General features: G+C 43.9%; 1 protein-coding gene and 1 long non-coding RNA gene across 2 annotated transcripts; both read right to left on the reverse strand.

Annotated features, from left to right (window-relative positions):
* Positions 1-5,029: 5,029 nt before the first annotated feature.
* LOC146062803 (interleukin-17F-like) lies at positions 5,030-11,408 on the reverse strand. Its single transcript, XM_083174818.1, has 3 exons — positions 9,515-11,408; positions 6,222-6,433; positions 5,030-5,466 (listed from the first exon to the last, which is right to left on the reverse strand). The coding sequence occupies exons 1-3, from the start codon at positions 9,539-9,541 to the stop codon at positions 5,229-5,231; spliced, it is 477 nt and encodes a 158-aa protein (XP_083030944.1). The 5' UTR covers positions 9,542-11,408; the 3' UTR covers positions 5,030-5,228.
* A 35,862-nt stretch (positions 11,409-47,270) lies between these two features.
* LOC146062804 (uncharacterized) lies at positions 47,271-103,447 on the reverse strand. The gene is made up of 3 exons (XR_014471528.1): positions 103,357-103,447; positions 85,868-85,988; positions 47,271-48,306 (listed from the first exon to the last, which is right to left on the reverse strand). It is a non-coding gene; the product is annotated as an uncharacterized LOC146062804 (long non-coding RNA).
* Between the last annotated feature and the right edge of the window lie 40,732 nt (positions 103,448-144,179).

The following is a 144,179-nucleotide window of genomic DNA, read 5'->3' on the forward strand; positions in this document are numbered from 1 at the left end:
GAACAAAGGAGTTATACAGTACCGTAATACAGTCATTAAACAGAGATAAGAAGTGCTTACTGTATTTACCCAGGTCTTACACTATAGCCTTTTATCGTAGTCTAGTTCTGTTATTTGATCTTTACCTATTTATCACAAAGGGACAATATGCTGTGTAAAGAGATTAACTTAACAACATTATTATACAGAAAGTTATTTACAAGAAAAGTCAGGGTGGGTTAATAAATGGTTATCTGATTGTAAGCCTGAGTAATGTATAGGAAAAGTAAATATTAAAACATTTCTACAATACATAACTGTGCCAATCCAAACCCCCCAATTATTCACAAGTTAGCTATTATTTTAAAGCCCACTTCTGACACCAATAAGGGGTGTGCAGTAGAGATTTTGGGGGGTGATTCATCGGTCACTCCTTGCTTAACCACCATTGAATGATTTTTCTTCCCCTTTGTAGATAAAAGTAAGCTTCTACTCATTTTTATTCTGGCCGCACATCTCCGAATTCGGGGTAGGCGCTTAGGTCATGTGATGTCAGCCACCCACCCCCAGGAGGCGTTGGCCTACCCGCGTTCCCAAGGGGAACGCCCAGTGTTTCCATGGGAACGCCCATAAAATGCTGGGAGTTCCACTGCCTGGGCTCAATGTCCGCCATCAACCCCATTTACCCGTACAAACGCTGCGGCAACTGTGTTAGTCACCAAAGGTGTTTGTGCAGCGGCCCAGGACATGCAGAAATATGCCGCATCATCGGTCGGTGTGAATACGTAGGCGCTGAATTATAGTGACTCACCCCCTCTGTGTTTGATAGATTTTTGAATCCTGCTAAAATGCCCTAAATGGTTTCTGTACCCACAAAGTATCTCTTATATATTTAGCCAGATCTGTCACTCAACCCCTGTGGAGAACGTTCCTGTGTAGAACAGTTTCATGTGTCTAACGTTCCACCCCCTTGACATCACCTCCCCCCGCCCAGCCAGGGCTACAGTACACGCCCACCATCCACCATTACTCCACAGCCACCATCCACCATTACTCCTGCACATCCCTACCCTCTGCCAGGACCACCGCGACCCCCCTACCGCGATTTGCGGGACCCCCGCGACCCCCCCTCCCGCGATTTGCGGGACCCCCCAGCGACCCCCCCTCCCGCGATTCGCGGGACCCCCCCGCGACCCCCCCTCCCGTGATTCGCGGGACCCCGCACCCCCCCTCCCGCGATTCGCGGGACCCCCGCTTTCCCCCCTCCCGCGAGTCACGGGACCCCCGTGACCCCCCCCTCCCGCGAGTCGCGGGACCCCCGTGACCCCCCTCCCGTGATTCACGGGACCCCCGCGACCCCCCCTCCCGCGATTCGCGGGACCCCTACGACCCCCCCCTCCCGCGATTCGCTGGACCCCCGCGACCACCCCCTCCCGCGATTCGCTGGACCCCCGCGACCACCCCCTCCCGTGAAACGCGGGACCCCCGCGACCCCTCCCTCCCGCGATTCGCAGGACCCCTGCATCCTCCCCTCCCGCGATTCGCGGGACCCCTGCGACCCCCCTCCCGGCATTAAAAGGGCCCCCCGCGACCCCCCCTCCCGCGATTCACGGCACCCCCCTACTGCGATTTGCGGGCCCCCTCGGCACCTCTCGCGATTTGCGACCGCCCCCTAATTCACACATTCGGGGACACCCCCTCCCGCGATTCATGCCCCCCTCACGCAATTCACGGCACCCCCCACACCCCCCTTCCTGCGATTCGCAACCCCCCACGACCCCCCCTCCCGCGATTCATGCCCCCTCCCGCGATTCACTGACCCCCGCACCACCCCCCTGCGCCCACCCTCCCTTGATTCACGCCCCCCTCATGCAATTCACGGCAACCCCCCACACCCCCCCTCCTACGATTCGCAGCCCCCCCACGACCCCCCCTCCTGCGATTCATGACCCCTCCCGTGATTCACGGACCCCCGCACCACCCCCCCTTGACTCACGGCACCCCACGCGCCCCTCCCGCAATTCGCGGACCTCCGCAACCCCCCCTCCTGCAATTCACTAACCCCGACAACCCCCCTCCCGCAATTTGCGGACTCCCCTTCCCACGATTCAAGCCCCCCGCGCCCCCGCCCACGATTTGCGGACCCCTGCCCCCTCCCGCTAACCGCGGATCCCTGCACACCACCCCCCCTCCCGCAATTTGCAGACCCCCCTGACCCCCTTCCGGCAATTCCACCCCCCAGTGGACCACCGCGGCCCCCGCATTTCACGTACCCCCGTGACAATGGGGGATCCTGTACCACCACAAGCAGGTACCGCCCCTAGGTGGGAAATCCGGCCCTGGCTGCCGCACTGCAGGTTTCCCCACTGCCCTCTGCACCAGCGCCACAACTTTTATCAAAGTCTTGCCCACATACCACTATTATACAGCCTCCTGCTCTCATGCACGCTCACTCCCTCCCAGTGGGAGGAGACGCTCACCCACTGCCGGGAGCTGCATACTGTCCCCCACCCTCCTCCAGTTCTAGGGATGCCCATCGACCATCAATGATTTATGGCCGATGTTGAATACTTTTGCCATCAATGTGGGAGGACACTGCCCTGCCTCCTGTTCTCCTGCCCCTTAACTTCCGCCAGTGGAGACCCGCTCACCCTGTGTTGCCCACATCCCCTATCATGCTTTACCGCCCAGCCTCCTGCTCTCATGCACCCTAACTCCCACCCAGTCGGAGGAGACACTGACTCCTGTATTTCTGTGCTGCCACGCTGGACCCTCACCCACTGGCAGAAGCTGCACAGTGTCCACCACCCTCTTTAGTCCCCCGTATGCCCACACACCCCTATCACTACCCAGCTTCCTGCTCTCCTGAACCGTAACTTCCACCACTGGGTAATCGCTGACGCTGTGTTGCCCACATACCCCTATTATGCCTCATATCCCAGCCTCCTGCTCTCATGCACCCTAACTCCCACCCAGTAGGAGGAGACACTGACTCAGGGCCACCGTCCGGTACTCCTGTGCTGCCACGCTGGACCCTCACCCACTGCCAGAAGCTGCAATACAGGGCATCTTTCATACAATTCTAACCATATTTCTCACAATACAAATGTTCACAAATTAAGGGGCGTAGCCCCTTACGCCGGTGTGAAGAGCGCCCGTAGGGCGCGATGAATCACCTAGTCATTTATTATTTAACATAGAGGGGTATAAATGATAAGAATGGCAGTCTGAAGGCATCCTGAGTAGTAGGTGCTAGGATCTGTGCCACAAGGGGTATCACATTGGCATTACATTAATATGCCAAAGCCATATGATGTTTTTCCTGACCGACCCAGTTAACTCTCTCTCTCTATAGTGCTGGTTATCTTACCTTGGTTTCCATTTAACAAGACATATAAATAGATATATTTATCAATTAATTCAAATATTTAGGTATACATATCCCCCATTGTCTTATTTAATATTGTATTACATTTGTGACTCATTTAGGTTGCCAGGTCACATGGTAATTATAATAACAACTAGCATTTAACTATGTTATTAGCTGTATTTCTATCTGTGTGGAGTTTGCATATCCCCTGAGCTTGCGTGAGTTTCCTCTGGGTACTCTGGTTTCCACACACACTACAAATTATATACTGGTAGGTTAATTTGCTCCCAACAAGATGAACCCTAGTAGGAACGTGTGTGTACATGTGGTAGGGAATGGAAAGACCCTCTGGGGCAAGGACTGATGTGTATATTCTCTGTACATCGCTGTGGAAGATGTGTGCGCTATATAAATAACTGGTAATAAATAAATAATATATTTTGTATAGGATTGTCTATACCTTCTGTTAATTAGTGTTACCCTCCAGTGTACCTTTAAGGTGTTTTCTTTCTTTATTTGCTTTAAGAAATTATAATTATCAGGCCTAGGACCAGAAAATTAAATATTAATACGTTACATATTATTAAATATGCCCCATTATCTGTATATCACTTCACATGCTAAACTGAGGAGAATGTACAAGAACCAGCCGGTAGGTAATATTATTATTATATACATGAATGCAGCTGCGAGGCTAATCTTCCTAGCCAGACATTCATAGTCTGCAAAGCTACTGTGTCAGTCACTTCATTGCTTACCTGTATTCTACCGCATTCAATACAAAATCCTTTTACTCACACACAAAGCCATAAACCAAACTACACCAATATACAGCTCTTCTCTTATCACAAAATATCTTCCAACCCGACCTCTACGCTCCTCACAAGATCTGCGTCTCTCATCCACACTCATTACTCACTCCCATTCCCGATTGCAGGACTTTCTTTGGGCTGCACCCACTCTGTGGAATGCCCTCCCAAGCACAATAAGACTCTCCTCCAGTCTCCAAACCTACAAGCGTTCCCTGAAAACTCAGCTCTTCAGGCAAGCTTACCAAATTCCAGAACCAGCCACTTAACCTTCATATACCATTCCTATCTAATCACATCCCCACTGTACAGTCCACACATATCAACTGTCTTCTTCCCATTTCCCATTCTCCTGACCCCTGGCCAAACTGCTGGGTCACTGTGTCATACAGCACACCAGGATCCTTTGCATTCTGGTGGAATTAATGCAATAAAGAATATCAATCCTTGTGTAACAATGCCTATATAGATTGTAAGCTTGCGAGCAGGGCCCTCCTACCTTTGAATGTTTGTAAATACCCAGTTTGTTGTATCACTGTCTCCTTTGTAAAGCGTAACGGAATATGCTGCGCTATATAAGAAACTTGATAAATAATAAATAAAAATATACATAATCATAGTGTTTCGGTTTTCTGTAGTGTTTTTAATTAGTGGGAAAAAAACATTTACTCTCTGGTTCATTTTGTCTGATGTCTGTAGAGTAAAAGGACATGAAATGTAGGTAACCCTTTTTTATATATCTTTTTCATGTTTTTGACCATTTCTTTTAATTCAAGAAATCTTCTACACCTTTTATTTGTATGATATTTTTATTCGTTTGCAAGTACTGTACAAAAGAAAGGTGCATTAAGACATGTTTATTATACGCACAATTAAATATTATAAATATATTATTTTTAAAAAATACTTAAATATTTTAGAGCGCAATAAAAATTGCTACATGGTGACATGCACTTTACCAGTGCTACTTTTTTCTTCTCCTCTGTATGTTCAATGTCAGAGACCACATGGAGAAAATGCTGATATTTTAGCGAGAGCGTCATCACATCGCGCTGCCGCCTCGTTGGCCTCTATTGCTGCTCCTTGACATTGGGCCTGACGCAGGTGCAGCCCACAGTGACCATCTTCTTCTCCAGCTTGAAGATCTGGTGACATTCTTGCACCTCACGTTGTAGAACCAAGATCTCCCGTTTGATGGGGACAGAAATCAAGGTGAGATCCTCATTACCCTGCAAGTCCAGGCACCCCTGATGGAGGCATTTGGCTTCAGTGATGACATGGGGGAACCTGTTGTTATTGATATCAGAGCTGGGCAAAGGAAATAAAAGATTAGTTAGAAGCTCAGCAAATTTATTGGGGTGGTCACCTAAAGAAGTCTCTTAACTTATCGACTTGTCTGTTACTTAAAGCAAAGATTCTTACACGCGGTTCTAAAGGCACCCCAATGTGATTTAACCATCTGTGCTAAGCCATCTGTTCTCTCGGATTGTTCAGGAGCAAATGCTCACCCTTTGTAAGTTTAAGTAAAGGTCAAGGTTCATTTAAAGTGTTCCGTCATCATCATGTTCAAGGTGAGTGATCTTCCCCAATCCTCCCCACTGATCCGCAATAACCATTGTGTACTTACAGTAATCTCTTTTACTGCAGCTAAAGGGTTAAGGTATCATCAGAGGTGATCCCGGGACTGGGAAGTCTAGTGGACATCTGTTTGCACATGACGTGAACCAGAAAGTTATTGCTCTGGGACATGTCATTTTAATTGTATCCTAAAAATGGCCAAAGTCCTACTACAGAGAACTTGTTTCTTGCAGACAGTAAAGGCAGACATGTATTTATGTATGTATTGATATTTGATGGAACCAAACCTGAGAAGCCCATTAATAAGATATTAGCAGGGGAAACTCCAGAGGGGGACCTGTAGCGCAGTTCGAAATTCAAATATGGGAGGCACAGCAACTGCCACCAACTGCCATTCTAATGTGGCTCACTGGCACTCTGTTGAATTTTGGTTATTACTGGTTATTAGTCAGGAAGAAGGCACAACAACTGTACATAGAGGCTACCTGTAGTTCCATGGAGAGATGGAACGATTCCGCACATCACCCTGGGGTAGGTGGGCTTCTCCATTCATGTCCCGGCTCAGTCCCATCTTGAGAGTAAAGGATGTGTGCTTATTTGGTGGACATTCTCCTAGATTGGACCGTTGCAGGGGCACTTTACGGGCATACGTCAGCGCAGTGACTCCCAGCAGTAACAGCAGCAAGGTGTACTGAGTCTGGCGGAGGGAAACAAATATGAGGAATAGTTAATTGTGCATAAAGAGCAGCTGGATTGTATTATTGTAAACAACATTAGTGTGGTTCTGTCACCCTGGGTGCTGGAGGTGGCTCCCTCTGCCCCACAGTCCCTATATGTGGATGCTTCAGAAACAGCTGTATGCAGCTGTCCTTATAGCCCCGCCCACAATGATATCACTTGTTCAGGGGTGGAGCAAGCACAGAAGGTGGTGATGCCCTGCTACGGCACTGATTTCAAATTATGTAACAAGAATTTTTTTTTCATCTGATTCTACCCTCATGCAATCCTTGTGCTTACTAGAGGCAATCGTATTACTGATAACTTTGTATACATTTGTTATTTTGCAAATGTGTACTTCAAAAGTTTGCATACCTGTAAAAGAATCACATACAGTATTAGTGAAAAATAGGGGCACCACCTGAGGCGTCAAACCAACCAAATGCACTTAGTCATTTAAATAAATCTCACTGTTCTATTATGGACATTGCTTGATCAGTACATTTCATCAAGATTATATCATTATATTTATTTATATATATACACTGTAGTAGGTGTATGCCAGCACTCCACTGCTCATATATATATAGAATAATAGTATAATATGTGCACTTCCTAGGTGAATTTGGCACGGTTCCTAGCAGATCATTTGTAGATGGGCGGCACTCCGGTGACTGTAAGAAATGAAGACCACAGCCTGTAGTTCTCAACATTTTGAGAATTACAGGCTGCGTTCTTCATTTCTTACATTCACCGGAGTGCCATCCAGCTACAAATTACACACACATATATACAGGCTGGAGGTGCGGCACTCGGTCAAACTATCAACACATTGAAATAATAGGCAGAGGAACCGTCTGCTTTGACAACGTTTCAGTTAATTTAATAACTGTTTTCTAAATTAACTAAAACGATGTCAAAGCAGAGGGTTTCTCTGCCTATTATTTCATCGTCTCCAGCCTGCATATCCATTCTTCCAGTGAGGGCACCGGTCCAAGGTATTACTGTCGTTTGGAGTGCCGAACCCCTGCCGTATATAAATTTCGATGTTGGGCTTCAAAGGCTAAAACACACATTTACTGTCTGATTAATGTTTATATTCCTTTTTAAATGTCAGCAAATGTGTGTTCTAGATCCAATAGCTCAGCATTAATTAAGAAAAGATTTAAAATTGGTGAAAAGCGGCAAAAAAAAAATATATTAAAAAAATAGACCAACATCGATCTTTAGTAAATATACCCCTTAGTGCTCATTCTATCACCCTGCAGCTAATCAGTAAGAAAGGTACATTTACATTTTGAAAGAAAAACTGTTAGATGTGATGTATCACTATAGCTGTAGCGATACATCACATATAAAATGTTACAATTAACAATTAAAATATGTATCACCTTCATTGGATTGGTGCAGGGTCCTAGAAACAGTCCATATATATATATATATATATATATATATATATATATATATAGATATATATATATAGAGAGAGAGAGAGAGAGAGAGAGAGAGAGAGAGAGAGAGAGAGAGAGAGAGAGAGAGAGAGAGAGGATCAAGAAAAGGCTGGCACTCTGGGGTCTTTCAAAAACGTGCTATATTTGTAGCAATTAAACGACCAATGTTTCAGGGGTGGTCCCCCTTTGTCAAGGTGCGTGGTGAAACGTTGGTCGTTTTATTGCTACAAATACAGCACGTTTTTGAAAGACCCCAGCGTGCCAGCCTTTTCTTGATCCTCTGCACTAACACGTGGAAGGGCACCAGGGCAGCGGTGAGTGCCGGGCCGCACCAACCTCTATCTATATATATATATATATATATATATATATATATATATATAGAAAGTCTTGGTATCGGCACTCGCCCCTTGTTGGTGATTGATTAAGCCAGGTGCCCTCCTGGGTATGCAGGTACAGATAGTAGGTAGATCGGCGGCACTCACGGCAGAAAATGAAGACACGCTACAACAAGTTGAAGCTTAACGTTTCAATTCTTAATTTTCTTCTGATGAAAATTCTAATTAAGAATTGAAACGTTAAGCTTCAACTTGTTGTAGCGTGTCTTCATTTTCTGCCGTGAGTGCCGCCGATCTACCTACTATCTATATATATATATATATTTATTAACAGTTTCTTATATAGCGCAGCATATTCTGTTGCGCTTTACAAATATATACATACATACATGTCATGTATAGATATAAATAAACCAACAATGGAGTCAGTGGGCCTAAATATTTATTTCTGTTTTATAAGTATGTCGAAGTCTATAGACTGTAAGCTTATGACCCTCTTATCTCTCTGTATCTTATTACTTAGTGCCGTTTTATTACTGTTCTGTTCCCAATGGTAAAGTGCAATGGAATATGCTGCCGCATATTAAGAGTACTGTAATACTAGTCCCTGTCTCTTTGAAAGGTCCAAATTTGTCACAAAGGGGCAGATTTATTAAGCTTGGTGAAGTGATAAAGTTGCTGGTACTTTATCACCAGCCAATAAGCCCCTAACTGTCAAGGTACAAACTATAGGGCAGATGTCTTAAGCCTTGTGAAGAGATACAGTGGAGATACTGTAAAGTGAAAGGCGATAATGCACCAGCCAATCAGGCTTTTAAAAAAAATTACAGTTAGAAGTTGATTGGCTGGTACGTTATCACCTTCCACTTTATCACTTCACCAGGCTTAATACATCTGTCCCTGTGGGTTTTTAAATGACAGTTAGGAGCCGATTGACCAGTGATAAAGTACATGCCACTTTATCACTTCACAGAGCTTAATCAATCTGTCCCTCTATCCGCTAAATCGAACAGTATTGTGATTACTTTTGAACTAGAACCAATATCCACATTCATTATGTTAAGGGGTCTATAAATGAAAAAGAAGTGCAGTTGCCCATAGCAACCAATCAGATTCTCTCTATTATTTATCTAGTGCATCCTAGAAAATAACAGACATAATTTGATTGGTTGCTAGGGGCAACATCACTTCTTTTGATTTATAGAAGTTTTAGTAAGCTGGGCCCTTAGATCCTAAGCAATGTGATATTGTCATGTGTAATATAATACTCACCATGGATGCTCCTCTATGGCTGTACATTGTACTGTAGATGCTTGGTCTCCAATGTGTAGATGTCAGTACAGCAGGTGAAGGCTCTGAGTCGCACAGGTCCAGACCCCGGCATTTATCTGCAGAACGCTGGGGTTTCCGCTATGGGTTGGTTAAGTCTGTGGTTTCTTATCAGTCCAGTGGTTTTCCTCTGCAATCATATTCACCTTAAAAGATGTCATAGATTTTCTGCCAGCAGGAGGAAAATCTAATGTAATAAATCTTAAGTTCTGTGTTTGACAGCACACGAGCTGGAATCTGTCGGTGACTGATTAACCAAGACTACAATAGGAACTGTACACATTTGCATATTATGCTACATTCCCTTACACCAGAATGGGGTCACGGCTTTGTAGTATGAATTATTGTAAATTCACCACGTTGTGGGTTCAAGATATTAATTTTATACTATCAAATGAACTTTTGGGAAACTAGACTGCTACAAAGCATGCACAGGAAAAAATCGGTGTTTTGTAATACTGGTACTTTTCTGGTGGGCTTGGAGTGTAATTACTGTTGACCTTGCTGAATTCCCGCAAACTAAAAAGCAGTTAATGGCAATCACGCGTGTACCATATAGTAGTGTGCTGGAGACTTTAGCAGACAAAAGTACAAATGTAATTGCAGGTGAAAAGCAAATGAGCAATTCCTGACTTTCTAATAATTCATGTTAAATGTTAGCTTCTACAGGTGGAGCGCCTCTCATTCAGCGCCAGCTCTCGCCAGATCCCCTCCGCTGGCAAGAACTGGCGGAGAGGCCCTCCATCTGACGGGGACGCGGGGAGTCAACATCTTCTGTTCTGGCAAGTTTCACTTTTTAGGTGAAAAAGACGAAAACTATGAAGATGCTCCGATTTAGTTAAAATTATATCAGGATGTCTTAGAGTGCTTTATTAATATACTTTAGCTTAGTAAAAGAGAGTACGAGCTTGTCCTAGTGCAAAGTGACTGACTTTGGCGGGAGAAAAAAATCCCTGACAATTGACCCATTTTTATGGTTTCAATTGTGAATATTGTGTGTTTTCTCCAGAACGTGTTTTCTTGTTTTTTTTTGGAGGATGCTCTGTAATTGATGTGATCAAGAAAAAAAGGTGAAAAAAAACAGGGCAAATCCCGTTTGTTTGCCCTTAATAGAATAATACACACCTGTGTCTTCTAATGTCCAACAACCTCTTTACTGAATGCAGAAAGGTCCTGACGAAGCTCCCTAGCAAAGCGTACGCCAACCGTACACTTCGTGGCTGTGCCCCCTGCTCCCCCTCCCTACTTTGAATGCATTTTGATCTGTACTTTTTTCCTTAGCGGTGCAAATGAGCGGTCTCCATACACACGAGTCCGCCCGGCAGAGAGGCACGGTGTATGACGTCCTACACCTCGACCTACTGTCTCCCGGCTATCCAGCTGATGTAACAGCACTTACACTGCCGCATAGTGTGATCTCCTCAGGCGGTATAACAGCGCTTTGACTTGGCTGTCACAGTCACAACACTGTCCCACAGCAGCATTAGCACGTATTGGGACAATAACCGGTCTGTGTAGACTATATAATAATTAATGTGGGGACCACAATCCTATATTAGGAACGTGACATATACGCAAACTGTGATCTCCCCAGGCAATACACAGTGGTGTTTTTGACCTGGCTCCCACTACTATTCTTGTGAAGATAAGCCTGTATGTGACAGGCATAGAGTTAATACAATTGTGGGTTTGTGTCAGTTACAGCATCGCACTGTCCCGCATAAAATTTGCATTGATCAGGGCAGCACACTTTTGATATCATCTTTCTCACCTTGATACGGTGACTTCAACCAAACACAGCTTACTAAAGGAATATTCTGTAAAATGTATGAGACTGGTAATAATTGAATTAACCAGTACAAACTCACAGATCCAAGCACCATACAAGAAGTGATAAAAAAAGTTTTATTAACCCCTTCCCGACATTTGACGTACATTTACGTCATGGTCGGGATGTACTTCCCGACACATGGCATAAATGTACGTCATGACTTTAAACTGTCACTGCGTCTAGAGACGCAGTGACAGAGGGACGATGTCTGCTGTCCCTGACAGCAGACATGTCCCTGCATGCCCAGGGGGGGCTGCGATGCCGCCCCCCCGTCGGCGATCGCTGTGATTGGCTGTTCAGTGTGAACAGCCATTCACAGCGTTTTCCTGTGTTACCAGCGAATCAGACGCTCGGTAACACAGGTGTCAATCACCGCCGGGCGTCAGGGGACATGAGGGGGTCATCGGTGATGACGACACCTCACCCCACCTGCCCCCAAGGCTGTGATTGGTCCGTGGGACCCACGGACCAATCACAGCCAAGGCGCGACATTTAAACTAACGGTGACTGCGCTGCAGACGCCATTCCGGTCTGGAATTGCGTGCAGAGCGGTCACCGTGCCTATCTGTCGTGATACTGACCTGATCCTTGCAAATACTTACGTGATCCTTGCAAATACCTTACCTGATCACCTGATCACTGCTTGTAGCGTGCTGGATGCTTCCTGGATCTGACTTCTTGTGACTTCCTGCTGCTGCTGCAGTGTGATAGAGAGAGATAGAGAGAGAGATAGAGAGAGATAGAGATAGAGAGAGATAGAGAGATAGTGACAGAGAGTGCTATATTTTGTGTCTGCTACCCCCCCTTTTTGGGGGTGCAGGTTTTTTTTTAATATATATATAACTGTCAGTGCTGCTGCTGCAGTGTCATAGAGTGATAGATAGTGATAGATAGTGAGAGATAGAGAGATAGAGAGTGCTATATTTTGTGTCTGCTACCCCCCTTTTTGGGGCTGCAGGGTTTTTTTATATATATAACTGTCAGTGCTGCTGCTGCAGTGTCATAGAGTGATAGATAGTGATAGATAGTGAGAGATAGAGAGATAGTGATAGAGAGTGCTATATTTTGTGTCTGCTACCCCCCCTTTTTGGGGCTGCAGGGTTTTTTTTTATATATATAACTGTCAGTGCTGCTGCTGCAGTGTCATAGAGTGATAGATAGTGAGAGATAGAGAGATAGATAGAGAGAGATAGATAGAGATAGTGACAGAGAGTGATAGAGAGTGCTATATTTTGTGTCTGCTACCCCCCCCTTTTGTGCTGATCAGTATATCTGTGCTGATCAGCAACTTTTTGGGGGTGCAGGGTTTTTTTTTTTTATATATACCTGCCAGTTGCACTGTCAGTTGCACCAAAGGTTGTGCACCTGCTGCCCCTCACTGGTAATCAGTGTTGCATCACTGATCACCTTTTTTTTTTTTTGAGGGTGCTGTGGGGTCTTTTTTTAATTTTTTTTGATCAAATTTTTTTGATCAAATTCCTGTTGCCTTTGAGCGCTGTTCAGTGACGGACGTTACTGACCAACATCTGTGCTCAATTTTTGGCGCAGGACCTTTTTTTTTTTTTTTTTGCACTACATACACACTACACACTACATACTACATTGAAATAAAGTTTGTACCCCCCCTACACTATACACGTGTTGAAACATTTCACTACCAGAAACACAAAAATAAAAATGGCATCCCAAATGTCATCCCAAATGTCGTCCCAAATGTCATCCCATTCATCCAGAAGAATGTATTCAGCGGAGGAGGCATATGCCATGCTTGCCTCTGACTCTGACACAGCCAGTGAGGCAAGCGGGGAATTTGAAGGATTCATCTTAAGCTCCTCTTCCTCCTCTAGTGATTAGGGACCCCCTCAAAGACGCCCCCGTAGAGCAGCTGAGACCCCCCCCCCCCAATAATTGATCTCGTATGGACCCCACCACCAGACAATTTTGAGCCCCAGGTTCCTGAGTTTTTGGCCATCCCAGGAATCCAATTTGATTCAACAGGTCTCAGAGAAATTTACTTTTTCAAATTATTTTTCTCTGATGATTTTATAAATTTAATGGTGGACCAAACTAATTTATATGCCCAGCAGTTTATTGCTCAAAACCCCACGTCATCATTTGCTAGGTGGACCCCTGTAGATGCAGTAGAGATGATGACGTTTTGGGGTCTGGTGTTTCATATGGGCATAGTAAAAAAGCCAGAAATTAGGCAATATTGGAGTACAGATGTTCTGTACAGCACCCCACTTTACCGTATGGCCATGACCCGGAATCGTTTTGAGTTAATCCTTAAATTTTTGCATTACAACGATAATGCACAGTGCCTACCCAGAGATGATCCCACCTTTGACCGGCTATTCAAAGTCAGGCCGGTCATTGATCACTTCAGTGCCAAATTTGAAGAGATGTACATCCCAGATAAATTCATTTGCATAGACGAGTCCCTTATACATTTTAAAGGAAGGGTTAAATTCCGCCAGTACCTTCCCAGTAAGAGGGCAAGGTATGGCATAAAAATGTATAAGCTGTGTGAAAGCACCTCAGGGTACACCCACAGGTTTAGGGTATATGAAGGGAAGGATTCAAGAATTGAACCGCCAGAATGCCCCCCCTCCCTCGTAGGTGTTAGTGGAAAAATTGTCTGGGATTTAGTGCACCCCTTCCTGGATAAAGGTTATCACCTCTATGTGGATAACTTTTACACCAGCATCCCCCTGTTTAAGGCCCTTGGTTCAAGAGGTACAGCAGCTTGCGGTACTGTGCGCAAGAACCAAAGAGGCCTCCCAAAAACGCACATTGCCCAAGTAATGAGAAGGGGTGAAAGCAGGGGAATATGCACCGAAAATATGTTGTTGGTCAAATATAAGGACAAGAGGGATGTCCTTATACTGACAACAATTCACGGAGACAGTACCACCTCCGTCCCTGTACGAGGTACCAGTACCCACACCTCAAAACCTAATTGTATCCTGGATTACAATAGGTACATGGGCGGAGTGGATCTTTCAGATCAGGTACTGAAGCCGTACAGTGCCCTGCGGAAAACAAAAATCTGGTACAAGAAGCTGGCCGTGTATATCATCCAGATGGCACTGTATAACGCTTACGTGCTATTCCGTTCTACCAGCCAGAGGGGGACATTTATGCACTTTCAAGAGGAAGTCATAAAGGGCCTAATATTTGGGAACCAGCAGGCAGAGGGCCCCAGTACTTCTAGTACTGGCCCCCGTATTGTACCAGGGCAGCATTTTCCTGATGAAATCCCCTCCACTGGAAAAAAGGGCAGGACACAAAAAAGGTGCAAAGTTTGCTATAAAAAGGGAATAAGAAAGCAAACTATTTTCCAGTGTGACACTTGCCCCGACAAACCCGGCCTATGTATAAAGGAGTGTTTTAAAATATACCACACATCTATGGATTATTAGGTTCATCATTTCACCGTGCTTCGGGGGTCTTGCTAATGCCACATAGCACCCACCATTCATTCCACCAGAATCTGAGCCGCAAAATCCAAAAATCACTCCTTCCCTTCTGAGTCCTGCCATGCACCCAACTGGTATTTTTGGTCACATGTGAGGCATTGCCGCACTCGGGAGAAATTGGGGCACAGATTTTGGGGTGCTTTTTCTCCTTCATACCTTATGAAAATGACAAATTTTGAGCCAGAACTGCATTTTTGTGTAAAAAAATGTAATTTTTCATTTTCACTGCCCAGTTGTATCAAAATTGGTGAAACCCCTGGGGGTTTGAAATGTACACTATACCCCTAGATGAATTCCCTGAGGGGTGTAGTTTGCAAAATGGGGTCACTTGTGGGGGGGTTCCACTGTATTGGTGCTTCGGGGGTCTTGCTAATGCGACATAGCACCCACCAAAATTCCACCAGAATCTGAGCTGCAAAATCCAAATATCACTCCTTCCCTTCTGAGTCCTGCCATTTTTTGGTCACACATGAAGCATTGCCGTACTCGGGAGAAATTGGGGCACAGATTTTGGGGTGCTTTTTCTCCTTCATACCTTATGAAAATGAAAAATTTTGAGCCAGAACTGCATTTTTTGTGTAAAAAAATGTAATTTTTCATTTTCACTGCCCAGTTGTATCAAAATTGGTGAAACCCCTGGGGGTTTAAAATGTACACTATACCCCTAGATGAATTCCCTGAGGGGTGTAGTTTGCAAAATGGGGTCACTTGTGGGGGGGTTCCACTGTATTGGTGCTTCGGGGGTCTTGCGAATGCGACATAGCACCCACCAAAATTCCACCAGAATCTGAGCTGCAAAATCCAAATATCACTCCTTCCCTTCTGAGTCCTGCCATTTTTTGGTCACACATGAAGCATTGCCGTACTCGGGAGAAATTGGGGCACAGATTTTGGGGTGCTTTTTCTCCTTCATACCTTATGAAAATGAAAAATTTTGAGCCAGAACTGCATTTTTGTGTAAAAAAATGTAATTTTTCATTTTCACTGCCCAGTTGTATCAAAATTGGTGAAACCCCTGGGGGTTTGAAATGTACACTATACCCCTAGATGAATTCCCTGAGGGGTGTAGTTTGCAAAATGGGGTCACTTGTGGGGGGGGGTTCCACTGTATTGGTGCTTGGGGGGTCTTGCTAATGCGACATAGCACCCACCAACATTCCACCAGAATCTGAGCTGCAAAATCCAAAAATCACTCCTTCCCTTCTGAGTCCTGCCATGCACCCAACTGGTATTTGTTGGTCACATGTGAGGCATTGCCGTACTCGGGAGAAATTGGGGCACAGATTTTGGGGTGCTTTTTCTCCTTCATTCCTTGTTAAAATGACAAATTTTGAGCCAGAACTGCATTTTTGTGTAAAAAAATGTAATTTTTCATTTTCACTGCCCAGTTGTATCAAAATTGGTGAAACCCCTGGGGGTTTGAAATGTACACTATACCCCTAGATGAATTCCCTGAGGGGTGTAGTTTGCAAAATGGGGTCACTTGTGGGGGGGTTCCACTGTATTGGTGCTTTGGGGGTCTTGCTAATGCGACATAGCACCCACCAACATTCCACCACCAAAAATCACTCCTTCCCTTCTGAGTCCTGCCATGCACCCAACTGGTATTTTTTGGTCACATATGAGGCATTGCCATACTCGGGAGAAATTGGGGCACAGATTTTGGGGTGCTTTTTCTCCTTCATACCTTATGAAAATGAAAAATTTGGAGCCAGAACTGCATTTTTGTGTAAAAAAATGTAATTTTTCATTTTCACTGCCCAGTTGTATCAAAATTGGTGAAACCCCTGGGGGTTTGAAATGTACACTATACCCCTAGATGAATTCCCTGAGGGGTGTAGTTTGCAAAATGGGGTCACTTGTGGGGGAATTCCACTGTATTGGTGCTTTGGGGGTCTTGCTAATGCGACATAGCACCCACCAACATTCCACCAGAATCTGTGCTGCAAAATCCAAATATCACTCCTTCCCTTCTGAGTCCTGCCATGCACCCAACTGGTATTTTTTGGTCACATGTGAGGCATTGCCATACTCGGGAGAAATTGGGGCACAGATTTTGGGGTGCTTTGTCTCCTTCATTCCTTGTGAAAATGACAAATTTGGAGCCAGAACTGCATTTTTGTGTAAAAAAATTAATTTTTCATTTTCACTGCCCAGTTGTACCACAATTGGTGAAACCCCTGGGGGTTTGAAATGTACACTATACCCCTAGATGAATTCCCTGAGGGGTGTAGTTTGCAAAATGGGGTCACTTGTGGGGGGGTTCCTAACTTTTAGCATCTTATGGTGCCTAGAAACCTACATGGTGCCTAAAAAATAATCTCATAAAAAGGAGGCTCCAAAATCAAGTAGGTGCTCCTTCTATTATGAAGCCTGTGGTTTGGTCAACGTGCACACTAGGGCCACATATAGGATATTTATGAAAACAAAAAAATTGGGGGAATCAATTTTTAGTCACATTTCTCTAGTAAAATGTACTGTGTTCCTTAGAAAAATGTATTAAAATTGCAAATCTGCAAAAAAAATGAAATTTTGAAATTTCACCTACACTTTGTTTTAATTCCTGTGAAACACCTAAAGGGTTAACAAACTTCCAAAATGCTGTTTTGAATACTGTGAGGGGTGCAGTTTTTGAAATGGCATCATTTATGGGGGTGTCTCACATACAAGTCCCTCAAAGTCACATCAGAACTGAACTGGTCCCTAAAAAAATCAGTGTTTGAAATTTTCTTGAAAATTTGCTATTCATATTGTAAGCCTCCTAGTGTCCAAAAAAATTAAAAGGAAGTTGAAATAATGATGGAAACATAAAGTAGACATATGGTCTATGTTAGTTATTAACTATTTTGAGTGGTATGATTATTTGTCTCACAAGCAGAAAATTTAACATTTTGCAAATTGCTAAATTTTCCATTTTTTTCCGACATTTTGGTATTTTTCACAAAAAAACACAGACTGTATCGACGAAAATTTACCACTAACTTGAAGTACAATGTGTCACGAAAAAACAATCTCAAAATCACTGGGATAAGTAAAAGCAAAAAAAAGTTATCCCCACTTAAGTGATACATGTCAGATTTGAAAAAAAGGGCTCTGTCAGGAAAGCAAAAACATGCTGTGTCAGAAAGGGGTTAAAACCTAGATCGGGCAGGGGGGGGCCCCAAGTCGTGAAGATTTAATTATCCTTTTTAATTACATGTTTATGTATGTATGCGATTAACACCTTCTTTTTGTGTTACCCTCTTTACTGAATGCTCCAGTAAGTTCAGTAACAATGCATTACAATCTGTTCTTTAAAACACTTCTGTTTATTGTATTTACTTGTGGCAGTTTATTTTAAACATGAATTGGCCTGAAAAACAGTTACGGTTTTTCAATAACAGACTGCAACAGTTATTTCTTATTAGCAAGATCTGACAACCAGACACTTTTATTGATTAAACAACATTTACCACACTCACAGTGCGCCCAAAAATGCTAAATAGTATGTTTTTTTTTTTTTTAATTTACAGATTTCAAAAACAGTGCAGGTTTTTTGTTTTAAACATGATTAACATTACTATCACAAAACATTCCTAAATTCATATAAGGTTTTGAAAAATGTAGTTGTGAAACTAAACAAGTACCCAAATTTGTTCCAAAATGGGCAAAATCATGCTGCACCGCAGGTGGGGCAGATGTAACATGTGCAGAGAGAGTTAAGTTTGGGTGGGGTGTGCTGAAACTGAAATCTAAATTGCTGTGTAAAAATAATGCAGCCAGTATTTACCCTGCACAGAAACACAGTAACTCACACAAATCTAGTTCTCTCTGCACATGTTACATCTGCCCCGCCTGCAGTGCAGCATGCTTTTGCCCATTTTGACAACAAATTTGTACTGTGATCAGATCTGAATAAGGGCCATTATGCAGTGTTATATTTCACACAATGTCACTGAAATTCCATTTAGTATTTGTGCTTCTATTATAAGATTAAAAATAGATGAAGTAGTGAGAATTGTATATACACGCAGTGGCGTAACTATAGCTCCGCAGCCCCCGCGGTGGCGCAGAGAAATTGGGGGCGTCGCCGGGGGGGCTGCGGGGCTATAGTTACCCGTGATCTGCGTCTCGCCCGGCTCTCTGTCGGGACCTGCCTGACCGTCACGGTCACGGCCGGCTCCTGCTGCAATGAAAACTGACAATTAGAAAATGGCTGCCCCCATACTGCAGACAGTTTTCTGTCTGCAGCATAGGGGCAGCCATTTTCTAAGAGTCCGTTTTCATTGTAGCAGCAGGAGCCGGCCGGGACTGTGACGTCAGGAAGGTCCCGACAGAGAGCCGGGCGAGACGCAGACCGCGGGTGTTGCACGCCGCCGTCCGGGTATCCCTGCACCCGGATGGACGGCGAGTGCAGCATCATCTGACGCGGCGGGGGACGTTGCCGGGCAGCGTCCCAAGCCTCACTCTGAGGCTAAGCATTGGGGCGTTGCTAGGCAACGTCCCCGAGCTTCCGCCCGGCGGCCAGGAACGCGCGCGCCTGAAGTTTGAATAAATAGCCGGCGTCTGCTGGGCACAGACGCCGGTTATAGCTTTACTGCTCCTGAGCATTTTGCTTTAACTCTCCGGTCCCCTGGGTCCTTGGTCCCAGTTTCCCTGGCTGTGGTTCTCCACTGCAGCCTTCCTGGTCTCCCAGCCTGTCAGCTGGTGTCTGCCTGCGGATCCTATAGTTCCAGCATTTCCCTGGACTCCTCTGCTGAATTCCATCCTCAGCCTGTGAGCCTGCAGCGGACCCACTGTCTCCATCTTCCGTGGGTCACGTAAGTGCTCCAGTGGAGCCCTGGTCTTTTCCTTCTTTGGTTCCCTGGCCCTCCGTGGCTAAACCCCTCCGTGGGATTATCCTGGGTTATCCTCTTTTGACTCCTTGTCCCCGTCTTTCGGTATTTGCTCCCTTGCCCCGTCTGCCATTAGTGTTCTGGTTAGGCAGGAGTGTCGTCTTTCCATCCAGATCCCTGCTTTGGGAGTCACGGTCCCTCTGGTGTGTTTTTGGGGACTCCCTTCTAGCCGCTGGTGTCTGCGACTTGGTCTTGGCCTGGTTCCGGCAGTTAGGGGCCTATAACCAGTTAGGTCCATTAGTCAGCTTATCCTCTTGAGATTCCCCGTGGCGATCGCTTACCCCTTGTCATCACATAAGACCTGGCTGCATCGGGGTCGGAGCGGGCTTAACTCGCTCCTTCGAACGCGGCGGCCACAGGTGAAGCCTAGCTCCGCAGGGGTTTGCCATCTGCCTCGGGGAATCAACAGAGAGAGTGTAGGACTCGCTGTGGCCGTCCTAACCGGCGGTCCCGGCTGTGGGCTCACGCCTGATTACCTCACCGTCTGGAACCCGTATAGTCCCTGGTGCCCAGGCCAGGGCATCGTAACAGCGGGTAAGAAGGGGGGGGAGGTTAGGTGTGTGTGTGTGGGGCGCCGAATAAACGTGCGGTGGGGGGGGGAGCTAAATAGTTAGTTACGCCCCTGTATACACGCTATTTTATATCTAATATAGAAAACTGTGGGGATGGCCATTGGTGTAGACGCCATTGATGGTTGCCATTGATGGCAATTCGATCGTAGTAAACTATTTGATGGGAAACCGTTGATAGTTTTAGATATCGATGGTTATCCATTATATGTGGCTGTATGGCCCTGTGGGCCAATCAGAACTCGGGGGGAGAAGCTTCTGGGTGTTGGGGGGTGGAGCTATGCTCCGTGTCCCGGCACCTTGGAAAAAAAAAGTAGCAAAACATCGGTTCTCCTTTGCCATTGATGTATGGAAACCATCTGGTTCTCCCACATCGATGGCAAAAGCATTCAGCATCTACCATTTACCATCAATGATTTGAAATCATCGATGGTCAATGGCCATCTCTAACACATAGAACACATAGAACACACTTTTTGTAATCAATTGTAATAAGCATTATCACATATAAGCACTAACAGTACTGCAGTGTGAAAGATATTAGTTAGGAATCAGTTGGGTTACAAAATATGTGCAGGGGAGAACTGAGATTGGGGAGCTCCTGTGTGTGCCGAACATCTGATTCTACAGCTGCAGGAGGCGGTAGTTACTGTGTGAAGATGAGAGCGGTGAGCACTGCAGGGAGCCATGTGTGAGGGAGCTTCTGTGAGAGGGATGATGCCTGCGTCGCTAAGTGCGGCGTGTGTGGGAGGAGTTTCACAATCACCTCATCATTAAGCATAAGGAGGGGTGTCATTGGTGTGTGTTAATTTGGTTACATTTACCAATCAAAGGCAAGTCGCAACATAATACCTTATTGGTAGCAGTATTAATAGTAGCTCACTGACAGTGTTATAATACGAGTCCGTCTCAGGACAGTCCTAAGCCCTCCTGAGCTCCGTGCTCTGTTGCACGGGCAAAATCTGCTTTTCACTGTGCTCCTGTTTTTCCTATAGTAATTGTCTTAACAACCATGTACAGTAAATTTCAGTTCCGAAAAACCTGTGAATGTCCCATATTTGGTGCGCCCCAAGATTTTGACAATACACTCCCCACCTTTAAGGACATTTGGAGATGTCAGTTTGAGAGACTCTCTCTTGGACAAGAGACTTTAGGTAACAAAGAGCCTATATTTTCATGCATTGCTGAGAGGGTGGCATGTAAGCTGGAGAAAATATACCAGCGGGCATCCATTCCCCACCTCTCACACAAACGCATTTTAATATGTTGTTTGCGTATCACAAGAAGTACATGGCAATCTGAGAGGTTTTGAAGCGTGCTACTAAAAGCGAACACACTCAGAAGTCTCCGTGTAGGGCGGGAGCCTGTGAGACCCTTGGCATGCTGTGCACTAAATGAGGAGAAGTGAGAAGCACCGTGCTGAGGAGTGACCTTTTGAGGTTGGCCGCATTGCAGAGCTTACCCGTCGGTGTGCCCTGAGAGGAGGAAGAGGAGGTGGGAGACTGAGGTGGCGAGTCCAGCACGAGCGAGTCCTGCATGAGCGTCCCGGAAGTCTGACGCGCCGGGCACAGGAGAGTGACGCTGTGTGACGCCGGGCGGTTGCCGGGAGACCCAGCAGGCGGACGGGCAGTACAGCGAGCCAGCGTCCGGCCGGGAGAAGACAGGGGGACGGCAAGAGACACCTGGCTGAAAGGAGGCGCTGGGAGAAGCCGCAAGGAGCAGCAGGCCAGACCCTGCCGTGCACCACGCCGGGACCGGCTGTGTGATAGCGCGGTCAGGTGAGCGCTGCTGACAGGGGAAGAGAGCCGGATCATTAAAACTTGGAGCAGCTCCCAAATAGTCGGATGGCCAGGAAGAGCTGGTGGACAGAGAAAGTGACAAGGGAGACCCCCGGCAGCCCATAACAGAGAAGTGGAAAGACGGACAGCGGGTCTGTAATAAGGTACTGGGGTACATTATTAAAAGCCTGTACGGAGTAAAATTAAGTGTGGGCTTGAGAAGCACTGACTGGTGGGATATAAAAATTTTCTTTGCTCATATAAAGCAGGACATATCCATATAAAAAGTGGGGAGAGGTGGAAGGGAAACTGTCCTCTAAATATAACACAAGGACCATGGGAAAGACTGGGCAGGCAGCAGCTGCTGCAAAATTAGAAAAGTTCGCAAGAAATACAAATAGCCAGTCTAAATCCCTAAATACGGAATCCCGAGAATCCATGTCCCCAAATAAATCAGTGCTGTCTAAGTCAACGCTGGCGGACCCCGTGCCAGAAGCCACATTTCAAAAGCTACTGGAAGCCATTAATGGCAGCGAGGAAAGGCTAAGTGGCAAAATAGAGCTGACCCAAACTGAAATAGTGCTCTTAAGGCAATCGGTGCAAAATATGCAGACCCGCATCAAGGAGGCAGAAACCAGGATCTCCCAAGTGGAAGACATACAGAGTCCTATGGCAGAGCAAATTAAACAACTAACAGGGTCAGTGACACTTGTCCAGAGCCAGATGGCAGAAATGGAGGGGCGTCTTCGACGCAATAACATTAGGCTGGTCGGCATACCAGAAAAAGTAGAGGGGGTCAATCCTGAGACCTGGTTAGAAACATGGCTGATAGCTCAGTTTGGTAGGGAGTCACTTACTGTACGATGCAGTTCTGTGTGGAGAGAGCCCATCGTGTGCCTATGAGACCACAACCACCAGGAGCTCCAGCAAGGACACTGATAGCAAAGCTACTTAACTACAGAGATCGGGACATGATAATTCGAAAGTCCAGAAGCCAGAACCTGGTAATAGATGGGTGTAATGTAATGATTTTCCCAGACTTTGCTAAGGAGGTACAAAAAGAAAGGGTAAAATATGTGAACATCAAAAGAAAGCTAAGAGAGCTTAACATCCAGTACTCTATGATGTTCCCTGCAAAGTTGAGGATTATTGTGGAAGGGCAAACCAAGTTCCTCAACAGCCCAGAGGATGCGGCAAGATGGCTGGAAAGCTATAAATCCAAGGAGGGAAAATAAAATAACTGAAATGTAAAAAAGTGAAATCTGTTGATATGTTCTCTTCAGGCGGTGGTTTTTTTTTTTTTTCTCACTCCTTCTTTATCTAAAATGTATACTGAATAATAGAAATGTCAGGGGTCTCACTCGTGAGAGTGATCACATCGGGAAACTTTGTTTTTGCCCCAAGTGATTGATGTAAATGTGTAACATTATGTGCTATGTAGAAAAGGGGAGGGGGAAGGGTGGGTGGGGGATAGAAGGTATACTGCAGAGGGGGTGGTATACAGGGAGGGGGGGATGGAAAGGGGGAGGGATCAGTCTAAAGTAAAATCATGGAATGTGTTGTCTAAACAGTATACCAAGAAAAAAATCAAAATATGGTGAAGATAGTATATTGGAATGTACGAGGTTTAAATGTACGAGGTTTAAATGAACAGATTAAAAGGGCTAAGTCAAAAAATATGGGGCACAAGAGATATGTCTGGGGGAAACACATTTGGTGGGAGAAAAAACTAAAGCCCTAAAAAGGGCATGGGTCGGCAGTATGTACCACTCCTGCTTCTCAAATACAGCTAGAGAAGTGTCGGTAATATTACAAAAAAAATACCCCATTTAAATGTGAAAGACAAGAAATTGACTGTATGGGGAGATATGTATTCTTACAAGGTCAACTTTGTGGAAGGCAGACGTGTATACTGGCAGTGTATATCCCGCCACCCTTCCAGTACGAGGTGCTGAGAAGGGCCGTGGAATTTACGGCCAAATTTGAAGGGGCCGCAGTACTATGTATGGGGGATATGAATAATGTACTCAACCCCAGCCTGGATAGGTGGAAAAAGGGAGGCCCTAGTAAAAACTTGGGAAACAAAGGGTTGCACCATTTTATAGAAGATATTGGCTGGAGAGATTGGTGGAGGGAAAAGCACCCAAAAACTAACACCTACTCATGCTATTCCTACTCCTATGATTCACTGTCCCGCATAGACATGGCATGGATGGATAATACACTGTGCCCCTACATCGAGGAAGTGGAATATATGGCACGGGGTATCTCCGATCACGCGCCCATCATGGTCCAGCTGAGGGAGGATTTACAAAAAGGAAGGAGGATATGGAGATGTCATCCATCATGGCTGGAGCAGATGGGTGCGGGATTGGAGGTAATAAGTGAATGGGAAACTTACTTCAAAAACAACGAAGGATCAGCTAGGGCTGAAAGTGTGTGGGATGCTGGGAAAGAATATGTGAGGGGGCTGCTCATAAAAAGAATAGCATATATTAAAAAAAAGGCCAGGGAAAGAAATGTGGAGACAGAGCAAGTGAGTAAAGAACTGGAAAGGAAATACTGGCAAGAGAGGACAGAGGAAGCCAAATTAGAATGGTTACGTGCAAACTCAGTATGGATGGATGAAATCCAAAAGAGGGCGGTAAAACAAGAATCCTTCCTAGCGCATAACAGATACATAGTATATGATAGACCGGGCAGCTACCTGGCACAATTGGCCAAAGGAGAAAAAAAACATAACAATATTGTACAAATTATAAAGGGGGATGGTATAGTGGTGGATAAAACACCGGACATTGCAAAGGCGTTTTTACAATATTTCAAGGAGATATACAACTCCACAGTAGTGGATACCAGGGGAGAAACAAAAAAGTTCTTGAGTAAGATAGAAATGCCCAGCTTAAGCGAAACTGAGAGAGAAATATAAGTAACATAGAACAACATAGAACAACAAATAACAAAAGAAGAAGTATGCCAAGCCATAAATGCAACCCCTGATGGGAAAGCACCCAGGGTGCGACGGGTTACCATCCGAAATTTATAAGAAATTTTGTAATGAAATAGCACCAAAAATGACAGAGATGTTTAATAGCAGCCTGCAGAAGGGGGTAATCCCAGAAACCATGCGCGAGGCAGTGATAGTACTAATATTAAAAGAAGATAAAGACCCAAGGGCATTGGAGGCATACAGGCCGATCTCATTAATCAACTCAGATGCCAAAATACTAGCGAAGATACTAGCAAAAAAGAATGGAATGTGTGGGTGCGAACCTTATACATAGTGACCAAACAGGGTTTCGTAAAAACCAGAGTATGGCAAAAAATATTAGAAGATTCTATACAAATATACAAATAGAACAAAAGGGAGAGGGAGAGGCTGCCATCATATCGTTAGATGCCGCTAAGGCATATGATAGTATAGAGTGGGGGTACCTATGGGAGGTGGTAAGAAAATTTGGATTTGGGGAGAAATTTATAGGATGGATAAGGACCTTGTATACAACCCCAAGGGCAAGGGTTCAGGTAAACGGCTATGTAATGGATACAATCGAGCTGGCAAGGGGAACAAGGCAGGGGTGTCCCTGCCTTGTTCAACTTGGCAATAGAGCCATTGGCCTGCGCCCTTAGACAAAATCCAAACCCAAGGGGCATAGGTAAAAGACAAGAAGGGGCAAAAAGCAAGTAATATCACTGTATGCCGACGATATGTTAATTTACGTGGCAGACCAGAGAATAGAAATACCAATAGTACTAGCTAGCCTGGAAGAATTCGGAAAAAGATCAGGGATAAAGATCAACTGGGACAAGTCTAATAAAATCCCCCTAAGAGGAGAGTGTCCCCAAACCCCGGTTGGTGTGGATACACTAAAATGGGTAAATAAAATGAAGTACCTTGGAGTACGCATATCCAACAATGCGGAGGAATTTATTAAAATGAACATAGAGCCCCTGATTAAATGGTATAAAGGGAAAATGAAAACGTGGGTGAAACTGCCTCTATCTGTCACTAGTAGAATAAACTTAATTAAAATGGTGGTCCTGCCGAAGATGTTATACATATTCTTACAATCCCCAATATATATCCCAGGTAGGATCTTTAAAAAGATAGATAGCATAACCTCATCGCTAATCTGGGGGGAAAAAAGGGCTAGAATAAGAATGGACATACTGATAAGAAATAAAAAGCAAGGGGGTACTTGTGGGGAAATAAGCCAGGCTCTATGCTAGCTAGGGCGCTCCGCGCACAAAGAGCTCAAACATACGTACACTCTATACGTGATGCGAAGAGGAATATGGCCTCTACTTTTCCTCAGATTGCCGCAGCCTTCCAGGAATTCTATACAAACCTCTATAATTTACGGACTGACCAATCTTTGGGCTCCCTTCCTGTCCTCCAGGAGACAATAGGAGACTATCTATCCTCTGTTGGCTTCCCGAGACTTGGGGAGGAAGACCTAAAATCTCTTGAACTCCCATTTTCACTGTAAGAATTAGAAGGAGCGCTTTCGGGTACTCCGTCCGGAAAGAGCCCAGGTCCGGACGGTTTCTCTGTGTGCTATTATAAAGCCTATAGTAAGTCCTTGCTCCCCCTCTTTCTGAGGGCTTGTAATACAGTATCAGACACCGTAGGCTTTTCCCCTCAATCACTTGAAGCCCACATCACAATAATCCCTAAAGAAGGGAAAGACCCCACCCAATGTGCCAGTTATAGGCCAATTTCCCTCTTGAATAATGATGTAAAATTATATGCTAAATTATTATCCAACCGATTAGGATCCCTGCTCCCTGACCTGATACATGACGACCAAGTAGGTTTTGTGAGAGGTCGGGAGGCTAAAGACAATACTTCCAAACTTATAGATCTGATTCACCATATCAAAAGGGGGAAGCAGCATGCTTTCTTCCTTTCCACGGACGCGGAGAAGGCCTTCGATAGGGTTGACTGGCAGTTTATGGAGGGTCTTCTCCGCAGTTTGGGATTGGGATCTTATTGTCTGCACCGTATACTGGCCCTATACCGCTCTCCCTCTGCAAGGGTTCGAATTAATGGGGCTCTCTCCTCCCCTTTATGATAAGTAATGGCACACGCCAAAGTTGCCCTCGCGGGGCTCGCTGCGCTCGCCACGCTTCGGGCTCGGTGGCTCGCTGCGCTCGCCACACTATTATATTCTCACTCCACGCCCTAGTGGATAGTAGGGGAATGAAAAGGTCGGAGGACGCGCACCGCCGCCCCTCGCGGGCTCGCTGCGCTCGCCACGCTTCGGGTTCACGTCTATCGTGGGGTCATGGCGGGCACATAAAAAATGTGAAATGGGTCATATTGGCCCATTTCACCTTTTTTATCATTTTTCCCTATGTGAGATGGACTTAATCAAGTCCATCTCATCTTGTGCCATTATAATGGCACAAGACCAACCGATTTCAATGTTAAAAGATTTTTTAACATTGAAGTCTATGGAAAAATCGGGTCAATCGGTCGGTCGCATCGCGGCCGATTTTAATTGGTCGCGACCGACCGATTGACCCGATTTCTGTCAATCAAAGTGAAAAAATTGTAAAAAATCGGCCACATCGTGAGGATCGTGTCCCTTAATTAAGAGCCACGATCACTCACGATTGTGGCCGTTCTAGGAAACAAGTACCCACCAACTATTTTTGTTTTATGTATGGAAGCCCTAGCACGGGCAATCCGAGCCAACAGAGACATAAAAGGAGTACAGGTGGGAGACCGCGAATACAAATTGACCTTCTCGCCACACTGACCGAGCCCATGACTACCTTGCCTGCTCTTATGAGGGAATTTCACAGGTTTAGCCTGTTATCTAACTTCAAAATAAATTACTCCAAATCAATTGCCCTTAACATTTCTACTCCTGCCAGCAGTGTGGAGGCTCTTAGGGGTTCTTACCAATTTCTCTGGCATCCTTCCCATATTAAATATTTGGGAGTCTTACTATCCCCCAACATTAATGCCCTCTTCAAACTTAACTTTCTCCCACTTATGACTAAATTAAAAGTGGACCTCCAGAGATGGTCCCCTCTGAGACAGTAAAAATGAACATTCTTCCCAAAGTGCTATATCTTTTACACACCCTACCGATTTCAATTCCTAACTCATACTTCAAATCTTTACAGAGCCTAATAGGGAAATTTATCTGGGGAACCAGCAAAGCCCATCTTTCTCAAGCGACTATAGTTAATAGCAGAGCGAGAGGAGGACTACAACTCCCTCAGTTCTTACATTACTATTATGCAATACACGGAGCAAGAATAGTAGAGATGTCTAGAACCCCCTCTACTAAACAGTGGATCCACATCTTAAATCATGCAACTGGATTACCAGCGCATATACTTCCCTGGACCACCACCATGCCCCGAACACCACACCCTACATTGAGCCCCACCCTGAAATGCTGGCAAAAACTTAAACCCCATTCACTATTTAGTCCTGGACTATCCCTTCCCACGCCCCTCTTCGGTAATCCAGACTTCCCTACCGGCTTCGCCGCCCCTTCCCTGACGACCTGGTCCGTAGCTGGAATCTCCCGCGTCTCCCATTTACTATCCAATTCAGGCCTTCGTCCCTTCACCGACCTTCAACAGACATATTCCATTCCTGCAAAATCGTTCTGGGCATTCCTACAATTCCGACATTATATCCAATCTTCCCATACCTCTCCACTCAGAGGGACCCCAACCAGATTCGAACAAATATGCTTAGATGAAGCTCCACCTAAACACCTGGGGCCAAATGTAATAGGTTGAGAGTTTCAGAAAGTGAGAGATTTTGGGAGAGTTTTCCCATGTTTTTTAAAGCAGCAATCAAGTACATGGCAAAACCAGGTTGATTTTGCCATGTACTTGATTGCTGCTTTAAAAAACATGGGAAAACTCTCTCAAAATCTCTCACTTTCTGAAACTCTCACCCTATTACATTTGGCCCCTAGTATCTGTAATTTACCAAATATGCTCAGAAGCTCTGTTGCCTGAATTACCCCCCTTTGTTAGGGCATGGCAGTCGGAGTTAACAACCATCATACCAGATGACCAGTGGCCTACCATATTCCAATATACATTTGCCAGCTCGTCCTCGACTCAGATCCTTGAGACACAATACAAGATCCTCTCAAGGTGGTACAGATGCCCGGTACATGTCCATCGGATGTTCCCTACTATTCCTGACACATGTTGGTGATGTCAACGATCTCAAGGCTCCCCACTACACATCTGGTGGCAGTGCCCCGAACTGACTGATTATTGGACGACAATTAGGAGGCTATCTACACAGATTACTGGTACTCCCTTACCACACACCCCTGAATTTTGGTTGCTCAACTACATGGAGATCCCTATCTCAATGTATATGAAATCCCTCCTCCGACACTTAATGAACGCAGCAAGAGCAACTATCCCGTTTCTGGAGAACCCAAACACAGCCCCCAATCTCTCACTGGTTCCTAAGGATAGATCACTACATGCTTATGGAAGATCTCACATCCTCCTCTTCCTCCAAGCTTCCCTCTAATACCTTTACCACCACCTGGTCTCCCTGGCTAAACTTTAAAGAAAGCCATGACTATGCATCATATGCTGGTAATCCTCCATTGACGCTTGCCCCACAACCATGAACGGCGCTGGCTGGAATCTACCTCGTCCCGCTACCCCCGCTTTCCCATCTTCCTTCTTTCTCTCTCCCTACTTCCTTCTATCACTGTATTATTTTCCTGTTTAATGCTTTTAAGCTAAAATGTGTTATTTTCTTCAGTTTAAAATGTTAATACATATATTCGTCAACAACTAAAATATGGACTGCTTGCTACTCTAATCTGACAATTTATGTACTCTTTGTAGTCCAAATGAAAATGAAAATGTTTATACTACAATGTATGTATGTTGTTTTATCATAATAAACACTGATTGCGTAAAAAAAAAAAGCAAGGGGGAATGGGATTACCTCAGTTCAGATTATATTACATGGCATCACAACTATGGCATCTGAAGGAATGGATGGGAGAGGGGGGAGGAAATTTTAAAAGAGCTAGTAGGGCAGGCCAAGACAGGATACACCCCAAAACAAATACTGCTGGAAAAGAACGGAGGAACAACCAATAAATCCCTGATTAAGCAGGCAAAAAAAGTCTGGGAAGTAGTAAGTTAAATAATGGATAATGAAGTGATAGACCCGGAAACAAAGATTGGGGCATTAGGAAGAGGGAAAGACAGTGTAATAAGAAATAAAGAACTAAAGATTAGCTGGAATAGGGTCGGTATAGAAAGTGTGCACCAAGTGTACGAAGGAGGGAGGGTGAAATCATTCGAACAACTGGCAACAGAGTATAATATTGGCAAAAATATGTGTTACAGATACCTGCAGCTAAGGAATTGTCTGAATGCCGTCTATGGGGTAGAGGGTGTTGTCATACAAGAGTCGGCAGTTAAACAAATTATAGACCCTAGGAAGAACAGGAAGGTGTCGGACATATATAAAATATTAATAGAGAATTTCAAAAGCCCCCAAATAAACAAGAATAGAGATGAATGGAGTAAGGACATAGGGGATATAACGGAGCAGGAATGGGCAAAGATGCAGGCTTCCCCGACGGAAGCGACAGCCTCAATAAGATTTCAACAAATTCAATGGTACATTCTCCACAGAGTGTATATGACACCGGTCAAATTAAGCAAATTTGATAACAACCACAATGATAAGTGCCCAAAATGTAGAGCCACTCAGGGAACCTTTATACATATGATATGGGACTGTAGACACCTTCAAAGAATATGGAAACAAGTATAAGATAAAATAAGACACTTAGGCATCACAAGTTTCACTATGAATAAGAAACCATGTTTATTAAATAAAGTAACACTCATAGGGATAAATAAACACCAAACACAATGCATTATAAATTTATTGACACTAGTTAAAGTTTTAATAGCAAGGACAGCCCATATATTAAACAATGGGTAAGGTTAGTTAATAATACAATAAACCATGAAAGATACATGTACACAAAGAGGGGAAATATAAATAAATTCCACCTGGTATGGGATATCTGGTTGAAATCAGAATATTATAATGGAGAATAATAAAATTAACACGTTTGTACACAAAGATAGCACAGTAGAAAGAGAAGGGAGGACAATAGAGAGAGAGAATGCCATAAATAGGAAGGAAATAGACTGATCTCGGGGTGGGGGGGGGGGGGGTACATGTGGTAAGGATAAGAATGTATGCATAGTAATAGGTACCGATGTGGTATCATGTAAAATGTATGCTTAAAAGAAAGTTTTATGTATATGTGTATTAAAATGTATGTGTTGTTATTTTATATATGAAAAATAAAGTAAAAATAAAGACTATATTTAAAAATAAAGCAAACACACTCAAATTCAAATTGACCTGTTTCAGATAGACAGTTTAAGATTGTTTGATGTATCAGCTTGCAAATGCATTTCCTTTGAAGAATGCTGTTGTTTTAAAGATCAGAAGGTTCCTGAAAAGACCATTTCTGACTGACCAACGAACGGAAAGGAAAATGTTTATCGGTTCCGTAGATAGTATTAAAACCATGAAACTTCAACAGAGAGCTCTTAGGAAGGCGCATGACTCTCTTCGCTATGAAAGCAAGTCTTTTCCCATGCCACAATCAATCACAATACACGAGAATCTCCCAGTTTCAGATGCTACGAAAACTGCACCCATTAATGAGGATGACTTGTATCGTCCAGGTACAAGTAAAGCAATGGGAAATTCTTCTCAAATGCGAGTAGAATTAAAGAATACAGCATTAATCAAAGATTTGGTGTATCTGACCGAGCTACTGCTGCTATTGCAAGTGGAGTTCTTCAAGACGTTGGTCTCATATCTGAGGATCATAAGACAATGGTCATTGACCGTTTTAAAATTGCTCGGGCTAAGAGTAAAGTAAGGCAGATCTTGCAAAGCACCCCAACATCTTACGAACAAAATAAAGTTCTGGGACTTTATTTTGATGGTCACCATGATTAAACCCTAGTCAAAGAAAAGCGGGGGCTAAGTACTACCAAAAAACATTAGTTAAAGACCACTATTCCCTTGTAAAAGAGCCCGGTTCAGAATATTTGGGACACACAACTCCTGATTCTGGAAGTTCCTTAAATATCTCGGAGTCTATTTTTTCCCTATATTTCTGAAATGAGCCCTGAGATACTTGAAAGTCTCCAAGTTCTTGGTTCCGATGGCACCGTTGTGAATACACGGGTGAACAATGGCATCATTTGCCATATTGAGTTGAAGGTTGGAAGTCTCCTTCAGTGGGTCATTTGTCTTTTACACCTAAATGAACTACCGCTGAGACACTTATTTGAAAGTATTGACGGAACAACTTCGGGTCCGAATTCATATACTGGTGTCATAGGGAAAAAAATCCAGACCTGTGAAACTCTACCTGTTATTTATTTAGAAAAAATAGACACAGAAATACCAGATATTGAAATTGCAGTGCTTAGTAAAGATCAACAATACTTCCTTCAAAGAGTAATTGCAATTAAACCTGGAGTTTTCCCCTCTGATCTCTCATACATATATCCAGGACCCCTTAACTTAAGCCGTTGGTTGACCACTGGAAACATAATTCTAAGACTATATGTAGCAACAAAAAAAACATCCGCTAATCTCAAAGTTTTGGCCAATTATGTCATGCAAATTTATGCACCGACTTGGTTCAGAATTAAAGTCCAACATTCTTTAAAGGATGGATCCAGAAACCTACATTTGCAAACCTCGTTATTTACCCAAGAAATACTTACAAATAATTGATCCTGTAATTGCGAGAAATGCCTTTTTTGCAGCTCCAGAAAATCTTCTTCTTAGCATGCTCACAGATGAAAGGACAGAAATCAGAAAACTCACTCTTCAGAGAATAAGAAAGGCAAGAGAAGTTGAGGCTGCAAATCCTGCGTTTGTGAGGTCTTTCTCTGTGGGTACCCAATAGGGTTGGAAATGCTCCTTTAAAAATAAATACACCAAGAGTGAATACACATACACAGTAACAAGATGGAGTCTGTCTTAGAAAAATATCAAAATTATTTATTAAATATATGGAAAATCCTAATTTAATAGGCGGCCACCTATAAGCAGTTTAAATCAATTACACTAATAAAATAATAAGTAATGATAATTTATTTATTTATTAGCAGTTTCTTATATAGCGCACACAGATTCCACAGCGCTTTACAGAGAATATTTGACCATTCACATCAGTCCCTGCCCCAGTGGAGCTTTCAATCTATATACCCTACCACATGTACAGGCACACACAGACATTCTAGGGTTAATATTTTGGGGGGAGCCAATTAACCTACCAGTATATTTTTGGATTGTGGGAGGAAACCGGAGTACCCGGAGGAAACCCACGCAAGTACGGGGAGAATATACAAACTCTGCACAGTTAGGGCCATGGTGGGTATTGAACCCATGACCTCAGTGCTGTGAGGCAGTAATGCTAACCATTACACCACCCATACCGCCCCATAAATGAAAACCATTAACAATAAGATTTGCATAAGAATGAGCTTTGATAGTGATAGCTATTTTTTATAGCTTTTCTTGCCACCTACATACTCTCTGAAGAAGCCGCTGATTACCATTAACAGGCGGGGAAACGCGTTAGAGGACCACCTATTGGCAATACATTTAAGAGGATTGGTACCCCTGATTATGCTGTGACCAGCTTACCTGCAAAATATACTCCGGATAAAGTTGTACATCTGGCTAACCGGTAAATCGGGCGCCCAGATATTAAACAAGTACCATAAGTATTACTGTGGATTTCCTCTCGAGCCTAAGCATAATATTTCTTGAAAACTGCAGCTTGTTATCTGCCTTTAAGGACTAATGCAATAGGCTCGCTGCTTCAAATTGTCTGTGGTAAATTACTGCAGTTAATTAAATTCCCCCTTATGATTGCATTTTCCCATTAATTGACATAATAATTTTCAGAAATAAACATGTCTTTTAAAAATATATATATATTTTTTAAACTGTAAGCAGTCCCTTAGAAAATGGAATACAGATATATGCATATAATAAACTAGTAAGCTGCTCTAAGCAAATGCTTTGAAAACTAGTAAGGTAGCTAATGTGTGAGAGAGAAAGAGATGTCGTTTCACTTGCTAACAACAGATGGCAGTGTTTCAGTGACACACAGCCACCAGACATATATATACATATATACATTGGCAGACCTCCCAACTTTCGTGCTGAAGAAATAGGGACACTTGTCCGAAAAGGGGGCGGGGCGTATGCAGATGAGGGAGTGGCTTATGGTAATTAGCCGCAACCTCATTTTCATACGAGAATAGACGCTGTGCGCATGCGCACAGCGTCTATTCTATTAGATTGGGGGGTCTCCCAACTGCCACCCCCCACAGCGGGACAATGCCTGCCGCGGGTGGGACAGCGGGACAGGACCCGAAAATCGGGACTGTCCCGCTGTAATCGTGACAGTTGGGAGGTATGCATTGGGGCAGCACAGATGGTGTAATGGTTATAGCATTACTGCCTCACAGCGCTGAGGTCATGGGTTCTATCCCCAGCATGGCTCTAACTGTGTGGAGTTTGTATATTCTCCTCGTGCTTCCGTGGGTATCCTCCGGGTACTCAGGTTTCCTCCCACAATCCAAAAATATACTGGTAGGTTAATTGGCTTCCAACAAAAATTAACCCTAGAAGGGTATACACACAGTAGATCAGGGGTCCTTAAACTATTTTGCTTCGGGACCTTATCAGACAATAAAAATAATCACAGGACCCCAGCAAGTTACCGCAGAAGGTCATCACATGTGTAGTCAGCAGACAGCACATACATGGCAGCATTGTGGAGGCACAGAGTGATGGGCGGAGTCTAATATACCATAACCCATCACATCACACGTGTAGTCAGCAGACAGCACATACATGGCAGCATTGTGGAGGCACAGAGTGATGGGAGGAGTCTAATATACCATAACCCTTCACATCACATGTGTAGTCTGCAGACAGCACATACATGGCAGCATTGTGGAGGCACAAAATGATGTGAGGAGTCTAATATACCATAACCCATCACACCACACGTGTAGTCAGCAGACAGCACATACATGGCAGCATTGTGGAGGCACAAAATGATGTGAGGAGTCTAAAATAACAGACAATGAATCACTGACTGAGATTAGAAAAGTCATCAGCCTGATGGTCAGCAAAATGGATTTGCAACCCCATGCTGAGAAGAGCGGGAACCACTTTGGGGTCAGGACCCACAGTTTGAGAACCACTGCAGTAGATGATGTATTCTGATAAGGGAAGCCAAACCCGAGGCATTTTTTTCAATCCCGGGATTAAAAAATGCGCAATCCCGGGGTCCCGGGATTGGCTTCCCTAATAAAAAAACAGCCTTGGCTGCCCCACATATTTACTTAAATGGATGGGTGTGGCTGGGAGCCGGGTGTGGCCAGGAGCAGGGAAGTTGGGCAGTGTGGCCAGGAGGTGTGACTGTATGGCCTGCACAGCGTGACCTATGACGTTGCACAGAGCCGCACAGCCGAGGACGGGAGAAGCTGGCACTCGCTCAGACGCTACCCGGCATTAGACTGTGCATGTGCAGTCTAATACTGAAATCCCGGCAATTTTGGGGCCAAATCCTGGGATCTCATTTCAGAAGTGTGTGTGATTCTGGTTACAATTCAGTTTGACCAACTAGTATTGATATCATGAGGCGAAACGGACGTCAGTGTTCATGTATACAGTAATGGGAGCGTCCTCCCGGTAGGATGAGTGTACACTTTAGTTTAGAGTGGCGACAAATATGACTTATCCCTAACAGAAGGGAAACTGATTATATTCCTCAATGTGCTAAGCGTATCCCTCTGTATATGGATTTGTGTTGATGTTACTGCTTATTCTATTTTAGGCTTTATTTAGCGTCACAGCAGCAATCTCTCTCCTTTAACAGTTCTGGGGTGGTTGGAGCTTCCAACATACTCAATGTTTTCACTGTGCACAGACTCAACTCTTATTGTAGGGAGAAATGGAGCCAGAAACGCAAGCTAGTCACTGGCAGCAAGTTCTGCGTTGCAGTATACTGGAGGGCAGTTTACACAGTCATGTATTTTCATAAACTGAGTCTCTGTTTTACACTATGCTGTAGAACCTGATGTGGGAGGAGTGCATTACTAAATCTCTATCCACTATAAGGTGATCTCTCTCCGCAATGTGCCAGCTAGATATGGCACCTTAGCTGTCAGTTTGTTTCTGCTGCAGGGAATCACTGTGGCTGGCTATGAGAGCTGAGCTGCCTGTCAGTGGACGTTGGCACACCCTTCCTTACTATCTAGAGCTGCTGTGGGTGGCTCCCGGGGGTGTGCTAAATGAATTAGGGCTGTCCTTGCGCTGTAGGGGGCCGGATCAGCACTCACCACTCCCCGCCTCTGATGTCTCGTTGGTCCGACTGACCGCCGCCTCCTTCAGGGAATCCCCGCCTCTCACGATTACGCGGCCCGCCTCCAAGTCTTCAAGATGGCGCCGCCTCAGCCGGGAGATCTCCGCTGCCCAGCTCTGACGCTGCCGCCGACCAGCTGTACTGAAGTCGCGCTGCTGCTTTCGCCACCGCCTGGATGTAGAGGATTCGCTGACGCCTGCCGGAGTATATGGTAAGTATATCTTTTTCTCCTCGGCACCGCTGTCCAAAACTGCTAAGCTGCGTAGCTCTGCTTCATTTTACTTTCTCCGGTACACTGCGCAACCAACTGTAACGGCTGCCCCCTTTATCCAGCAGCCCCGTGCCTCCACTACTGCCCGTTATGCTCACAGGCCCGGCAGCTTTATTATTATCTTTACACGAACAACGGTGTAACAGGGTAACCACAAGTCCACTCCCCATCTAGGAGCGGTTGGTTCAGTCCATATATTGGGCAGCATAGTCCATTGCTGCATCTAAGGGGAAAAACTTTCACTGCTTCCCATGGAAGTTTGATACAACAACATTAACTGTTTGTACAAATAAAATAATAATATTTTCTATGAAACATTACAAGTAATGTCCCCTATGGGGAGCAACAGCTCTTAAACACAACAAAAATTACTCTCTGTGAGATACACATGGAATTATACATCTATTTGTCCTATTTATTCACTATATAAATATAACAGTTTTCTTTGTAGCACCCCTTCCGTGCCACAGGTATCAGGGTGTTACATATTACCCCGCTGAAGTTGCGTGCCCACAAGCAACAATTCTTTACAACTCCGTGTTAACATTTCGTATACCGCAGGACTAACATTGATATCTTAGGGGCAGAGCCCCTTTATTGGTTCTAGTAGACCTTCTCAATATCACAGAATCATTTGTTACTTCATCACCCAATCCTACTGGCAGATCAAATATAGGAGCAGCTGGCGAGCTGGCACATGACTCATCTCCACCAAGGCATGGTCCAGGCTTACCCACTAGTGAACCTGAACGGACAGGAATAGATATCCACATATTACCATGCATAGGCCAAAACTTATCCCACAGGTCAGAACTCTTTTGGCTATTATCTACGGATTCAGCATCGATACTCCTTTCGACTTTGCACGGTGGGGTCAACAGTTCATCCCCAGCCGGAATTACGCAAGGTTTCAATTGATTTCTGTGTACAGTCATTTTTGTTTCTTCGCCAACCTTGGAAATCTGGTAGACGTCCAGATCGGCCCTTGAAATGTCTGTTACGATACACGGCTGCTTTTCCCAGTGAGCATCCAATTTGCTACTTCGCACATCTTTTCTTTTCCAAACGAGGTCTCCCAAGTTCAGAGGTTTTGCCTGAGCAGACTTTGTATGAAATTCATTAAGAAAAGTGTATTTAGAAAAGTAATTGTTTTAAAGGTAGTAAGTGGGGAAGTAATAGCGTTAGAGGTAAGGGAAGGGCTGCAGCCTTAGATAGTTGCAACATCACAATATTTTAGAGTGGCGCCTGTTAAGGGGATTGTTATTATATAAGGCGATGCTTTGTAATTCCCTGATATGTTAATGTGATATTTCTGAATTGTTTATTCTTATTGTTGACAAATTGCCATTCACCTTTTGCTCATTCCAGAACAGTGGAGAAGCGTTCCAGTTTAATAAATCTTAATGTTACTGTGACCTTGTATTTTATTGTATAAAGTGTTACATTGTGATTCATAAGTCAAGTGAGTACAGCAGTTACGAGAGAACATAAAAAGCCGCTGGATCCTAACAAAAGTATATCCATATACGGTAAGTGCAAGGATCAATACTGTGTTTTCAATATCTATTTTAGAATTCTGCTGCTGCCAACATTCTATTTTAGAATTCTGCTGCCAACATTCTATTTTAGAATTCTGCTGCTGCCAACATTCTATTTTAGAATTCTGCTGCTGCCAACATTCTATTTTAGAATTCTGCAATGGCGAGCCTATAAATATGAGTGCCCAGAGTTACTGTCCTCATTCTGCTGCCACCTCTTGACAAGACAAGTCACACTTTAGAGAGCTGAAAGCAGAAGAGTCAGTTGTCATGCCTGCTGAACTGTCAGCAAAACAAAACCGGCCTCAGATTCGGCCTATGGTACCCAAACATGGGCAGGTCTCTGTATTTTCAGATCTAACCCCAGCCAAGATCAAGCCGGTGACCCAGGGCAGGGCCAAGCCAGTGACCCAGGGCAGGGCCAAGCCAGTAACCCAGGGCAGGGCCAAGCCGGCAGTCCCAACGATGCCGAAGCTGGCAGTCCCAACGATGCCGAAGCCGGCAGTCCCGGTGAAGCCGGCAGTCCCGGTGAAGCCGGCAGTCCCGGTGAAGCCGGCAGTCCGGGTGAAGCCGGCAGTCCGGGTGAAGCCGGCAGTCCCGGTGAAGCCGGCAGTCCCGGTCAAGCCGAAGATGGCAGTCCCGGTCAAGCCGGAGGCGGGATTCCCGCTTACTGCCAAGAAGGGATACATGGTCCTGCCCAAAATATCAGACGAGGTCCTGCCCAAGCCAGCAGTCCCGGTCAAGCTGAAGATGGCAGTCCCGGTCAAGCCGGAGGTGGGATTCCCGCTTACTGCCAAGAAGGGATACATGGTCCTGCCAAAGATATCAGACGAGGTCCTGTCCAAGCCAGCAGTCCCAGTCAAGCTGAAGATGGCAGTCCCGGTCAAGCCTGAGGTGGGATTCCCACTTACTGCCAAGAAGGGATACATGGTCTTGCCCAAGATATCAGACGAGGTCCTGCACAAGCCATCAGTCATGCTCCTGCCAAAGCCATCAGTCATGGTCCTGCAAAAGCCGGAAGAGATGAAAACTGATGCTGCCGCATGCACACCTGATTCCCCAGCCGAGCAGATGAAACCTCGCTCGCTCAGGTTAAAGGTCTCCAAAATGATGAGACGTGCATGCTGTGGGAAGACAACTGACTCAGATTAACCCCCTCCCCTTCCCCCCTCCCCCCCCCCAACCAACTTGGTGAGACTACTATGATATTCTATGCTGTGCTTAGCTACGCTATGCTAAGAACATGTTCTTAGTACAGCTTAGCTAAGCACAGGATAGCATTGCATAAATAGATTTAGCTAAAATAATGTTAAGACTATGCTAATCTATGCTATGCTTAGTTATGCTATGCTAAGACCATGTTCTTAGTATAGCATAGCTAAGCACAGCATAGATTAGCATCTATGCTATGCTTAGTTATGCTATGCTAAGACCATGTTCTTAGTATAGCATAGCTAAGCACAGCATAGATTAGCATCTATGCTATGCTTAGTTATGCTATGCTAAGACCATGTTCTTAGTATAGCATAGCTAAGCACAGCATAGATTAGCATAGTTTCAACACAATCTTAGCTAAATCTATCTATGATATTCTATGCTATGCTTAGCTATGCTATGACTATGGTCTTAGTATAGCTTAGCTAAGCACAGCATAGAATAGCCTAGCACAGTCTCCCCCTCCTCCAAAAAAATAAAAAAAAAAATATATAAAAAAAAAAAAAAAAAAATTATAAAAAAAAAAAAACGCCCCTCCCCCCCACCTGATGAGGTCACCTTGACGTGGTAGGTGGGCTCACATTAATGTGCTAAGAACCTCAATGTTCCCCATGTTACCGTTATCGGTCTCTGTACTTCATGTGCATTTGCTTTCCTTTCTGGCTGAGCTCTGCTTTTAAACCCTCATGGTCTTAGTATAGCTTAGCTAAGCACAGCATAGAATAGCCTAGCACAATCTCCCCATCCTCCTCCAAATAAGAAAAATCAAAACAAATTAAAAAACAAACATAAAAACATTAAAAAAAATGTAAAAAATCCCCTCCCCCCACCTGATGAGGTCACCTTGACGTGGTAGGCGGGCTCACATTATTGTGCTAAGAACCTCAATGTCCCCCATGTTGTTATTGGTCTCTCTACTTCATTTGCATTTTCTTTCTTATCTGGCTGAGCTCTGCTTTTAAACCCTCAGTGCCATTATTATGACATCATATGACCCCCCCCCCCCCATTAGGGCTGCTTCAAGATATTTCCAGGGCTGGTTTTAATCCCTACTTCACAAATACCAGTGTGCCACACTATTCATTATATCATATGTTTGTCCATTGGGGGGCGGTGTACCCCCTTTTATGTTATAATGGGCAGCAGCCTCTTAATCAATTGCGCTCTCCATTCCACCACTACTGTTCATATCCATAGGAATTAGGGAAATGTCATGGAGTGCGTCTTTAACTCTCCAAATGCAAAATGAGTCTGACATCTCATGTGCACAGAGAGTTAGATTTGGGTTGGGTTTGTACTTTAATCTGACATCTATATTGCAGTGTAAAAATAAAGCAGCCAGTATTTATCCTGCACAGAAACAAAATAACGCACCCAAATCTAACTCTCTCTGCCCATGTTACATCTGCCCCACCTGCAGTGCACATGGTTTTGTCCATTAGAAAGAGATTTAGCTTTTGCACAGTTGGATGTAAACCGCCTCCCCTCGCATCGCTCACTTTGCTCGCGATGCTTTGGGCACACTATTTTATTCTCCCACCACGCCCTAGTGGATGGTAGGGCATGAAATACCGCCTGTCGGCAAATGTTAGCTCAAAAAAACTGTAAAAAAAACATGTCGACCTTCCGACCTAACCCATGTCAACCTAACGTTATGTTGACCTAAACGCATGTCGACCTTGTCCCTTGTCGACCTTGCCACCTGTCGACCTTCACCTATGTCGACCTAGACAACTGTTGACCCAACGGTGTCGACCTAATGACTGTCGACATAAGTGTGGTCGACAATACGACCGTATCCCCTTCAATACAGCACCAATAAAGGCGTTTTGTAACAAGCAGGTAAGTATGGAGTTAGGGTATGGATATACTTTCGTTAGGATCCAGCGGCTTTTTATGTTCTCTCGTAACTGCTGTACTCACTTGACTTATGAATCACAATGTAACACTTTATACAATAAAATACAAGGTCACAGTAACAGTAAGATTTATTAAACTGGAACGCTTCTCCACTGTTCTGGAATGAGCAAAAGGTGAATGGCAATTTGTCAACAATAAGAATAAACAATTCAGAAATATCACATTAACATATCAGGGAATTACAAAGCATCGCCTTATATAATAACAATCCCCTTAACAGGCGCCACTCTAAAATATTGTGATGTTGCAACTATCTAAGGCTGCAGCCCTTCCCTTACCTCTAACGCTATTACTTCCCCACTTACTACCTTTAAAACAATTACTTTTCTAAATACACTTTTCTTAATGAATTTCATACAAAGTCTGTTAGGACAGAACAAAGTCTACACTGTGGATATCACGGTAAAGCAGTTTCTCTGGAGAAATGAGCAAACCTATATAAAGTTCCTGGCTTTCTATTCCGAATTTGGATCGAACTAAAATAGTCCTGAACTTCTCCTGTATGTCCGTTAAAAGTAGCTATAGAGATGTTTTACCGAGGAAATGGTTTCCTGAAGTTTATAACTGACTGTCACTGAAACATACACTTTCACTGTATGTCAGTAATGGGAGCGTCCTCCCGGTAGGATGAGTGTACACTTTAGTTTAGAGTGGCGACAAATATGACTTATCCCTAACAGAAGGGAAACTGATTATATTCCTCAATGTGCTAAGCGTATCCCTCTGTATATGGATTTGTGTTGATGTTACTGCTTATTCTATTTTAGGCTTTATTTAGCGTCACAGCAGCAATCTCTCTCCTTTAACAGTTCTGGGGTGGTTGGAGCTTCCAACATACTCAATGTTTTCACTGTGCACAGACTCAACTCTTATTGTAGGGAGAAATGGAGCCGGAAACGCAAGCTAGTCACTGGCAGCAAGTTCTGCGTTGCAGTATACTGGAGGGCAGTTTACACAGTCATGTATTTTCATAAACTGAGTCTCTGTTTTACACTATGCTGTAGAACCTGATGTGGGAGGAGTGCATTACTAAATCTCTATCCACTATAAGGTGATCTCTCTCCGCAATGTGCCAGCTAGATATGGCACCTTAGCTGTCAGTTTGTTTCTGCTGCAGGGAATCACTGTGGCTGGCTATGAGAGCTGAGCTGCCTGTCAGTGGACGTTGGCACACCCTTCCTTACTATCTAGAGCTGCTGTGGGTGGCTCCCGGGGGTGTGCTAAATGAATTAGGGCTGTCCTTGCGCTGTAGGGGGCCGGATCAGCACTCACCACTCCCCGCCTCTGATGTCTCGTAGGTCCGACTGACCGCCGCCTCCTTCAGGGAATCCCCGCCTCTCACGATGACGCGGCCCGCCTCCAAGTCTTCAAGATGGCGCCGCCTCAGCCAGGAGATCTCCGCTGCCCAGCTCTGACGCTGCCGCCGACCAGCTGTACTGAAGTCGCGCTGCTGCTTTCGCCACCGCCTGGATGTAGAGGATTCGCTGACGCCTGCCGGAGTATATGTTAAGTATATCTTTTTCTCCTCGGCACCGCTGTCCAAAACTGCTAAGCTGCGTAGCTCTGCTTCATTTTACTTTCTCCGGTACACTGCGCAACCAACTGTAACGGCTGCCCCCTTTATCCAGCAGCCCCGTGCCTCCACTACTGCCCGTTATGCTCACGGGCCCGGCAGCTTTATTATTATCTTTACACGAACAACGGTGTAACAGGGTAACCACAAGTCCACTCCCCATCTAGGAGCGGTTGGTTCAGTCCATATATTGGGCAGCATAGTCCATTGCTGCATCTAAGGGGAAAAACTTTCACTGCTTCCCATGGAAGTTTGATACAACAACATTAACTGTTTGTACAAATAAAATAATAATATTTTCTATGAAACATTACAAGTAATGTCCCCTATGGGGAGCAACAGCTCTTACACACAACAAAAATTACTCTCTGTGAGATACACATGGAATTATACATCTATTTGTCCTATTTATTCACTATATAAATATAACAGTTTTCTTTGTAGCACCCCTTCCGTGCCACAGGTATCAGGGTGTTACATACTGTACCTGTGCGTGATATGTGAAAGTTCATGATCAGTCTGCTTCTCCCCTTCCGTGATTAGTTCTCCTCGCTGCCGAACAACCTTCCAACAACTGGCTTGTTCACCTGTGCAGCCTGGATGTGCTCTCATTAGAACATACTGTAAGATTTTGTTTGTGTTTTTGGCCAATGGGAGCACTTTCTTCTGGACACCAGGCACCACCAAATGGGTTACCTCTGTTGTTAGAGGGGTGACTTACCATTCCCTATACTCCTGAGGTTATGTCCCACTGATGGATGGTTATGTGAGCCTATCATTCTCACAGGAATACAGCTCCCAGACATAGATAATTGGAAGGTTGCTTTTTTTCTGTGTAATAGGAATTGCCATGAGAGTAACATCATTTATTGTAATCAAGTTTAATATTTAAAACAATATTCAGTGAATAATAGCGCTATATTTCTCTCTCTCTCTTGTCAAATCCTATTACACAGAGAGAAATAAAGTAATGCGGAGACAGAACCCGCAGCTCCTACTAAGAGGCTGGGAAATATTCCTCTTCCAATGAGCAAAATGATGGGGACATGGCACCATTGTGGGAAACAGAGGCCATCTCTGCCCCCAAATGGCTGAAGACTGCCAATCACTTGATGTCTGTAGACGTTCTGCTTCTGACTACACAGGGCCCAAAATGCCCATACGACCATAGGTGTGAGCATTGAGATCTGACCCCAAAGTCAACAAGAAGACTCATCAAATTGAATTTCCACACAGCGATGAACGTGCAATTGTCATTAATGTAAAAGAAAAAATACCCCCAGAGGGTATGACATAAATAAAAGGTGCACATTACTGGTATACATGGAAACCTTTAATGTCAGATGGAATGTAGATTTAAACATGTAGGAGTCAAATGTGAACAATTGCGAGCTCCTCTGTGGTGCAAAACCTGAAATGTGAAAGTGTTAATAAACTAGTGCATTGTAAATACAGAATACTACACTCAGTTCTTACACACAGACCTCCAGCTAGCTGAGTGTGTGATGTTATTACTGACAATAACCACAGAATTTGCATGTTGTTTCTTGTGACTGTTTCAAACAAAAACAAAAGAATAATCAGGCCAGTAATACAATAATATGGTAGTACTTGTCAATCACACATTTAGCATCTCTCACTCACCTGCTGTTTCTACCACAAAAAGATTTCCAGGATTTGTCCCTTTCTCACTCAGGATGCTACCTCCACACTCTGGTCATCTCTACAATGGACAACTGTAATCTCCTTTGTGGCCTAATTGACAAAGCCTCTGTCCATTCCAATCTATCCTCAATGCTGCAGCCCGGCTTATCTTCCTCAACAATTGCACTACTGTATATCCGCCTCTCCGACTGTCTCTACATTGGCTGCCCTTCCCATTCACACTCACTTACAAAGCATTTACTCACTCCTCTCCCATTTACACTCCGACCCGACCTCTTCGCTCCTCTAATGCAAGCCACCTCTCCTGCCAACTGGTTACTTCCTCATATTTCTACCTCCAAGACTTGCTGCTCCTTACCTCTGGAACTCTCTACCTCTCCCTATCAGACTCTCCAACTCTCTACAAAACTTTAAACAAGCTCTCACTTCTTCACCAAACCCAGCCAAGTGTCATCCTAACCCACTGATACTGTCCAAGTTGCCTGTGTAACGCATCTGCTATTAGTATGTAAGCTCTCATGAGCAGGGCCCTCTTCCCTCATGTGCCCCTCGGTTTCTTACTTAAACCACCTTCTACTCCATACTCCTTTCTATGGAGCCAAATACCTCGGTTTTCTGCCACCCAAATACTTATTCCAATATCAGCTGCTGATGCAGCTATGTTAACGTACCCTGTACTTGTAGTATACAGTCTTCATCTATATAAGGCTGTTTTCTTGTTTTGCTAATTTGGTTATGTACTATGTATCACCTTGAAGGGGGCTGCAGGCTTAAATGCATTGATCAATTCATGAACTAAATCTGATGAAGGAACATTAAATTCCATAACTAGTCAGCACTGTTTGTGGTGTCAGCTGTTTTTTGTCTTGAACCGTGATGAGTGCCGCCAGCACTACTCCCCTTCAACAAAATCTGCACTGGCTTCCATTCCCCTACAGAATCCTCTTCAAACACCTCAAACTCACATACAGGGCCATCTCTAATTCCATTGCTCCATATATCTCTAACCTCATCTCCATTCATACACCCTCCCGCCCTCTACGGTCGGCTGACGACTGTCGTCTCTCCTCCACCCTGATCACTGCTTCCCATGCTAGAGTACAGGACTTTGCCCGTGCTGCACCCCTTCAGTGGAACGCACTCCCTCGCTCCATTAGACTCTCCCCGACCTTGCAAAGCTTCAAACGGGCACTGAAAACTCACCTATTCATCAAAGCGTACCCTTCCACTGCATAAACCAGCTGGTTCTCCGACCCCTTGCCTGTTTACATCCTGCTATCTAACCACCACCCCCTCGCTTGCACCTCTTGTAATCTGTCTGTCTCCCCTTCCTACTAGATTGTAAGCTCCTCCGAGTAGGGCCCTCTTCCCTCCTGTTGTCAAAGCCCACTTCTCTTCACATGTCACTCACAGCTCTCCTTTACTCCAACACTCAGTGACCATCTTCATACTCATCTCCATCATTGGCCTCAAGCCTCTAGTTGTATGTTGATTGGGTCCTCACTACTTACATTTAAGCTGTAATGTGTATTGAACTGTGGTGCTCTTTATTTGTACTGTATTTTTGTTATTTATTCAATGTTATGCCAAGTTTTGTCTCCCTGTATTGTTCCTTTGTACGGCGCTGTGAAACACTTGTGGCGCCTTATAAATAAAATTATAATAATAATAATAATACTCTTTCGTATTCTATTCGTTTTCGGATGTCACCGGGGCCACTGTTTAGATTTGAAACTGAGTGCGACCAGGATTTAGAGCAGCAGCAGGAAAATTAGATCTAATTCAGAGCTGGTCTGATTAGCGGAATTAGTGGAATAGGCGGCCAGGAAATAGGCCAGGGGTGTGGGCTACAGTAGGGATCACTGGAACACTGTGAAAAGTTTGAATTATGCTGTGAGACCTGTATGCTGCAATGATGTAACTGTGCTTAAAAGGGGGGATGTGAGTAGAGGTTTGTGCGCAAAGGGTTTACGAAATGGCGATAAACATCAATGGTGAATGGGGATATAGGATATCAACAATACTTCCCTTCTATGTGTATTTTCACCCTCGGTGGGTAACCACAATGTTAAAACATGAAAGGGATATGAAGAATATAATGGTGTAATACGTTCAAAACACAAATTTATTGTAAAAACACACTTATGTGAGAATAATTACCCATGAAATATGGGAAAATAGCATAAATTAAAAGGAGGTGATTCCAATAAAAATAAGATGGGGACTTTTACAAGAACGGTGAGTACAAAAGGCTCGTCAGATTGTACTTTGGCAGATTCGTATCCCCGGATGAAGCGACTGCCTGGGCCTCAGTATAAACACCACAATGGTTCGGTCTCCAAGTATCGCTGGTAAGAATCCCTCCTGCACTGCTTGATAAAGGATCCAGGCAGGATCCGAAACATGGTCTCTCTCCTTGATTTCCACCAATTCTATTCTCTGAAGATCCTTATCGATGCCTATTGGACAACATTGACCTGAGTGTTGGTCCCTATGTGCACGTAACGTTTTCTTTCATTCTGTGACCTCCCCTTCATTGGCCATCTATGACACAGGCATCACGTTTTAAATCGTTACTGACCTGGGTACTGGTCCCTATGTGCACATAGTAGGTTCTTTTAGGGTCTCCCAAATCAGGATACAAGGGATGACGGTTTTTCGTCCAAAAAGTATTTATTCCACAAAAATATTTAAAAAGTCCACAGCAACATTTAAAAGGTTAATACCAATTAAAAATAGGGAGCTGTTCCCAGGTTGGACACACATGCAGTATACCAATTCCTCTCACCCGGAATTAGCATGAATTGTATGCCTTACTCAGATGACAAAGAGCAGGTGTTAGTCCTCCCTGGTTCCAGCATCCCTGTTTGTACACCAACGCGTTTCTGACAGTATAGTCCTTCCTCAGGGTGTAAAAACCGGATGTCCATTTGGGGTTTATATACCCAGAAATGAGTGCTTGAGGGAGGGGTTTGCCTCACCTCCTCATTAGATGGGTAGAAAACCCAGCATGGAATATTAAATAAAACTAGCATTTATACTGTATAATATAAACTATTTTTTCATTTCCATGAGCATACAGTAAAACACTACATATATACATTTAGTGCCCCGTAAAACACTACATATATAAATTTAGCGCCCTGTAAAATATTCAGCATATATTATTACCAAGAACCGTACTCCTCCTTCATGCCTGGATTTGTATGCTACCGGGCTGCCTGGCCCGCTGTCAAACAGCCAATCACATCCACTTTGTTTGCCGGGGGTCGCGTAGCTACAGTGTGATACTTCCGTCTATTGGCATGCAAGATAGAAAGCCAGCCAGAACCCTGACCCGCAAGCTGTATACATGTGCGGTCAGGACGGAGTTCCCGGAAGTTGTCATTCTTTACATCTGGTCTGTGAGCTGCACGGCAGTATAGATGACACGCATGTGAAAGTCCGATGAAGTTATACCGGAAGCTGTGTCTCAGTCCATGGTGCGCATGAGATGGAACGCAGGCTGCTTCCTTTATTATAGTTATCGGAATCATAGATGTAATCATTGGTCCTTTATTCTTATTTGCCAAATAGTCCATGTTGATAAAGGAGACAAAAATATAAGCATAATCAGTATTGCACATGATTTGGATACATATATGGTTAGCAATACCTTTAACATATTGCCTGTAGAGCCGTAAGTCATACTATATACGATTAATGCTGCATACAAAATTGAATAATACAGACTTCTGTCATATCCTCTATGATACAATTTAGACACATTTTTAATCGGATAACATAACCCAATGGTATTTCAAAGTGTTGGATAATGGATATAAAATTACGCTGTATCCAATGAATACCGTACATGTTATTACAAAAAAACATTTCAATTCAAAATCGGCATTGAGTCCTCGTGGAACCAAGGTCCTTAATGCATGAATAGTTTTCATCTCGGTTTGTGCGAGAGCTGTATCCCTATTACTACTCCTCCATTGGGATGGAATTAATTGTATACCACAAAACGATACCAAATTTTCAACATCTTTATTATGTACTGTTTTAAAGTGCATAGAGACATTGGGCTAGATGTATCAATCTGCCCTTAACGTGTGTAATTTAACGTTTCCCACTTTTCCTGGCATAACGCTCAGGAGAAGGGACAGTTTACAACCTAATGTATGAAGATGGCGCTAGTGAGTAACGTTAATCGTTAACTCACCTCCTCTCTGTTATTGTTTTTTTTTTCGTCTGTAGTTTAACGTCCTCTTCACCCTGTACTTCGCATGTCTTCTGTGTTTTTTTTTTTTTTATGTCACATGTGCTTTTTTACAGCTTGTGATTGGTTGGTTGCTTTTTCCTCAGCTTGTGCCTCCTCTCCGTTGACTCTGCAGAGGTGTTTAAAATATGTTTCTGCCATTGGCAAGTTATATTTGTTGTATTTTTATAATAATGTTATGTGGTCTCCACCGGCTATTGGCATGCTGACACCGGTCACTCCTGTCAGCATGCTGCCGCTGCCGGCTTCCTTGCTCCTATACCCACTTTCTAATTTTCTTGTTTTTTTATTGAAATCAGCTATTTTCTCGTACCCCCCCCAAGACCCCCCTTCCAGCGCCACCACCACCCCCCCCTTCAGATGCAGGGGCGTTTCAATGCAATTATTTCCCTAACACTGTAGGGACCCCGCCGAGTTAAATCACTTCGCCGTAGAGACCCGGCAGGAAATTCCCTATAAATCTTATTCAAAAGGATGCCTGCCACCAGCTGATTGGCTGAGCACCCAGCCATTCCGCCGCTGCTCTGACTTTCGAAATGGATGGTTTCTATACTCCCGCCGCTGCCAATCGCCTGATTACTTCTCTGCGGTCCCCACAGCAAGCGGGAGAATAGAATCCATCCTTTTCAAATGACTTTGCTGCTGCTGATTGGCTGAGATCTCAGCCAATCAGAGGACGCCCGGTCTTTTGGAAGGGATTTCCTCCATCTCTCCGGCCGCGCCACAGCTCTCTGGGGGACCCGGCGGCGCAGCAGTTTTGAAAAGGAACAGGGTCAAATAAGCCTCCCCCTCACCTCCCTCTCCTCCGATCTCGGCAGCACGGCGTCAGCGTGCTACTGTCAGCAAGCGGGCGCCGCCTCCTTCCCAGATTTCTCTTTTTCAGGCCGTTTTTAATTTACTTTTTTAACAGCTCCTTTCCCCTATGCTGACTCCGCCAGGATGCCGACTCCTGCCTCTCATGTCTGCATGATGGCTCCGCCGGATTCCCTGCTCCTGTCCCCGCTTCCTTTTTTCCCCCCCAGGGTTATTTTTTTTATTTATTTTTTAACTGCGCCCCCCCCCCCCCCCCCCCCCAGCTTCCAACGCACCTGGCCATTTGCTCACGCTGCTGCTGCAAAAAGCGCTTTTTTTCCCATCACCAATCCCCTTTTTTTTTTACTTTTCTTTTTTATTTATTCTCTTTATTTGTAATATCTAGAATTTTTTTTCCCTGCCCCTCTCTGTTATCCTACTACCCCTTGCAACATGTCCCCCCCTTCCCCCTGCCGCATCCGTTGCAGGCTGCTGTCACACTGCCGCCGCTGCAAGCTTTTCTTCAGTAATCCCCTGTTTTGTGCATTTTATTTAATCCCCAATCTTGGCTATTTTTTTTTCCTCTCTCGTCATCTTCATCCAGACAACATGTTCCCCTGTCAAACCTGACCGCTTTCTCATGCTGCATCCGGCAGTTTACGTTCACCTATCCCCCTTCCATTTTTTTTTTCCTTCTTTTTCTTTTTATTATTATTTGGTTGTATGTCTATTCCTTTATCTTCTCCTCCTCCTAGATTTCTTATGTACGCAACATTAGCCCTCCTGATTCACCTGCTTTTACCCCGCTGTCCCCCTTTCCTTAGCAACATTTTATGCCCCCCTTTTTCCCATTTTCATTTGTGAGATTTGCATGATCTATACACTTAATCTTCTCCTGGATTTTTAATACACTCAACATGCACCCGCAGGCTTCACCACATCCAAACGCATAATCCTAGTGCCCTTTTCTTCTTCTCCAATCCATCTCGTTCATTTTTGTTCTCTTTTTTTTTTAAACTTTGTTTTTTGTTCTGCTACTCTATCATTCTCTCACCCAGCCTATATGTGTCTTACTGGTGTGCCCCAAATGTCCGCAAGCTCACGCTGTCTGTTAGATTTCTTTCAATTCTTCCCCTTTTCTTCTCAATAATTGTTTCCCCTTTTTTTCTTTTCAAGGCTCTTCTCTAATCTGCCCCTCTGCTACAACACACATGACCGATAGCACATGCCACCGCAGAAAGCTTCCCTTCTTCTAAACCCCATCTAGTTCATTCTTTAAAAAACATCTTTTTTTTCCCTGCTTCTCTCTAGTATCCTTCACCCTCTGGCAACTTATTCAACCCTTGCTGTATCCACACCTGAGCGCAGTCACACGCCGGCGCCCACTTGCTTTTGCCTATCCTCATTATTCCTCATTTATTCCCCCTTTAGGCTATTTTTTATCATAAACCTCTCCCCACCTCCCTTCTTTGATTCTGCAAGTATGCCAGGGTGCAGCTGTCCACACCTGACACTGTCCTTCCGTCGGCCACTGCACTGCTATTTAACCTCTTTTTTTACACACATTTATGATTGTTTTTATAATTTAATCTCCTTCAGAAGTCTACTCTTCAACCTTATCTAGATGATTACTGCAGCTTGGCAATGGTGTTTTAAACACTGCATTGCTCCTGCTGCCCCCGGGTATGTTGTTATGCGTTTTTATTTATGTATTTTGCGGCTGGGGAGGGGGAAATCTGATTTTTTTTTTTTAAATGATTCCAGCCAGCCAATCACAGCTTGCTGCATCATGGCTCCGCCCCCTTGAGCTGCTATATTAGCCAGCTCCAGAGAGGGAGCAGCCAGTCCGACGGCACTGGAGGAGCAGTGAAGAGCTCCTGAAGAGAGGCAAGCCCTGGGAAAGGGGGTGGCCCAGCAAAAGAGCTGCTTCAAGGGCCACCTCCCCCCCAGGTGAAGCACACAGGTGAAGACGGACAAAGCCCTGGGAAAAAGGGGGTGGCCCAGCAAAAGAGCTGCTTCAAGGGCCACCTCCCCCCCAGGTGAAGCACACAGGTGAAGACGGACAAAGCCCTGGGAAAAAGGGGGTGGCCCAGCAAAAGAGCTGCTTCAAGGGCCACCTACCCCCCAGGTGAAGCACACAGGTGAAGACGGACAAAGCCATGGGAAAAAGGGGGTGGCCCTGCAAAAGAGCTGCTTCAAGGGCCACCTCCCCCCCAGGTGAAGCACACAGGTGAAGACGGACAAAGCCCTGGGAAAAAGGGGGTGGCCCTGCAAAAGAGCTGCTTCAAGGGCCACCTCCCCCCCAGGTGAAGCACACAGGTGAAGACGGACAAAGCCATGGGAAAAAGGGGGTGGCCCAGCAAAAGAGCTGCTTCAAGGGCCACCTCCCCCCCCAGGTGAACCAAGGACCCGGAACCATGGAAACTACCTATGGGCTCAAGACAGGAAAGTATAAGTATGGGTGGGCTATGGATGTATTAAAGTTTTATTTTTAATTGGGTCTTGGTGTGTTTATTTAACTATTTCTTTTACTGTGGAACTACAAGTGCCGGCGGGCCCTTTAAAGCCCCGCACGCTGGGACTTGTGATTCTCCAAGTCCCTGCATGCGGGGGAGGCTTGCTGGGACTCATAGTTCCACGGTATAAGAGAATAGTTTTTCATCTGGTTTTAACACAGAATCAGCCCGGTGACCCTGGACGGGGACAGCACCAGGCTTCAGCCTGGTCAGCTAAGTCCTGGAGATTGGGGGAACCCTTTATTGGGGGGGGGGACCCCACTCCCACTGGGCCCCTGGCCAGGCTGACTGGTCAGAGGGTTAATGCTTTGGCCGGGGGGACTTGTATAAAAAGTCTCCCCCCGGCTGTGGCATTACCCTGCTGGCTGGTTGGGCCTGGGGCTGGTACTTAAAATACGGGGGACCACTAGTCATTTTGTCCCCCGTATTTTGGGAACCAGCCCCGGCCCTTGAGCCTGGGGCTGGTTTATTAAAATACAGGGAACCCCTATTTCGTTGGTTTCCTGTTTTGTTTTTTTTCAACATAAGCCCTGGCTCTTTCAGCCTGGTGCTGGTTGAGGGGTGGGGGGGACCCCAGGACATTTGTTTAACAATTACCCTATAAACTGGGTGTGTGAATGTGACAAATATGGCAAGCGTTCGTTGTTGACGGCATTTAGGGTGGGCTCCTCTGTTGCTAGACCTCTTTTCATTACCCATAAAGGCATTTCCATTGCTTAAATGCCCTTGGTGAGCGTGTTCTAATTTCCATTTTTTTTATTACCCAAATCACACTGAAACTATCCATCTTCCATTATTTTTTATCATTAAAAAGACCAACATTCTCTTTTACTGCTTCCTTGTCCTAAAAGCAATATAGTGACCTGTATGTCCTGGTGTCATTGGTTTTTTTTAAGTTCGAACAAACTTCAAATCTTTTTGAGCATTACATTTCACCCCAAGTTGTTTTGCCATTGTGTAAAACTCATCTCTTAATTATTAAATATATTTTTTTAATTAAGGCTCTATCTTATGCATTTTTCAAATTACTGATGCAGATTGTCCCATTTTTTAGTTTGTGTCATCTGATCATATGTTTGTCAAGAGGTTTGTAAACGTTAATCTCTATGATGAAATTATAGTTTACGGGCACATTTTTTAACTTGCTGTTAGTGTTGAGACCAAACTTCCCGGTTGAGTTTATTAGTTTAGGCAAAAAATGGCTAATACGCCACTAAAGTGGCAGTCCACTGAGTTGTGCAGGTTGGGTGTGTCCCGAGCATACTCCATCTGTGTTTATTGCCCCCAGCAATATTAGAATTTTTGTATTAGTTTTGTCCTTTATTGTTAAACTTTTTTGTTCCCTTATTTATCTATACAGATATTGAAATGTCTTCTGAAGTTGAAAACGATACACTTGATACTAGTAATACTTCTTTGAATACATCAAATAGAAATGGTGCTTCACAGAGACCAGTGAAAGGAAAAAAAAAACACCAATGAATGGGTTCGTTCCTATAAATTTACAAAGGAGGAGAATGAGTGCCTAATAGATGAAGTCTTACAGAACTATAAAAAATTATTTGGCAGATCATCAGGTTTGCAGGCTTCAATGGATTGTAAGGACGCTATATGGCGTGAAATAGCCATAAATGTCAGCGCCCAGGGAAAATGTATTAGAACAGTGAAATCATGCCGAAAGTGATATCAAGATTGTAAGACAAACTTTAAAAAAAAATGTCGGATAAAAAAAACATGTATCAGCAACAGGAGGAGGGCCACCAAAATTAATTGATTACGAACCATGGGAGATGCGTTTACAGGAAATTATTTCTCCTACTGCAGTTTATGGCATCGAAGGTGGCCTTGATAGTGGTCTAAAACATCCTGGTTAGTTTGTATTTTTCAATTTATTTGTATTTATTTCTATATTTAAAAAGCAAGCACTACATTAACAATGTACATAATTCATTGTAAATGCGTTTCCAAACGGCATTTTAAACTTGCAGTGCTTGGGTTTTCATTTCCGGGAGTAGTCCCCACTGCATATTTTTGTAATTATTGGGCCTGGTTTTTTTTTTAATCAACACCCCTGTAATCAAGTTTGCAGATGGTGTGGTTGATTAAGGGAAACTGAGGGTGGACAGATCTAAACTTGGCAGACCTGCTTTTTTAGATGTGTTGAAACAATATAAAATGGCATTTTCAAAGGGGGAGGGATCATGGTCCAAGATGCCACCAAAGATGACTGTGAAGCAGAGTGCTGTGCTCAGTTCATCAACACCTAAAAATGGGGCAGATGTACTAACAGCCATCAAGGTGTAAATTCACACTGACCGCTTCACCAACTCAGGGTTTGCGTTGTCCTGTCCCACACTGCGGGGACAATGCTAGCCCTGCTTCTGACTCGGCTGAGCAGGAGTTCTTGCGGTTTTTGGCCAGATCTTTCACATGCCCATAAAGCCCCCGTGGGGGATGTTGGGGGTGGGGTGATAGGCAGTATCATAGATCTGGCCCATATTGTGGGAAAGGAGGTTTAGCCAATCATATAAACTCATTTAGTTCGCCGTCTGGTTCCCACTTACACTACATACAACTTTATAGCAGGAAAGTTGACACTTGCCTGCACTGTGCACTTCCATTGACATCCATGGCTGTATTCTTAAAAAAAAAAATCGAGAGAGCAGCGCTGGAGTTACAGTGAACAGATTGACCAATATATGGTGAAAAAGATATATTTTATATAACAGATTAAAATAAGCATTTACATACAATTACACATATATCACGACACAATAAAAATATATAATAAAAGAACGGTCTCACTCTTTGATTGGATCAGACTCAATGAGGGCCAATGTCCAATTGGGTATCAGTCCGAATGGAAAGTGCACTTAACCATTGGTAATTCTGCTATATTGGGAAAACAGGAATCAAGGGGTTGTGCTGGGGACAGTCCACCGGTCCTCTCTATTATCACGGATAGTTGTTATTGCCGCTGGAGGAATCGATGGAGAGATGTCCGTATTTGTATCCCTCAGGAATCCCTCTGTCAGTTTTAGGCAAGAAATGTCATGGCTCAATGCCCAGTTTGGGCATCTCCTGTTTATAGTGTGAAGTCACTAATGAGACTTTTGCACTGGAGGAGAATAGGCGTAGGTTCTCCAAACTGGACTTGGTTTAAGAGGAAAATGAACCTCTAACAGGTGGCTGGGATGGAGTTTGCTCACCTGGAGGTATATACTATCGATGACCCCGGTCACTGGTAGGATGGAAATGGCCAATGTCCACTGGGAGCCCTGATGTGGGGACACTGTCTCATACAGGTGGCTGGAGATGGCGTGGCTCACCTGGAGTTTAGTGTCCTCTGGAGGGTCCTGGAGGGGATTTCAATGTCGAAAGTTTCCAATTTAAGGCAGAAAAGGGACTGGATGGTGATAAGGTCCAATCTAGTAAGAGTGAGAGGCTGCACCTGACGCGTTTCGCCACTGGCTTGTGGCTTTTTCAAAGGTCAGGGAGTGACTGCCCCTGTACCCCAGCAGCCGCTTGGAGAGACACCTCATACAACAGGCGCCCTTTACTGCCCTCTAGTAGAGCAGTTCCCCTTTTTTCCACTGGCTGTATTCTTGCCTGTTGCTCCCCCACCTCCCAGTGTGCAGCACTATACCCCTAATATGTTGGGTGCACTATACCCCATTCCCATAGTTCCACCCCCACCATAGTGTACTCACCAATGGCTAGCCTATACCCCCTCCCCATAATGTGTTCCACTGTAGCCAAACTCCACCCATTCCCTCACAACCTGTTTCTATCTTATTCCCTTCTCTCTCCTGCCCCATTGTAATGACATGGGCTGAGGGTGGGGGGGCCCTTTGAAGATTATGGCGATGTGGCCTACAAAGATATAGTTACACACCTTCCTCCAACACTATCACTAGCTCCCCTTTTACTGGAGTGCATGCGCATTCGGCGCACACATAACCGCAGCCTACACTCTGCTATACCCCCACTTTAATTTTTTTAAATTCGACCAATGACCGAAAGTGTATTGTTAATTATTAAATGTTTCACACCATCTGCCATTGTTTCTAGGTTTGAATTTCATATGCAATGGTCTTTAAATACTACATTATTTTATTTTGAATATTACCTGTGGTTTTTGACTGCAAAACATTTGCGTCAATCAACCACAGTAATGTATTGAACTTTTGAATATATTTAAAATTGCAGTTGATTTTGCACACAAAGTGGTGTGTGCTGAAAAGGCAACAACTTCTAAATCTAGAGTATTTGGGGAAACTGCGGCCTTCAGTGCGACACCTGGAAGAGAGCCACTGGCTCAAACATCTCAGCCTGCTGGTGAGTACACGTAAACGTTGAAATTTTGGTTAGCTCAAATGAAATTAGTCCAACAATACCATACGAACAATATGGTCATCCACAAAGGAATTCAATATTAGTACCCCAGATAGTTGTGTATGCATCTCTTCGACATTGTGCATCATTCAACCCCTGTGAAAGAATGGTTGGGCTATAGTCTGTTTGTTCACATTATTTTTGTTCTGAATCCATTATGTGATTTGTAAATATTATAATTTAATCATATGAGGATTTACAAATGTGCATGAACAATTAAGGCGCAGATAGCGTGCAAATGCGTCAACAAATCACTGGCTTTCTAGACCACTGTTAAATGGTAACTATCTTGTTTTGAGTTAAGATTTTTTGACTAATTTACAATATAGTTACAGTGGGGCAGATGTATTAATCTGGCCATATTGCTTGTTAAATAACGGGTCCCGCTTCTCCCACATAACGTTGAGAAGAGAAAAAGTGGTGTGGGCAGATGTATGATGCACCCCTAAACCGATAAGGAGAGCAATTAGGTTCAGCTTGAACGGCTCTCCTTAGCGTCTCCCCCAGGCGCACAGCGCATGCTCTCTTCGCTGCCCCCACACCGGTCTGCTCAAATAAGCATGTGCAAGATCTCTCAAATATTGCAAGATCTCCTGCGCAACCCAAGCCAGAAGCAGGCCTAGGGTTGTCCTGGCAGAGGGGCACAGGATAAGGCTAACCCTGAGTTGGTGAAGCAGGTGGTGCGAATTAACGCCTTCAAGGCTATTAATCCTTGGTCCTGGCCATTACTCTCTAGGTGAATCACAGAGGACAGACCCAGCAAGTGTAACTCGGGACTGACACTAGCGCACATTATGTGCACTAGTGATACAATAGGGAAATCATAATCACCTCCAGTTAACCAGCGTTAAGTGCACAAATGTGCTTAATGTTTTTTACTACATATGCCACATAGTTACATGGTCGATAAGTCTAAAAAAAACACTTGCGGCCATCGAGTTAAACCTAGGATTTAATAGCTTATCCCATGTAAAAGACAAAATATGATTAATTAAAAAGACAAAATTTGATTTTCAGCTGTAATTTCTGATGTTTATAACCAATAAATGTTTATCCAACCTTTTTTTAAACGTATGTAATGTGTCTGCAGAAACAACTTATCCAGGAAGAGATTTCAGTACTTTGTCTGCTCTGACCGTTAAGATTTTTTTTCTATGGAGGGAAACAAAATCTTCTTTATTCTAATCTAAACACAAGCGCTTTGGGCAGATGATTGACCCAGCGTTAAGTGCAAAAAAGCACTTAACGCTGATTAACTGGGGTGATCATGTTTACCCCCAATGTATCACTAGTGCACCTAACGTGCACTTGTGACAGCCTGCTGAGTTACGCTCAGCAGGCTGTCCCCTGTAATCCCCCCCAGGGATTCGAGGCGGTGGCGATGTATTAACAGCCGTCCAGGCATTAATTCGTCCCGCCCGCTTCGCCAGCGCATGGCTAGCGTTGTCCTGTCCCCCTCTGCGGGGACAACACTAGCCCTGCTTCTGTCTCGGGCCGTGCAGGAGATCTTGCATTCTTTGCCAGATCTAGCACATGCCCATTAGAGCCAGCCGGGGAGGGACGGCTATTGCGCATGTGCGGAGCCGATAAGGAGAGCCGTTTACGCCGGGGATAACGTCTCTACTTATCGACCTGGGGGGTTAGTCATACATCTGCCCTTAACGCTTGCCCACTACTCCACGTTATGCAGGAGAAGCAGGACCCATTATTTAATAAGCATTATGGGCAGATTAGTACATCTGCCCCCTTGTGTCCTATGTTCTTTTCTTGCATTAAAAACGGATGCATGATAGTTGCTTAAGCTGCCCCTTGATATATTTGTACTTGTTGAGCATTTCACCCCTTATTCGTCTCTTTTCTAGTGTAAATAGTCCCAAGGTGCTCAATCTCTCCTCATACTTTAAATTCTCTATATCCTTGATTAGTTTAGGTGCTCTTCTTTGGTTTATGGCCTAGTCTGTGATGTCCTTTTTATAGTGAGTGGACCGGAATTGTACTTATAATTCAATGCGTACAAATATACAAAATAAGGAGTGTGATTTATATGATTTATGTAGTTATTGAAATTATTGAATTTTAAAAGTATTTCTTATTTTCCCATAGATTTAATAGAAAGTACTATAGACCCTGCACAGTCATATGAAGATACCTTCATTACATTAGAAAATGTCACCAGCTTTGATGAAATAGAAGAGAGTGCCCAGTATTTTTCCAGTGAAGACAATCCTGAAAATAGTTGCTGTTATGAAAACAGTCAATATTCCAGCATTTCAAATGCTAATTCTTTACCAAATAGTATTGTGAATAGTACAGGTGAATGCTTTTGCCACCCTTCCAGTGGCAAGAGATATAGTATCCGACACAGAGTAACTTGCACTACCAAGTATGTTATTTATATGATTACTTGCCCCTGCTCACTCAGTTACATCGGTAAAACTTAATGTACTTTAAGAGAGCGAATGGCTGGCCACAGGCACTCTATCAAATTGGCCCTTGAGAAAGGGGTGAGTGACCAACCTGTGGCCAGACATTTTCTAGAAGCTCGCCATACTATCACCATGTTACGTTATATGATCATTGATCATATCACTATGAGTTTACGCAGATCACAGAAACTGTTGCAATGCGAAGCACAGTGGATACAGCGTCTAGGGACGTTGGCACCTAGAGGCCTGAATGAATTTAGAGGGCTAAACTGCTTCCTGTAGGCTTGTCATTTCTGTCAGGAAGCATTTCTACAGTATATTGATAAGGAGTTAATGAATAATGGCTGTAATGCATTTTTTACAGTGAGTTCTGAGGCCTCACATTAACGTGTATGGGTGAATAATCCCTAGTATGTTGTATTATTAGGATAATGTATTATTAGATAATGCTGGGTAGGTAGTTATGTTTTGAGATATGACCCCTCATCATGTATTGCTTAAATAACAAGATTTTTCTGGTTTTATTTATTCTGCCATGCAGTGGCAGTCTGTCTATGTATATCTATTTTTTTCTAATCCTTTTTATGTTCTTTTGGTTTGTATGTAATATTGTTGGTATATTCTTTGTTATGCACTGTCTTGGGTCATATAATTGTTATACTCTGCACTTCCGAGTCTTGTATTGTATATCCTTTTGCGCTATGACAACCTGATGCCGCTGAGTTGGATCACTGGCTGGTACTGGGCTGGCGTGATGACGTGTCTGTTGATGTTGAATTCGTCAGTGTCAGGGAACCACTAGGAGATCACTCGGCGGCGTCGTTTGGGTTGCTTGGCAATGCAGGATGTTATGATGACACCATGGCAACGTGGGTGGTTCCGGGCGGCCAGACGCAGCTCTGGCACTGACGTGATGACGCCCTGATTGTGCGTGTCTCACGTGGGCGGGCAGACACTGCAGTTTGGCGCCGTGAGCACAGGCGATGATTGGTGTGGAAGTCACTTGGTATGTATAAAAATTGGTTTTCATGCACTGTTATATGTATATCCTGATGAAGAACCACAAATAAAGGGTTCGAAACGTTGATGTAACAACTGCCTGTGAGAATTCTTATTTGTGTGAGTGCCGCCGTCTGGACGTATGGATTAACCCTTGATGGTTATGGAGGGCACCCCATCTATTTGGGCTGGTTGAGGAAGTGCTACTCACACCTGGACTATATATATTATACACTAAACATCAGCACTCACCTTTCCTGGTTTTGGGGTGCCCTATGGCTGGTGACCACATTGTATAAACAGAAATTGTAGGGGATCCGCACTCACTAAATTAACTGATATTAATAAATAGTGGAGATTTAGTTCATGAATTGATCAATACATTTAAGCCTGCAGCCCCCTTCACGGGACCCCACTTTTCTGTAGGTCCTAACACTATTACTCAAAATGGTTACAATACAAATAGCTACAATGTCTATTTAAACAATGTGGTCACAAGCCATAGGGCACCCAAAATCTAGGAAAGGTGACTTTTTAGCATTGCAGACCTCAAATTCATGCTTGATTTATTGGATCTGGTATTGAAATATAATATTTTTTTTATATCAGGATGAATATTACATGCAGTTGGCGGGTACCGCTATGGGGTCAAATGTAGCCCCTGCATTCATCAATCTGTACATATATAAATATGAACGAGAATACATCCTCCAACAATACTCAGACAAGATACTGTATTTTAAAAGGTACCTAGTCAATGTTTTTCTAATCTGGTTAGGTGATGAGATCATTCCAGAATATGGTTACCTCACTGAATTGACTACCAACCCCTGTCTGCTTCACATCAGCAGCAGATTCTAAAGCCATAAACTTTTTGGATATCACAACCGTTAGAAAAGACTCCTTTTTGGGCTATATGCTCTATAAGAAACCTACAGACAGGTATACCCTGTTTCCTTGTGTGACAAGAAATAATTCAGATCCAACTGTGATGGAGAGACAACTGTACGAATGCTCTGAATGCAGAATGAGAGAGAATACAGCACAAAACCATAAAAATATCCCTCACCAGGGCAAGAAGCAGATTCCTCCAGAAAAATTCTAAAGCAAGACAGACTGCAAACTCAACGTGAATGATATTGAATATACACTGTGATTCTAATGTGAAAAATACACAAAGAATAATAAAAGAAAAGTGGCCATTGATTGCGACAGACCCAGCGTTCAAAAAAATTGGGTTGGAACCACCACTACTAAGTGTTTCGAGAGGCTGCAATCTAAAAGCTTATCTATTGAGAGAAAACATGAAGCCTGCCAAAGATAACAAGGAGATGTGGTTAGCCAAGAAAAATGGATGCTACAAATGTCTAGGGTGCGCAACCTGTAGAGCACTCATCACAAGGACATATTTTTGTCATCCGCACAATATGACAGAGATGTATTTAAAGCATTGCCTATACTGACAACTTAATCATGTGGTATATTATCTGATCTGCACCTGCGGTTTAATGTCTAATGTAACCTTACTGTATTACCCCCAATGTCCCTGAAGTTCAATTCATTTAGACTCAAAATCTGGTTGGCCATTTGGTATGCCAATCAGACACTGAACCTCCCTCTCCGCTGTATGCATACATGAGAGGAACCAGTAAGTGTTAGTGGCTAGTCCTGTACAGGCTCCCCTTTTATTCTCTATTCTTTAGATAGATTTTTTCGGCAAGCAGAAGAAACTCATGCTGCATCCAATATAAATTGTATATGATGCAACACAGCAAGTAATCTGCCCCGAAAGCTATATCTTTTCCTACTTGCACTATCCATTCTAATTTCCAATAATACAATCTCAGCTACAGTGTAACTCTTTTCAACTCTCTTTTGTTACACATCTGATACAGAATATCTAATCCTAGACTTACTAGACTACAGGGACATCTCAAACTTATTAAAGTGGTAATACATTTTTACCCACATCTCTTATAATCTAAATTTATATTTCTTCGCCAAGCACGGTTATCTTACTAGATTTTTGTGCTACACGCGTTGGTAGAGCGTATGAAATAGTAGCACAATAATCTCACACTGTATGTCTTTCTATGTTAAATGTGATGTATGTTTCTTTTATCTAATTTGAATAAAATATTTTAAACATAGTATTGATTTAGCAAGCAGTGCCCCAGCCAAAAAGAGTTTCTTTTCTTCCTTCTTTCCATGGCCATTTGGTATGGTAAGTTGTTCTATAAAGTCACAGAACGTCATTGTAAACTGGGGGTTGGTTAGGTTGATATACTGTATAACATTTAAAGGTTTTAAATGTAATGTGGGGAAATAACAGTGGAAATGAGGCTACAGCTAGGTACACACTATGAAATTATTTGACACGATATTCATGATAACCACAGATCGCATAGTGTGTATCCAGTTTAGGGGCATATTTTTAACATATGGATGAGATGAGATAAATTCAGCTAAATTTGCAATATAATATTTGAATAGATTGCAAGAATTTATCAAGAGAGAGAGAATGCAGAGATATCTGTCCCTGACCGTCTCTTCCCTAAAATTCTCATGGTACAGTATTTTTTCAATAAATACAGTGGCTGTGCATGGTTAGCAGCACCAGGACTTCTGGTTTTGTAAATAGGGTAATTGCTGAAAATTAACATTCTATAAAAACTTAAACCTTGTATGCATAAGACAACAATATATAGGTTAAATGTGAGTTTAGTCATTATCGTCCTGGAAATAAATGTGCAAGTTGGCAAAAAAAGGCAAATTTCTATGATTAGCTTTGATTTTGAAGTGAGTGTGAGGACTACACTGACGCGTTTCGTGGCCTTTGAGGAAGTGGAAACTTTAACGCCTACATCATGCTATTACTGAAATAAATTTAGGACATACAAACATTGGTTAATGTATGTTTTCTTTTTTTATTGTATTCATTCAGCTTCTGCGCAAACCAGCAACAAATCATAAACATGAAACGCTGATATAGAGAAGTATCATTTAGTTTTATGCACAATAACATATCGGTACTGTCTGGTCAGCTAAAGCCCGGGACTGGCATCCCTGGTGGCTAGGGATGCCAGTCCCGGGGCATTTTTTCTATCCTGGGATTGAAAAATACTCAATCCCAGGATTGTTTCCATAATAATAAAAAAACACCTGGGCGGCCGGGAGCCGGGTGCAGCCGAGAGCGGGTTGCTGAGTGGGTGGGAGTTCTGCTGTTTTGCCAGGTTGGTAGGCGGGCTCCTACGGCAGGGTGGCTGGGAAGGCTGGGTGGGCGGGCGGCTGAGGCAGGATGTGCAGCTTGTGCCCTGCGCAGCATGACCTCTGACCTCGTCACGCTGCGCAGTGCTGTACTGCCGGGTATGGGAGAAGCCGGGCAGCGTCTGAGTGCTCAGAGTACTCCAATCCCGGGATTGAAATCCCGGCGTTTTGGGGGCCAAATCCCAGGATCCCTCCGATCCCGATCCTGGGATTGGCCACCCTTCTGATGGCCCTGGGTGTTGGTCACCGTGCTGATAAAGTGTAAAAATCAGTATGAATAACAATAGAATTAAGTTGTGGAACTACAAGTCCCAGCAAGCCTCCCTCGCATGCAGGGACTTGGAGAACCACAAGTCCCAGCATGCGTGGCATCAAAGCACCCGCTGGGTCTTGTAATTCCGAACATAACCAATAGCCAAATAAATGACACGCACACACACACACCCCCAGTAAAATCCAACTTCTGCTGCTTCTCAAACAAGCGACGGACTCCAGCTCCAGCAAGAGAGAGAGTTATATGGAGGAGCAGAGGAGATATTTAAAAACGTATCCCATTTAGCGTGCTGTATATTTTAAAGTAGCGCTGGTGGGAGACATGATGTGCTAACATCTGAGAACACACATCCACCCATTTTTTTCTGGCTCAGGAGCATCATAAGAGGGCAAGATCTTGAAGCACTGAGCAGTGACAGCAGTGTCAGGAGTAGCGCATATCTTTCGCTGTTTGTGATCGCGCACCCCCTTCAGTTCAGCAAGCCGGGAGAAGCACACAGAGTTTTCCCCAGCTGCTGATCAAGTGCCCTGCTCGGTGCCTGAGCAGTTTTCACCGTGCACTCAGCCATGCATTGACTGTGTGCAGTGGAGTGCAGGCTGTTTAAACATTGCAGCCTAGTACTGCACTGACTGCTGAATTCCAGGAGGTCCAGCAAGATACAGGAAGACTGTGGGGAGATCTAGGTAGCTGCGGTGGCAGTGCAGGGTTCTGGGGACAGACTATATTTCTGTACAGCGGCAGCAGTCCTGCTGACTAGAGACCAGGGCTGAGATTTAATAGGATGAGAGATTCAGAAAGTGAGAGATTTGGTAAGAAATCTCCAGTTTTTTTAAAGCGGCAATCATGTACACTGCAATACCAGTTTGATTTTGCAGTGTAAATGATTGCCGCTTTAAAAAAACCTGGAGAATTCTTACCAAATCTCTCACTTTCTGAATCTCTCATCCTATTAAATCTCACCCTAGAAGTCCTGGGAACGGGTGAGATTATCTCCTTTTCTCCTTACCCATTATCCGGACCCCAAATAGTTTTCTATATATAACTGCTAGAGGAAACTGCAGAGATCCCTGAGAATAACATCTGTTCCCTGCAGTGGTTTGGCAGTATAGACAGAGTACCACAAAGGTCCAGTGGGTTCCATCTATTTTTTTTACATTGCTTGCATTACATTAACGATTGTGACCAATATATTTTCTCTCGTATAAAAGGGGGAGGAGGAAATTGAGAGATGTTTCCATGTACCATTAGAGATTGTTTTATGATTAATATTATAACGTACTAGTTAAAGCCCATCATAATTAAGTTTTTTACTTTCACTTTGCGCTGGAAATGTCCCACAATTTCCACCCCTACCCCCAGTCCCTATCTGCTCCTACTTCCAATCTCTGTCTTCACAGCTCCCTCTCTAACATCTAGAAAGCTTAAAACCGTTCCCTGCAAAAATTGCTTTCACTTTCTGTTATGACATTTTTGCACAAAAAGGAGTCATTCGGTCCTCAGAGAGGTTAAGAGTAATTAGAAATAGATATATGACCCTGACTCTAATGTGAATTGGCTCGATAAATTGGAGAAGCAAGTCGCCGCATACAAGCGTGATCTAATTCAGTTCAAGCGACAAAAGCTTGCCAAAGTGAATTTGAATTATGAACAAAACAAAGTGTATGCGTGGATTCAAGGTGCCCCTCATAATCGTAGCCAACATCCTTATAAGTGACAATTCAAACCACGGCGGTTTGGAGCTAATGTTGATGCTTCATCTGAACAGCATTCTACCAGTGACTCTGATTCTAATATGTTGGGAACTCCGAATGGTACAACTTCACGTGGCCCTTTAGGGGTGCGTACATGTTTGAAAGAAAAAAAAAAGATACAGGACTTGATGCGGTGGTCAAAGCAAGAGGACAAGGGAAACGAGGCAGACCCCCTCTCAACAAATATTTATCATTTGTCTAAACACACCCTGACTGATTATGAGACGCGTGTCTTGAGTCGGGGACTTTCGTTTGTGCCCTTTGTCCCATTCAACTCGATGACTTGGGAAGTGGAAAAATGCAAGCTTACACGACAATTAAAGCTTAAGGAACACTTTGGGTCATCTATTGGACTGAGTAAAGTTAATTCTAGTATCCACTTGCAACTGAAGAAATTACAAGGAAAATCCACCTTTGAACCGCTGTCAAACAATGTGTCTATCAAGAGTTTTGCACGCATGGTGGACACACAAGTAAGAACTGAAGTTCTAAATAAATTACCTGTTAATAATTTGAAGCATAATCTGTCTAAAGGTGAACAAAAAGCATTACAAGATCTAGCTTCATACACTGATGTAATTATCCGGCCTGCCGATAAAGGCGGTGCCGTGGTAATTACAGGACCTTACAGATTATAAGAAAGAGATCAAATGCCAATTGATGGATGTATCAGTGTATAGGAGGTTACCTAATGATCCTACTGATATTTTTTCATCTAAGCTTGATGTATTGTTGCAAGAAGCGGTCAGTGAAGGGTGCATTACTGCTGAGCTCTCCATGGCTCTAAAAGTGTGCTCACCCACTGTACCGCTCTTGTACACTTTACCTAAAATACATAAGCATCTTGATGCACCCCCTGGCTGCCCTATCATTGCGGCCAGGGGATCCCTCTTTCAGAACGTGGCAACTTACATTGATTCTCTGTTGCAGCCATGTATACAGGCTTGTCGAGGTTTTTTATTAGATACCATCTATTTTTTAAATCAACTATCTGCGATTGAGTCAATACCTCCAGGCTGCTTGTTGTGCAGTATCGATGTGACAAGCCTGTACACAGTGATCCCCAATCAATGGGGGGGGGGGGGTTGATTGCTGTACAGAGGCTTCTAACAGATAACCCTATGTACAGTGGACCTGATGTGGACTTTTTTTGTTTTGACTCATAACTACTTTCTATATGACGACATCTTTTATATTCAGACTAGCGGGTGTTCAATGGGCAGTAATTTTGCACCGGCTTATGCTAATGCCTTTATGCAAATGGCTGAAAAGGATATTTTCTTTGCCGTTGTCAGTATATCTGGGAGGATTCTTTTCTATACCAGATATATTGACGATCTGTTTATTGTATGGAATGGCAGTGCAGACCAATTTAGTGATGTCATCAGTAAGCATAATGCTACAAGTAGTCCCATTAAGCTCACGTTTAATACCAACGCTGACTCATTTGCTTTTTTGGCTGTACTGGTTTCTGTGGTGGATGGCCGGCTTACTAAACCATTGTTCAGAAAGGATATGGATCGCAACACTGTGCTGCATGCCAGTAGTTGCCATCCTAAATCTCTAAAATTTGGCCTTCCTTATTCTCAGTTCTTCAGAGCAAGGAGAATTTGCAGTGAGATTTGTGAAGCTGAACGTCAAATTGACATTGACTTTGTTACCGGACTACTCGATATTTACCGGAGCCATGAATGCCAGTGGCGTCTAAAAAGCAAGGGATACTCTGACAAGGTCAGACGAAATGTGGCCATAGAAGAATTAGCAGTATTTTCCCGACAGTTTTTCCCGTCAGCTGATAAGGAGTGGGTACGCAAAAAAATAACGAATATGCGGACTGTGTTCCTCAAAGAACAAAAGAAGATTGAAAAAAATCAAAGGTTTCGGGTGCGGGAAGTGCCCAAATCTATAGTCCAACATTGTGGTACTACCCACAGCTACTATTTGTTTTGGAACAAGAGCCAGTTCGATCAGGCTGCACCTCCCACCCATATCCTGCTGCTGCTGTGCTGGAACAGGGAGAACAGTCAGCATCTGTATGTATATATTTACTTTTTATCCTTTTTTTTTTTTTATATCTTAGCAGTGAAGTCCTACCCACTCAATGGCATCTTACTTAATAACCTCCTTGTGCCATCAGTACAATACTGAAGCACCAATTGCTAAACTACATACAGTAGATCCACTGTTGACAGAATATGAAAGTACTCCCTTCAGTTTTTGAAATGCTGTTAATGAAATGGCACCTGTTCTCAACTGCAATGTTTTCCCACTCACTCGTACGCACTTGCATGGTTTTCTGAAAAATAACCCTAATTAAAATATACATTTTTATATTAAGATGGAATGCTCTGGAGGGGCGTGGCTTAGCTGAGCAGGAGAGCAGACGCAGGGCGCGCAAGCTCCGTCAATAATCCGGCTGATTATCTTGGTTACCGATCCTTGGGCACCCCAGACCTGATCACACTTACCCCTGCTGATCCTCTGCACCCAAGGCACTGTTTGAAGATCTGGTGCTGCCACTGTAATTTGTCCCGCCTGGTGTGCGCTGTCCCCTGAACTCCTGTATACTCGTGGGCGGGCGCCATCTTGGAGGCTTTATCCTGGGAAACGCTTCTCCGGCTGTCGCCCTGCACATTCTTCTGAGTGCTCCTGCTGGTCCCCTGCATTTGCGACACTGGTTGGTGTCCATTTGGAATATCCGGTGTTGTTTTGGGGGCTCCGCCGGCCTGGTGAGTGCTGCTGGACTCTGGCATACACTCAGGGCAGGCGCCATCTTGGAGGTGGCATCCCGATCTTGGCCCTGTACGATCTCTTCGAGTGCCTGCTGTCATGCTGCTGTGTGAGCATCCTGAGAGGTGAGGGGCGGCCACATCTCACGGCTCCCACCGTCATCTACCTTCTGGCGTTCTGCCTAGGCTCATATATACGGTGGTGCCTCCTCCTGCCAGTCTGTCCCATTTTGCTATTTTGTGTACCCTTTCATGTAATTAATTTAGCATTGCCCTGTACAGCCCAAATACAGGATTTGGACTCCCTGTACCCATATCACACAAGGGGTGCTGCGCATTCGTGTCCACCTTCACTGCTGTGGATGTGGATCGCGGTTTGAATTGAGGTCACTGGATTGAGGTCACTTCTGTACTAGTTTCCTGCCTACAAGATGGCCTATGTTGGCAGCCTCACTACACCAGATCCTGCAGTGACAAAAGGTACTTAGGACACTATCCTGCACAGACCTTTGGTACACAGTGGTGGTGTGCTAGCCACTGCCATTTTGCCACTACTTTCTAAGCTGAGTATCTCCTAACCATTTATGATGTCAGGCTTTGTACAACTCCTTCAGGCCATCAATGCCTCCACTCAAAGGTTGATTGCCAAACTTGATGCTATGGCGGGTGTGCCTATGACTCCTGCAAATGTGCCCTCCGTACCGTCTATGCCTGTTCGGCACCAGGACTCTCCTGTTCAGGTGGTAGCGTATTCTACATCCTCTACTACCATTCCTGCAGCTGAGGACTATCTAAAAATCCATACAGATATCTTTGACGTATCCAGCTGGAATGAGATGTTACTTAGTGTCTCCGATGTTGGTTTTACAACTCTTCTGATTTCACCCTACCGTGGAGAGCTGTCCTCTACTATCACCACTGCTGTTTTGTTTACTATCCAAAGTTCCAACGGGACTGTAATATATGTGGATATACATGGGAAGCAGGCCTAGCCGGACTAGCATTTTCCGGTTCTTATGCTTGCCGCTCTCAGTATGCCTCTAGGTCTCATGCGGTTGTGAACATCTGTGTTGGATGATGATTGCCATTTACTATACTGTATGCGCAGCTGTATATCCTGCTTTCTCTTTATGTGTCTCATCATTAAATATCCTTATTGCCAAATGTGGTATACTATTATATCTGGGGAGATGTGCTGATCTAATATAGTTGGGATTATTGCTATATGTTTAGTTGGTTGGGCTCAGTTGGTTTTATTTAAATATATGTCCAATATGTGTTAAGCAGCCGTGCTTACTTAGGGAGAGTCGGGGTCAGTTCTATATTCTATATCCTGATGATCATATAATTCTGAGTTCCCTGCTCCGGGCCACTTTATATTTCAGTAACTGGCTTTCTAAATTCTGCTTACCCAACATTTATTTTTATTTTTTTATTTATTCTGTGCTTTGTTTATTGCATAGCTTTTCTATCCATGGGATTCAGAGGAGTTACCCATGGGCCTCACAACGATTTGATCCCGCTTTATATTGCCCCTGTTAGGCATTTGTTTTGTTATCCTTTATTTGGGGTGGGGGGAGGGGGGGTTAGATAGGTACTATTGCGGGATAGAGTAAGGGGGGAATTAGGATTTTAGGTTAGGCTAGCTATTAACAGCTGCAGGCCACTAATGTATCCCTTTTTAGAGTTAGTAGTTTAGTTAGTTGGGAGGGAACTAGGTACGCCTTAGTTGGGGGTAGGTTGTACAGGGTGGGGGGTTATGTGGGAGGGTTGCTTTGGGGTTTGTGGGTGTTTTTTTTCTTCTTTGTAAGTGTTAGTGGGTTTGATTTAAGTAGGCTAGATAGCGAGCTATTTTATTATCCTAAGTGGTGTTTTCATCTGATGTCTGCTTCTATACTGCAATTTGATGGTGCTTAGTGTCTGCTTGTAAGGCGTGTTGTTTTGTTATATCTTCTTCCATACTGCTGGACGCGAAGCCCCGGATGGTGCCTCCGGGTATTTGTGTGACTGTCTATGCTATTGAGAGCTAACATGTATCTTGTATATCCTTCTATTTATCTGAGAGATTATGATCTTATATGCTATGTGCACCTCTTTTGTAACACCACAATCTATAATATATTGTAATGTATTTGTTTGCTTTTAAATGCAAAATCAATAAAAATACTCAATTTTAAAAAAAAAAGATGGAATGCTCTGATGTGGATTTAGCACCCACCCCAGACCACACTAATGGAACGGAAGATTTAACCAACACCTCTTTAGTCACATCACAAGAGCAAACAACAGCTACAGCTCCTTCAATGCGACCACTTCTGGGAAGCTCGAGGAATTGCACCAGAAAGCAAAATTATACAGAAGAAGATGATGCAATCTTCAATCAATTGAAGAGAAAACTGTCCAGACCACCTGAACATTACGACCAATATTCTGTATACATGGGAAACTGCATGAGGAAAATGGCCCCTAACCAGGCTCTTCAGTTTGAAAGACTGAAGAATGATTTGATTTAAAGTTTTTTTTTAATTATTTTATGTGATATTCAGAAAGATGACATATAATCACAGGTAAATACAGTAATTAAATAAAATATGAACCTTAATGAGTGATACAAATCAGAAATGCAATGATAATGTACAGTTTCCATATCTAGGTAGTCCAGGAGCTAGAGAGTAATGAGATATCCAACATAATTGGCATCTCCAGGTATGATCGCATAATGATATAACAAACCAATATCAACAATAGTGTACTTAATAACCGTATCTTATACATATATGAGATCTAAAAGTGTAATAAAGAACCAGGATGGGAGACATAATGAGATGCCACAAGACACAGAAAGGGTGACATGTGTGTGTGTGTGTGGGGGGGGGGAGGAGAGCGGGGGTGTGTGTGTGTGTGTGTATGCGTATGAAGCCTGCAACACAGCAAATATAGAGACTTAACAACATTTCTAAGGGAACACGCCGGCATGTGTCTTTCATCTTCTATTTCGTTGTTGAGACTGGTGAACAAGATTAGTACAAATTGGGTTTACAAAAGTTCAGTACGTTAGGCCAGAATAGCATCAATATCTTCTGTTGAGATATGAGCATTCGCTAATGCTTTTCGGTGTTCATCTAAAGTTAGGATATAGGGTACCATTTCCGTATAAAGGAGGTTGGGGAAGGGTCCTTTCTGGACATCCAGGAACGTTTATCAAATAACAGTAGTTGGAATAGTTTAGTTTGAAGTTCACAAATTGTTGGCATGGATGAGGAGATCCAGTGGATCAAAATTAGTTTTTTTGCTACTGTGAAAAGTATCGTTAGGAAGGAGACTATAGAGGAACAATCTATAGGTAGATATCCAATCATCAAAATAATGGCACAAACAGACCATTGGGTCTAAAGGTAAATGTTTAGACACTGTTTTGGTAAGAAAATTGAAGATTTTACGCCAGAATTTTAGTATTTTGGAGCAGGTCCAAAAACAGTGAAAAAATTTGGCATCTCTCATTCCACACTTTGGACAAGACCCGGTAGCCATCGGAGACATGTGCTTACTTTGTGCTGGAGCTATATATAGTCTGTGTATTGTTTTATAGTGCACTTCCTGTAAGTAGGCAGATTGGAGTATTTTAAATGTGTTAGTAAAGGAGCCAAATAGTTTCCTTGAGTTATTGATGCTGGACATATCTTGTGACCATGAATGAATGAGGGGAGCGGGGGGAGAGGTAGTAGGGGTTGAGAGTATAATATTATATAAGAATTTCATTTTGAATTTGTTATTGTATAAAAGCTGGTATAGTGGGTCAAGAGGGTCTGGTTCTTGGGTAGAGAGTATACATGCTATTTTCGGGGTGATATAGTGCCTGACCTGTAAGTACATGTAAAGGTGTGAGTTGGATAAGTCGTATTTGGATTTTAATGGTTCGAATAAAAAGACAGTGCCACCTGGGTCAAATAGTTTTGTGGCTAATTCGAGACCTTTATTTTTCCAAATGTTGAATGTGGGATTGGACAAGGATGGGGGGAAGTCTGGGTTTCCCCAAATTGGTATGAAGGGAGAGATGGTATGGTTTCTAGATAAAGTTTTGTGGATCTGGAGCCAGGCATCATAAGAACCTCAAAATAATATCTGATTCACTATATGTGGAGGAATTGATTTCAGGGGGGTATGCAGTAGAGCACTGAGAGAAAAGGGAGCAAATATGGAATTATCTAATAGGGTATCAATATACTGTAGTGTGCCGTGTTGTATAACCAATCAGAGATGTATCTGAAGTGGGAGGACCAAGAGTATACTTGGAAATTAGGTACACGAAGCCCTCCTTCCTGTTTTGTTTTCATTAATTTGTTCAGAGCCATTCTAGATCTTTTACCATTCCATAGCAACCTTGACATTCATTTATTTATTTTTATGACGTCATGTTTAGGAAGGATACATGGGAGCATTTGAAGGGTGTAAAAGATTTTTGGAAATATCACACTTTTAATTACCGCGGCTCTTCCCAAGAGGGATAGGGGGAGTTTGGTCCAACTGTCCAGTTGATTCTCGATCGTGTGTATTAGGGGAGTGAAATTTGTTTTGTATAGGCTATATTGGTCTCTAGTTATGTAGACTCCTAAATATTGATGTGAGAATTTTGTACTTTAAACTGGGTCATTGAGGGGTGGGATGTTATAGTGGGTGAGAATGGAGTAATTGGGAGTATTTCAGATTTACTAACATTTATCTTATAGCCTGATTTTGGCGGTGAAATATGATATTATATTCATTATTACTGGGATGGAAGAGACCGGGTTAGAGACAAACAACAGCATGTCATCTGCAAAAAGGGCTAGTTTCAATTCTTTGTGATTAATTCGTATGCCAGAGTATTCAGGAGCTGATCGTAGGGCTATGGTAAGGGGTTTAAGAGCAACGGCAAAGAGCAGGGGTGAAAGGGGGCATCCCTGTCTTGTACCTCTGGTGATATGGAAGGGGGGGGGGATAGAAAACCATTACAAGCTATTTGAGAAGAGGAAGAAGTGTAGAGAGTTTTGAGAAAAGAGATGAAGATGGGAGGTATTCCAAATTTCTGCATAGTGTTGAATAGGTGTGGCCAGAGAACTAGATCAAAGGCCTTTTCGGCGTCTAGAGATAGTATTAAGTTAGGGGAGTCAGAGCACTTGGTTATTACTCTTGGATGACTCAGCGCTTCTTTAGACTTAAAATATCAAAGACTAAGCTGTCATCTTCCCACCCTCCTGCATAAAACCTGACCATCTCTCATCCTAACCTACTGTGTATGCCCACTTCTTCCCCTTCTGTGTCACCCCTGTCTGTCTAACCCTCCCCTTTTAGAATGTAAGCTCTCTCGGGCAGGGCCCTCTCTCCTCATGTGCCTTTCTTAGAATATATAAACCACTGCCACCCTGATGATTGCTTCAGTGTCCTGTCCCCTGATGCAACTATCCATATTAACCATGTACTTGTCCTAAACTGTCTTGTAATGTAATTTGTTATGTGTTTTTGATTATAACTATGCAAAAGTTATGTAGGACACAGCATGTCGCAACCACCCAGTCAATTTTTTTCCACATTCAAGTTAATAGGTGTGTGGAATATGCGGAAGCGGCTGGTGAGAATTCCAAAAGCATTCTCTACAATACGACGTGCCCTAGATAATCTATAATTGAAGATATGCTTCTCCAAGGTAAGGTGCCTTTGTGGAAAGGGCTTCATTATGTTTTCATGTAGCGCAAAGGCCTCATCCGCCACAAACACAAAATTGAGGCCGTACTTGGTGGCCTCACTAGTAGGCAACTTTAGGGTGTTTGACTCCAGACTTTTTTAGAATGTTGTGTTCTTCAGGGAACCACCATCTGAAGCACGCCCATTTTTGCCAACATCGATAAATATAAACTGGTAGTATGCATTCACCACCGCCATCAGAATGATGCTGAAATACCCCTTGTAATTGTAGTACATAGATCTACTGTTGGCAGGAGGGGTTATGCGGACGTGCTTTCCATCAATTTCCCCTCTGCAGTTAGGGAAATGCCACCTGCTTTCAAACTCCTCTGCCACGGCTTTCCACTCTTCAGCACTCGCAGGGAGCTAAAACGAAAATATTACACATGTAATTAAAGTGATTTTTATTTTTGAACATACAGATGAACATTTTACTGGGTTTTTTTTTGGGTTTGTAGCTGGCTTGTGGCAACAGGCGGTATTTCATACCATCCACTAGGGTGTGGATTGAGAATATAATAGTGTGCCGTGCGCAGCGAGACATGCAAGGGGACGCGGTACACGGTACACAGATACAATGTCCATGTCGAGTTATGTAGAAATACTTTGCAAAAAACTGGTAAAACCCATGTTGCCCTTTTGCATAACGAATGCTTGTGTCACCATTCCGTTCCTGTCAATCTGAATGGTTTCCCCCTCATGTCTATCGCTGTGATCACATTTGCAGGGTAAAAGGCCACTAGGTTGACGAGCATTATATAGACATGCATCATGGTTGATATAATGTCTGAAGGTAACCATGCTGATCCCTGTTACGTCTCAATTTAAGGTAGCCATAGGCTTGCAGAAGGTAATAGTGATAAGAAGCCATGACACAATAGTGGATAAAGCACTTTGTTCATAAGAACCAAGCAAAGCAAAGCAGGGTACCTATGTGGAATGCTCTGCAGGTATAAACCAGCCTCACTGATGACAGGGCAGAGATTTTTAAATGGCTCCTGACTTTTTGCTTACAGTTTTGGCCATCCCCTCCTAGCACTCTGGACATCCCCTAGGACCTCCCATCTGTACACATGCAATTTGGCCATATAAATCTCTTCAATTTATTGAACCAATTTGCATGTATAAAAAAGGGCACATCAAGTGACAAATCTCATGTAGCACTCCAGGAAAGCTGCTGGGGAAGTTCACAGTCAATCAGGCACAACTTACTGTATCTCTCAGATAAGTTGAACTAGTGTAAGGGGGCCTTACGTCCTGTGCCGGTTTAGGATGTGATATGTTTAGACAATACGTATGTCGTAAATTTCTATTGAGATGATATTGAGAATTATGACAGTGGCTTTGTTCTTTTATTGTTGCTATTATTCAATTGTTAAATAGTGTATTCATCCTTGTTGTATATACACTGTATTGTTTTGATTATTTACTGCATGTACAGTGTATTATGTGTGATCACCATGTATTTGTATAAGGACGCTATGTGGTTGCTTAGGTAACCTGGACATGTAAGCTGTCAATGACGTGCACTGGACTGGTATGCATGTTGCGTCAGTGCGGCGGATTGCGCCGACGGACATGCTAGACCAGTGCTGATGACGTCATGACAGTGGGAGCGTGCCAGGACGCGGGTACTCCGGGAGTAATTCTCTCTGCACATTTTACAGCTGCCCCCCCTGCAGTGCACATGGTTTTGTCCATCTAAGAAGGATTTTGAGTGAACTTGAATAAGGCCCAAAGTTTATGAGCAACGTTCTTAGGAGTCATTAGAAAGGCTTTATGTCTCATGTAACAATCCTATACTGCAAGAATCATTGTCTTCACTTATTGCACTATTTAAAGTTTTTATTTTACACAATATCTAGCTCTGCTACACAATCGGTTCCTGCGTTTTAATTCCTACTGGCCTGGTTGTTGATCCCCGGGTTCCTATAGATCTCTGGAACCATTCTGACCATGACTTGTATTTGGCTATCACTGTAAGTCTTTCTACTGTATATTCAGGGCTTAAAGTGGTCTTGGAGAGGTGGTGGATCTCCTTTCCCCTAACACACCCCCCCCCCCCATATTAGGCATAGCCTAGACCAGTGCAAGGGAATTTGTGCCCTACCGACCATAAAGGGATAATGGTCTTACAAGGAAGGGGTGTGGTCACACAATAGTAACGCCAATTAAAATGACAACACACAGTAGCAAAATCACACACTTTACACCGAATATAGTGTCCTTGATTCATATCAACTCACATCAGTATATACACATAATGTCCAAAGTTGTGCTGAGTATTCACATCTGTCTCTGTCACTCCAACAGCTCGCTGTCCATGTCCATCAGCAGCTCCATGCCCTGTGTCCCTCCAGCAGCTTACTCTCCATGTCTCTCAGCAGCTCCATGCCCTGTGTCCCTCCAGCAATTCTCACTGTCCATGTCCCTCAGCAGCTCCATGCCCTGTGTTCCTCCAACAGCTTACTGTCCATGTCCCTCAGCAGCTCCATACCCTGTGTCCCTCCAGCAGCTTACGGTCCATGTCCCTCAGCAGCTCCATCCCGTGTCCCTCCAGCAGCTTCCCCACCTCTGAGTCAATCCAGCCTCCTCTCACCTGTCTTCAGCAAGCACAGAGCCTGCTCATCTTTGTGGCTCTTCTTCACTTCAGTGGTGGTGATGGCATGACATCACATACACCCTGCCAGAAGAATGCTTTTCTGTTGGAATTACTGTTCAGGGCTGTGGTAGAGGTGGAACTCTGTTCCCTCTACTATTAGAGGTGGTGGAACTCAGTTCCACCCCGTTCCCCCTCACTTTAACCCCTGTGTATATTCATGCCCTTTGTTTGATCCGGGACTATCTTATCTCTTGAGCTGCCTGTGTCACCCCCACTGAAGCCACCTCAGCTCTCTTCTTCACCCTCAGCCATGTCATCAGTTTGTACATGCAGAAGGTCACCCCTGCCCTACAGCCTTCACAGAACTCTGCGGCACCTCACACCTGCATCCAGATATCACAGTTCATTGAGTCTTCACCTACACTATAGTACGCTAATCTCAAGCTGGGTGCAATATTTTGTCAACAATGTAGTAGTAGTAGTGGACCAATGTAGAAAATCCCCATAGAAACCAATCAGCTTTTACCTATCATTTTATAGTGTGCACTTAATAACTGCTATCTCGAAGATGATTGGTAGCTATGGTCTGCTTCTCCACAGGTTCACTTATTACATCTACCATGCACAGTATATATAAAATAAAACTAAGGAGACACTAAAACTAAAGTGTCAAAAAATACAAAAATTCTGGTGCCATAGCATCACCACCACCCCACCACCGTGTCGAGCATTTTTATGTTGACCATTTCCATGGTGAGGTTTTCACTATGTTGACATTTTGGACCTTATCAGGCATGTACATTTTACATGATGACCAATTGACCCTGTTAACCATGTTGACCTAGTGACAGTCTACCTCAGTTAGGTCAACCTACTGATCCGCACCCGTTCTGTCTTGCTACAAGCTACTGGTTTCCATACACAATACTAAAAACTTCCCAACATAAGCCACTTATACATTCTCAGTGCTGTTTTCGTATTTCCAATCACTGTAACTCAATACATTTGTTTATTTTAATGTATTTTATGTAATTAGGTTAAATAATAATAATAGTAATCATAATAATCTTAATCTTGTCCTGATACTACATTTCTTTATCGCTAATAACCAGACATTAAATACAGCCAGACAGTTGGACAAATATGTCTTATCAGTAGGCGATAAAGGCTCATAAACTGAAACAATCAATATAGAAATGCAAAAACACTCATAAATCTGGGGATATATGATTTAAACACTTAATACATTTATACACAAACCTTTATGTTATTCAGTGTGCTTTTTTTTTAAGTTAGACATTACTAAGGTTCATTTAAAACACAGTGAGTCTGCTGCATAAATGACTTTGTCTGAGGGCCCAGGTCTACCTATGTGTGAATGTAGCAGATTTATTTTTAATCATGTATTTTTTTTTTTTTATTGAATTCATGTAGACAAAAGCATCAGCAAAACAGTTGAGTACATGCGTTAACAGGAATAAGGGTCCTAATACATGTAATGTAAAAGGTAATTCCACATTAAAAGACTACCTTAATAATTAAAAATATATAATTTATTCATTACATCAAAATATGGATGTATGGGGGGATAGAAAGTACTGTCTGTAATACAAGGGGTAAATTATAGGGAGAGGAAATTGCAAGAAAAATAAACAACACAAATAAAAAAAATGGAGACGCTATGAGTATTAAGCCCAGCAACGAGTCAGGGGTAGCAGAATTATTAGGTATTGATAGAGAATATATGGAGAGTGGAAGGTTACTGAAGTTTGGGGAGAGGAATGCTATGGTAGAAGTACCAAGAGAGCCACATTGCATTATATTTTTTTTTACTGTGTTATTGTGTAGACTTGATCTTTGGTGGCACAGAAAAGGAAAATAACAGGGGAGAGGGGATTAGGAAGATCAATGAGTTGTGAGAGAAGAGAGCGTATCATTTCCCAGTAAGAGGTGAGTACAGGACAGGACCACCAAGTATGGTAGAAAGTGCCCCTTAGGCCATAGTTTCTCCAACACAGGTTAGAAGATCTGGAGTACATGTGGTTAAGCCGATCATGTACCATCTGGTGTATGAATTTTCTTGGATAGCCACACTAATGGAACATTTGGAAAGTCATAGAAAATAGAGAGAAACACTGTGCTAAAATAGAACATAAATTGAATGAAATCAATAAAACTTCATAAATTAATAAATAATAACAATAAAAATGGGGCCTATTGAAAGGCGGCATATTTAACTTTTGGAAAGTGTAGTACAGATTGAGTCCCACTCCTCATCCTCTAAATGTTGACTCAAGTATAATTTTCAAGCCTGCTTATGTGGTTTGAGTGGGGGTGGGGATCCTTTGTCAGAATGGAATTTTATTTTATATATATATATATATATATTGTGAAATGGCGTCCCATCAGTGGGTCGATATATACAAAATCGGTACTTATGTATTATCTGGGCTCCCATGTTAAATGCACCCCATTTTTTCATACCCCTATTATCCAACTACGCATGGAGTTGATTTTATATAGTGTGGTGAGCGCAGCGAGCCACCGTGCCCGAAGCGTGGCGAGCGGACGCGGTCTCATAAGAAAAACAGGAGCCAAGATATTACATAAGTACCACAAAATCTTTCTGTGGGAGAAGGGAGTTGGGAGCATGAGCAGCACGTAGAGAGCAGGTGAAGTTACGTATTTGTATATATTGAAAGTGCAGAGAGTTGGGAATACCAAATAAGTCTGTGAATTAATTTGGAGCAAATTCTCCCGTGATATGTTGTCTTCTAATAATGCCCACCGATATCTAAGAAGTGGCCATCGTGGGAGAGAGACACGATGGGAATGAGGGGTTACTCCAAAGAGGTTAAGAGTGGACGGGTGGGTAAAGAGCTTATGTTTTTTCAGTGTCTCCTAGTCTTGAAGAGTTAACTCTAGAGTAGGTGAGGGAAAAGCAAATTGTGGATGTGACTTACAGAATGTGGCATCCATGGTAAATGTGAGATCAAGGGTGTATTTGATAAATCATATTCTAAATCAACCCAACGTTTAGTATGCCATGGGGGGTGCCAGGCAATCATCGGACTTAATCAGGTTGCATTTAAATAGTGTTGAAAGATAGGTAAGCCAAATCCTCCATTTTAGGAATGTTTGGCCAAAATGTCCTGACAAACTCTAGTTTTTTTTTATGATTCCAGATATATTGACATAGTGTGGATTGAAGGGCGTTAAGAGTGTTTGAAGGAATTTGTATTGGGAGTGTTTGGAAGAGGTACAATAGTTTGGGAAGTGTATTCATTTTAATAGCATTAATATGACTGATGCAGGACAGGAAATATGTTTGCTATTGTTGAACATCCTTGTGGATTGAACTAAAGAGAGAAGGATAATTGGCTTAATAGAGAGAGCTGCTTTATAAGATTTTGTTATTTGGATTTCAATATTTCAGAGTCTTTTCTCCAGTTGAAATTATAATTTGCTTGTAGTAATTTCTTGGTTTGATCAGGTATGTGAAAGGAGAAGGCCCTTCGTATTGTAAATGTTATAACCCAAGAGATTCCCATATATGAAAAGTTCATGAAATAAGTTTGGTAGAGAGATTAGTGGCTTTGTCAATGTGAGTTGAATATCATTGGTGAATAGGAAGATGGTGTATTGGGAGGGCTTAACTGAAACTCTTTTGATGTCTGGATTATTGTGTACATGTTCAGCAAGTTGTTCGATTATAAGTGCAAACATATGGGGAGACAGGGGACAACCTTGTCTGGTTCCATTGGTGATCAGAAACAGGTCAGATAGAAGGCCGTCTGCCTGGACCACGGCTGATGGATTAGCATACAATGCTTGTATAGTCTGGATAACTTTCATTTGGAAACCAAGGGGGTTATTCTAGTTCAATCTTTCTGACAAATTCCTTCTTAGATGGACAAAACCATGTGCACTGCAGGGGGGCAGATGTAACTTGTGCAGATATAATTAGATTTAGGTGGGGTTTTACTTCAAAGTGAGATCTATATTGCAGTGTAAAAATAAAGCAGTCAATATTTACCCTGCAAAGAATCAAAATAACTCACCCAAATCTAATTCTCTCTGCACATTTTACATTTGCCCCCCTGCAGTACACATGGTTTTGTCCATCTAAGAAGGATTTTGTCAGAAAGACTGAACTAGAATAAGGCCCCAAATTGTTGCAGTCTTTGGCAGATAAATGGCCAAGAGACCATGTCAAAGGCTTTTTCTGCATCCAGAGCAAGCACCAATGAAGGTAGTCTATTGACATTGATGTAATGAATGATGTTGATAGTGCTTCTGGTATTGTCTAGTGCCTGTCTGGATGGGACAAAGCCGACTTAGTTCGAGTGAATCAGAGTAGGAAGTAACGAGTTCAATCTATTGGCCAGAACTTTAGCAAAATTTTTTAGATCAGAATTACGAGAATTGGAGCGATAATTAGTTAATGATTTTGGATCTTTGCCAGGTTTCAGTTTAAATGTAATCGCGTCTTTAGTAGTGTCTGGAAGAAATGGAGTTCCATCTAGGATTTGTTTAAACATCTGCGATAAATGGGCTGCTAGGGAGGCGGGAATGTTTTGTAATAGGAGATCGGAAAGTCACCTGGACCCAAGACTCTGGACAGTTTTTGTGTTTGAAAAGCTGAAAATATCTCTTCAGTTATAGATTTGTCTAGGCCAGTTGAGATATTGGGATCTATGCTAGGGAGGTTGCATGAGGACAAATAGTCAGAGGTAGAAGGACTGGATGAGGACAATACATTTTGAGAGTTTGAGAGAATGTAGAAACGTTTATAATAGGTCTCAAAAAGGGAGTTAATAGCGGTTGGATTATATTGAAGAGAACCTTTGCCATCTGGTGTGGACAAGGGGAACAAAATTGGTGATCCCCACTCATCCACATTATTGTTTAATTTGAACTCAATGTTCACTCTCATTATGAATATGAAACAGCAGGCATTCCATATACCGTATATACTCGAGTATAAGTCGACCCGAATATAAGCCGAGGCACCTAATTTTATAAACAAAAACTGGGGCAAAAGTATCGACACAAGTGGGACCCTCACTCGAGTATAAGCCGAGGGGGGCTTTTTCATCATAAAAAATGTTCTGAAAAAGTCGGCTTATACTCGAGTATATATGGTATCTCCTCAACTTCTAATTCCCTGACTAGATGGTATCCATGGCATGATTTTTGAATACAAAAACCATAAATGTTCTGCTACGATTATATTTCCCCGGATGTAATGTCAGCTCTAGTCTGATTTAAATTTGAGTCTATTCTAATTCTAATGTAATCTTTCTACTGTTGAATGTGTCTACAATTATTTGTGACAGCATTGTGTCTGTCTAATAATATTTATCTGTGTGCAATGATTCCAATTTTGTGTTTCCCCTTCCCTTTTTGATTTCTGTACCCAGTTTAAACCTTTTTTTTATGTTATATATAAAACCAATAAAAATCTATTATTGTAAAAAAAAATCAAATGAAGCAGTTAGAATCGAGTGTTCAGACCACATATTGGGAACTATGGTGGATCCTGAGATCTGTTTAGAGGCTAGATTTCAGCAGAGAAAAGGGTCTATCTGAGAGTATGGTGTGGTATTGAACAAAAAAAGTATAATCTCTGGATGTCGGGTTGAGAGCTCTCCGAACATCAAAAAGTCCTGATTCCTTAACATGTTTGTTTAAAGAGCAGCGTTGAAGAGTTGGGTTGCGAGTGAGTGATGGTTAGAGATTCATCTAGAGAATTATCATGAATTGTATTAAAGTCCCCTCCAACTATTAAAAAGCCCTTTGTTATGATTATCTGGGGTGAACTTGGAGTTAACCCTTGTTCTGACTGGCAGATCTGCAAGATGCCTGAACTGTGCTTCTGTGGCCGAGGTGGTGAAGCCACAGCAGCACCTGAGCCTGACCCTATTACTATATCCTGAGTTGGCTGGCACCTGCGCAGGTATTAGACTTTGCCACTAATAGCCACCTGTCTAGGGCAGACTAGTTCCTCCCTGTACTCGGATGCCACCTGGTCTTTCGTGGTGACACAAAGTCCCAACCGAGTCAGGGTACTAGTAAGTGGATAAACTGACTAGACACACAAAGATTATCTAGGCTCCGCACATGAACATGGACTAGAATATGCAACCTTGCAGATCAGGATGGATCACAGGATTTGCAGCCTTTACCGCTATAATGCGAATCCGTCGCAACCTAACCGCCTATGTGACACCGTTGCAAGGCTAGATCAATGTCTCTGGCATCTGCCGTGAGATAAACAAACAAGAAACACAAACAAGACAAGTAGCATGCAGTCTAACCGCCTCTATGACTCTGTCACGGGACAAGACCTATGGCTCCAGCTGGTGCTGTGAGAATACCAACTGCAGATAGTAATGAAAATTGCGACCTCCTCCACAATGTGTGAGGAAGCAGCTGGTTCTCACAGAAGCTGGACACAGACAAAATCTCACAGACTAGAAGCAACGGTTCTCTGACACAGGCAGGATCTCACAGAATGGATGCAACGGTTCTCTGACACAGACAGGATCTCACAGGACACACAGCAATTATGCTTACTGGAATACTCAGACACAGGCTGGAGCCATCTAGGACACAGCTATTGCACTGAGGTCCTAGATATACAGGCTGGAAAAACTGAACTCTGCAACAATCTCATATAGTGGTTCAATAGGAACTTTGAGAATCTCTGGAACTATCACGGGAGTATCATAGGAGTATAACAGGAGTACAACCGGCACGATTTATTGCTTAGAGCTGGGGTAGCCGACCCTAGTCCTCGAGAGCTACCAACAGTGCATGTTTTGCAGGTCTCCTCACAGAATCACAAGTGAGCTAATTAGCTCCATCTGTGTATCTTTTAAAATGTGTCAGTGATTAATGAGTGCAGCTGTGCAGCAGCTAGGGTGTCTGGAAAATGTGAACTGTTGGTAGCTCTCGAGGGCTAGGTTTGGCTACCACTGGCTTAGAGCATACCTATATACCAAGGGGCTTAGGAGGCAGCCACACCCAAAGACTAAGGTATGCATGGAAACAAGGCAAAGTGGATTAGCCAAAACCTGGAGCTCTGATCCAGGAAGCACAAAACCCACACAGAACATGAATAACAGTGACTGCTGTCTTTACACCGTCCCGCCTGAGGCAGCTCAGAACACCTTTTCTTTGTTTATGAAGTTCAGAGAAATTTTTTTTAAAGAAAACCTGGCCTGAGTTACTGTAGGTGTATATATGTTGGCTATTGTACATTTTAGATGGCCCATCAATTCCATTAGAATAATATATTTACCATCAGAATCTGTAAAAACAGTGTAAGAGAAAAAGGAATCTTACTATAAATCATAAATGCCACCCCATTGTGTTTGGAGTGACTTGAAAAGTAAAAGACTGTAGGAAAGTGCCTAGAAGATAGAGGGATCAGAAATGTGGACAGATCAGGGGGAAGAAGGGACAAGAAATAGAGTCTGGGCGCGAATACCTCAAGACTGGCAGAGAAAAAGAGTCTGTGCTAACCCAGGAGGAGGTTGGGGAAGGGGATGGATATTATAAAATTACAACTAGTTCTGCAAAGTTAGAAAATCAAAAGAATGTATATATTCATCAAAACAGAAGGCCACATCCTCAAATGTTTCTATAAGATATAAAAAAAAACCCAATGGCCTAAGTGGAGAAACGGCTAATACCTGAGAAAGAAGATAAAAAATATAAAATGTAAAGAGTAGCACAGTAAATTACACTAAACATAGCTACTGTCGGTCAGAAACTCCTGCCTAAAAAATGCAGCTATGAATTTGTCATGAAGGCGCTTTTAAAGAAAGAACATTAGTCATCGTACAATACTCATTGTGGAGCCCTGGGAAAACAGAAATAAATATAGTAAAAATTGTATATTTCTAAGAAAATAAAGAGAGCAATATTTGACTGCATGCCGAAGGCTCTGAGGAGAGGCACATTTAAAGTAAAAAAAAAGATCAAATTTAAATCCTTAACAACAGAACAGACTAAAGCATGATAAAAACTACTTGTGATCTCTCATTGGTCACAGAAGATAAACTATTGTTCAAATGTAAAGCAAATGAGGAATCGTTGCCATATGTGGCACACGGGATTCAAAATCCTCCAATTGTGCCAAAAAATCATTGCCTTCTCTGGAGTGTCTGATTATAATGGTTTCCCCATTGACCTCCACCAACAATTTAAAGGGGAACACTGGAAACAATAGTTTTTTAACACTTGGTTAAAGAACCACAGAGTTGCTGCCTCAAAAAGCAGCTGCTGGATAGGGGATGGTCAGTTCCCTGATAACAATGAAAAAACAAAAAGAAAAGCAACGCTCCAATGATAGAAATAGGTGACTCAATATGGTTAAAACATGATTTTAATATGGCATAATGTAATTATCAATAAAAATTAATTATTTTGTACAAATAAGGAAAAATAATAATAATAAATTAAATTAAAACCAACAGCACGGTTATCCAGATCATGAAAGTAGGTAGAATGACCGAAGGTTGGGTTGGTATATAACCTGCACTGTCCACAATAGCAGCAGTCCCAATTTTTTAATGGAGTCATAGAAACAAAGAATATGACGGAAGATAAGAAGCATTTGGCCCATCTAGTCTGCCCCATTTTTTACCCTTAAGGTAATCTCAATACGGCATGTTATCCTGTAAGCTGTCCGAGGGAGTGGCTGATGTTGACTGGAGCCCACCTACAACCTCACAGCGAATTGTATCCGTTAGTACCAGGTGGATTGAGCCAAAGACATCCAATTTTAGGGTACCAGGTGGTCAGAAGAATCAGCAGGTAAGTCCAACAGTACTGGTCAAATCTGGAAAAGCACTGACACGTTTCACTGGACTAAACGCCAGCTTTATCAAGGTGTCACCTTGCATATAAATATATATGGTGCCCTATGGTTTGTGACCACATTCTTTAAATAGAAATTGCAGAAATCTGCACTCAATAAATTAACTAATAATAATAATGAACAGTGGAGATTTAGTTCATGTATTGGTCAATGCATTTAAGCCTGCAGCCTCCTTCACAGGACCCCACTTTTTCTGAAGGTACTAACACTATTGCTAAAAACGATTACAATAAACACAGCATCTAGGGAAATTGTTAACACAAGCTATGAAAAAATAAGTTAAAAGAGGGTGCATGAGAAAATGAGACCACAATGAAACTAATTGAAAAAATGAATATAATAAACAATATACACATAATCATGTGGGGTCCCTTGGAGGGGACTGCAGGCTTTAATGCATTGATCAATACATGAACTAAATCTCCACTGTTTATCAGCCAACATTTCAATGAGTTTTTCATCAGGGCAATAAAAATAGTACAAAACAAGACTCACCATTTATGTGATCTCCTTTCCATCACTTAGAACGTCTGAATGAGTCGCACGGTCGCATGCCAGCCGTGGTCCTTCAAAGTGACATCACCCAAAGTTCACCCGTCACCAGAAACTTAATGAACTGTCAAATAACGCAATCATATATTATAAAACAATGTATAATAATAATAGAGGCAAAACATCATATAACTATATAGATAAACAATATACAAAATCGGGCAACAACAATTCTTGAGAGTATGTAGATCCAATAGTAACTTGGATGTATGCCAGAAACAACTGTATGAAATGTGTGACAAGTTCAGGGATAGGGGATACCCCATGCGAGATTTGCAAGAGGCAAAAAAGAAAGCCCTAGCAAAGAACAGAAGCGATTTGATCAATAACAGAAGGGAAATAAAAAGAACCCCAAAATCCCTTTTGTCATTTAATATATTACCAGAAGTAAAAATATGATTAAACAAACAAAGGATCTATGGAGAATGATTAAGACAGATTCTGAAATAAAATCTTGCCAAGCTTCACAAGAGGGAGAAATATAAAAGACCGGGTGGTATAAACAGATATTACCGTTTTTTTAGCCCCCCCCCCCCCCCCCCCCCCAACACAGAACATTTTTTTGTGGTAATGGTAATTTGAAATGTATTGGTTGTACAACATGTTCTTATTTTATACCAGGAGAAAGTTTTAACCACCCACACTGTGGAGAGAAAATTTTGATTAGATGGCGCTTAACGTGTTCAACCAATTTTGTAATTTATACCATTTTATGCCCATGTGGTCTTTTATACTTGGGCAAGACTGAGTGCTCTTACAAGGGGGTATTCAATGTGGGGGTTACGGCAGTCAAGCTTGCTCGACCGCCATGACCCAGTCCCATTCTCGGTCAGCTCGACCGAGAACATGCAGGCGGGATTCAATGTCCCGCCTTCCGGGAGCGAAAAGGGGGCCTGGCCGCGAGTTGCGGGCGGGAACTGATGAGCTGCAGCCGAGATCTCGTCACTTCCCGGCCATTCTCGGCAGAACGAATAGGGCCTGGCGGGTTTCCCCCCGACGGGAGATGCTCGCCGGTGATTGAATATCCCCCTCAAAGTGAGGATGTCCCAACATCGTTCAACTATTAGAGCAGCATGGAAAACCGGAAATAGTGATCAGCCGGTCGCCCATCACTACATAGAATATAAACACACTGTGGCTTGATTAAAATATAGAATGATAGACCACGTTCCATTGTCTATCAGAGGCGGAGACAGGGGCAAAAAAACTATTAAAATTGGAGGCAAGATGGATTCATCGGCTAGACACTGTCTCGCCCAGTGGGTTGAAGGAATCTGTCAGTTTGATTAATATTTTGTAATAATATCTTTTAAGTGGGGGTCCCTGTAGATAAGGGAGCTTTCCATAATATTGGAGCTTGTTAATCGGTGGTCAATTATGCTGCAATCAATTTTAAATGCTGCTGCTAGGCTGATCTTCCTTGCAAGACGCTCATCGTCTGCTGATCCGCTCTGCCAGTCCCTCCATTGGTTGCCTGTATATTACCGTATTCAATATAAAACACTTCTACTTGCTTATAAAGCTATTAACCATACTGCACCAGCATATATCTCTGCACTTATCACAAAATATCTCCCATCTCGAACCACTACGCTCTACACAAGATCTGCGTCTCTCTTCTGCACGGATCACTAGCTCCCATTCATTATTACAGGACTTTTATCGGGCTGCTCCCATCCTATGGAATGCCCTTCCACGCACATTAAGACTCTCCACCAGTCTCCAAACTTTCAAGCGTTCCCTGAAAACTCACCTCTTCAGGCAAGCCTATCATATTTAAGTTCTACACGCATAACCCTCCGAGGCACTTATGTGTTATATAGCTTCCCTTCTGGACTTGTAACTGCTATGCTATTACTGGTGCCTGTCCTTATGTTTCCCCCCTATATCCCTATAGATTGTAAGCTTGCAGCAGGGCCCTCCTACCTCCAAGTCTGTCTGTTGTTACCCAGTTTGTCTTATCACTGTCTACTATTGTAAAGGAACGGAATCTGCTGCGCTATATAAGAAACTGTAAATAAATAAATAAATATACTGTAGTATACAATAAATAATTTATAATAAAAATAAGGAGCATCAAAATATGTGTAACTAGGACTCAATGTTTATAATAATAAGAGATTGAAAGTAGTAAAAATGTAACCATCATGTATTTATGCCATAATAGGGGTTTGTCCCTAGATGGCACTAGTAGACAAAGTTAATATTAACACGTTTGCATCATATTGTATGTTGGCAATATGTCTGTATGATTATGTACGCTGTATTGTTTACAGCGGTCGTCATGCTGCTGCCGCCGCTATAGCGTCACTTCCAGGTGACGCGAAACACATGACCGGCAGTAGATGGAGTGCCTGGATGGCTGGACGGAACGGGCAATGCGCACAGGTGTACAGTGAGGAGGGCTAAGTTAATGTATTTCATATGTATATTGTTGCACTGTGTTATTCTTTTAGTCCCGAGGAAGTGGATATGGTCCACAAAAGGTTGGCTGTATAAAGGAGTGAGGTTTTTCACATTTGTCATGTTCTGGATATGAGGGGTGCATAGCCTTTAAAGGTGCCCATACATGGTGCGATGATCGCACCCATTATGGGCTGGATACTTTTTTTGTACTGTGCGATGAGATGCCCGCAGGAGCGCGCATCGCAATGTGCAAACGCATCGTGTATGGGCACCTTTAGAAGAGCACCTGGAGTAAGGTAACCCCAGTCAGGAAGAGCAGAGTACCGGGGATGTGGAAGGATATATATCATATCGTTTGCTTAAGGTACTTATACAGTACCCCTATTTATTCAGTTATAAATATATTCCAGGGTTAGGATGTATTACTGTATGTCTGGTCTCATAAGAATCAGTATTTTACCAGCAGTAACCCGGTCATTACAGATGAATAATCGCACACTGCATTCGCAAGTTATTTATTTAATTGTTTATTATCAGTTTCTTATATAACACATGCATATTCTGCAGCGCTTTACAGAGTATAGTTGAACATTCACATCAGTCCCTGCCCCAGTGGAGCTTACAATCTATATTCCCTACCACATGTACATGCACACTTATTCATTTTAGTTTTTTTTTTTTGTGGGGGGGGGGGGGGGTTTGTTAGGAGCCAAATAACCTACCAGTAATTTTTTGTTATGTGGGAAGAAACCAGAGTACCCGGAGGAAACCCATGCAAGTACGGGGAGAGTATACAAACTCTGCACAGTTAGGGCCATGGTGGGAATTGATCCCATTACCTCAGCGCTGCGAGGCAGTAATGCTAACCAATACACCATCCATACTGCCTGTAGAAGTAGATATGTATGTACAAATATAGATGTAGCAACATAAGTGAATTGCAAGGCAGGACCCTGAAGTTGCATATTAGACAAAGCACTCATTCTTATGTAAACCAGCCTATGGATCATTGATGATTTGGATGGGGTGTGTCTCAGACCAATGAATAGAGAGAAGGAAAAATAGGGTGGAATATGGAAGGAAAAAATAAATACCTGTTGGAGAAGGAAGGACTGAATGTATAGAAATATTGACTGGTTTAATAAATATATGTTGTGAGAGCCAAACGAATAAAACATAGGGGGAAGGATGGGAGGAATAAAAAAATAAATGGAGAAAAAAATAACTCGGGGTAGAGATGGGAGGAATTAATTAATGTGGAGAAATAAGTAGGGGGGTAAGTGACTTCAATAAATAAATCAATAGGGGCAGAGATGGGAGAACTAAATATGGTGAGAGAAAAGGAATATATTGGTGAGAATGCGGGAGGAATAAATAAATAGGAGGAGATATAAGTTAATACATTGGGGAAGAGATTGGAGAAATAAATAGGTGGGGAGATGAGACAAATAAATAAGGGAGACACAGGAATAGCCGAGACCCTACCCTTCTCCCCACAGCCTGACCCTATCTCCCCGCTTGACCTTAAACCTAACCCCCCCATCCCTGCTGCCTGAACCTAATCCCCCTTCCCTACAGCCTAAACCGTTATGGGGGGAATAAACAGGGGGAGAGACTGGAGGAATTGGTTGAGTCAAAATGTAATAAAATACTTGGGGGAGAGACGGAAGGAGTAGGGAGAGACACAAGGAACAAATAAATTAGGGGAGAGATGCAGCAATAAAAAAGTACAGGGAGAGATGGGAGGAATATGAGAGATGGGATTAATAAACAAATAGGAGAGACAAGAAAAATAAATAGGCAGGCAGATGTGAGAAAGAGAGGTAGATTCTGGAAGAATAAACAAGGGAGAGAGCGGGTAAAGAAATATATTGGAGGAGAGCCAGATGGAATATGGAAATTATTATTAGTTTCTTATTAAGTGCAGCCTATCCCTTAGCATTTTAAGAAGTAATAAATATAATGGGGGAGAGTTGAAAGAAATAATGAAGAGAAATATATAATAATAAATAAATTAGGGGACATATAAAAAGATTTCATACATAGAGATATAAACTAGAATATACAGGGGAGAAATCAGAGAAATAAATAAATGGAATAGACAGAAGAATTAAATATATAGGATGAGAAAAATTAGCAATAAATAAATAGGGGAGAAATGGGAAGAATAAAATAAATAAGGAAAATTATAGCAGGGTAAATGGTAAATAGGGTAAATGCCACAGAGACTGGAGTAGTGAACCCTAACATATAAATATAAAAAAATATAAATATATTAATATAAATAAATATAAAGGTGGAGCTATGGGAAGAATAAGAAGAGATAGGAGGAATAAATAAAACAGGGAAGGTATGAATAAAATAAATACTGTATTTTTCGGACCATAAGACACACTTTTTCTCCCCAAAAATGTGGGGTGAAAAGTATGTGCATCTTATGGAGCGAATAAGACATGTGGAGCAGATAGGGGGCGTGGTTTGACCAGGAAGCCAGCTAGACGTGCAGGGGACTAGCTCTCCCTATACAAAACCTATTTTTAGGGGTTTCGCTGTTTTCTAGGGATCACCGCCCCAGTACACCTGCAGATTCTGGTCCCCCAATCCGGGACAAGTGCAGCAGAACGAGTTGCGGAGCCGGGTGACCATTAATTTGGTTGCTGCGGGTTGCGGCCTACCACGTGCGCAGTTCCTCCCAGATCTGTACCACGAACACTGAGGAGAGGAAGAGGTGTGCGGCGCTGCAGCGGCTTCTGAGAGGAGCCTCCTCTACGTCTGGGTTCAAAATTCAACGGCCCGGCTCACCTGTCTGATGCTGCAGCTCCCTTACTGTCTGCGGGCTCCTTCCCCACAGCCGCTGTGCCGGTAAGCTCCGGGTGGCGGTGACATCGTGGCTGTTTTCCTCTGAAGCCAGAATCTGATGGGACCGTTCTCCACCAGCTCCAGGCGGCAGCTGCATCTCCCCCAAGACAGGTAAGCCTCTACCGGGGCTGACACCATGGATAGACTCCTTTGTCCCTGGGGTCTGTCAGGCCGGCTCTCCTCCTGCCCTGTGCAGGGAGCCGGTCCCCTGCTGCCCACCGCCTGTTCACCCGCTGGAGATGATCTATCACTCCCCATATATATTGTCTATGACACTTGAAAAAAACTACTTTCTGTTTGACAGGGGATGGTACTTGCAACGCAGGGGCTGCGCAATGGGTTCTTGCGTAGCTCCTGCGTTCGCCAATTGTTACATGTTTCACATTGAGAAATTATTCTTTTTTGACAATCCGGAGATTTCTAACAAAATTAAATTGTTTCTGAGATATATAGACGACCTACTGATCGTCTGGGTGGGTACTAGGGAGGAACTGGTCAATCTCATTGATGGGATCAATGCTAAAGATTCCACCATTAAATTCACTTATGAGATCAGCAACCAATCTGTACACTATTTGGATGTATTAATATCCATACGTGACAATAGAATCACGACCAGTCTCTATACCAAACCCACTGACAGGAACACTTTGCTACATTGTTCCAGCGCGCACCCTGAGGCCTCTAAGAGAGGTCTCCCCTTCTCCCAGTTTCTAAGAGTTAGACGTATTTGTGATGATCCCTTGGAGGCTGAAGTTGAGATGGATAAAATGATTGTCAAATTCATTAGTAGAGGATACAGACCGCAAGATCTGTATAAAGCTAAAAGCAAAGCATTAAATATCCCAAGAGAAACCACTCTAATACAAAAGGAAACCAAACGGTTAGACTACAAAATTACATTTGTACAATCCTACAATGATGCTGCCCAAGCCATTTCAAAAGCTGCCAAAAACCTGTGGCCCATTATTACCAAGGACCCTGATCTGAAAACTTTTGCCCACTATGATGTGCTTCCGAGTTACAAACGGCAACGTAATCTTAAAGACATCTTAGTACATAATGATATTTCGAATATCACCACGCCGTCTTCCAGTCACTTCTTGCAACGCAAGCCGGGCTGTTATAAATGTACTAAATGTACCACATGCAACTTTCTAGAGACGGGTGACAGTTTCCCACACCCGCATACTGGGGAAAGAATTAAAATTAAACATGTGTTGACATGCTCGTCGACACATGTCATTTATTTTATCAGATGTCCATGTGGCCTACTATATGTGGGCAAAACCACATGCCAATTTAAAACCAGGATGGCAGGGCATAGGTCACATATAAGAGCAGCCCTGGATGGCAAAATTGGCCCTACGGAACAACCAGTCCCAAGACATTTTAGAGAATGTAAACATAATTTATCAACCTTACGCTATAAAATGATCGACCACATCCCCCTGAATTTAAGGGGAGGGGATCGTGACAAAGCGCTGTTACGACGGGAGACCAAATGGATTCACCGTTTAAACACAGTCCACCCCTATGGGTTAAATGAATCCTGTAGTTTTCACTGCTACCTGTGAACTGATCCCTTTCTCATCACATGTACGCCCTCTTAGATCTACATGAGGCTAGATGCAGACTGTTTCCAGTTTCTGATCTAATGTTTAGCATGTTATGAGCACACTTAGTCCCTGCTTTTCTCAAATGACAGTTTCAATATTATTGAGTTTCCTTATGTTTGTAACATACTTTGATGTGATATACAAAACGGGATGTACAGTGTATTTTAATCACAGTTTGCTGTTTGTTGATATTTTTCCAGGTCGCCTAGCAACCAGTCCAGAGTGCCGGACGCACCAGGGTGTGCGCGTCTCAGACTGATGACATCACTTGATCCGGGCGGACGGACGGATGCTGGCGGCCGGTGCACGGGGGTTGGTGAGTGGTATCATGTCTCTGTCTATATATGTATGTACCTGTATCATGATATGTTGAGCTTGAAAACGGTTAATTAAACCGAAACATCGCTTGCAGACGGTGTCTGTCACTTCTTTTTGCTGTGAAGTCCGACGAGTGCCAGTGATTCTCCCTGCTTATATTTATGTACGCAAGTACCACGCAAGGCACCGGGGCCTTTATTTATCTACTACACCATGCAGAGTGCCAGTCTGACTTTCCTATATATATATATATATATATATATATATATATATATATATATATATATGCAGGGTATTTGGGCGGCACTCTACGGATTTTACAAAGAAATCAGACACCTGGACACAGGTACGTTCAGTTCAACGTTTCAATCCTTTCGGATTTTTATCAAGAACACAAATGACAAAAGGTACTCACCAAACTTTTATAGAACAAACAGTGCAACCATGTGAGCTGCTGTGCGGTGTCCCTCCCTCATTGGATTGCGGTGGACTGCCGTGTGCAAACGCTTCAGCGTCATACTATACCGGGAGGAGAGTAGGCTCAAACCTCACGGGGAAATGCGCTCTACTGCGCATGTACCCACTGGCATCCATGGAATGTCCAGTGAACCCGTGTCTGACGGGATAACCCCAGGCGGCTAGTGCTCCTAGGCAACTGTAGCCGGGGGATGTGAGCAGGCGCTGTCAAACTCCGACAGCGTCACTGCTGCTGGATCTGCTGATGTGGATAGAAACAGACTAGGCAGACCGGTGCAATCTCAAGAGGGAATTTCAGGGCACAGATGCAGTGGATAAGTGCAATATAAATTAAGAGAGACAAAGGAAAAAAAATATATGAAAAAAGATGTCTCCAAAGCGCGGTGTGCATAAATAAAGATCCGCACCATCTACGTGTAAGGTAAACGTGAAATCGGTAATGGATGTAAAACAATATCAAATATAGGAAATTAAAAATGATAACACATGAAGCACATGTATATCCTTTGCTATGTGCTGTCGCAAGAGAAGAAATTGAAGAATAGATAAACACCTCCACAAAAGAATAAGCTGAAGTATATCAAGAGAAACACAGTGACATCGTATACAAATGTAACAGTTATGTAACCAATGAGAGAACACATTTATCAGCATTACAAACTGGCAATAAAAAAACCATGTAATAAGTATGCCGTGTGTCCACTGTGTGTGTCGACATGTCAATATGCAATAAAATTTACATAACGGATTGGCCTGGCAAATCAAGAAAAACATGAAAAAGAGATTGATTCATTAAGCCCTAATGGGGTTATTGAATTCAATTTATGAATCCAAAATGTTTCTAATTGTAACAGTGCTCGCTCTCTATCTCCCCCTCTTTTGGAAGCTGGCACGTGATCAATTAAACGGTATCTGAGGGTGGCAAGGGAGTGTTTGGCCGAGACAAAATGTCTGGCCACGGGTTGGTCGACATCCTTACCACTAAGCGCCAACCTTATTGCAGAACGGTGTTGGCCAGCCCTTTCCCTAAACGTACAGATCGTTTTGCCCACGTATGCGAGACTGCACGGGCAGGTGATCATATAGACCACGTAACGGGACATGCACCCTAAGATGTGTTTAATGGGGAATTTTTTGCCAGATCTGGGGTGGGTAAAAAAGGAGCCCGCCTCCAGATGGCTACAAGTGGCACATCCAGTGCACCTGTAGCAACCTGGCTTTTTGGTCAAAGATTGCTAAAGATTCCACCATTAAATTCACTTATGAGATCAGCAACCAATCTGTACACTATTTGGATGTATTAATATCCATACGTGACAATAGAATCACGACCAGTCTCTATACCAAACCCACTGACAGGAACACTTTGCTACATTGTTCCAGCGCGCACCCTGAGGCCTCTAAGAGAGGTCTCCCCTTCTCCCAGTTTCTAAGAGTTAGACGTATTTGTGATGATCCCTTGGAGGCTGAAGTTGAGATGGATAAAATGATTGTCAAATTCATTAGTAGAGGATACAGACCGCAAGATCTGTATAAAGCTAAAAGCAAAGCATTAAATATCCCAAGAGAAACCACTCTAATACAAAAGGAAACCAAACGTTTAGACTACAAAATTACATTTGTACAATCCTACAATGATGCTGCCCAAGCCATTTCAAAAGCTGCCAAAAACCTGTGGCCCATTATTACCAAGGACCCTGATCTGAAAACTTTTGCCCACTATGATGTGCTTCCGAGTTACAAACGGCAACGTAATCTTAAAGACATCTTAGTACATAATGATATTTCGAATATCACCACGCCGTCTTCCAGTCAAGTTGGATGGTGTGTACTGTTTGTTGGATACATCGTTGTGCACCAACCAATTTTTGAGATTTTTACCTCTCCTGTGGCCTATCATGAGATTGGATGATTGTAATGGTTTTATTCCAGAGTCAGTGTTAATCAGCGGCCAATATTTCTTGGCCACTTTTCTAACAGTGCTGCTCATGGTGCTGAATTCATTGACGAAAATCATGGTTTTGGATAGATCTTTGTTTTTATTTTTTACTTGTTTTAATTGTTCTCTGGTTTTACTGAAAACTTTATTCTTTGCTATTTCCAGGTTTTTGGGGTCATACCCCCTCATTCTGAATTTGTCAGACATGCTCTCTATTTCTTTGAGTGCCTCATGGTCATCATTGGTGATTCGTCTTGCTCGCAAAAATTGCGAGTAAGGCAGTCCTTGTATCGAGGCTATGGGGTGGTGGCTGCTGGCATGTAATGCCACATTGCAGTCAGTGGGTTTGTTAAAAGAATTTAGTCGCAAATTGGTTGTTATGCCATTTGATGTTTACGTCTAGGTAGTCTATGCTATCATAACTGCACTGGAAGGTGAACTTTATGTCTTCACTCATTTGATTGATATTACCCATGACTGTATTAAAGGAGGTGACATCACCGTCCCAGAGGACAATGATGTCATCTATATATCTGAAAAAAAACAGAGCATGTTTAGAAAAATTATCGAAAAACAGACTTTTTTCAACGTCAAACATGTAAATATTTGCCACAGGAGCACTAGCCGCCTGGGGTTATCCCGTCAGACACGGGTTCACTGGACATTCCATGGATGCCAGTGGGTACATGCGCAGTAGAGCGCATTTCCCCGTGAGGTTTGAGCCTACTCTCCTCCCGGTATAGCTGAAGCGTTTGCACACGGCAGTCCACCGCAATCCAATGAGGGAGGGACACCGCACAGCAGCTCACATGGTTGCACTGTTTGTTCTATAAAAGTTTGGTGAGTACCTTTTGTCATTTGTGTTCTTGATAAAAATCCGAAAGGATTGAAACGTTGAACTGAACGTACCTGTGTCCAGGTGTCTGATTTCTTTGTAAAATCCGTAGAGTGCCGCCCAAATACCCTGCATATCGTTGGTGGAGAATTTCCCTACCTGGGAAGGCACCAGGGTGAGTTATTTTGTCTCAAGTGGAGTGCCGACCCGACGACAGATATATGGAACCAATGCTCCTGCAAGGAAACATTTGTTCATGGTAGGGCACCCCCGTGCATTATTCTTTCTTTTACAAGAACTATTTTTTGCTACAAGGACTGTTTGCTTGAGTTTTTGAAAATTGCTGATTGATTGTCAGTTCTGAAGTTCAGCAACTAAAGTTGTACTGTGTGTATCGCATAGCCTTTGCATGGCTACAGGTAGCACGGTCCATGACCCAGATACGGATGATGGCAGTGGTTTCTTGCATCTCAAATTTGATACAGGAGATTTGTTGAGTTTCAGTGACACTGATGCCGAGAGCAGATATTTCAAAGACTCTTTACGTGACATAGAAGGTGTTACCCCTATTGCTGATTTGTTTGGCAGTCTTTTAAGGCTAAAGAAAAACGAAGTGGATTATTACTTGCATGGGGTTACGCTGACAGACTATCATAAAGAGCGTAAAATCCCCAGGGGATTCCGTATTAAAAATGTCCCCACTATAGGTCGCAACAATACTGACTTTTGCAAGAGGTGGGTGGCCGTGCTAAACAAGTGCTCCCTGGATCTGATCCTACTAGTCATAGAGGAGTCAGCCAGGGAGGTAGCTTGTGCAGCAGAGAAAATTAAATCGTTTGAATCATTGCACAAATCCACTCTTTTGGCAGATACATCCACAGATTGGATGGACAAACTCAACACACAAATCAATGATTACAGACAAAAATTGATCAAATATAAAAGAGAAAAACTTTCCAAAGTAAACTTGGACTACCAGGAACAGAGAGTCTACACCTGGGCAACAGGCAGAAATCCCTCCAACTACAACTCACAAAGAAGGGAAAGTCGGTACAAACAGAGATTCCGCTTTGAGAGATCAAGTGGTTCTAATTCATCCCACAGCGAGTCAGATCGTCAATCGGACAATCCTCTAAGTAAACCCCCTTTAGGGGTAGAAACACGCGCACAGACTGTCAGAGGCGGAGGTCGCGTACCCGCCGCGGCGGCCAAGGGCAGAGGAACCGCAAGAAAGACGCAAAGGAAGAAACCATAATTATAAATTTATCTTCCAAAACTCTGACTGCAACTGAGGAGAGAGTACTTAATAAAGGACTCACCTTTTGTCCTACAAACAAGTTTAACCCATTTACTTGGAAACAAGAAATGTGGCGTTTAAACAGAGGGCTAAAACTGAAAGAATTTTTCTCTGAATCCTCCGGCATTTCCAACCTTCAACCATGTCCAGTAAAGAAAAAATCCACCTTTGAACCAAATTCCATAAATCCCTCAATAAAATCCTACATGAGGGTACTGGATCATGAAGTCTCCACAGGCCACAAAAATTGTGAGACTACAAACTACAATTTGAGCCGTGAGGAATATTCTGCCCTTCAAAAACTCAGCCGAGATCGCTCGGTTATATTCAGAGCGGCAGACAAAGGGGGTGCCCTAGTTCTACAAGACTTGGACTCCTATAAAAATGAAATCTATCGTCAGTTGGGGGACACAGCTGTCTATGAAAAATTGGATAAAGACCCCACTAGGAGCTACAAGTCAGAACTGGATCAAATTCTCAAACAAGCGGTCCTACATGGATGGATGTCAGAATCTGTACATAACAGTATCATCTGTGACCATCCAAAAGTTCCCCTACTATATACACTCCCTAAAATACACAAGTCCCTGGTTTCACCCCCTGGCCGACCCATCATCTCGGCCAGGGACTCTCTGTATAGTCCCATTTCTAAATATCTTGATTTTTACGTCCAGCCGCTGATACAAAAACAAGAAACATTTCTAAAAGACTCTAACATGCTCCTCGACAAACTCTTTGCTCTTTCTGGATTACCAGAGAACCTACTATTGTGTACCATCGATGTTGTGTCTCTGTACACGAGTATCCCGCAGCAAGCAGGGCTAGAAAGTGTACACAGATTCATCTCCAACAATCAAGACTATGGTGGCCCCCCAGCCCAATTGTTTGTGGAACTACTAGAAAAGACTCTAACCAGGAATTACTTCCTTTTTGACAATTTATTCTACAGACAACTGCGGGGGTGTGCCATGGGTTCTCACGTGGCACCTTCTGTGGCAAATATTTACATGTTTGACGTTGAAAAAAGTCTGTTTTTCGATAATGATGCTTTTTCTAAACATGCTCTGTTTTTTTTCAGATATATAGATGACATCATTGTCCTCTGGGACGGTGATGTCACCTCCTTTAATACAGTCATGGGTAATATCAATCAAATGAGTGAAGACATAAAGTTCACCTTCCAGTGCAGTTATGATAGCATAGACTACCTAGACGTAAACATCAAATGGCATAACAACCAATTTGCGACTAAAATCTTTCACAAACCCACTGACTGCAATGTGGCATTACATGCCAGCAGCCACCACCCCATAGCCTCGATACAAGGACTGCCTTACTCGCAATTTTTGCGAGCAAGACTAATCACCAATGATGACCATGAGGCACTCAAAGAAATAGAGAGCATGTCTGACAAATTCAGAATGAGGGGGTATGACCCCAAAAACCTGGAAATAGCAAAGGATAAAGTTTTCAGTAAAACCAGAGAACAATTAAAACAAGTAAAAAATAAAAACAAAGATCTATCCAAAACCATGATTTTCGTCAATGAATTCAGCATCATGAGCAGCACTGTTAGAAAAGTGGCCAAGAAATATTGGCCGCTGATTAACACTGACTCTGGAATAAAACCATTACAATCATCCAATCTCATGATAGGCCACAGGAGAGGTAAAAATCTCAAAAATTGGTTGGTGCACAACGATGTATCCAACAAACAGTACACACCATCCAACTTCTTGACCAAAAAGCCAGGTTGCTACAGGTGCACTGGATGTGCCACTTGTAGCCATCTGGAGGCGGGCTCCTTTTTTACCCACCCCAGATCTGGCAAAAAATTCCCCATTAAACACATCTTAGGGTGCATGTCCCGTTACGTGGTCTATATGATCACCTGCCCGTGCAGTCTCGTATACGTGGGCAAAACGATCTGTAGGTTTAGGGAAAGGGCTGGCCAACACCGTTCTGCAATAAGGTTGGCGCTTAGTGGTAAGGATGTCGACCAACCCGTGGCCAGACATTTTGTCTCGGCCAAACACTCCCTTGCCACCCTCAGATACCGTTTAATTGATCACGTGCCAGCTTCCAAAAGAGGGGGAGATAGAGAGCGAGCACTGTTACAATTAGAAACATTTTGGATTCATAAATTGAATTCAATAACCCCATTAGGGCTTAATGAATCAATCTCTTTTTCATGTTTTTCTTGATTTGCCAGGCCAATCCGTTATGTAAATTTTATTGCATATTGACATGTCGACACACACAGTGGACACACGGCATACTTATTACATGGTTTTTTTATTGCCAGTTTGTAATGCTGATAAATGTGTTCTCTCATTGGTTACATAACTGTTACATTTGTATACGATGTCACTGTGTTTCTCTTGATATACTTCAGCTTATTCTTTTGTGGAGGTGTTTATCCATCCTTCAATTTCTTCTCTTGCGACAGCACGTAGCAAAGGATATACATGTGCTTCATGTGTTATCATTTTTAATTTCCTATATTTGATATTGTTTTACATCCATTACCGATTTCACGTTTACCTTACACGTAGATGGTGCGGATCTTTATTTATGCACACCGCGCTTTGGAGACATCTTTTTTCATATATTTTTTTTCCTTTGTCTCTCTTAATTTATATTGCACTTATCCACTGCATCTGTGCCCTGAAATTCCCTCTTGAGATTGCACCGGTCTGCCTAGTCTGTTTCTATCCACATCAGCAGATCCAGCAGCAGTGACGCTGTCGGAGTTTGACAGCGCCTGCTCACATCCCCCGGCTACAGTTGCCTAGGAGCACTAGCCGCCTGGGGTTATCCCGTCAGACACGGGTTCACTGGACATTCCATGGATGCCAGTGGGTACATGCGCAGTAGAGCGCATTTCCCCGTGAGGTTTGAGCCTACTCTCCTCCCGGTATAGTATGACGCTGAAGCGTTTGCACACGGCAGTCCACCGCAATCCAATGAGGGAGGGACACCGCACAGCAGCTCACATGGTTGCACTGTTTGTTCTATAAAAGTTTGGTGAGTACCTTTTGTCATTTGTGTTCTTGATAAAAATCCGAAAGGATTGAAACGTTGAACTGAACGTACCTGTGTCCAGGTGTCTGATTTCTTTGTAAAATCCGTAGAGTGCCGCCCAAATACCCTGCATATCGTTGGTGGAGAATTTCCCTACCTGGGAAGGCACCAGGGTGAGTTATTTTGTCTCAAGTGGAGTGCCGACCCGACGACAGATATATATATATATATATATATATATATATATATATATATACAGGGCTGCCTGCCGTCACACTCTATGGAGCCCAGGCCTCTCACATTTAGGGCCTCTGCTACCCCCACCGATGTAACTCTAGCTGGGCTCTTCTGGCATTACCCCCACTGGGTTCCCATACACTGCCGACCCTGTCCAGTACTGCTACCATTTTAGTTTGGCTTCAGCCCTCTTGCTTTCACCGTGTTTCCACCCCCAGTGTGCAGGCCCCCACAGAGGCCCAACGCAGACATCATATTGGTCCACACTGGACTGCTACCGCCGACAACTTCTTTCTCTAGGTGTTTTCTCATCTACATATCCTGACTCCCTGACCTCCCCCTTGACATAAGTTAAGTAGTGGGCTACCACTATTTGGTTCAAAATATTTTTTTTCCTGTTTTCCTCCTCTGAAAACTAGGTGCGTCTTATGGTCAGGTGCGTCTTAAGGTCCGAAAAATACAGAAAATAAATAGGGAAACAGATGAGTGTGTTAAATAGTGAGTTAGATTAAAGGCCCCAATACATAAGTCCGACTTGTTCAAGGGACCTGATTTCCCTTCATCTTCCATAACAGCAGCTTCCCGGGAGGGCTACATACAATTTGTCACATTATGTGCCATTATTCCATATGAAAAAATGGCAAGTAAAAAATTATCTCTCAGCCAATCAGTGGCCGCATATTAATTTCAATGTTCGTTTTGAAATCTAAAAAGATTTGATGAATAAATAATTAAAATAAATAAATAAATAAATAGGGGAAATGACAGAGGGATTGCAAAGGGGAATGACAATGGCTATTACAGAGACATGGTGTAATGAGAACCATGGCTGGGACATAGCTATACCAGGATACAATTTATTTAGGAAGGACAGAATGGGAAGAATCGAAGGAGGGGTCGCAATGTATGTAAAGAAAAGCATAAATGCTACTTTAATACAAAACATTGAAGGAAAAACTGAGGCCCTTTGGGTGACCATAGAAATGGGGGAAAAGGACACTTTTCACCCCGGGGTAATCTAAACTCATACTTATAAGACTGCACATCCCTTTGCATGCAAGTGCGGGGATTTACGAGGCAGATGTTTGGTCGGCTGGTGGGCGGAGTTTACCTGTTCGCTAGGCTGCAAACATACGTAGCCTAGCGAACAGGTCTGAATCAGGCACTAAGGGGAGACACAGGAAGGAATAGAAAGACTATATAGGGAGAGAGAGGGAGGGAATAAACAAATAGGGGGATAGACAAGTAAATAAATTGGTGGGGAGACCAAATAAATAAATAGGGGGAGAGATGTGAGAAATTTAAGCTGTGTACACACGATTTCAGGCGATTTCAGCATATATCGCTGAGCGACCATATTGCCAGTGATTTTATGTGCTGTGGGAGATAAATCGCCGGGAGCGTGCTCCCGCTGCCAGACATTCATGGTCGCTGCTCGCACTGTGCCGCACCTGACTACACCTGTGCCGCACTTGACTACACCTGTGCACCAGCAACCAGCGATTTCTAGTCAAAATGAGGTAGAGACAGAATAGCTTGCAATTTTCAGCCAAAATCGCTGGTCGCTGATGAAAACAGTACGCCAAGCAATATATCGCTGAGCGATTTTAAGCCAAAATCGTACAGTGTGTACACAGCTTAAAGCTGTGTACACACGGAGCAATATGATCGCTGGCAATATATTGCTCAGCAATCATATTGCTCAGTGTCCCGTTTTCATGAAAATGACACACTGCCGGGAGAAGAGGCAGCGGAAGTCGCTGGTCGGGGGAGCATGCTCCTCTGACCAGCGACCATTAGGGGGGCTGAAAACGGGAGTGCGCACTCGGCGATTTATAGCCGGTGCACACTCCAATCGCCAGCGATTTATGCCCGTGTGTACGCACCTTAAGAGAGATGGCAGGGATAAGTAAATAGGGGGGCATACTGAAGGTATAGGAAGATTATGATGGAATAACTATGGGAGAGGAAGGATTAATAAGTACAAAGGAGATACAGAATAGTCAGGAGGTGTAAATAAATTAGGGGAGAGAGGAGATAAATAAATATACCGCAGGATTAAATATAAAGGGGGAGATATGGGATAAATAGCGTCAGGAAGAATAAAAATAAAATAATAGCTGCATAAATTAGATAAATAGGTAGATAGCTAGATATAAGTAGATAGATGTACAGTATGTAAGATATTAAAAGTAGATAGATAAGATATGAGTACTGTAGATAGATGTGTGCATACTCATTTCGTTTCACTGTTATTAAATATACCTCAGAACGTTAATAAGTGCATACTATGAATAAATGTCCTCCCTTATAGTCACACAGTGGTAATGAGATGATTACATATGAGGAGCACAGCACTGACCAGCGCTAATGCAACCAACACCAGTTACAGGTGTACACATAACGGTGCACTGCTCTTACATTTCTGCCAGTGTGATTGGCGGCTCTCCCTGTCAATGATAGAGCAGCACGCCGCCATTGGCCGCCTTCTTCCCCGCGCCTGAGCCGTTTGCCCACCCGGGAAAGCTGCAGCGTTGATTGGTGTTCCTAAACGCCCTTCAAACCAGGTCACCCTCTCGTTGGCTAACGGAGAAGCATGACGCGCATCCGCTCTTCCCAACCTTTATAAAGGTGCCCAGTTCCCGCCGCTCGTTGCGTTGCCTCGTGATTGTGTTGTGTGGAAGCCGGGTGCAGACGCCATTATGGCTGCCTGTTGCCGCGCTGTAACCCGTTTACGTAGTTTTGGGAGGATAGTATGATGAGACAAGCTGAGCTACAACCTAATTAGGGAGAGTGTAGACGGAAGGTGTAGTCCGTGTTATCTGTGGCATAGCTGACAAGAACTTGGCCGGTGCTAATGGGAAATACTATATATACACGTGTGGTGTAGCTGTTAGGTGTAATAGTGCTAGCTGTAGGCATAGCTAGTAATGTGGATTAGTCTGAGGAGAAATTGTAGTAGTGAATAATATGAGGCCTATTTATCTCCTCTGTACGATAGTTACAGGCAGCCACCCAGTCAAATAGGGTCATGCAAGTTAATTTACACATTTAGCATTTATTTACCTCAAACCTTAGTGACATGACAGAGCTCCTGTATTTGAGTACCTGCAGTATAACAGGGTTAGCAAGCAATGTTACCTGGGGGTGATTGTGCTATTAGGGTTACGTTAGCCATCCACATAGAATTGTTACTTGTGAATTACAGCACACCCCTGCCATATACCAGTGGGGGGTAATTGTACTATTGGGGTTACCCCTCTCGCACAGAATTATTGTTACCTGTGAATAATGTACTTTTGGGTGTATTACAGCACACCCCTCCGCATACTGTACAATGAATGTTTTATTAAAAAGTTAAAATAAAGCTGGAACAAAGCCTATATCATTTTACTTAATGTTAATTTGTGACTGAAAATAATTGCTTGGAAACCCCCCCCCCATTCTTAAAGTCCTAATGTGACTGGTTACAATGAGCTGATGTAAATTTAGAAATTATAATGGAAGTAAAACTGATTCAGAAGCCAGTATTGAGCAATTATTCCTTTTTAAGAGTAAAAGAAACGTTCAGATGAAGATTGCATAGTTATTTATGGTATTCTGAAAAGCCCCATCATATAAGGGAGACTTAAAGATCAGGGTTATTAACTGTAGTGAGTGGGTCTGTTGGGTTTGAGCCAGCACAATGGTTAGAGTTGCGGTCTGGGTTTCCCACTACACTTTCAAACAGGCCGGTAAATTAATTTGCTGCTGGGTTGTATAATTGATTACTTGCAGCGCTTTACAGAGACTATTTGAACATTCACATCAGTCCCTGCCCAAGTGGAGCTTACAATCTATATTCCTATTGTTAAGCGCAATGGAATCTGCTGCACTATATAAGAAACTGTAAATAATAAAAATAATATTGCCTACCGCATGTACACAATACACATTCTAGGGTTAATTTTTGTTGGTAGCCAAATAATCCTACCAGTATATTTTTGGATTAGGAAAGGATATGAGTACCTGGAGGAAACCCACTCAAGCAATAGGAGAATATACAATTTTCCCATTTAAAGCCATGGTTATTAGATCATTTACATTATTCACTTCAATGGCGCAGGGATTTGTGAGATTTTTTTTTCTGCACATTTTTGCAATATCCGTATTTCGCTAATTAAAAACTTAAAGTATAACATTTGGGATCTGTTGGCGGTGATTCCAGCCAGCATCGTAATGTACAGAACAAAGGTGTTAATGCATAAATCAATTTGAAAACTCTTCCCTGGAGTAAAGCGTGTTTGTACAGACAATATCAGACCCTCATTTCTTAGCCAAATCTGTGACATTGTGCTGTATTTGCACAATAAGTGGGCACCTGCAAAGTTGGTCAACCAGGTGATCTGTAAATATGATAAACGCTTCTCCATTCCTTCCAACGTGTTTCCTGATTCTGGCTGGTGACACCATGAAGAGAGGCAGCCTATCACTTCCTTTTGCAGAGTAATGGGTTCAAAATACCGGGTTTGAGGCTTTCACACTGCCAAATGAAACTGATCTGAACCATGTACGATCCTTATTTTAAAACTGTTCAAACACTTTTTTTTTTGTGACCCAGTAAATTGACCTGCGCTTTCTCACTGCAGCTAGAACTGGGTTGACGCGGCTCAAAATCTGCAATATACTGTGTTATAGTTGCGGTGTGAAAGGTATTACTGAATATGATGGTGGTTACCAAATCAATTTTGGGTAACCAATCTAACAAATCAAAAATTCCTATTTGTCGAATACCACCGGATGAGTAGAAAATGTTCTAAAGCAATTAGTACATAATGTGACATTTCAAAAAGTTGCTGTAGGGTTGTACTTCTGTGACCTAGATATACTGCACCACTGCAAAATAAAGATACCGGTAACCAGTAGTACAGTACATTATATCATCTCAATGCAGACATGTGTTGGCAGAAGCTGAAGATGTGGATATACTCTAGTTGACAGCAGAGGTCAGGCCACATGATAACCAGATTATGGTTCATTACACAGTTAATGCAGTATACAATGTACTTTGCAGGTTCAACAGATCCAGTCAGGAATGCCTGAGGGTTTATGGCAGGTGTTGTGCTGTATAGTGAGGAACACAGCTGCACTAACTTGCAGAGTTGACAGTTGAGTGTGTTGTGCAACTAGGGGGTGGTGTCAATTGCAGGGTCTATGTGGTGTACAGTAACTCTTCCTATCCAAAGAAGAGAGACTAACAGGACTAGATTTCAGTATGTCATCTTAAGAGCTGGCATCATGTGATGCCGGCATGTTAATGCTGTGCGTCACACTGGCCATCAGGGGCTGCTAAAGCGCTTTAAGGATTATTTCACCTGGTTTTTCAACTATTGTGGGGGGAAGGGCTATTATGTGAGCACACAATGCTCAATGCTTAAACTACAGACAATTGGGGAAATTTACTAAGATGTCTATTTCACTTCACATGTGATGTTGCTATGGTATTTATCCATTCTCCCCTGCTCGAGCGTCATAAAGCGCTTGCTCAACTTGGCCAGATTGAGCGTACTTTTCGGATGACTGTTATATTGCTGATGCACACAAATATCAGCCTAGAAAGTTGGCCTGCTGGACTATTTTGGTATCACTCAAGCTAAGGACCCTGGAAAGGGTGGCATGCTTCCAGAGGTGGGTGCAGGACAATGGAAGCTTAGCACCACACTTATGTGCAAAGAATTGAATGGAGTCTTAACCCCTGATGTGGGATAAGATGGATGGCCTGGCAAACATGTAGACATCGCTGGGGCTGACCCCACATTGGGCCCACTTTACGGTCACGAGTTCCATGGCTTTTTTTCATGCATGGGGATAACAGGATGGGGACTTTCCTGCCTCATTTCCCATGTATCTCGATTTATGTGCAGTGTTGACAGAGGTACTTCTCCAGCTCCGAGGGTTTTGCCACAATTCAAACATCGAGAGATGCATCTTGGAAAGCTCACCATCCCTTTTCCGGTTGAAGAGAATCACTGACCTTGGCCAACCTCGACCACTACTTTGTGGAGCTGTGTGCAGACAACCCATTGATGTATTTCCGCTGACAGTAGGCAAAGTACAGGTTTAGCAGCTTTACATAGTCAGTGAAAGGTAATAGGTGTGGGGGTTAAATTTGATATCTCGCAGAGTTTTCAAGGCAGCAGTTGATATGAGTTCACTCCACCTCACCTCATACGGTTTACTGAAGCTTCTTGCACTCTCCACAGTTGAGAAACTTCCCTCTATTAGGGCCTGACACTCCACAATGGCAGATATTTTTTGCAAGCTGTGGTCCACCTTCAGGGCCAGCGAGGGCACCTTTTGTAGGCATCAGTCTTATCGTCGTAGCCGGCTAGGCTGTTGACAACCCGCACTACATGCAGGCAGTTGGGGTGAAAGGATAATTTTTTTAAAGGTCTGCAACGGTTGTAACTTTTATTGCATGCAGCAGCCTACCCACATAGATTTTCTAGTGGATGTACTCATACTTTCTGACATCAGATCTCAGCTTGTTGTAGAGGTGCTGACCAAATTGCATGATGCAGCATTTGGCCTTTATCATGGGTACCACATTGTCATAATTCCTTCAACTTGACTTCAGGAAGCCCCTGCCAATGCCATCTGGAATGGGTGTTATAGGCTCTGGATGGTTCTTGCTGGGTTTGAGGTAGGGCCCCACTTTTGTTGTGCCAGCATTGCTTCACATGTCCTCACAGGTGCGTCCTCAGTAAATAGGCCCTGGCCGTGTACACAGTGCATGTAATTTTGGGGAGCAGCTTACTGGGCTGGCTGCTTGAATGGTTTTAGGACCCCTTTGCCCTCACTCAAGACATTCACATTATGAGCAAGTTTTCTTATTTGCAAATAAGGGCCAGCTGCACTGACTTTTCCCTTGAGCACCTTGGAAAGCTGATGGCCTTCGCTACCTCATGTTTACTGCCATGTGCAACTGCCAAAATGCCTTGTCAATTTTGAGTATGGCCTCTCACAATCCGTGTGGGTAACCTCTGCCTCTTTCAGCACTCTGGTCCCATAAAAAAATTTCCTCACTCCCACTGCAGTCTTCTGAACTCAGAAAGGTCAGGTAGGTAGTCTGTCACTTCTGTTTTAGCGGCTAGCCTTTCCTCATCAATTTTCCTAATGCGATCAGTTGAAAGAGAACTTCCTGCCCTTTTCAGGCCATTTGCCAAGCGCTTCACCTTAAGCAACGCACACACCATCATCTAGATTGCACACGCCTGAGCTATTGTGTCCCTTAAAATTGAAGGTCCGAAAAATCGATGGGACACCCTCTTTTTTTTTCTTTTGCTATTCTAAGAGCACATGCAAAATATGAACTCAATCTGAAAACTAACCCGTGCCCCAAGCAGCACAAAGTTTTACACATTTTAAAGATGGAGCGCCTCTCATTGATTCCAACAGCTTGCCATGTCGAAGGTTTTGGCAATCTACTTTTCTTTTTGCGTTCCCGTGTGCCAAGCTGCGTGGATTCTTGCAATATAATATCCATGCAAAAGATATCACCACCGTTGGGTGGCTAATGCTCCCCCCATCTAGCGGCGTATTTATATACCGATGGAACCCCGCCATTTGCCAAGTGGAGCGCGCTTGGTATACAGTACGTATGGAGATGTTTGTGTGTGTCATCCCTGCTAAAATTGCTGCGGCTCCAACTGAACTGCACAATACAAGCAAATGGGCCGTGTAGTGTCACGGTCCCATAGACAAATAGCCTTCATGTAGCCGATGCTGAATATTGTGAACACAAAAAAAAGTTTTCATTCTCGCCAAACGTCATTACGGTTTAGGCTAGTAAATAACTGCGCCGCTGCCCGCTGTAAACCTTCCGTGTTCGATTAGTGTCAATTGTTTTTTTCTCTTGAAATATTTTTAAACGGTACATTTACTAAAAGTAGACATACATAAAAGAAAAAAACCTTTATTGTGCGATTCCATGCGCAAGAACCACAGCATGTGCTTTAGTACTGTATTACACATTATGCACATGGTGTTTGCTCCTTTCCCCAGCCAGATCAACTGAATCAGCCTCTTGCATTGCATTATTAGTTTAGTCTTCCAGTGGGAGGGGGAAAGGGAGGCGGGGATTGACTTGAGCTGAATACAGTACCTTGAACACTAATCCACAATGGGATTGCCTAAAACGCTCCCGCAAATTGGTTGTAGGACCCAGCATTAGGATATAACCTGCACTGATCCAGAGCAGCAGTCCCAATTGAATGGAGTCCCGATAGTGAGCAACTTCCGCTGGAGGGATCGGTCTAAAGGATGGATGTTTGGACCAATCTTAAACCTCAAGAGTGGCATGACTAATATCTCCCGATCTGTGGGGCCTCAGACATCCGGTTTGTGGGACCATACAGTCAGTATTAGGGATACGCAAATCCCAATCCAAAGGTGTGGAGAGAAGAAAATCATGGTCCAACCGATTGCACAGTTCATAAAGTATCACAGTCCAGGTTAACACCAATGCGTTTCGCTGGTCAGCTTTTTCAGGGTGTCTTATTGCAATCAGGGTGCTCATTTTTATACCCAGGATCCTTAGCAAATATTTGCATAATTAATTGATTCACTTATGTTATTTTTATAGTATAAATCAAATTTCAATGGAGACAGATTATTATAGCAACTGACAATACAGTACAGATAATACAGTACAGATATGTAAAGACTGCGGCGCAGATGCAATGGGCCCTGCCCCATTGATGTGCGCCATGCACCATGTGAGCAGTGGCCTTTACATATCTGCAGCTGAGACCATGTCTGTTGCACAGTACCTTTTACTATTTTTAAATGGCAAAATAGCCTAATTATGACAGTTCCTCAAAAATAGGAAATTCCGGATCGTCCATCAGTAAAGAACTATATAGGTGAAGGTAGTTGGTGGTTTGAGACGGCTGTGAGGGTATTGATTGGGTGTGTTGGAATTTGAGTGCTCGACTGGCCTGGTACGGTGGCTGGGGGAGTAGGCACTGGTGTTTCTAATGACAGTGGTGTTTCTGGTGCACTACCCATGCCAACTATTTTGGTGCCACTTCACAGACACCCTAAACTGCCCTGAACTCAACTCCATGCACAACTTTTCAAATGTCAGTTGCTGGTCAGGAGCCATGTGGCGCCGACACACTGCCACGTAAGTGAAATAGTTGTAATCTTTGTAGGACCCGCTGTGCCCGCGCCAGAAATTCTTCCTCTGCTGCGGCTTCACCTTTATTTTTTTACCCTTACCACGCATTTTTCTGCACGGTAGAGTGGGTGTTGGAGTGCGTGCCGGAGTAGCAGCTTCACTCGATGTGCATGCATTATCAGATATCTGAGTCAGGTATGGGGTTGGAGGTGGGTCGTCAGCAAGCTGTAAAAAAAACAGTTACTAATCAATTGTATTTACTTCTAATTTAATTTCTCTACCTGCGTGAATGAATGGAAAGTCATCGCAGAGGAGTTTGAACAGCGATGGAGGCTGTGGTTAATGTGAACTATGAGTTTATCTTCCTGGATGTAGAAAGGAATGGCCGTGCATCGGATGGTGGCACTCTCAAGGACACAAAGTTCTACGAAAGGCTCACGGCCAACACCCTTCACTTGCCGTCTGTCCAGTAAGCTAAAGAGGGGCTTAACTTTTGTGTTTTTGGCAGACAAGGCATTTGGCCTGCACAAGCATGTAATGAAGCCATATGCACAAAGGGATCTTTAACTACAGGCTATAAAGGGCACGGCTTGTTATGGAAAATGCTTTTGGATTCCTGGCTAGCCAGTTTCGCATTTTGCACACTGCCATCAACCTGAGGGTGGACAAAATTGACTGACTGGGTTGCCACGGCGTGCTGTGTCCTGCACAATTTACTACGCAGAAAAGCCACACAGCAAAGGTCTACAGGCACAGCACTCCAAGAAGACCCAGATCTGCCAGAGGAGGTAGTGCAGATATCCTCCTTGCAAATCCCAACACAATACTTCACGGGGAGTGCATGAGCCAAACAGGTGAGGGAAGAGTACATGGCCTACTTTAATGGAGAGGGGGCTGTTGATTGGCAGGAGGAATCGATTAGATAGGCAACAAACTTGACCCATTAGTATGTACTTACCAACACGGACTGCGAATTCTCATCCTCATGCGCCGTCACTTCTGAGATCTCATGTTCCACCATCATGACTACACCTGTCCTCAGACTCCTGGCTGATGGTGAACATCAACCTGTCATAGTACCATCGCGAGGTTTGATACAACTCGTTGACTCCAACACCAGATTTCTTGAAAGCATCAACTTTTTTATGTTCTTTCTGGAAAACTGTCCTGAGATTCTGAAGGCGTTTCCGCACCCATTCTGCGTTGGCCTATGGGTGGAATGAGAGGCTGTAGCGAGCCAAATCCTCCAGGGCCTGGTTTCTTTTGATTTTGTTGGAGTACTCCTTTGACTTTGTTCTCCAGAGCATTCGTGGGAAAGATACCGCTCATTAAAACCTTCCACGAATTCCTGCTCTTTCGCAGTAGACATGGTGACTGTAAAAAGTTAACCATATTTGTTAAATTTATATCCATGTAAAATATAGTTCATTTAATAGTTATATCGTTCGTTATCAATTCACCATATGTTTAAAGTATTTAAAATGTTATTAACCTGCTAGCACCCAAGATTCAGGCCAAAATGCTGCACGCAACTCACCATCTAAATAAGCTCCTGAAGCATTTGTAAGAAGCTGTAATTTGGCGTTACGCACTGAATCTTCCAACCAAATCCTAACCATTAAATTCCTTCCGAAACTCGACCCACATTCTTAAATCCTCTCTCAGCTCAGCTGATATCCTTGGCCCTTATTCTGATCGGTGCGGATATTCCCGCATTCTTACGGAGCGGTCCGCACGCCACGGTGTTCTGCCGCGTGCGGCCATCGTCCGTAGAAACGCCCACGTGTCCTCCGCATTCGGACGGACTCACTCTTTAAGAACAGGGCGTGTTTACGGACGACATACAAACCATGCGTGTGCGGGAGAAACACTCCGATTCTGCACGGTATTACAGAGTATTACAGAGTATGCTCGGGAATACCGCATCCGAACGGGAGCCAAGCGGTGCTACCGCCCGTAAGCGGAGTATTTACGCCAAACAACCCACTATTATGTATCTTCTGCAATACATCACATGACCCACTTATTCAATTACCTATCCTCATAAAAAACTGCTTATTTGGAATTGGAATCAATTAGATGCCAATATATCCTTACAAGCATGCCTAACACATGCATTGCACACATTAACCCTTACAGCAATTTAAGTGCAATGGTTTGTATTAGACCCTGTGTAAAAGATTATAAACAATCTACACATATACTGTTTAATGTGCAAATAAAACCAACAACTGTGAACTTGCATAAACCATTTATTAGAATCCAAAATTAACATTTAAATAAAAAAATATAAAATAATAAATTAGATCAGTAGATCTCGCAGGTCCTGCAGATCGGCTAGTAATAGCCGCAAATGGTGCTCCGCCCGCAGGAGGGCCCCACGAACCCCCACGAACCCCCTCATCTGCCGGTGTGGTGTCATCTGTGGGCATGTCAAAGGGGCAAAAATTAGTCATGATATTCATGCATACATTTCACATACTGCGACATAAATTGCACAAATGCTAGGTGACGTGTGTATATATATATATATATATCTATGTAGAGAGATAGAGACACACATAGATAAATAGATATGACACATACATATCTACATACATACAAACTTATTTACTACATACTGTGTTTTTTTCCCTCTACCCTTTACTCTGCAGAAGACATAACAGTCATAGTGTTTCTTCTCAGTCACAACCCACCCATGACTAACCAATGACAAGCATGTCATGGCCTCCGTCAATAAGAACTTGTCACAATCTCCTCAGTCTAAGTTCAGTGATGGTTCGTGGCATGGGAGTTATGCAAATGTCAGGAATGCACAGTACACATCCTCAAAATCATAATTCACTCTAAACCAACCTACAATTCTGTGAGGGCCAAAAAACAATCTGAACTACAGGGGGTGTTTAGGTAGAGGAGGCTCCTGGGACACTGGCAACTTGTGACTCCATTCCAAGGTAGGCCGGGCCATACTCCATTTATAGCATACATTCTATAGTTTATAAATAACATTCACCAACAATATAGATTCCACTATTTGATGGGTCATAATCAACGCTTGCAGCAGGTGAATTTAATCCACAAATGATCCACTCATCCCTTTACTCCAGGATCCTGTTTAACTACAACGGTTATGTGGCAGTCAAAATGGAGCTCCAAGCCATCCCACAAACCTGTGTAATTCAGAGGTGTCCTGGATGAAAGGGATGCCTTGGACACCCCATCTAACCCGTACCTGTATCTGTAGCTACCCACTTTGGGGTCTGTATTAATAGGATTGTACCAAAAGTTTTAATCACCAGTGCTACATAACAAATACCAGTACAACTACTTCATGAATGATGCATTATGTAAACATACCGATCTGATGGGACTCCGGGGCCTGACACGCCTCCTCCCCCTCGGATTCGGACACCTCTGGGGCAACCGTGGCCTCCTCAGCCCCCTCCTCCGCCAGCTCCTCCGCCACCATCACCTCGTCCACCTCCTCCACCACCACCACCTCGTCCACCTCCTCCGCCACAACCACCTCCTCCACCTCCTCCGCCACAACCACCTCCTCCGCCACAACCACCTCCTCCACCACCACCACCTCCTCCACCTCCTCCTCCGCCACCAACACCTCCTCCTCTGCCACCAACTCCTCTTCCACCTCCTCCACCACCACCTCCTCAGGCACCTCCTCCTCCTCCACCATCTCCTCCACTTGCTCCTCCACCATTTCCTCCTCCTCCTCCACTTGCTCCTCCTCCACCCTTGCCGCCACCTCCTCCTCAGGCTCTTGGCCCCCCTCCTCGGCCAGGGCTGCCTCGGCCTCTTCACGTGCCTGTCGGGCTCGGGCTCGTGCTGTGTGTTAGAAAAAAAAATCATGGTCAATGTCGGGTCATTGGGGCACATGTATTAATCCATAACAAGACATACATGGAAGGGTGATAATGATGGCAAACGATGCTGGAAAGTAGCTCCTTACTGTTAATGGACTCCAAAATGTGACATTTAAATTATTATGTGATTGTTAGTAATTTGTTCAAACAGTACAACCCTGGCATTTATCAATGTGTAACACATATTAGATCTGGCACATTGTATGCATCAGAATCATCAATGCTATGTCATTACATATAAAAGCCACATGACTGCATGTTAACCAGGAAGAAGCACACATAACAGTCTATGGACTTTTAAACCCATGGACACCCACTTATCATGAGACACATTTTATTGTTTCTATATGCTATGTTGTAAGTGCGAAATTTCATAGCTAAAATACTCACACTCAGCTATTTCGCCCCTAATTTGCTGTAACAGCTGGGGCTGGCGCCTGCGGAGGTCCGACCACCGCCTCTCGAGCTGGCCGATGGTCCTCCGCACCCGAGTGCGGGCGTAAATCCTGCGGCCTGCCGCAGCATAGGCCCGGCGCTTATGTCGATTGCTGATAAAGGGCCCCGCACGGCCCAGCCTTGTCTCCATGACGGAGACCAGAACCCTCAGCTCCGCAGGAGAAAACGGGTCTGCCCTTCGTGTCTCCGTCATGTTAACAATGGCATCAATCAACCAATCAGGTGGTGGCATTGGTTTATCACAGTTATTTGTGTTAATAACTTTATTGTTCATCTTTACATGAACAGCGTCTCTGCGCCAACACAAATGGTGACAAATTCGCATGCCTTCAAAACAGTAGTGCTGATGTATGTTAATGAACAAATCTGATATATATAAAACAGTGTGTATGCACTTAGCAAATCCAATGACGCCTCGCTCCGCCAAGCAACGCGTGCTATAGCTTAGCAACGCATAGCTGTACTTAGCATTACTTACTCTATGCATCTATGTGTATGCGTACATTTATGTTTAAAAGACACATACACATACTTGCAGGTATCCTGAGTCCAGCATTATACACCAGCGCTGCCTGCCTGGCTGCCTGCCTGCCTGGGTGCCTGCCTGCCTGCCTGCCTGCCTGCCTGCTCCTCGAAATGTTTAAACATGTTAATAAATTCAAATATCATATATATATATATATATATATCTGCAAACAAATCATACATCAACACAGGAAAAAATCCCCAACACATTAGAGAATAAATCAATGTACTCACCAGTCATCAGGGATAGTATCAACTACAATAATGAAGATATAACAAACACATAAGATCCCTTGTACAAGGTATAATAATGAGCACCTATATTGTACTTCCCCCAAAACTAAGCACATATGATAAATATATACTATTTCTTTGCCATTAGGAGGGCAGGCTGGCTAATTGTCGTTTTGTAACACTGACAACTACCACACTGTACTTATTTGAAGGGGTGATTTTTACAACAATTGGTGTGTTCTGGTCAACTAGATAAAATGTACCTGAAGTATCTTTGCGCCACAGAGTCCCGCAGCTGGTATCCCCTCCGGCATTCAGGGGCGCGGGATGGGCGCATGGGCGGATCTTGCGGCTCAGATGGTACCTCCCACTCATCAAAGGGTATCTCACGCCGCACAGCAATGTTGTGGAAAAATATACACAGGCCCACGATCCTCGACACCATTTGAGGCGCATACTGTAAGTCACCACCAGTGCGGTGGAGCACTCTAAATCGACCCTTTAAAAGGCCAATTGAGCGCTCCACCACTTGCCTGGTGGCAACATGCGCTACATTGAATGCCTCCTGTGGGCCCGGTGCTGGGTAGCTGTACGGCGTAAGTAGCCAGGGCGTACATGGGTAACCGGAGTCACCCAGAACCCACGCATCACGGCCTTCCAGCTCTTGTAGTCTTTGCCATATCCCGGTTTGTCGGATGACATGAGAGTCATGGGCACTTCCGGGAAACTTCGAGTTGAAGGCGAGAATCTCCATGGATGGGCCACATACCACCATCACGTTCAGTGAGTGGAACAATTTGCGGTTCCTATATATCTTCTCACTTCGAGATGGAGGCACAAATGGTACATGGGTGCCATCCACAGCCCCTATCACATTAGGGAAGCCAGCAATTTGATGGAAGGCCTGCTGGCTTCTGCGCAGGGTCTCGGTGGCAAATGTCATGGCCATGAAGTGCCCCTTGCGCCTGAACATGGCCGACGTCACACGCCTCAGGATTCGGCAGAAGGCCGGCTGAGATATTCCAGCAAGTACTGCCACTACTTGTTGGAATGATCCTGAGGCGCAGAAATGCAACACCGCCAGCAGCTGTGTGTGAGGCGGAATTGCTGTCGTGATCCCGTGTAGAGGTTCCAGATCACTCTCAATTAACGAGAGCAGATCCAGAATTACAAGTACCTCATCATCGGGCATAGCAAACAGAGTCACCCGTGTGCGATAGATTCTAGCACGTCCTGGCCTCCTTGGGTGACGAGTGGGGAGAGCCGCAAGTGCCCTTAGCCTCCTTTCCATGTCCCGCAGCATTGCTTCAGCAACCTATAAAGAAATGAACATAAATACTGATGCACCTATGCACATAATGGCCATATCCCACTACAAATAGATTTGTAGGCTTCAATACGTACAATAGATGGCCGCCCCGTAAAATCCCGAAGATCCATTTGACTCTATAATGATGTAACAATAATATGAACTCAATACACACCGTCCTAAACACACAGATGCTTACAACATCGAACTACTAAACACTACTTGAGTATCAAAGGTGTCTGCATTTGTTGCCGACATCATGTACTATGAGACATTCCAGCTATTGCTGGGACATGTTGTCCTGCAATAGATGAACACACACAGGTTTCAGACCTGTGAGTGAAATAGTGAACATGTGACATGTTGCAATAATGCTACAAAGACTTTGCTGGCCCAACAATCTGTAGTCAGTGAGGCAATGGTGCATACATTCATACACTTACATTGTTAATGGATAACATATCTACAAGGACCATGGAAGAGCTTACCTTAGACCCTGACAAGTCCAGATCTGGAGACAAATGATTCTAGCAGCAATTCACTATTTATAGGCCTGTCACATGTGTGGTCTATAACAGTAGTGATGAGTATTGCATGACTTGTGGCCTGGATTTTCTAAGGGATTGGGCTACTTTTAGCTTGCAATCAAACGCCACAATACCACAGTAGTCATGAACCAAATGTCATGTCATGCTAGCAAATAGCATGTGTATTGTGCGATAATCACAGGTGTAGCAGAAGATTCTATGCAATGTTAGAATTGGTGACCAGTATTTCATGTCGAAGTTTCGCCAGGTTTTACACAATGGAATTTCCGCCACCGTATGCGGCGCGAAAAAACAGCGACGTACGCTCGTGCACGGAACGCAGCTGCCGCTGATGTCCGCCAAACAGGATACACAAACAGTATATAAAGGTGTATTAGAAGGTGACAATGTTGTTGCTAACATGTCTGGATCACAACCAGAGGTGGACCCAGAGCTGCAGCAACTATTTGACCAGATGGACTCCAGCACCACCTATGTGCCACTGCACATGCAGCCAGTGGGTAATGAGGAGGCTGCTGGCCCTTCTACAGCAGGGCAACCTGCACCTGACCATTCTACAGCAGGGCAACCTACACCTGGCCCTTCTGCAGCAGGGCAACCTGCAGCTGGCTCATATGCACCATCAGCAGAATCTTTTGGAACACAACCGGGGACTTCACAAGATAGTACCATGGCCAGCACTTCAAGTGCAGCGACACGTGCCAGGGGGCGTGGCCATGGACGTGGCAAGGGGAGAGCGAGGGCAACAGAGGAACCAACTACAAGAAATAAGGCATATGAAGCACAGGAGCTTGCCATCCTGGTTCCCCGAGCACGTGATTGGATTGAGTGTCCATCGGAGAAGCTGACACACACACGCAGATGGAAGATTTGGGAACAGATAACGGCAGAGATTAATGAAGTAGCGCCACAAGTTCGTGAGACGGACCATGTGAAGAAGAGGCAAGTTGTTTTGTGATACATGTGCCCAGTAATAGACAAGTAATGATTGAATTCATGCTTAGATGGATTTTGCAAATGGCCCGTGAGGTTGTTACGATACACAGACATTATTGCCATGTTATTTAGTTGAGAGTTAGAGTATGGTGATTGTGAATGTGTATTGTATCGGTTGATATCATAGTTGCATGTAATGTTATCTTTTGGACATTAAGCACATGTCGTAATATGTAGCACAGAGCAATGGCTGCAACAGCAAACATCTGGAGTGACATGTATTAATATGTCAACTTACATTGCAGGTGGCAGGACTTCAAAACCAACCTGAAGAGGAAGATGACCAAGCGGTGGGAACACAGCCAGACATCTGGGGCCGGGCCCATGCCATCAGGGCTAGAGCTCACCCCCCTGGAGTTGATGGCCGAGAGCTGTATATCAGTTGAGGAGGTCAGGGGGGTGAGCACGATGGATAGCGAGGCCCCAGCTGAAGTGTTTGCGTCTTTTCTGGAAGGTAAATATTGGTCATGCCATAAGCTTGTGCAAGTAATTATCTTAGAATGTGTCCTAATTGTGTTTATCATTTTCCACAGACACCCCACTGCTTGGTGACGACTCCGGTCAGGAGGTGGAGGAGTCCGTGCCACCTGGCCCCAGTGGTAGGCCTGTGCAGCAGCAGCCATCGGCCCAAGCCGATTTGGCCAGGTTGGCCCAGATGCTTGGGGACATAAACCAGCAGGGAGAGTTGGCATCAGAACGGATGCATAGGACCGAGGAGATCATGGCGAGCTTGGTCAGCACCCAGCAGGCCATCGCTGGGAGCCTGCAGGCCATGGCTGAGGCGCATCAGGCCATGGCTGCAAGTGCTCAGGTGCTGGCCGAGCAAGCCACCCGCCAAAATGATCTCCTCCTCCACCATAATGAGCTTATGGTGGAGCTGGTTAACAGCAACAGGGTCCTAATGTCATCCGTTTCTGGTGCATTACCACCAGCAACACTCCCTGCTGGCAGGAGGGGTAGACCAGCCAACCCCTCACCAGCATCTGCTCCACCTGCCCCAGCATCTGGCCGTGCCCGAAGAGCTGCTGCACAGGCCAAGGAGCCTACCAAGGCCAAACGTGGTCGAAAATGAACTTGTGGCTGCATTAATCTCCACCGTTATCTCATCCCAAATCTTCCATTGTACTGTGTGTGTCAGCTTCTTGTGTCCAATCACGTGCTGAGGGTAACCAGATGAGCCCTTGCTTCCAATGTCCTTTTTGGTTCCCCTGTTGCCCTCTTTTGCCTGCCATTACTGTCAGCTGCACTTGATGTGATGTTGCTAAGTCCCCGGTTGTGTTCCAAATGATTCTGCTGATGGTGCATATGAGCCAGCTGCAGGTTGCCCTGCTGCAGAAGGGCCAGGTGTAGGTTGCCCTGCTGTAGAATGGTCAGGTGCAGGTTGGCCTGCTGTAGAAGGGCCAGCAGCCTCCTCATTTCCCACTGGCTGCATGTGCAGTGGCACATAGGAGGTGCTGGAGTCCATCTGTGTGCAATTATATTTGTTTTGTATTATAATTTATTTTGGTACATTCCTGCCATGGTTTTTTTTTTTTGGTATTTTTATTTTTTTGTCATTGCATCACAGTGGCATTGACTGTGAAATTTATATAAATAAATTGCTTTACTTTACAACAATTGTGTGGTTTAATTAGTACATGTCGCATACACATGTGTATTGCTAGTATTAATATTCAGTCATGTCCATTGTTAGCAGGTTTAAAGTGTGTCAGAAGTACAGCATATGTGGGTGATTATTAAGGTTTCCTTGAAGCAGCAATGGTTTCAATTAAAGCACTGACAAGCGTCCTATTAGTGATTAATGAGTAAAGGAGTCGATTTTATTGGGTTCAGGTGTTAATGCTTGTAGTCATTAGGCGGTCCGTTCGCCTCCCGCAGGAACGAGTGGTGTCCGCAAAGCAATAGTGGCCTTTTGGACACCGCACATTTCTTTCCTTTTTGTTCGCGTGCATTCGGAGTGGTATCCGAATGTACGCCCCCCAACATAAGTGTACTCCCCCGTGTCCGCCCATGTTTCCGCCCCGTTTTGCCCACTTTGAAACTACGCCCATGTGTCATTCCGCATGACGCCCATAATACGCCCATATTTCCCGAATGATTGCGGTGAACAGTTTTGTACGGGATTTGCCCGAACAGGTACGGAGTCAAGGCGTGGCACATGCGCGTGGCGTTCTCCACGCATGCGCAGACGCCGTAAAGACGCGATCCGAAAGTATGCGGTAAAGTACGCGTCAATCAGAATAAGGGCCCTTATGTGGTGTCCTTTCTTAACTCCTACTGTAGCCTTTTCTAGCTTCCTACAAAAAATTCTCCCCATAGGAATAACCCTACAAGAAAAATTAAATAATCCCAACAACGATTGCATCGGTTTAAGAGTAACCTTCCTTAAAGACAAAAACAATTCCAACCAACACTTTTTCCCCTGGAAGCATATAAAGCTCTGCTTCCATATCAATTTCTATGCGTAGGTAAGATAACCTATTTACAGGTCCTTCCGACTTATCACTAGCTATTGGAACCCCCACAACATAAAATAGGGATTGCATTGAAAACAGCAACTCCTTACAAACACCACTATCAAGTGGACCTATCAACAAGAAATCATCAAGATAGTGCGCTCTTCATTTCTGCCCTGAACCCACCTGTATACACCAATGAAGGAAGGAGCTAAACCTCTTGAAAATGGAACAAGAAACTGAACAACCTATTGGAAGACATTTCTCAATAAAAAAATTCCATCTAACTTAACATTTTTAGTAAACTCTGGTCTTTGATAAAATTTTATATATCTATTCAAAAAAGTGTTGTGTTATCCTAAGGGTTGTAACCAGTGACATTGTAGATGACATAGTTGGTGACGGGGGCAGACATGCTGCATCTCTAGTGGGTACACACTGGCCAATGTTCCCAATGTGACGGTCCGATCCTCCAGATCTGACGGCATATCATCTAGTGCATACTAAGCTTTATCTGTTATCTATGATGAATTTGAATGTATGTTTCATTAAAAGATATCAGAACCTGCTTCTATTCCAATCATTTTTTTTATAACTGCCAATAACATTCACGTGCTGTGGTTTGGTTTTCTCTTTCTCAATGCATTCTAAGTGAACCAATCTTGACAATTTCATTGACATAAGATAATGTGCGGCTTCTGTGGATGTTTGCACATTTCTCCAGCCTAATAATACGACAATGGAATACAGAAGTGTCTGCCCCCCCCCCCCTTCTCAACTCCACCAATATTTTGCTCATATTCAGCTAAAAATATAATTTTCTTAAATAGAAGATGATAGGAAGGCTAATGTGTTTGGTTTATTCCTTGGTTGTGTCTTTTCAAGGGTTACTGCTGATCAAATATCTGATTTTGGGAATGGCTTCTGCATTATTGGTCTATTACCTGGAAAAAGGGATTTTTGGGTGACTCAAGATTAATTTAGTAATTCTTAGGATATCCACATCCGGGCACAAACCATGTCCTTCCCAAAGGGTACCAGTGAACCATTGCACAATATATGTGCATAAAGACAAACATGAACACCACAATTCTAAGAGTCATCTTTTAACAGAATATCATTTGGTGCATGATCAGTCCATTCTGACCAGTCAATCATCTTGTTGTAGCTTCTCATATACATACAGTAGTTACATAGTAGTTAAGGCTGAAAAAAGACTTGTGTTCATCTACAGTAGTTCAACCCTGATTTATTAGCTTAACCCTTGTTTTTATGTAGTCAATACTGATACTTTATTTTTAAAGACAGCTTGTTTTTCTTAATCGTACCCCTGTATGTTTTTAATCAATAAATGTTTGTCCAACCTTATCTTAAACAGATTTATTGTGTCTGCCAACACCACCTCACCAGGAAGAGAGTTCCATAGTTTAGTTGCCCTGACCGTGAAAAATGTTTTCCTTCTAAGGAAACAAAATCTTTTGTCTTCTAATCTAAACTCATGCCCACGTGTTCTAGAGTCCGTCCTTGTATTAAAAAGTGCACTGGACAGTTCCTTATATTGCCCCCTGATATATTTGTATATGTTAAGCATGTCTCCCCATGTAGCAACTTAAAAATGCTTGAATGTTGTCCACGATTGATCAAGAAAACTATGAAATCCAGGTAAAAAAACTATTTTACATTTCATGAGTATTGCGCTTAGTACCCAGTGGTTTCCATGTACATTGTTGGGAATTATCTAGATGTTTGTGTCTATTTTTTTTATCACCAAAATTGAACACCTTGATGGACCCTCCACAGTGTTCAAGGGATTTCATAAGATGCATACTAAAGATACATACAATAATTCAACATCCCTCTATTTCAGGCACTCCATTTTTGTGGTTAATAAAAACCCAACAATAATGACATCAGCCATTTTCTGTCTTAAGTGAGACTTCAAATCACTGCAGTTTATGGCAATTTTCTGTATGGAAACAGATCTTCCAGATAGATCCACAGTTGATCATCCTGCGGGGATGTAACACTTTTAGAGTCATGGTGTGTTTTAGGTATAATGGACACTTCCGGATTAACGGAGTATCAATATATTGAGACAGGTTGGATACGAGCCATGATTGGGTAATGAGGAGGGTTATTAGACGTTTATGTATTTTAGGCAGTATTAATAGTACAGGTGTGATATATTATAAGCCCATAGAAACTTGACATGAAAGGGTTAAGAAAAAGTGAAACAGACTCTATTATGAGGGGAAGCACAAGATTTATTAACCCCTTGCAGGATGGAGGGAATAGACTATCCTAGCCAAACTGTGCTTGGGACATTTTGTGAAATAAAGTTGCAGGACAGAGAGAAAAAAAAACTGGAAGTTGCTGGGCACATGTGAGAAGAGCACATCAGGAGAGCAGAGAGAGAATAGAGAAGAGACAGGTGCGCAGCGCTGACGGTCAGAAACTGAGCGTGCAAAAGGAAGGACTGTGGTGAGTCAAACCCAGGTAGACCCCTTGCTTAATAGACAGAGTACTGTTCACTGCAGTTATACAGCAACAACCTGAGACCTTCAGAGAGCAGTTGGGAGATATTGCCCGCACTATTGAACTCCCCCAGCACTGGGTCGCTGATTAAGGATCGAGGGGAAGTAAAACCTGGGATCTCATGTGAGTTGTTTAAATGGACACTATAAAAAGCTGGGCAAACAGAATTAATCTTTTAAGTGACTCCCAAATCTAACCTGCCACACCAAGAAAGACTTGCATGTTAATAGACTGTATTGAATAATTCCAGAATTGCTCAGTGGCAGGGGATGAAAGTATCATTGACCCATGTTGTTACAGCTTATAGAAGAGGCAGCTGAATTAACCAATATCCTACTGCATTGTGTTTAACCACTTAAGGTTGGATTCTCTTGAACAAAAAACTGCTGCAGTAAAGACATTTAATATCTTACTATGTATGACCAAAACCCTGTGGATTACAAATATCCAGTACAAGTTTATAGTCCAAACCAGGAACTGACCCTTTGGGGATCGCTGTGGATCCTCTCCAAGGATTCTTTAAGGACAATAACCACGGTGACTATAATGCTCATTCCAGTGTCAGTCTGGAGTTTGGAGCAAAGGACGTAGCAACCCCTGTGGCTGTAGTTAGTGTACATGGTACATTTTTCAACCGTCATTGTGTTAATGTTATTGAAGGCAACATGTTGTCCGTAGTATGGTGCAAATAAAGTGTTAACCCTTTGTGCAATACTTGGTCTCCTGCCTTCAATTCCCTACAAAGAAGAAAGAAGAGAATGGGCAAGGAAGCTATACCGGTAAGAAAGAACTGCAAATATCACCTGTGGTTACCACAGTTAGCGTCCAACAAACAGGATACGGACAATAGAAGAGGATAAAACACAATCCAGTGTCATTGAAGTTGTTTTAGGAAGACTGTCATGGAAACCCACAAATCTTACGTGCCATGGACCAAGGAGATACATCTTCACTATACGGACACCGGCTACAATTAACATGCTGTACTACTTCGGAGCACAGTGGCTCCCCTCCTATTCTGGAGAGAGCAGATCGTCGGAAACCAACGAATTCCGTGACTTTAGCGACCAGATTGAGATCCTGTTTAGACTACACTGATTGAACGAAATACAGAAGGTCGAAGTTCTAGTGACGCAAATGAAGGTTTTCACGAAGAGGGAAGTCAAGTCATGGCCGGCGGATCAGAAAGATTCAGACTGGGATACTGAACAAATTGGCAACAATCTTCGATGCTAAGACGCTGTCAGAGCTGAAGACACAATTTTACTCCCGGAAGCAACAACCGCATGAAACCCTAAGGGAATTTGCCATCGTATTGCAAGACGCATTCCAAGCCATCAAGGGGTGTACCCCTACTGAAACGATAGAAGAGACAAGACACTTACTAACAAGTTCCTGGATGGAATATATGATGAAAATACAAAGGGTCAATTGAAGATGCTACACCGGCAGGAAGAACCCATCGGCTTTTTGGGGACAAACCTAGAAGGGAGAGAAAGTGCTGGCTACATACAGATGTAGCGGGTCTCATCGTTGCCGCCTATGGCGATTTTTCCGCCGTGGCGCTCGGCATTCGCAATACCTTTTACAAGATTGGCGATTCGCCGTGGTGTGCAATACCACAGATTAACCACCAGAGGTCACTTTTGAAAACCTCATTTGCGCATGCGTAAAATTTGTGCTGCAGCGCGTGCATGAGGCGCAGGAACTACAGGAACTTTATTATCCCTTGCAAGCCTAGTCAGCACCTCTCTTACGCCGCCGGCACGAGTGTGATCCCGTCTCTTTGGCGGAGAGTGCATCATGCTGACGGAGAGGAGCTGCATTTTATTTGTCTCGCAGGAGCGTCTCTGACGCTCCAGGGAAAGAATCACCTAATAAGCAGAGTCACTGAGTTCACTAATAAACAGTATACTGTAATTCTTTTACAATATTCAGTATAAGACTTTTATGTAATATTGCTGCGTCCAGCAAGCTGTACTACAGTATTCTGTAGATAGTGTAGACTATCTACTAAAATTACATTGAATTGCGTACATAATCATTGCAATAAATTACAGCAAACTGTGCTGTATTGCACTGTACACGCTTAAATATACTGTACATGGACGCTTGTGGTGTATACTGGAGCGGCACGGACGCTAATGCGTCTCAGTATATTGTTCTAAAGTTACCCACACTATTGTGTTGCAGTATGACATTCACAGTACTGTAAGTTACTGATTCACATAGCGATCATTTTACTTTGATGGACGCAGCACTGTTGTGTAGTGTAGTGGATACCTGCACGGCTCTTCATGCTGGAGACCCGTGTTCGATTACGGCGTCAAACTTTTTTTATATTATTATTATTATTATTATTATACTATAATTATAGTATTGCAGTTTACAGTATATTGTATAAGTATTATATAAAATATAATGCTTTTACAATATATAATACTTTTATACAATAGTTCTGCGTCCAGCAAGCTGTACTGTTCATCGGCGCTTGTGGTGTATACCGGAGCGGCACGGACGCTAATACGTCTCAGTATAGTATAGTGTTCTGAAGTTACCCACAATATAAAATATAATGCTTTTATAATATACAGTATAATACTGTACTTTAATACAATAATGCTGCGTCCGGCAAGCTGTACTGTTCATAAAGTACTGTAGTTTATCACTGGCCAGTAATAAACCACTGTACTCACTACTCTTGCGGGCGCACAGAATGCGACGCTGTTCCGCACAGGACGCACGTGGGCAGAGCGCCATTACAGTACTGTACGTACTGGATATTGCAGTGTACAGTACATTGCTGCACTATGGCGGACCGCAGGCAGAGGAGAGCGAGGCCCTGATCTGGACACAGAGGTTTTTAAAAAAAAATTGTTGGCGAGTGCGCCAGATTCAGCTGTTCAGCAGTGGCATTGGGAGTGCAGATGTGGGGGCAGCAGTATCACAGAGGTCCTTCTGAGCGTTGTTCCGCTCTCCATCTCCAGGGCCTGCCACGTGACATGGGAGTCTCTGGGTGCTGGGAGGAGCTGGGTCAGAGAGAGGGCCAACTCCTGCGTTAATACCACCCACTCCGCAGAATTCAGATCACCCCACTCCACACATTCCCATCCCAGCAGCCCTGGTTCCCAACCCATGTCCATGGTCACTGTGGAATGTGGGTGGCTGGTTTCTCTGTGTCTGCTGCCTCCCTGCATGCTGCTGGGGCTGAGATCCAACTCTGGATGTCCGCATGTTAACCCCTGGTAGAGCATGTACTGTAAATCCTTGGCAATGAGCATGTTACCCCCTGGCAGAGCATGTAGCACCTGGCAGAGCAGGTTAATCCCATGGCAACGAGCAGTAACCCCCTAATATGCAATGAGCATTATGGTGTGTGAAATAATGTGTAATGGACATTATGGCATGTGGTAAAATATGTAAATGTAAAAGTACAGTAAATACAGTACTATACCGTATGAAAGTGAAAGTGCTGTGAACCACCCCTGCTTCATCACCGAGTTGTGCACAAGGGAGGACAAACTCTTGGCAATGGTGGTAACGGTTGTGACATGATTGAGACGGACCCATGGTGTTCTCTTCATTCGTAGTAATCCATTGATGGTATTGATTATGGGGGGGTCTATGGTGCTTCTCAAGTATAATCCGTTTACCACATCTTCTCATGATGTCTTTCCTTAAATTCTTTGGCAGTGCAAATTTCCCATGCTTGCCATTGTAGTTCACACGGTTTGCCCATGACAAATAGGTCATGTGGCACATGCTCTTGGAAAAGAAATTGTGCATATCTGTGCAGTTGGTCCTTTGCCTTTCTATAAAGCAGGTCGTCAGTTGCAACCGTGATGTCACACATGGGAATATTCGGCAGAACAGGGCCATGAACTTCCTCGGAGTCCGGCTCTGCAGGGGTGCTGCACTGAATGGGTGCTCGAGGAAGCTGCAAAGTCACTTCACCAAAGTTCACCACTGGTTGTGCTGTAGAAGGCAGTTCTTCGTGTCTATTCACCATTGTGGTGTCCACTTCACTGGGTGCATCCACTTCACTGGGTGCATCCACTTCGCCGCCAGCATCCACTTCGCCGCCAGCATCCACTTCGCCGCCAGCATCCACTTCGCCGCCAGCATCCACTTCGAAGAGTGTATCCACTTCGCCCGGTCCATCCAATCCGCCGAGTGCATCCAGTTCGCTGAATGTATCCACTTCGCCCGGTCCATCCAATCCGCCGAGTGCATCCAGTTCGTCGAATGTATCCACTTCGCCCGGTCCATCCAGTTTGCCAAATGAATCCACTTCGCCCGGTCCATCCAATTCGCAGAGTGCATCCACTCTGCCAGGTCCATCCTCAATTTGACACATCTGTACAGCTACTTTATGTGTTTGTGGTCTTGTTTTTTTCACTGTGTCGACGATGGTGTCTTTCACTGCTCCGATGATGCGGTCGTTCACTGATGTTGTGATGGTGTGAGGCACTGATTCGATGATGTCACTGATTCGATCATTCACTGATGTCATGATGGTATTACTTACTGATTTGATGAGGTCATCTTTCACAGATTCAATGTGGACATCCTTCATTGATTCAACGGTGTTCTTCAAGGCATCTTTTAGCACAGCATTTTCTATCTCCAGCCGATGTACCTTTTTTTGAAGGTCCTGTGCTCCATGGTCGTCTTGCAGGTTGTCCGTCAATTCTTTTGCTCCTGAAAGATTGCCAAAATCAAGCTTTCTTCTTGGTGAAGAATGTCCTTGTTGACCTGGGATAGAAACAAAATCCAAAACCACAAACTCCTCATTTGGATCATTACTTACCGCCTGTACCAGGGTTTGATCCATACTGAGCGCTGGTACGTGTATATCTTCAGCCAACACAGTCTCCTTGTGTGATGGGCCAGCTTCGATATCTGCAATAGAGAAAGGCACATTGTTAACGTCACTCAATGCACCAACAATCTGACAAAACAGCATTCTTTGCCTTGGCATTTTTCCTTGGCTTTACTGCTACTGGAACGTTCTCTTTTTGGGCAGCAGTCTTCTTCGCCTTTTTGGGTGCATACTGGGGAGCCATTGCCAATTGTCTCTTGGTGGGACGTGCACTGCGTTTGCCGTAGAAGGTTGCACTTGATACGTTCATTGTTGTTTGTCTACAAAAAAAAAAATTACCACTTAAATTGTTTTACAGTAAAGCAGGTTAAGCACAATACTGTACATTATGGTCCAAATACAGTAACATCTAATCATGTGCACAACAGTTTAAAATTTCATGTCCATTTTATTCATTTTAAAATAACGTAAGATCAATGTAATAAAAAAATGCCACAGCACAGTATGTTAATCAGTTTTTCTAAATGAGACGCTGCTGCGTCTCATTAGCTGGAGCGTCTCGAGCTCCGGGAAGGAAGGGGGCGGCGTGCTATATGGGCGGACGCTGGGATTTACAAAATGGCCGCCAGCGCCGAGGCGCCTCGTGGCAGCCACGGTCCACGGAGCAAACTAACAAATTAGGGCAAAGCTACGGTTAGCAGATACGATCATGGCTGCTCCTGCGTCTTATTAGCTAGAGCGTCTCAGGCTCCGGGGAGGAGGGGGCATGCTGTACGGGCAAACGTCGCTCGATACCTCTCGAGGCAGTTTTGCTCGGACGCTGGGATTTACAAAATGGCCACCAGCGCCGAGGCGCCTCGTGGCAGCCACGGTCCACAGAGCAAAGTAACAAACTAGGGCACAGCTACGGGAAGCAGATACGATCATGGCTGCTCCTGCTTCTCATTAGCTAGAGCGTCTCAGGCTCCGGGGAGGAGGGGGGCGCGCTGTACGGGCAAGCGTCGCTCGATACCGCTCGAGGCAGTTTTGCTCGGACGCTGGGACTTACAAATTGGCCAGGGGTGCCTCAGAGCACTTGCAGGGGTGCCTCAGGTTGGTGGCCAGAACCAATTCAAATTGTTTATGGTCAATGTAATGGGCAAAATCAGTGCTTGTGGCTTTCAAGTATAAAATACTGTATGCGTATAAACAGAAGTGAATCATGTTCCTTACCACATACTGTAACTGGACCTACTGTAAGAATTACATTTAAGCACAACTTAATTTATAGTAATTATTATTTTTTATTCTTGGTAACAAAGTTTTTTGTGTGCCCTGAAAAATATTCTGATACTCTTGGGGTGCCGTAATTCAAAAAAGTTTGGGAACCACTGCTGTACAGTATGCTCACATTATTGTTCTTACTGCGCCTGATGGACTGAAGTCTATCAGGATCTCTCCTGACAAGGTCGCTCCATCGGCGCTCTAAGGAGCGGACCGACCGCTCACGGACAGTTTCTTCTAGAATGGCCCTGCGGGCCTTTCTGTATGCCCGAATTTTTTGTTTATTGCTGGAGAGAGTCCTTTCTCTCCAGCAAACAAGGTGCTTGAGCTCCAGGTCGATGTATGGCTCCTCTCTGCTGCGCTGCGCCATTGTACAGCAGCATTAAAGCATAGTAAGCTCAGCCCCTCCTCTGAATCATCAGGCTGAGCAGGAGAAAGGAGAGTGCAGTAGTAACAAGAACACTGGTTTATATAACTAAGCGCAGGAAACCAACAGTTCGTCCCTGCTGCTGTCTAGAAGGGATACTCAACCCTTAAAGACAAAAGGAAAAAATATATACAGATAGACGGCGCTAATGGACACAATTATGGTAATTCAGTCTAGATTTAAAAATACAATATAAGTTTTTATTTTATCAGTATCTAAAAAACGGCACCGGCCGGTGAGACCAAATATCAAAACATTAATTATACATAATAACAAACAAATACAGTGATAATAGCACACTTCCGATATTCTCAGGATAATATCGATTGCTCACTAAGCAGACTTGTTGTATATTTATATACAGCAGAAAGGAGCTAAAAAGCTGTTAGCTTGATTTTTGCATGCATGGGGTTAGTACTTCTTCCTGTCCAGCAGGAATGAATGACAGTTATTTCTTAGACAAGCAAGCATAGAAAGGAATATCCGCTCTGCAGTTAGTGGTTAGTGATTAGCTTGGTTAATGGCTCAGTCATGCACACATTGGTTAGCATATAATTTATGCAGATGAAAGTAAAAAAGCTCCGTTATGCACAGACTTGTTTAGCATACACTTTATGCAGATAAATAAGGCGGGAGAGGGCGACTTACCGGCACCCCGCTCTGGTCAACGAAATAATGGAAACATGACGACATAGTTTGTGGCAATTAAAATGGTCACAGCTTTATTTCACAAATCCATAATCATAACCAAAAACTTTTGCAGGGCGAGGGATAGAAAGGGGAGCGGTGCGCTCTGTTCCTGCTAATGTGGTACCCCTGGGACGTGTCCGTTCCACCGCCGTGGGTACGCGACCACGCCCCCTACCAAGTTGGTACCGCCTGGGCCGTGCCAGTCACCACCATGTGACTCACGTGAACACGCCCCCTACACGCTATGGGCCGTGCCAGCCACATCATGTGACTCACGTGAACACGCCCCTTACCATTATGGGATCAGCTACCATCCGCACCTCACCCTACCTGGCACGCAACCCGTATGGCCCCTGCCGTATTAATGCTGGAACCAGGCGTGCGGCCGCCTAATGGTGAGTATGCGAGGCATTCTGTAACTCCCCTACATTTCCTGCCTTGTGCACCGCTCCCTCCCCGCCACACGAGGTTCCCGGCGCGCCGGGTACCGAAGCCCCCACCCTGCCCTAGCAACACCACCTTCCTCCGCAACTTATGCCCTTTGCGGCTCCCCGCCTGCGCTGCATAGGACTGTTCCCCCAGACTGTGACCGTTCCCCACTGGTTGCCCCCCCAGTAACCTCCTGCCACCCGGATCGTGGAAATGCATCTAAAAACATAATCACCATATGGCCCTTGCCATACATTTAAATGCTGCTGCTATGCTGATCTTCCCAGGAAGACACTCATTTGCCTGTAGCTCCACTCTGCCACTCCACATTGGTTGCCTGCATTTACCGTATTCAACATAAAACACTTCTACTCGCATATAGCCATTAACCCTACTGCACAGCATATATCTCCTCGCTTTCCACCAAATATCTCCCATCCATTTTGTCCAGACTGCCCTGAAAACTCCCTCTCAGGCAAGCCTGCCATATTTTGTCTGCTGTTACCAGTTTGTTTAATCACTGTCTACCAGTGTCAGGTGCCACAGACACCTCTGCACTATCTCTGAAACCGTAAATAAACAAATGATTAATGAACTTGCCTGCATGTTTTTCCTGCCCAGCTGTTTGCTTCCAATAAACCAGCTGTCCCAGCCTTGTGTACCATGTGTACTACTCCGCCGCCCCCCCCCCCCCCCCCCCTGGAGTGAACCTGCTATCAGCATTTGGCCTCTCCTTTCAAAGACCACAAGCTGTGTGCCTTCCTGCCCTAAAACCAACGGGGGTGGGGGAGCCGGAAGTGTCCTCAATTGTATCACTCTAGCATCAAAGTATTTCCTCACCCTATCTGGGAAGGTGGGGGCTGCCCCTGGGCGCTTGTGGAACTATCTCTCCCAGCATATCTGCTGCCTGGGACACCTTCTAAACAAAACAAGGGGACAACATGCAATACCTTTGCAGTTTGACCCAGGGAAATTTAACGTGCCTCTGCTCGCACTGTATATACAGTGTAAGCCTGTCCAGTGTGCCCATGTCTTTACCTTAAACCCACCTTCCCCTAATCATTGCATATACCATGTAACCCACGCTGGGCCAGACGGGCTTCCTTATAAGGACCCTAATACCCTCCCGGAAGCCCTCCCGCAACCGCTTGGCCTCTGCCTTCCTAGGGTATCTGGATGGCCACCCCCAGATCCCCCCTAGCCTCCCTGGGCTAGGTGCTTTTTTCCGCGACTGTCGCTCCGGGTGCCTTGTCCCTGTGCTGACCTGTCTGCTTATAGCAATCCTTCCCTGGGTGATTCCCGCTACAGATTGTACATGCGTGTTTAAACTTACAGGACTGCCTGGTGCACTCTGCATCATTAAACAAGTAGCATTTAAGCTTGTCCTGTTTGTGCGTGCTGGGCCCCACTGCTGACTTCTGCATCAACCCACTCTTCTCTGCCAGGGCCTCTGTTTGTGTCTTAAACCATAGCTCCATGTCCCTGGTGCCGTACTTGATGGGCTTATGTCCCTGTGACCTAAGCCTAAATGCCTCATCATATCTGCGCCAAGCCTGGCCGCCACAATCGTTGTGCATGCTATATATCAGGTTGACATATTTTACCATGTTCATTAGCATGTTGGGGTACGCTTGCACGTAACAGCCTGCGTACGCCAGCATTCCCGATACCCAATGCTGTATAGTTTTGTAGGATTCCTTCTGCCAACTCCCTTTCTCACTGAATTTGTCTTTCTCCCTCCAGCCGTTTTCCGTAAGGGAGCATATATCTATGAAATCGCCCCTCACGATCTCCTTTCTAAGTTTCGCGGGTAGATGCGCTTCTAGTGCGCCGAGTGTGTGATCTGGCTCGCCTCCCTGGTGCAAAAACTCGGACTTCCCGGCCTCGGATTGACCCATTTTACTTAGCAGTGCATCCGCCCCTGGCGCTGCTAACTTCTTCTTTTTAATGTTCTCCCGGGCCAAACGTAACCGTTCTTTCAACTCCTTGCACTTCTCATCGTCATCTGTCTCTGAGTCGCTATCCTCTGCAACGCTCTGGTTGGCACCACTGAGCGCCACCTCCCCTGTGCCTATACTATCGACTACGATGTTATGCTTGCTGCTGCTGCTTGGCAATGCCCCCGCACCTCCCGCTATGCTCTGGCTGCTACCCCCGGCCACCTCAGATACAGCAACATATTTCACCTTGCTACCCTGCAATACTGCATCAATACCTGCATATACATTACACACATTGCTTATCTCACCAATTCCGTGCATTGCTGATCCGCTGCTTCCTTGAACCGCGCTTGTCTGGGCGACTGCCTCCGACCCCGCCGATTGTGCTGGCACCCTGCTGGCCGAGGCATGGGTCGAACCACTTCCCCCTGGATGTGTTGCCGCCCTGCTGGTGGAGGCATGGGCCTGTGAGTCCCCAATTGTTCCGTGGCAAGATCCCCCCAACTCCCCTCTGGCTTGTGTCAACAATGCCTGTATCTGCTCCTCCTCGGCAAGATGTACTGGCCCCTGCGCCCTTGGGGTATCAAAAATCTGTGTCCGCTGCCCATTGGTAGGGGCAGTGGGACTGCAATACCCCCTCCAGGGGGGGGAAACAAAATGGGGGGAGTGGGCGAAATGACCATGGCTCCCGCCCCCCGCCGCTGGCTCCTGGAAATCCTCCCGTCCCCCCCTACGACTTGGGGTGAAATTGGGCTGCCGAGCAGGGCTATTGTAGCTCTGGGTTTCCGCCAGGAAGATCCACTTTCCCCGCACCCCTGGAGACCCTGATATGCTCTGCCTGCTGCCTCCCCCCTCCCCCCCGTGTCCCGGCATACCCCCCAGCACCCCTCCCGGCGTGTCCGATTGGGCCTGGCATATAAAGTTGCTGCTGTGGCCCTCTTCCCCTGAATCATGCCCCTCTGATCCCGTGGCCTCAGGCATTCCCTCCCCCCTCGCACGCTTGCTCTCACCCTGCAGTGATGCCCCTCCTGCACTGGTCGGTATTCCCCTTCTGCGTCCACGTGCTGCTGCTGGCCGGATGCTTGATAAACCTTGTTGAACTGGCTTGCTATGCAATTCTTTCCTTTGACCACCAGCTGGCGCCCGAGCGCTTCTTTTCGTTTGGATGTGCTGCCTTCCTCTCGGACCGGAAGCTCCCCTCTGACCTGCATCCATCTGTCTGAACCTTGCTGGCCTGCTGCTGCTTCTCTCAGGACGATATTGAGGCTTTTTACCTCCCTCCATGCTGCTCCTTGATGCTGTCTGCGCTGCCTGATTGATCTCCATGGCCCTTGACCTTCTTTGTTATGGAAGGACTCGCTGGGCTGACTGCGAGTGCGGCTGGGTGTGCTGCTGGAAAACTCTGTGCAATGTGCACTCAGCTGGGACTGCTACAGGCCTTCTTGGAATGCAGTAACTGCTCCCTGCTAATTCCTTTGTTCTGCTGGATATAAGTGTTGGAGCTGCTGAGGATGTGTCTCTGTCCTAGCTGGGTGATGAGTGAACTCAGACCCCTTGCTCTCTGCTTTTGTTCCTGCTGCTGCTCACTCCCCCCTCAATTAAACCTGTCCTTTCTCACTGGCCCTCCTCGTGGCTAGGTGACAAGAAGGGGACCGGCTACCCTGGCTGCTGCCTCCCCCCCCGAACCCAGGTTTCCCGCCGTTGACCTGCAGGGTGCCTAGCGCCCCACCCCCTTATCCTGCTCCGGGGGCCATTTTGGCCCCCTGCGCTCCCTTAAGGAGTGGTATACTTAGTCTCCTGCAGCTGTGAAATTGGTTATAATTTGTAATCCACCTTTCAAGGGTTACTTTCCCCTGCCTCGAGCGTGTTCCCGGCTGCGAAGTGGCTCCAGTGGCGCTAGCCTTATCTGGAAATCTTTGCTCCGGCTTCCGGGTCTCCCAAGCTGTGGTGATTCCTGTTACAGGCACTTGTTGATGACGCATTTCCCCGCCTTGCAAAGTGTCAGCGGCTTCATCAGATGACGTGACTGTGTCCCGTCTTTGCTATTTAACAGGGTGTGCGCCGCCCCACTGGGCGTTTCTGTTTAGTTATATGCCAGTTTACCGGCTTCAATGTAATTTTATGCACATGCGCACTGCTGTGTTTAACCAAGCCTCGGTCTCAAGTCCGTTGTTTGGAGCGCATTGTGTGCTCTTCCCATATCACATGACCAAGTCTCAGTTTCGTATTGCATTACGTGTGCCATAAAACATATAAAATATGACTCAATTCACTTCTAAAAATAAAGACTAAATAAACGCATGCTTATATACACGTTTACTCTCTATAATATAACTGTATAACATTGTATCAATATGTCACCACTATACATCCTATATAGATGCTATTAAGAAACCTATCATCGCGCATAATATCACTAGATCTGTATATAGAGTGAGCGGCTGCATAGGAACTTTACTGAATTGCATCTCATGGTGAACATATCACTGTCACATTTTTTAGTTATTTCTATTTCAGTTCCATTCATTGCAGCCGTTGACTCTACAGCACACAAGTGGAGGAATTCTATTCTAACATAGTTTTTATTATTTATTTTCTGAGATAAGGGAGCATATGAGAAAATTCTCAGAAGAATGGAGAAGAGGGACAAGGGGGAGAAGAAAAGACAAGAGGGAAAAATTACATATAATTATAAATCAAGGACTATCCAATTAGGGCAGGTAACCCTTGAAAGGTGGATTACAAATTACAACCAATTTCACAGCTGCAGGAGACTAAGTATACCACTCCTTATTTATCTGCATAAAGTGTATGCTAAACAAGTCTGTGCATAACGGAGCCTTTTTACTTTCATCTGCATAAATTATATGCTAACCAATGTGTGCATGACTGAGCCATTAACCAAGCTAATCACTAACCACTAACTGCAGAGCGGATATTCCTTTCTATGCTTGCTTGTCTAGGAAATAACTGTCATTCATTCCTGCTGGACAGGAAGAAGTACTAACCCCATGCATGCAAAAATCAAGCTAACAGCTTTTTAGCTCCTTTCTGCTGTATATAAATATACAACAAGTCTGCTCAGTGAGCAATTGATATTAGTTCAAGTTAAGGCTATGCTGGGAGCCGTGCACTGTCTCTCTGTGCCTGCAATTCAACACCACGAGTCATGAGCCCAGCCTCTGACTTACTTCCTGTCTGCCGGCAGCATCTGAGATGGGCCGCCCCATTGCGAGACCCGAGTTATACACATTATAAATGATCCACAGGTGGAGCTACTGTAATTGCAGTACTTCACTTACAGTATGATTTTGTCAGGAGACCTGTGAAACATTAACTGTTTTATTTGTGTAGTTTTGTTAACACTTTTACATTTAATGGTCTGGTTTTATTAAATATCACTCTACAAAATATTGGAATAGAAGAAAAAAAAAAAAGATTTCACTGTAATCGAACCCGGGTCTCCAAGCATGAAGAGCCACGCGGCTAACCACTAACCTATGCAGCACATCGATATGTACTGGCTGTGGAGTGCTGATACAATCAGTGGCATCCGCAGCCCTAGCAGCGAAACCCGAATCCCGGCAGCGTCTGAGACGGTCCTTACATGGATTAGCGCTGTAATATAATGCATTGTACTTTTGTAGGTCAAGTCTTGAAGGGGAGGAGGCGGTTGCCTTCAGCTGCATACACATTACTGTATGCACAGTACCAACAGTTCAAAATATTTAGCATCGGCTACGTGAACGTGAAGGTATTGTACGGTAAATACTGTATTTGTATAGTATCATGACCGCACACACAGCCCTTTTGCTCACTCCTTCACGATCGGCTCATTTCCTACGAGCGTCTCATACCGTAAGCGCGCTCTTTACGGCGAATGGCGGGATACCACTGGCACATTACTCCGACTAGCTTGATGGAGCATTAGCCACCCAGTGGTGGCGGATTGTATTACATGGCGTGCTCCCACGCCCCTTGGCGGACGCCAGCGCCAGGAGAATATCGATGCGCCAGAACCTCCGCCATGGCGGCCTGGCGGCAATGATGAGACCCGCTACATCTGTAGGTACAAGGAACAGTCAAGTGGTTTAATGACCGGAGTGGGTATGGCTTCATCAACAGGAATTACACAAAAGATAATGTCTTTGTCCATCAGATGGCCATAAAGAGAAACAATCCCTGGAGGTTTCTGCGCAGTGTTGAAGATGGCGAGACTGTAGAATTTGATGTGGTGGAAGGAGAGAAGGGTGCTGAGGCAGGCAAACGTGACTGGCCCCGGCGGTGTGCTGGTTAAAGGAAGCTGGTTTGCTCCCAACAGACGTCGGTTCCGCAGACGTTTTTACCGGCCAAAGGGAGAGAATGCTGCAGAATCTGGTGGAGAAGGTGTAAGTACGGACCAAGTGAGCAAAGGGGAGAGTGAAAGAAACATTGCCTCAGCAGAGACCCTTCCAGCGCAGGCATCCAACTCCACTCTTCTACAGATTCTGTTGTGGTAGGGGAAGAAGAACAGCGAATCAGGAGCTTAACACCCTCCACGATGGGACAGAAGCTATGCAGACCTACTGGGTGAACGAACACAAGTATCAAATCGATCTGGCAAAGAAAGTAGTGGAAGAAAGGATGGAGACAGCCCGCCACCGACAAAAGACCAGTTACGACCAGGATGTGAATGCCTAGATCCCATCTGGGAACCCATGCCTTATGTCATGGGTCCTCAAACTGTGGCCCTCCAGATGTTGTGAAACTACAAATCCCAGCATGCTTTGCCACAGTTTTGCTATAAGGGAGTGTTAAAACTGTGGCAAGGCATGCTGGGATTTTTAGTTTCACAAAATCTGGAGGGCCGCAGTTTGAGGACCCATGCCTTATGTGATTGTCCACCTTCCAGCTACAGATACTGTGCTGTATGGGATAAAGAGAGATGGAAGTGACAATCCTGCTCTCAAAATTGTACAAAATCCCCCTTTGATGGGGGAGGTACTACTGCTCAAAACATTGGAACATAGTCAAAGGGCTGAAAAGTAAAAAAAACTCGGTTTTAACCCTCATCTGACATTCCATCAATCACCTTTTGGTATACATTTTACTCATATATATATATATATATATATATATATATATGTGTGTGTATATATATATATATATATATATATATATATATATATATATATATATATATATATATATATTAATCACACTCAAAAACACACTGTACTGTATTATTCCTCCTATCAAGGTGGATACCTGTCTACCTAGGAATCCGAAAGGACCCTATCCTTCTCCTATATTCGTTATCTCGGTTTGCATCTTTTCTACCTCCTTAATGTATCCCTCTATCATATCTCCATTGTCTGAGATAAATATGCAACATTCTTGTCCTATCATAGCACAGGTTCTGAGGCTAACACCTGATCTAAAGCAAATCTGTTCTGCGGGGCTACCTTTCATACCTGGGCTAATTCCTCATTCTGCAAAACGGGTGTCAATGCTATTAGCCATGCGCACATGAGTATACCAACCCGTACACTCCTTGAAATTTTTCTTAATTGAAGAAAAGTGTGACGCATGTACCCCTGGATGTTCCCTATTTGCAGGCTTTGGGAGGCCATAAATTCAATTTGTTTCTCCTTGAAATTTACAAAGAATGAGATGTATCAGCGCTAGAGGTCTCCTGGGGATATGATGCCGCAATTCTTTATGCTGGATGCACGTTATAACAATTGCTTCATCCCTCTCCTGCAGAGAACTCCGTGCAGAAACTCACATATAGTTTCTGGATGTGGATACTCCTAGTTGTTAAAAAAACATTCAGCTCACAATGTAAAAAGGCAGAACTTACATTAAAGTTCAGCCCCGCGTGCACTAAAAGGTGAATCAAATCAGACACTTACATTAAATTACGTTCTCGCGTTCCTCAAAAGGTTTCTTTGATACGCCAGACGGACTATTCCTCTTTCACAAAGGATTTATTGGCACAGCAAATCACAGCAAACAAAGATAAAAAAGGTTTCAAAGTTCTGTAGCCGGGAGCCGGAGCGTGCCGCTGACGGGGATCAGGTGAGTTGTGCTGCAGACACAAGTGAGCCGTCCTCTCATAGCTTTGCGGTTCTGTAGCAGCCAGGTCCCGGCAGAGTAGCTTCAATCAACGCGTTTCTGGTGCCGACTGCACCCTTTTTCAAGATAAGCCACTCTCCTCTGTAGAAGATCTTTAAAGGATCACCGTGTTATCATGTGATCACGTTTCCTCCAATTGTATTGCACCTAGCCCGGCTTTAATTACCACATTGTGTTTAATTTAACTAAGTGGCAGCAGCATTGGAAACATTTTTAAAACATTTTCTTTAAAAATACATAAATACATGTGCATCATATTAAAAACATTGACATACAAAAATGGTATTTATACCAAAAATACATGTATAACAATCATAATAAAATATAACATTACATATATTAAATAAAGTGCTCAAATGATAAAAGCCGGGCATTGGGGAGCAAACAGAGAAAAAAGAGATGTTAAGAAGATATATTTGTTAAAAGAGCATATATATACAACATCAGTGCAGATAGCAGCAAAGTGTCGACATATTAAATGTTGACATGATCTATATGAACAACTTATATTCATAATCAACATTGAGTCCATGTGGAATCAGGGTTTGCAATGAGAAAATGGTTTTCATTTCCAACAGGGCTAAACGTTTATCAAGATCATTGATCCTCCAATTGGGTTTGCAAACGCTGATTCCACTAAAACTTTTAAGTCCACCAATTTTACAGTCATGGTGGGTTTTGAAGTGCATGGACACATTGTGCAGTTCATATCCATTTTTTACATTTCTCACATGTTCTGCAAGACGCTCTTTGAGCATCCTGTTAGTCCTGCCGACATATTGCTGTCAACACTTGCACTCCAAAAGGTATATGACATTTTTGGTTGCACAGGTGATAATCTCTGACAGGGTACACTTTAGCTGTCATATTGGATCTGTACTCTGTAATTTTACTGTCTGTTTTGCATGCCTTACACATGGCACAGAAGCCACACCTATAAAAGCCTTTTGACAATACTCTAGTGGCCATTCTGTTCACAGGTTGGGCACTCTTCACCAGCATATTTTGTAAATTCTGTGCCCACCGGTAGGTAAACTTAGGGTTTTGTCCAATATACTTCCTAAGACCTGGATCCCTGGTGAGTACAGACCAGTGCTTCTTTATTAGTTTTTCCAACTGTTTGTGTTGGCTCGTGAATTTAGTGATAAATCTGATCTCTCCATATTCACCATTAACTTTTTTGGCGTTCACCTTTAAGATGTCTGATCTTATTAAGTTTTTACTTTTTTTTCTCTAGATATCTGTACATTATTTGGTTGGTAACCCTTTTGAATGAACTGATTCTCCATCACATTCGCTTGACTTTCAAATACTTTTATATCTGTACAATTTCGACGGAGCCTTTGGAATTGGCTATTAGGAATGCTTTTAATCCAATTTGCATGATGGTTACTATCATGATCAATATATGCATTGCAATCCGTCGGTTTAGTATAGTTTTTGGTAAAAAGTTTGTTTTCTTCTACATAAACAGTCAAGTCAAGGAAGTTGATGGAGGACATACTTTGTACAAATGTTAACTCTATATGCAAATCATTGTTATTTAGATGTTGGCAAAACTGATCAAGTGACTGGTTGTCTCCGCTCCACACAAACATAAATATGGTCTTTGTAGCGAATCCATAGCACCAAACTGGCACCCCAGTCATGGCCCGACCAAACCTGCAGGTCTTCCCAGTGGGCCATGAACAGGTTGGCATAACTGGGTGCCAGCTTGGTGCCCATCGCCGTGCCAGCCACTTGCAAATAAAACTCACCCTCATACCAAAAATAGTTGTTATTCAAAATAAAGGCTATACCCTCCAAGATGAATTCCCTGTCTTTAGCAGGCATAACACACTGATTGAGATGGTATTATTCTGTTCCTTTAAGACCATCCTCATGTTGTATTATAGTATACAATGACTTGACGTCGGCTGTGACCAGTTGGTATCCCTCCTGCCATTCCAGCCTCACCAAGTCATTGATAAACGAAATGGTGTCCCGGGTGTATCATCGGGTATTTTTAACCAAAGGTTGGAGTTTGGAGTCTATATAACAAGACAAATTTGCAGTAACAGATTGGATACCTGCTACTATTGGACGCCCAGGGGGATTAATAAGGCACTTGTGTACAAGTTGCAGGATGTATATCACAGGTACGGCTGGATCCTCTATTTTGAGATATTCCGCCTGTGTTTCTGTGACTACACCATGAGTCAAGTACAAATTAATAAAAACCTCCATTTTTTTCTTCATATTCTGGGTGGGGTCACCCCTGAGTTTTTTATATGTACATTTATCATCTAATTGTCTAGCAATTTACTATGATAGTCATCTTTGTTCATTATCACCACCCCGCCGCCTTTGTCGGCGGGTTTTATGATAATGTCATATGCATTGAAATGACATTACTGGACAATACTTCCTTTGGTTAAGGACTACATTATTTAGTCCCCACATATGACATATGTTTTACACCTGAATTTTTTTTTATTATTATTAAACTATTTGACACATTACAACTGGTGGAAAATCTGTGGTTTGTAGGCATGGCAGCTAAACCACCAGTACACCAATGTTTTTTGGGCCACATATATGTTAAGCTGCTGGAAAGAATGTTAAAGTGTTGATCAATATCAGCAGTTGTGGAACTACAATGCCCAGCATTATGACCAATTTGAAAGTAGGAGCAGGCAATTTTTTTTGCCTGACCTTGCTGGGCTATGTAGTTCCACAGCAGCACTTTACTTAGCATAACAATACAAGTGAACATTACAGTTTGAAAACATTGCCATGTATGTTTAAGATTGCATGTGGTCACACTTACCAACTCTGGGTGGCGTCGCCGGCCTATCGGTATCCGCGACGTGCATGCCAGGCAGGACCTCAAGGGGTATGATTCTTTTGAGCTTGACCTCATAGGATGTGTAGGAGACAGTGGTGGGGCTTCCTCCGCCAGTCTCGGTGGCAGCCTCCAACTCCATGGCCATTTTACTTTTGATCTGTCTCTTTATATCGTTGAACCTCTTCTTGACTTTTCTGACCAGGCGCTTGTGCTGACTTACAGCGTTCCACATAGCCCTTTTCCGCTGTGCAGTGGTCTTGTGGTGACTTTTCAGAAAAGGGTATACAGCGCTTGGGTTATTCTGAATGATGGTCAAACACAAATAAGTTGAAAAATTATAAAGACATTTATTATAATACAATTTAAAGAGAATTCTCTGTATATGAAAAATAGAAAAAATTGCGCAATGAATTAAAAATGGGGGGGGGGGGAATGGTAAAAACAGTCAATGCATGCAAAAATGCTCCCAGGAAGAAGAAAAAAAGGCAGTTTTTTAGGGCCCAAATGGTTTGAGTATAATTACCGCCAGTGGTGTTCACACTTCAGGGTCTCAATGACCAAAGAATAGTTCCGGTCAATTTCCCAGCATGTGGGTCCAGGTGGCCTCAGATGGAAATGGAGCAGGAATGGTTGGTGGAGTGATGTAAATGCCACCGCCGAAGACACTGCAACAGAGGTATGGACCTGTAGAACCCAGGGGGATGGAGGCTGGTCCGGAATAGGATTCACCACATGGAGACTGGAGCAAGGAATTCGTGTAGGCTTCAGGTAGATACCAAACAATTGGTCGGGCTTCTGTATAGGGTGTAAGGTAGGGCCAATCAAGTGGTAGGGCTCAGGGCCAATCAGAAGGTAAGGCTCAACGCGTTTCGACGTGCTAAACACGTCTTCATCAGGAGCAGTAGTGACTGGTAGTGTAAGGAGGCTGTATATATACCTCCAGGGTCAATTAGGGGAGTGTTTACTTGGGTCATGTGACCACATCCGAAGAAGAATTCTGGAAGTCGTCTGTGAGAGATGCAATAGAACCGAAGAAGAATTCTGGAAGTCGTCCGTGAGAGATGCAATAGAACCAGCCTCAGAAGACTTCGCAGGCTGTCCCAGGCTCTGTGCTGCTTGTGGTGACTTTTCCCCAGTAACCGGTCAAACACAGGTATGATAGCCCGGACAAGCGCAGCATTTTCCTCGTAGGAGAATCTGACCTTTCTGCCACTTTTTGTGCGGCCAGCTTCTAACTCCTCATTTTCTACTCCAGCCATGTACCCCTCCTCCTCCATGCCAGTGTCTTCCTCCTCCATGCCAGTGTCTTCCTCCTCCTCACCTCCATCTTTCTCCTCCTCACCTCCATCTTTCTCCTCCTCACCTCCATCTTTCTCCTCCTCACCTCCATCTTTCTCCTCCTCACCTCCATCTTCCTCCACCTCTGACATGTGGACCTCCTGCAGCTGCTCTAGGGTATGGAATAGGTCCTGGGTATAGGATGGGGATGCCAACGGATCCTCCACCTCCTCCTGCTGGGGCTGGTCCGCCAGGGCCTGGTCTGGGGCTGGCCTTGCTGTAGCCATGCTGCCTGCCACACTGCTGCCATTCCCTGTAATGGAGGACGACCTCAGCAGTCCTCTGCTGCCTCTCCCACTTGGCTGGCTGCTGCCACTGCCTCCTGCCACTGCCTCCTGCCACTGCCTCCTCTGCCACTGCTCCCTCTGCCACTCCTCACTTTGCCACCAACACCTCTTTCTCTGCTCACACTGCCACTGCTCCTCTCCATGCTCCTTACTTCCTATCAAAGAGTGAAATGGCGCCAGTGCCCCTTTATATAGGGGGTATGATGCATAATGGAGGGGACAGAGGTGGGCCAATAGGTTAGGGGGTTCTTAGTCATGCTGAGACAGTCTTGTAAGTCGCACTCCAGTTGGTCCAAAACTCTCACATGACCGGCAGAAGAAATCGCACTTTTATGTGTCATAAAATCGCACCACTTCGCCGCAAATCACACTACATCGCACTTTTCAGCCTCCAAATCGCATCCCATTGAATATGCGATTTATTACAAAAAAATGCGAATTCAAAAAGTGCGAAGAGCGGCGATGTGGAGCGAGATTAAAAAATGTGCTTTTATCTCATCCCATAGAATGCCACCCAGAGTATAATACATACAATGAAATAGATCGAAATGAAGTGCATACAGATACATATCATGGCAGGGATACTGTAGGGGAAGGGGGCTGGAGGAAGAAAAGAAATAAGTGGAATAAAGTCACGGTGAAGGCAAACATCTGGAAGTCGACAATGACCTGTGGTAGACATTGTGGCAAGCACATGATTAATAGGTCCTGGTAATAGTGGTGCCTGGAGTAGTGAGGGAATACAGTGTTCCCCACAGACCGCCAAGTCGCACAGAGCTGTCCGAGACTTCAGTCAATCAGAGGGCCGCGTCAAATTGATGTGTTGCCAGGATCCTACAGTGTGTATGGGCAGAGTCTAACAACTACAGTAGATTTGACTGGCCTCAGGTCATAAGTGTCTAGATCTAGTCCGCATACTGGACCAGGTGATATGAGTCTTACAAGGGGCGACATCAGCGGAAGCGGAGCTACCGTTCCCCCGTGAGTGCCCCGGTCACAGAAAG

Source organism: Crinia signifera, chromosome 3 (genome assembly GCF_055691185.1).
Source record: "Crinia signifera chromosome 3, ASM5569118v1, whole genome shotgun sequence".
Taxonomy (NCBI): domain Eukaryota; kingdom Metazoa; phylum Chordata; class Amphibia; order Anura; family Myobatrachidae; genus Crinia; species Crinia signifera.

Excerpts from the sequence above, each read along its gene's own strand:
- LOC146062803 (XM_083174818.1), bottom strand. The coding sequence starts at position 9,541 with ATGTACAGCCATAGAGGAGCATCCATG. Across the intron at positions 6,434-9,514 it reads GCCATAGAGGAGCATCCATG|ACTCAGTACACCTTGCTGCT; the intron begins GTGAGTATTATA and ends TCCCTCCGCCAG. Across the intron at positions 5,467-6,221 it reads ATCTCTCCATGGAACTACAG|CTCTGATATCAATAACAACA; the intron begins GTAGCCTCTATG and ends TCCTTTGCCCAG.